The following is a 144179-nucleotide window of genomic DNA, read 5'->3' as shown; positions in this document are numbered from 1 at the left end:
GAAAAGAAAACAGGGCGATGTAGGAAGAATCCTAAAATAATTGTTCAGTAATGAGCATCATATGTCTAACAGAAATGCTTTTAATCTTTTATATTAGACTGCATAGAGTAAGTAAGCGAAGTTAGGTAAGAAATGGCTCATCTCTGATCTCTTCTTCCTGCAAAACATTTTCTCAAATGATTAAAATATGAATCTAGGTTTCCTAATTCACAAATACAATTCTTATTGTGACTAGCTAGGATCTCCCCAATCAACCATACAAAATTGCAGTATTTCAGACGATACACTTCTTGCACCAGCTTCCTGTTCCTCTTTGAACTTATTTGCCCATATATTTGAAAAAAATGTAGAAAAGTTCTCTTTCTTCTTCTCTCTTTTTTATTCTGAGAGTGACTTTGCCTCGTTGCATTATAAGCCAGGCTTATGATTGTCAGACTTTAAAATTCCCAGTAGAAATTCTGCAACAGATTCCATGTCATCACCTCAAACGTCATGTCAACGGTGGATCTTCTCCCATTAAGGAGGAAATGAATGACAAAACCTATGTTATAATATTGGGAATTGTGCTCTCAAAGTGTTGGACTTGCTCAAGAGTCAGGATGCACAAAGTGAAACAGTGCTCCCTGCATTATGTGGAATTTAAGAATGCGTGTGCTGCCTTTTGAAGGAGAAAGGCTAAATTTGTTATTTAAGGGTTTTTTGCTTAAAGCCTTACTGTCCACTCCCCAGTTACTCCCCCTTGGCTTTATACTGTGACCATTTCCAGCCGAGTGCCAAAGATGGACCGGCTAATAGTTGGCCATTGGGTTAGGATACAAGGGTCAACCCCGCCTGAGGAGAGCTGTTAGAGTGAAGCTCTCAGGACTAGGAGAGGAGGAGCCCTTAAGAGCATCTGACAGGTACATTAACGGTTACAGCACACAAAGGAAGCCCTGTGGAGCCCGGAGCAGGCCGACACATACGCACATCCTCCTCACACACAAAGTGTGCTCTGGATGTGGAGACGCTGCCTGGGGTCACAACAGTCCTGTGGGCTGTATCAGGGTTGTCTTCCTAGATGGGGTTTTTTCCTTATTGTGTCTCCGGAGCTCCTGATGTGAGAGAGATGTGCTCTCTCAAAAAGGCCAAACACACGTGGTGAAGAAAATAAAAATAGATATTCCCTAATGTATAAAGACCCTCATAGACTGGAGGTAGGAGCGAAGCGGGGAATGGAAGGTAGTTCAGAGGAGGGAGAGTTTAAGCCCCCGAAATGCTATCCTCGTAGCCGTCAGTCTTGAGAATATTAAGCCCCTCCTTGGGTCACACAGATTCTTTTATGTATTCATTACTCATGATAGAAAAGTTTTTTAAAATTATTGATGTGATGTCTTTAAAAACGCCTTCCTATATATACACCCCAAGGTCCCCATCATAATAATCAGGTCAGGAGGTTACATATATATTCTTCAATATTTTTAGAAATGTTTCTGGAATATTCTTAAAGATGAGGAAATTATTTCTTGATTTATTAAGGTACCCCAAAATTTTAGTTGAGAATAGTAGAAAATGGAACTCAACCTACTTTTACTGTGAAACTACAGTGAGTAAATTATAGTTTGTTGCTTTTGAGTTAAAAAGAAAACCCAAGTACTTCACCATTTCTATACATCAAGCCTAATTGCCCATGTAGCGTGAACTCCTCATGAAGGATTCCAGCGATTTGAAAAAGCCAACATTTACATTACTTATGAGTCAGGCACTTCAACTTTGTAAGGCTTCAGAGAATTGGGGATTTATTCTGATGTGTTTGATTACTAACCTTTAATATTTTCTGTAACATTGTTTTTTTTTGGCCAGAAAAAAAAAAATCAAGTCTTCATGTTTTGCTCAACGTCTGTGACAAAATAATTGCTAAACCTTTTTTATGTTAATTTTATTTCACAGTTATCTTTCCTTTTCATCTAAATTCAACTCCTCAATAATGCACTCTGTCTTAATGAACTCAGTCTTACCTTTTCAGCATTTTCATGAGTCCTGCAGGTAATTAGACAACTTACCATTTCATTTATAATTGTGGTTATCTTTTCTTCTTACTTGAAAACTTCAGAAGAGCCCAGAGACCTCTCTCTCCCTTACCAAAGAAAGGTGAAACTTTTAACAGGTCAAAATATCTTTCTAGAAAAACTTACTCTTTTTTGACCAGTATTATAACCAGCTACTTTTCTGCTCACCTGGGACAGCAGGAATGTATAAAACAATAGCAAGACTCCACTAACTGGTCTTGGGTGATCTTGAAAGTTTAGCTGCAAATTGTAATGTTTCAACATTCCTTGCTTTTTTTTTTTTTTTTAAGTTTATTTTGAGGGAGCGAGAGAGAGCAGAGGAGGGGCAGAGAGAGGAGAGAAAGAGACAATTTCAAGCAGGCTCTGCAGTGTCAGCGCAGAGCCTGATGCAGGGCTTGATCTAATGAACCATGAGATGATGGCCTGAGCCAAGGTCAAGAGTTGGATGCTTAACCACCTGCGCCCTCCAGGCGCCCCTCAACATTCTTTGGTGTGATCAGTCCTTCCTGTAACAGAAATGCTTATCTTCCCATTCTTACTTGTGAATCTGAGTTCACTTTCCTTCACTGGATCCTGTTCTGTCACTGATTACCAGAGTTCTGACCCAGGGAAGTTGCTAGTGATGCATTTGTGGCTAGATTTCTGCCTTCTCTATACCCCCATTTTACCTTCAGCCCTAGGGAGCTGGGCTTGACCATATTTAAACCTCAGAGACTCTCTTAATCCACCTTATTTGAAGCCTGGACCTTACTTTCTCCCTAAAACCTCAGCTAGGTCCACTGAAACACCTCACAGGAGTGGCTGACCAGAGCACCCCCAGGCCTGTAATGTGTATTGGAGAAAACCTGGAGGAGGGGAGGAGCAGAAGGAGAAGTGAATTCCTCATTGTTCTTCATCTTCTGGAGCAGAGCACAGAAATCTAAGAGTACTGAGTGGCAGGCTCTGGGCTAGGAGCCTAGACAAGGGCACGTAGGAGTTCATAGATAAATTATTGAGGGAAGAATCAGCCCTTCCCTCAGTGTGATCAGGAGCTGGGATCCAAGCCATTAGGGTCCCAGCTGTATATTGTGGTAAGATATACTCCAGCCTTGTTCCCTCCCCATAGCATTCTGTGCAGGTGTCTATAGAAGGCCAGACACCTTTCTATAAAGCCTGTCTGCGTTCTTAACCTAGTTCACCTTGATCTCTCACACACTGGGGATGCCATAGATAGATACAGTAGTCCTATCAAAGGTGGTCAATGGGGCACCATTTTGTGGGACTTCTTCTTTAGGTTTCGTCACAGATGCATTCAAGAGAATTGCTCCCTAATGGTAGAGGTGGAGGGGCTATGATGAATGATTTTTAGATATGTTGATATGACAGACTGGTGGCTCATGAAATAACATGCTTTTTACAACCTGCACACTGTTTAATTAAAAAAAAAAAAGCTGCTAACATTTCACATGGGGAATCTTTTTAAAAAACCCAAATTTCTGGCTTCTTTAAAAAAATTAAAAGATTTCGCCTCATTGAGCCTATATTCCTTCACAGCAACAGTTGGATGGTCATTGTGGTTTGCCCTCTTTACGTAGGCTGGTGTCTACTTCTCCTTGGCCTATTGGTCACTTGTGTGACCTTACCTCTCTGGCTCCTGGTATCCTTTGAGCCTACAGATTTTGTTTTAAAATCTACCGAGTACTTACATAGAACTCCTTATAGGCAAAGAGGGTACCAAGAGAAGTGTTTTCATATTCCCAGTGGTATTGTTAGATTATTTATTATTGTATATATAGCTGCTGACATATTGCCCTTACCATGTCTACCAAAACAGTACAGAAAATAGATTAACAGTCATAAGAGTATTGTTTCTAAGATTTTTTTTTTTTTTTTTTTTTTTAGTATTCACTGTGGGCATGGAAGGTTGCTAGATGTGTTAGTGTAAGTTTGTGGTAGAAAAAAACTTCTGTTTCAATATGAACGGAGTTGCTTATCTCAGAATCTTTGCTCCTGGGAGCCAAGGCAGGGCCAGTGTGGACATAGTCTGTTGCTTCTGTCTGTACTTGAAACGTTTTACACAATTTTGATTCCAACTAGAGTCCTTGTGGAAAAATTTCATTGTATAAGAATGATGAACAGAGTGCCCCGAAGGAAGAGTGTCTGTCTGGAAGAGACACCAAGGAACGTATAGTAACCTGGTTAAGAATAAACAAACCCTTTAAGGGTTCATGAGTTGTATCATAAGGGACAACGGGAAGAAGCAGTAGGATGGAGGAGGCCTCCAAAGCCCTGGATCGGACTCACCTCAGATTCAGAAGCTTCTCACTTTGGGTTGTTCTTTACACCTTCCTAGAATTGTTTACATCTGGGTGAGAGTACGGGCTAATGAAGATGCATGCCAGAGACAAAAGCAAAAGTGGTTATGTTTCTGTTGCTTTCCTGTAAATCTGCAAAGGTTTCATGTGAGATCTCGATGCTTTATTTTTATTTTTACTCCTATATTCAGACAAGGTGTTAAAAGCAGATGCTACAGAGTAAGCATGTGAACTATTCTACATTAGAAGTATTGTAATTCTGGAAGATGAATGTAAGAGAGTTGAAGTGGTTAGTTTCTCTGGAGAGAATCAAGAGTAGGGGGTTTGTGGTGCAGTGTTTGAGGGAGGGAGAATATGGGGGAAGGAAAGGTTGGGAGACAAGAGGAACAGGAGGAGAGGGGAGGGCAGGAAGGGAGAGAATGGGTGTGTGTGTGTGTGTGTGTGTGTGTGTGTGTGTGTGTGAGTGTGAAGGATTTCAGAGAAGAATTCAGACTGAATTGGAAATAACTCCTGTTGCCTGTGAGTTGTAGCTGAGTATAGTTGAAATGCCAAAAGCCTTCTCCTGTCTCCTTTTCTACACATCTGCTGTCCTGGCTGCTGCTGACATTTCCATTTGTTCTTTTCTTTTCTTTTTTCTTTTTTAAATTTTTTTTAGTCTTTCACGGAATTTCGAGGTAGAGTTAATTGATCAGATCAGTAAGAATCACTCAAAAGATGGGCCAAGTAACAGTTTCGTTGACTTTTTGAAACTGTTTATCTAAATTTGAAGTAGCGTCTAACAGGCAAGCAGGGCAGAGCTGCTGACAGATTGTAGAGCATTCATTTCCAAGGCTATCTGTTTATTTCAGAGAAGTCTGCAAACACTGCACAGAAGTACCCATTTCCTTTTTGGTTGCAACTTCTACCAAACCGTTAAGTTGCACTATGTTTTAGAATCACTTGTCATTCATGATGATCTCAAAGGGATAGAAGTTGAGCTCTTAAATATGCAGACTTTATAAAATAGTTTTATAGGATTATATTCTTGCAAAACATCCCCCCCCCCCATTTGAAGATATAAAAATGTACTGATGAGCTTATTTGGTTAGTTACAAAACGATCTAAAATAATGACAACACATGAATGATAAATAGTGTAATCCAATGTGTCACCATGGTCCTTGTATTTTATACTAAATGTTAAGGGGGTTCGAGACTTGGTTAGAATGTTTAAAAGCTGATGTTTAATTGAGATCGTTGTTCATCTAAATGTGGTTGCTTAAAGGGAAATAATAATGAAACAGAGGAAACCTTCTAGGTGCTAGATCTTTTTTTTTTTTTTTTTTCTTTTTCTGTGTGTGTGTGTGCGCTACATCATCTTAATGGAACCCTGAAGCCTGAGAGGTGAATCATCTAATGTTTTGGTCAAAGGAATGCTTTTGAAACCCTATAACTGATATAGAAATCATTATGGTTATGAGCCCATATTCTATTATAAGGACACATTTTCTTTTTCTTTTTTTAATGTTTATTTATTTTTTGAGAGAGAGAGAAAGAGAGACAGAGCATGAGCAGGGCAGGGGCGGAGAGAGAGACACACACACAGAATCTGAAGCAGGCTCCAGTTTCTGAACTGTCAGCTTAGAGCCTGACACGGGGCTCGAACCCACTGACTGTGAGATCATGACCTGAGCTGAAGTCAGACATTTAACCGACTGAGCCACCCAGGCACCCCAATAAGTACCTGTTTTCTAAACCAGCTTCTGGTGTAATGATGTAATCTCATTAACCCATGCATCCTCTATTGTCACACTGTAAATATTCTTCTTCTATTTATTTATTTATTTTAGAGAGAGAGCATGAGGTTGGGGGGAGAGGGGCACAGGGAGAGATTGAATTTTTGTTTTAAGTTTATTTATTTGAGAAGGACAGAGACAGCATGAGTGGGGGAAGGACAGAGAGAGAAGGAGAGAGAGAATCCCAAGCAGGCTCTGTGTGCCCCCCCCCCCGCCCCATGTGGGGCTCGAACTCATAAAACAGTGAGATCATGACCTGAGCTGAAACCAAGAGTCAGATGCTTAACTGACTGAGCCACCCAGGCACCCTAAGAGAGAGAGAATCTTAAGTAGGCTCCATGCTCAGTGTGAAGCCTGATGAGGGGCTTGATCCCATGACCCTGGGTGGAAATCAAGAGTGGATGCTCAACCGACTGAGCCACCCACATGCCCCAAATATTATTAAATGAATGACAAGAACAATAAGTGATTTATTTAGATGCTAAGGTTCTGGTTCAGTGGGATGGTCTTTAATAATTCAGAGAAATTTACAATTTAAACTGTTAGTGGATGCCCAAAACTCTGACTTATGTAACCAAAAATTTTGTATGATTAAGAAGACAAGGGGTGCTTGGGTGGCTCAGTTGTTAAGCATCTGGCCAGTTCAGGTCATCATCTCACGGTTTGTGAGTTCAAGTCCCAGTTGGGTGAGCCCAAGCCCCACTTCCGGTGATCAGTAGCCCCACATTGGGTGAACCCTGCTTCCTTCTCTCTCTCTCTCTCTCTCTTTCTGCCCCTTGTGGGATTTTCTCTCTCTGCACCTCACTCACTTGTGCCCTTGCTCGCTCTCTCTCAAAAAAAAACAAAAAAAACAACTCAATTTAAAAGCCCTGTGGAAGCCTGATTTTTCTGAAAGGAGTCCTAATCAGAGAAGGAAAGGAGACTTTGAGGAAGCCACGCTACATACTTCCCCTTTCCCACCTGGTATTTTTTTTTTAAATTTTGTTACAAAAAATTGTTTTTTTAATGTTTATTTAAAAAAAATTTTAATGTTTATTTTTATTTTTGACAGAGACAGAGCATGAGCGGGGGAGGGGCAGAGAGAGAGGGAGACACAGAATCTGAAGCAGGCTCCAGGCTCTGAGCTGTCAGCACAGAGCCCAACGTGGGGCTCGAACTCACAGACTGTGAGATCATGACCTGAGCCGAAGTTGGACGCTCAACCAACTGAGCCACCCAGGCGCCCCAATCTTTATTTATTTTTGAGAGAGAGACAGAATGCAAGTGGGTTAGGGGCAGAGAGAGAGGGAGGCACAGAATCGGATGTGGGGCTGGTACTCATGAGCCATGAGATCATGACCTGAGCCGAAGTCGGACACTCAACCCACTGAGCCACCCAGACACTCCTCCCACCTGGTATTTTTATTTGGGTGCAATCAGATGAATATCATCATCAAAGCAAGTCCGGAAAGAATGGGGTAAGACTATAGGCAATGAGAGGAAGTCGTCAGTCATTGTGCCTAATAGAATACATGTGGAGGGGAGGCAGTGCCTGTTTTGCTTAGCCTGCTTTGTTTGTAATAGGGCTTTTACGATTGATGTCAAATCACAGAACTTTTCGAATGCTGGTTTCTGGAGCTTCCTTCTCCCGGTGCACTCCTCTCGAGAACTTCTGCTCACTCAGCGGTTGTGGAGTGCCTGAGAGCAGAGGTCAGTAAAACTACTGCTCAAGGGCCCCACCAGGCCTCCCACCTGGTTTTGTAAGGCCCTGGAATTAAGGAATGGTTTTTACATTTTAAGTGGTTGGAAAAAACTCAAAAGAGGAAGAATATTCAGTAACATGTCAAAATCGTATAAAATCCAAATTTCAGTGTTGACAACCACTTTTTTTATTGGCACATAGCCACATTCATTCATTTACATACTGTCTGTGCCTGCTTTTGTGCTACGACCGTGGAGATGAGTACGCTCACAGTAGAGACTGAATGGTTGGTGAAGCCTAAAATACTAACCACCTGGCACTGCACAGAAAAGGTGTGCCAACCCCTACCCTTAAAGCATGGGACTCAGGAAGAACACCTTGAGGTTCTTTCTCAAAATCTGGGCACCAATGATATAAAGTCACTTGTGGCAGTTGTCAAAATGCAGATTTCCCTGTCCTGGTGTCATACTTTGTACTAATCAGAAATCCACAGAGCCATGCGGACTATGGAGTCTACATTTTTTAATGTTTATTTTTAAGAGAGAGAGTGGGGGCAGGGGCAAACAGAGGGAGACACAGAATCCAAAGCAGGCCCTGAGTTGTCAGCACAGAGCCCCGTGCAGGGCTCGAAGTCATGAACTGTGAGAGCATGACATGAGCTGAAGCTGGATACTCAACCGACTGAACCACCTAGGCGCCCCTGGAAAATACGTTTTTTTCTTTTTCTAATAGATATATAATGTAATATTTTATTATTTTAATTTGCATTTCACCAAAATTGTATAACATTGAACATCTTTTCATATGCTATTTGCCACATTTATGTTGTCTTTGGTAAGGTATCTGGTTCAAATCTTTTGCTTATTTTTATGTTTTAATTTTTACTTTTTTTCAATATATGAAATTTATTGTCAAATTGGTTTCCATACACACCCAGTGCTCATCCCAAAAGGTGCCCTCCTCAATACCCATCACCCACCCTCCCCTCCCTCCCACTCCTCATCAACCCTCAGTTTGTTCTCAGTTTTTAAGAGTCTCTTATGCTTTGGCTGTCTCCCTCTCTAACCTCTTTTTTTTTCCTTCCCCTCCCCCATGGGTTTCTGTTAAGTTTCTCAGGATCCACATAAGAGTGAAACCATATGGTATCTGTCTTTCTCTGTATGGCTTATTTCACTTAGCATCACACTCTCCAGTTCCACACACGTTGCTACAAAGGGCCATATTTCGTTCTTTCTCATTGCCACGTAGTACTCCATTGTGTATATAAACCACAATTTCTTTATCCATTTATCAGTTGATGGACATTTAGGCTCTTTCCATAATTTGGTTATTGTTGAGAGTTCTGCTATAAACATTGGGGTACAAGTGCCCCTATGGATCAGTGGAAAATACATTTTTAACTTGTGTTCTGAGTGGTTTTTCCGAGCACTTTGGAATCAGAATGATTGCTTTGTATGGGGAAATGAAAGTGGGTTTCTGGATGCCTAGAACTGATTTAGTCTAGGCAGACCTTCTGGTTCTATATGAAATGTCATTTATGGATTGAGATAGGCTGGAGGGTTCTCTCCGAATTCTACATTATTCTGTGTTTCCTCACTTGCAGAGCTCTTAGGAATTTTGCTATTGAAATAAGATCGTTTGTCTTATTGTACAAAATGATGGTCTCCAAGGGGACTGTGCATACGCAAAGTCCATAATCTTACTTCCAGGAAGAAAATATTAGAATAATTAATTTCTTCTGTAACTTATTTTTTTAATTTTTAAAAAAATATTTGTTTATTTTTGAGAGAGAGAGAGAGATACAGAGCATGAGCAGGGAAAGGGCAGAGAGAGAGATAGGTAGACACAGAATCCGAAGCAGGCTCCAGGCTTTTTGCTGTCAGCACAGAGCCTGATGTGGTGCTTGAACCACAAACTGTGAGATCATGACCTGAGCCAAAGTCAAATGCTCAACCGACAGAGCCACCCAGGCACCCCTGTAACTTACTTTTTATGTGAATGAAATACATAAAACTTAAAAATTAAAAAGTTTCTGATAGAAACATAGTGTTTTCAAGTTACACCCGTTGCCACTCTCATTCCTTTTCTCCAGGGGCTGTTTCCTTTGCCATTTACTTCCTTATCTCTGAATGGTGAGCCCAGACTGCTCTTTCTGTTTTTCAGCTGTAGACATTATCTGTTGACTTCTACTATGAAAGACAAGAATTTCGCATTCTGCTTACTCATGCTCTTGCCTTCCTTCCATTGTCCCAGTATGATTATATGTAAACGTTTTGTGTGATAGTCACTGTTTAGATTATTGTGGCAGTGGATTGTTTTCTAGATCTGCTGCCTGCCCTTCATCTTATCTTGGAATTGCCTTTGCCTCTTTTTGTTGCTATATCTTAGACCTTCCTTTTTCTGACTTTTGTCTCTCATTTTGGTGGGTCCCCTTCTCCAGTTGCTTCCTGATGGAAGGCATGGGGGCGAAAAGCTTTTCAGGAACTTGCATGTCTGAAAATGCCTTGAGTGATAGTTTTGATGAGTATACTACTGTGGTTAAGAAATATATGTGTGTGTGTGTGTGTGTGTGTGTGTGTGTGTGTGTGTATATATATTTTTTTTTTTTTCCTCATTAAGGAATTGTTTCATCCACTTGCAACTTCCTGAGTTCCTATCAGGAAAGCTAATGCCATGTTGATTTCTGACCCTTTGTTTTTCTTCTGGAAACTTTTATAAATGTTCCTTTTCCCTCCAGGGATCTGAGATTTCAGGATGATATGCTTTTTGTAGACACTCGTATCCTTCAGTTTTGAAGACTTTTTTTCTTGTATCATTTTTGTTTTAGTTCTCTCTCTTTATTCTCTGTTTTTGGAACTCTTATTCATTCGATATGGGAACTTCTATATTATTTTAATTTTCTATTTTTTCCCCCTTTTTTCCATCTTTATTTTTTAATTCTACTTTCTGGTGTATTTTGTCACCTTTTTCTTATAGTCCTGTATGGAACTATTTTTTGGCTAACATTTTTGTCTTCAAGATATCTTTCTTTCTCACTTAATATTCTTTGCTTATAGCATACTATTCTTGTTTCATGGATGTAATATATTCCCTTAAACTCTGATTACTGTTTCTTTCTTTTTTTTTTTTTTTTTTTGCGCGAGAGAGAGAGAAGGCACACAAGTAGGGGAGGGGCAGAGGGGGGCGCTGAGTATCTGAAGCAGGTTGTGTGCTAAGAGCAGATAGTGTGATGTGGGGCTTGAACTCATGAACCTGTGAGATCATGACTTGAGCTGAAGTTGGACACTTCAGTGACTGAGCCACCTAGGTGCCCCCCTCCCTACTCCTTGTATGGAATTTATTTTTTTCATTTTTTAAATGTTTATTTATTTTGGGGAGAGAGAGAGACAGAGCGTGAGCAGGGGAGGGGCAGAGAGAGAGGGAGACACAGAATCCGAAGCAGGCTCCAGGCTCTGAGCTGTCAGCACAGAACCTGATGTGGGGCTCGAACTCACGGAATGTGATATCATGACCTGAGCCCAAGTTGGACGCTTAACCGACTGAGCCACCCAGGTGCCCCTGGAACTATATTTTAGTTAACCTTTTAATCTCCAAGATATTTTTTTCTGTTTATATTCTTTGATTATAACTTATTATTTTTGTTTCAAGGGTATGATACATTCCCTTAAACTCTGATTACTGTTTACCTTTTGTTGTTGTTTGCCTTTTATTTATTTATATTTTAACCTGTGTTGTGTTCGTTCTGAGTGCCTTGTTTTTCTGTTAGGTTTGATCTCTGTTTTTCTTGTCTGAGATCTTTCTGAAATTTCTGATGGTTTTCGTTCTTTGTTTATAGTCAGGAATGAGATACTAACAAGCTTAATGAAATTTCTGTGTGTATGATTGAGGTTTAATCAATGTGCTGGTGAGCTTCATAATGGGATAATAAGGCAATGGGCAGGTTTTTTCACTCTGGAATTGCCAAACAGTGTACCTTTTCCATTTTTTTTTCTTTAAAGCTTATTTATTTTTATTTTGAGAGAGAGCAAGTGAGGGAGAGGCAGAGAGAGGGAGAGAGAGAGTCCTAAGCAGGCTCCCCACTGTGAGTGCAGAGCAAGATGGGGGGCTCAATCCCAGGGAACTGTGAGATCATGACCTGAGCACAGATGAAGAATCAGATGCTCAACCGACTGAACCATCCAGGCACCCCTCCTGTACCTTTTCTTCGAGCAGTTCTGTTTCTTCACAGGAACCTCCAGTTTCATGCATGGTTGGATCTTGATGTCTAGTATTCCAGTAGCTGAGTAAAGTCAGGGGTATGGAGGTCTCCCCTTTTTGTATGTAGAATTTAACTTAATCATCCCCAGTACAGTGCCTCACCCAACCACACAATACTTTCTAGAAAGTATTTTCTTTTGCTAGAATGTGTAGCTTGGGATGAGGCATGAGGGGAGTCATTTAGCTACATAGAGTGGCAATGTTTATTGTGTGGTATAGCACTCTTTATTTTTTCTAAATGATCTTATTAAAAGTTGACATTAACATAGGTCTTGTACAGTGGCAAAAAACTATACATGTGTATAATTTATAATTTTTCAAGTTGTGAAGGTATGCTTAAAGACAGTTACTAATGGAGGTATTAGACAAAACACATATAGAAACTACTCATTTTAAGGATATATAGTGAAAGTTTTGAAAAATATTTGTGTATAAAGATAGAAATTAAATCAGAAGTACTAAAAATTTTGCTAGAGCAAAACATAACAAAGTACAGTTATATGGCTTTGTTTGCACACAAAAACAAATGTGTGGGATTAATCACACGAATTTCTAAAAGTGTCATTGGGTGGAAACTTCAAGAATCATATTCAGCCCCAATTTATGGGAGAATTTTCTTACACTTAGAGCTATTCAAATATGAAATATGCTGCTTTGAGATTTTATTTTTTACTTTAATAATTTGCTTTTTGCCTTTTTCCTTTCATCATGCATTATGTCCGATCTCCAGGGATAGTGTACGTGAGGTTTCTCTTTGGGGTGATTTATTAGTCTAGAAAAGTTCTCAAGTCCTTCCTAAGTCTAATATTCTATGATTTAAACTCAGATCTAAAGTTATAAAATACTGGAGTCAGTTTGGAATAAACAAAACAGAATTCAGAGTAACAGTTATATGTTTAGTGTATTTTGTGGTTATAACTTCATCTTTACTGTTTATAGCTGCAAGTTTATCTGACCCACGTGACTTACAGAAGGTGTTCCTCAGTGGAGCTTACCCAGAGCCCCTTGACACTTTCACAGCAAAGGCTTGTGTTGGTGGAAAAGGCATCCGTCCATTTCACTGGGCTCTTTTTCATGTGGAACGAAAGTAATTAGATGTCTGGCTTTAGTAGTATAGTATTAACTCTTATCTGGAGGACACCCAAGGTTTATATAATACCCAGGCATCAGTCAATTAGACCAAGAAAAAACAAGTCAATTTTATGAGTCTACATGAGTCAGGCATTTGATTATCCTGAGAAAACAGGGGTCTGGCTCCTTTCACTGAAGCTTTCCTTCTGCAATCGATTAACTGCTGACTCTTGTTCTATTGACCCTCACTAATTTTGTGGCATGGGCTGTCATTCCTTATCTGGAGTGCAAGGGAGACTCCTCTGTAAATATCAACAGCTTATGAGGTTAAGGGGGGCTTCTTCTATTCTGCAGCCAGGGTTCACGATCTGTGTTGATGTGGAGGACCGGGTCTGGAGCTTGCTGCCTAGTCCATTTTCCAAGACCAAATTACAAGTTATAGCTCTCTCTTTTCTACACCCAACAAATTGTTGGATGGCCAACACCAGTATAGGTTATTTACAAATTAAGATTTGATTTCATCTTGACTTTGTTCTTTCATTTTTTATATCATATTCTCACCAATGTAAAATCCTGCCTTTATGTGAAAATGGAATTTAGTGTCTCGATAAATAAATTACTCTTGCCAGCTAAGGATTAGCTGGTGCTGTTTCATTCTCTGCTCTATTTCTTCATATCAAAAAATTTAGTGGCTTGTTTGGTGGTTTGCAATCCCTTAATTAGTATAAACAATTAGTACATTCACAGAAAATATGCTGCTGGTTTTATGTTACTTGTTGGCTATCACTCAGATCCCTATATCCATTCCTCAGATCATCTAAAAATTTGTTTGTTGGGTTAAGTCATACCTTATTCCTATTGATAACTTTAAGAAAATGTTTCTAAGATCTAGCTGAATTATATGGTAAGACACAGAATGATGAATCCTTTGGAATGAACTAGTTGCCGAAAAAGGTGTCCAAAGAGGGATGTGTTCCAATACTGCAGCATACTGCTCCCCACCTGGATACTTTACCTCTAAGGTCAAGCTGAAATATGACAATTATAAACCAGGATGCGTTTAGATCCAAATACATGGACATTCTAGGAAGGCAGAGTGGTGTAAGCTTAAGAGCATACTCACTTCTATCCTTACTTTCCCACATCATGTCTGTAAAATGGAGATACTGAGAATTTATGTAGTCCTTGTCAGAGTCTGAAGAACTTTAATTCTGCTTTTCTCTTGCTTGCCCTTGTATTGGAGAAAATCATGTGCAGGTTCCTGAACATCCTCTTTTGTTTCTCATCTGTACACCATCGTTGTTTCCTCCAGCCTGTAGAATCTTTTTCTTCATAGTCTGCCTGGTCGTGTTTTTTAAGGCAGAGTTCATGTGAAATTTCTGACTAACCAAAGTAGAGTAGAGAACCCCTTCCTTTGTGCCTCCACCTATCAAATATTACAGCCATTGTCACACTGTATAGGTTTTGTGTTTGTTTTGTTTTGTTTTGTTTTTGTTTTTGTTTTTGTTTTTCAATTAACACATGAATCTCTCCTTTAGGACCGTAGGATACTACTCTAAGTGCTCAGTAAATGTTGAAGGAATGCTGTTTTTTATGCCTAGAATGTGCTGGATCAGTTGTCAGTTGCTGTGTAACACATTCCCTAGATTGATGGATGAAGGCAACACTGATTTATCTGCACGGTTTTTCTGTTGGTCTTACTTATGTTTTACCTGTGACTGTGGTCGTTTGGCAACTTGACTGGGGTTAGGGGCTCCACTATTGCCTTACGCATGTGTCTGGGGCCTTAGTTGGATTAGTTGGGATGACTGATCTCTCTCTTTGTGATCTGTTTTTTTTTTTTTTTAAGTTTATTTATTTAGAGAGTGTGTACACAAACGGGGGAGGGGCAGGGGGAGAGGGAGACAGAATCGTAATCAGGCTCTGTGCTGTCACTGAAGAGCCTGATGTGGGGCTTGAACTTATGAACCACAAGATCATGACCTGAGTGGAGATTAAGGGGATGCTTAACTGACTGAGCCACCCAGGCGCCCCTCTGTTTGTGATGTTTCATTTGAACTTCTTGTGTGAGGGTGGGCAAGTCCTAATGGGCAGGTGCCTGGAGAGCCTCCCCGGTGTCCTATTTGCTGATATTCCCTTGGCCCAAGCAGGTCACATGGCCCAGCTCAGAGTCAGCATGGGAAAGGACTGTACAGGGTCTGCATACCATGATGTGTGGTGTGTTGGGGGCCACTAATGTAACAGTCTTGCATGTGCACTTATCGTCATTGTCTCACTGTTGAAGAACTTTTGTTCAAAGCTTTTGATCACTTTTCTCCTCTAAAAAGCCTTCCATGTCCTCTCCAGGGCTTTTCTTACATTTTCTTATTGTAAATGGGGTTGTCTTCAGTTATTTCCCCTGGGAGCAGCAGTGAGGTGCTCCTCTAGAACTTAGTGGGACTATATTCATTTATACTTCACCTTGTTACCAAAAACATGTGAGGCATCAACTTGGAAATAGAGGACATGGGGTCACCTAGGAAACTTTGTGTGACATATAAGATTTAATGCATATTGTCTCCCAGGTCAAGTCAGTCTTACTGAAGGTATTAATATAGCCAAAAGAAATATATTGTTTTTTAAATTTCAATTTTGAAAAGATAAAAACAAAAAACCCCAATACCCTGTGCTGTGGAATTGAAATTGCAATTGTTTTGTGAAGCAGTTTGGAAGTCTGTGCTGAGACCTTAAGAAGTTCATGTTCAAGTCCAATGATTCCACTTGCTGAAAATCATTCTAAAGGAGTAATCAGAGGTGATTTTGTGCAAAGATGTTTACTGATGCATTATTTATGCAGAGAAAAGGGAAACATCCAAATTGGGAAATGATGAAATTATGGAGCAGTTGTGTAATGGAATATCAGGCAACCAGTAACAAGGGTCTGCAGGAAGAAATTGTTATGATTGGGAAATTGGTCCCAATGTAAAATGTAAGTGATTCAAAGGTATATGAGGATTGATTCAATTCTGTTAAAACCGTGTGTGTGTGTGTGTGTGTGTGTGTTTTCATTGATCAACAAATGTTTTAAACACATTGTGCTTGGTACTGGGGCCCTGTTGGAAAGAAGAAAAGACATGTTCACTTCCTTCACTGTGCTTCCAGATTAGTGGGGAAAGTTGATGCTGATTGGTGCTGATGCTGATGGGGAATAGCCAGATTCACACTGCAAAAGGACCAAGAAGAAGACAGAGCAAGTAAGAAAGTTTATTGGTTTGAAAAAACCGAGTGAGTTTTGAAGGGAATAAATTTTTGGGGGGTGGGAGAGAATTGTCGGGGTGAGACACTGAGACAATCAATCAAATGAGGTAAGAGGGTTTTTAAGAATTTCTGCTAAATATGTTCCTATTTTGTTTTTTCCTTTTTTAGCAGAAGACTATTGGAAATACTTAAGTTACTTGTCAATTATTTTAGATGCTGAGCTATCTTTGGGTATGACACCATGCTGACATGAAACATTCCAGAGCCCTTAGCTTACCACGGTACATATGTAAATATATGTAGATGGGTGTATGTGTGCAAATATATACATACATGTATCATCTGTCTATGCAAATGTTATAAGGATGGAGGGGTGGAAATGCTTCCCAAAATCTAGGAGATCACAGGTAATTTTAGTTTTGTTCTTTTTTTTATTTTTTTAATTTTTTTTAATATTTATTTATTTTTGAGACAGAGAGAGAGCATGAACAGGGGAGGGGCAGAGAGAGAGGGAGACACAGAATCTGAAACGGGCTCCAGGCTCTGAGCTGTCAGCACAGAGCCTGACGCGGGGCTCGAACTTGCGGACCCTGAGATCATGACCTGAGCCAAAGTCGGCCGCTTAACTGACTGAGCCACCCAGGCGCCCCTGTTTTGTTCTTAATGTATCTGTAGTCAGAGAAATATGTTCCATATAAAAGTTATATATATAAAAGTCACGTATATTTAAACTTTAAAAAGAGTTGGTAAGGAAGTAGGTTGGTCAGCAGGAAAAGCATGCCATTGCCTTAGCTGGGGGGAGGGTGACTCCTCCAGGTATTCTCAGCAGGTCTCACCAGTGTGCACATGGATTCCTTATGCCACCATAGCCTGAAGTCATCAAACGTGTTACATTTGCATACTTTCTCTAGCTTTCACTCTACTTATCTAAATATTCTTATGGGGTGCTTGGGTGGCTCAGTCGGTTGAGCGTCCGACTTTGGCCCAGGTGTTGATCTCATGGCTCGTGGGTTCAAGCCCCACATCGGGCTGCCAGCACTGAGCCTGGAGCCTGCTTTGGATTCTGGGTCTGCGTCTCTCTGTCCCCCTCCCCTGCTCACATTCTTTCTCTGTATCTCTTTCAAAAACAAATAAAACATTAAAAAAAAATAAACACTCTTCTGAATACAATCGAGGTTGAGAATGTGTATGTAGAGCTGTCTTCAGAAGCAGAGTAAGGTGGCTCTTCACCTCCTCAAGCCCTGTGTCCATGATACTCAAGACAATGCAAGTTTCACTGTAAACTTGTTAATTAGAATTAGAATTCCCAGTTAAGCTCAGTTAATAAAACTTAATGTCCCAGAGACAGATTCATGGTCAGTGTGCTGACAAAATCAGATATCTGAGCTTCCCAGGGAGCACGGCAAGCCTTGTACCTGGAGATTTACCAAAGTAGAATCTTCTTGAGAAGCTTCTTGGCACTTAGCCATGTGACCTGTTCTGTTAACACTTGTACCTAAATATGTTCATTCTCCTTAATATTCTACACTCTTCAGTTAAACTTTATAGAGCTTTGTCTATTTTCTTGTTTTCCTTACCAGAGGGAGAAACTTTTGAGGGCAGATATTCCTTTTCTATTTTTTTTTTTTGTGTGTGTGTGCATGTGTATTTAGTACCTTGCACAGTGCCTGACAAAAAAATATTTAGTTAATATTTACTGAATGAAAACAAATACACCAATTGACAGACATACTTAACCATATATACATAGGCAAATATAGCTAGATTTTGGAACATCCACTCTTTTGGATTATTTATACCTTACTTTACATACATTAGCCTAATAATCCCATAACTGCATTTGTAAACTATTACTCTGTTTTCTTCCCATGTCCTGTGTAGTCCCCTATGTGAACTGTGTTGCCGTGTTATTAGAGGTGGGTGGTATTTAAGGATGTGTTAGGCCATAAAAGTTCTGACAAGGCCTCCCTTGTAAGAAATGACAGGGCTTGGGGGGAAGTAATCCACTGCGGCTCAGGTAAGAAATCAGTCTGTCTGTGAACAAAGCTTAAGTCTGTTCCAATGACATTTTGTTGTTGTTGTTTTAAAAGTCTGCCCTTCCATGCAAAAATCTGCAGAATGAATTTGTTGAGGGCTCAAGGATGAGGAGAGCATTGGCATTTTCTCTCCTCCATAAAACAAATGGAAACAGACGGTGAAGAAAGGTAAATACCTGTGACCTCCTCTCAATAGGCCTCTGGTGAAGTCATTTGTAATGAAATGAGGCCTGCAGTGAAGGTTCCTCCGGGAAGCCCCCTCCTACCTCCCCTCCTCCCAGGGGATTCCGTTTTCCCTCTCAGGAACTCTTACAGCTAATAAGCTTAGATATGAACAATGGCTTCCACACATATTGTGCACATTTCTCAAATTTTGTTCGCACAAAACTGCTGAATGGCACACTTCCTCAGCTCTAGCTACTGTCCGTACCTCTGGGGAGTGTGGGCAGAGTGGCGAGGTCAGCCTCACAATGAGGAAGTTTTCTTGGTTTCAGTAGGCACTTTATGCCCATTTGGAGAGTTTACTTCAAAGGCTTTTTCCATTTCAGGGCATATGAGCACGGCTGTGTTGGGTTGAGTCAAGGGGAATTAGAGTAACCTTGCCAGTAGGTCCCAGGACTGGCTCTGAGGTTGACGTAGGGTGAAGTGAGTTTCAGGCTGACTCACCCTTTGCACTAGATCCATATCAGTGGGTAAGGACATTTGTGAAATGTGTTTATTATACTTGCAGGCAGTTTTTCTTTTTAATTTTTTTGGTTGGTTTTGGATTGGGGCCCTCCTCACTTTTCAAACAATTTCCATACATTTTATACATTATTTCATGTTATATATGCTGAGTGTAATAATTATTTTTGAGAATGATCCCTAAGAATAATTTATGAATTATTCACCATTAAAATCCCACTGTTTTCAGTCATTGCAATTTTCTTTCTTTTTTTTTTTTGTTAAAGTTTATTTTTATTTATTTTGAGTGAGAGAAAGAGAGCAAGTGGGGGAGGGGTAGAGAGAGAGAGGGAGGCAGAATCCCAAGCAGGCTCCACACTGTCAGCACAGAGTCCAATGTGGGGCTTAAACTCACGAACCGTGAGATCACGACCCAAGCCGAAGTCAAGAGTTGGACGCTTAGCCGACTCAGCCACCCGCGCGCCCCAGTCATTGCAATTTTCAGAGAAAGTTTTTATTGTAGAGGAAATGTTTCATATTTGATTTCAGTGAAGAAGAGTTAAGGAAATTTTAAGAGAACATTGAGGGAAATTCTAGTGAGAAAAAATTAAGGAAAATTCAGTGGAAAAAAAATTCTGATTTCAGGGTTTTTAAGGAAGGCAATAAGAAATATTCCAATGTGCTGTAGATTACAGCTGCAAAACCTGGGAGTCCTGTCTTCAAGAAGAACTCATAATTCCTGAGGTTTAGCATAAGAAGAAAACATGATTTTGAGATATAAGTGAAAAGTATTAACTGATGTGCAATTATATTGGCTCCATGAATGTTCATTTCTATTGACTAGCATCTCATTTATCTGAAATCATTACAGCCATTGATTTTAGTTGTTATTAACAGAAAACCAACACAGATGAGCTTCGCAAGAGGGGCATTCAATGCTTGTCAAAAGTGAGAGGTTTGAGTCCAGCTGTTTGAGGACAGGGCTTCAACGGTGTCACCAGGACTCTGTTTCTCTCTGTCTCTCATTTCCTTCCTCTAGATCGTCTTCCCTCTGTGGTCAGCCCCCTTGCTGCAGCTTTATGCCTCACTACCGTCTGCCTCTTTTTCAGTGGATCCTGTAAAGCTTATGCCATTCACACTGATGGAAATGATTTGGATCACATGCCCACCTCTGAACCTTTACTGTGATGTAGGGAAATACTACACACTGGTTGACTGAGGCTGGATCATTGATTTCCGTTGGGTCAGTGGAACCCTCAGGAGTCCAGTGGATAGAAAGACAGCAAGGGATAAGTTCTCAATTGAAAATCAAGGTCCTAGGAAGGCATAATGGAAGCTGGAAAGGCAACGGTAAATGTCTACCCAAATGCATCATATTTAAAAGCATGTACTTTTCTTGTCCCCCTAGATAGTTTATTAAAAAAGAAATAATATTTTGTAAAAGCCCTACCTGGGTTAATAAAACTTACTGTTTTCAGTACTTGATAGATTTTCCAGTTTCCATATGGATTTGCCTAAGGCTAATCATATTTAATATTCTTCACATATAAGCTTTTCTGAAAATGTTTATTGGGATGGAGTGGACTAAATAGGAAATGTGCTTTTTATATTCTGTCTCCTCCCCATCTCGGTCCTAGGAGTCTCAGTGAACCTCTCACAAATGGTGCTCCATTAGCAAGGGTGTCTTTTTGATGCAAGCCCACTAGAGGTGTGGTATGAACTCTTCTTGTCAGACAGGTGGTACTTTGCTGTCTGTGGAGAGGAATACCTGTATGAGCGTACCTATGTCAAGGCCAGATCTAAGCAGGTGAACTAGTACGAGAAGACCGCTACCCGATTCTGTCAGGAATCTCCAAGCTCTCACACCCACCTCTAGGCTTTAAAATTGAGGGACTGTCATGGATATGTCAGCTTGGTGGTTCTCCAATCTGTTCTCTCCAGAATCTTTTTGTGTCATATTATTTCTACAGTAAATCCCCTGTCCGTCTTTGTGTTTGTTGGGAGATACTTGAGGCCTCTTCATGTCTGAATTTACATGAGGTATTAATCCTTTGCGCATTAGTTTTTCCCTCGTGCAGCACCTTACTGGTGATGACTTAACCTCTCCCGAGTCCAGTCATGAATGTGGTGGCAGTGTAATATTTGTTAACTCTATCAATGCGTAGGGATGCATTTGAGATATTAAACAATTTCACTTACTGGAAGGACGCCCATATAGGACACAGACAATACAGGTCCTGAGGCTTCATTCGAGGTCAGTATTCCTAGAATTATTTCATCCCATTCTGTCTTTTCCCAGTAACTTTGCCTCAGCCGTGAACTTCTGCTTTCTGTGTCCCCATGGACTTTGAAACAACTGGAGATCTTTTCCTCTGTGCACATGACCCCAAGTTGTTAAGCTCTCTTAATTTTGTGGTATGTCTGTATTTCTGGTAACTGTCACTTCTGAGAACTGTCAGGGTACCTGCTTCTAAGAGACTTCTGGGCTTCCTTCTTAGTTTCTGTTTCTAAGCTGGGAAGACCTGAAATGCTGGCACGTAATTCAAACGCATGCATTTCATTCACTGACTTTGGAGCATTTCTTTTGGCTTCCTGGGCATCCCCCCGCCCTCCATCTGATTTTCGTAGGTTCTGAGTGTGAAAGAAGGTGAGGAGAGATCACCTCTTTGCATTTTGCAAAAGGCAAATGTCTGCGTTTTAGATGGAAGGTCCTCAGATAAACCAGTCTGATCATCGCAACATCATGCCTTATGAATGAACAAATGGTCTCCTTTCAGCTGCTCTGTTAAGCAGCATTTTTTCAAATGATGGAAGGAACTCACTGAATCAGTGCATGTTTATTTTGCTGTTGGCAAAGAGATGTGAAATAAAGCAGCAATAGACCGGCCTGGCCCTCGACTGAACTATGATGTGGATGAGGTTTGCCTAAGGGGCCCTCAGACCTCCCTTCCACTGCCCCTCTCCTGTTTCTGGGGCTCGTCCTCATTCTCTACCTGTCCTTGCCTCCAGATGTGTGGGGTCCTCCCTGCTCTGCCTGCCTAGGCCCGCTGGCCCTAGGTGGTGCACCTTGCCCTCGTCTGGCTCCCCCAAACGATCATCTAAACTAAACAAAGAAGATACCTGATCTTGCAGCCTGGATCCCCGTTAGCTGTCACTACTGAAAATGAGTACGTCTTCTGGAACCAAGCCTCATTAAGCTATTAATGCACTGTAATGCCTAATGTATTATTTCTCCCAAGAATGCTGACATTTTGATAAGAAATACTTAAGGACCGTTTACATTTAAGCCAAAGGAATGATCATCCTGAAGTGGAATTGCAGGCGTCGCTGGTCCAGTAGATATATCTCCCTTGGGGTAGACAGATCCTTTTTCTGGGCTTTCTCCACATCTCGCTCCTTCAGTAAGGTTTTGGGAAATCCTCCCTTCGAGCCAAGCTGGCAGGGGATTGATTTCTGGGTGTATTCCTGTCAGATCCACATCCAGGGTTTCAGCCTTGTTTGCAAACATCCCCATCAGTTCTTGGAAGGATCTTTCTCGGTTACAGACGTACTCCAGATTCACCCCTCCTACCATTTCCACCCCATTTGTCCATTGGCCACATTCCCTCTGCATCTTGGTGATTAGAACCCTGTTGCTTTCCATCTGGAATAACTCCAGAAATGCCCTATCTAGACTAGGAACTTACTTGGTGAATAGCAACACCTCCCTGGGGCTGCTGATCCTTTCCCCAGGTTTCCTAGTTGTGCTACCCAGTTCTCTCTAGCCCTGGCTCTTTGTCTTCCAGTATGCTGCGTTGCTCACCCTGCCCTGTAGATATTGTTGCAAAAAATGGAGTTACAATAGAGAGCATGGTAAGTGCATGTGGAGGACACAAAAAATTTTGTAGTAAGGAAGATTCATGACTTGAACCTTGGTTGCCTCCAAGAGAGCACTCATTCCACTCTATCACCAATGCATACCTCCTTCCCGCCTCCACCCAGAGCCTTCATTTTTCTAAGATAAAACATTCTTTCCCCCCTAGGACAGGATTACCAGATTCTTCGTCATTCTGGCCATTTTGTTACAGGAAAATCCACTTTGTCAATGTCTCCCTGAAAATTTGGTGTCCAAAAAGGAACAAAATATAGGCAGCTTGAGAGTTCACCTAAGTGTTTTATCATCCAGCCCACATTTCTCCACCTTGTCCACAAAGATACCAGGGGAGACTTTATAAAAATGCCTTGCTGAAATCCTTGTGTGGATTGGCATGTCAAAAAGGAAATCAGGCTATCTAACATAAAACACACACTAATACACAGGCACAGGTGAGACAACATTTATATATTACAACTTAAATGTGCAACCCGCCCCCCCCTCCCCCCCCCCCCCCCCCCCGCCAAAACCAGTACTCTTTATTTTCCGTAAGTGACCTCATCTTTTCCTCAATCCCTTATTCCATTTGGGAGCAAGAAAAATAAATCTAAAACTTGCCAGTTCTTAGTATCTTGGTAACTTTGTCTCTTCTGTTTTCTTTTTTTTCTAAATATTTTTTAATGTTTGTTTATTTTTTTGAGAGAGAGAGAGAGAGAGAGAGAGAACACAAGCAGTGGAGGGGCAGAGCGAGAGGGAGACACAGAATCCGAAGCAGGCTCCAGGCTCTGAGGTGTCTGCACAGAGTCTGACGTGGGGCTCAAACTCATGAGCTTTGAGATCATGACCTGAGCTGAAGTCAGACGCTTAACTGACTGAGCCACCCAGTTGCCCCTCTTGTGTTTTGAAATAGTCTCTCTTAAGTTAGCTCAGGGTCTTTGGGGTAAATATTCATTTCATTCAAGATTCAAAGTTAGGTTATTTCTCTCCTTTTGAATATTTGCCTCTTCACTTTCTGTTCCGAGGTGCCATGTACATATCAGCACAGCGTACCTTAAGGAAATCGGGATGGGATAGCCAGTCTTTGGGTCCCTGTGCTGTTTTTGGTGTCTTCTCAGGTCATTGTGGAGATATTCCCTAACTCTCCTGATCATCGAGTGTCCTGCTGGCTGGCTTCTGCTGGAGGAGTCTGGTGAATTCCCTGTCAAGGCTCAGTGTAAAACATCTACCTGCTATAAATTGTAGACCCCTTTCTCACCTTGGAAGGGTCCAAATAAAAAGTACAGGAGACAGAAAAGCTAACAGTGAGATGATGACTATGTGGGGCTGAGAATGGGCAGTGCACTTCAGGCTGTTGACTTGGCAAGAGGTGAAACAGCTACCATGGTTCCAGCTGCAGGAAGAGCTGTTGGTAGAGGCAGCCCCGGCCATCCTGGTCCATTTCAGCTGGGAGTTTGGAGGGGTCACTTGTTTGTAAGCGTGAGTCTGCCAATCTATGATGTCAACGTGGAAGTCTGTCTTTCCAGTCTTCAGTTTCCAAAATGTGAGAATCTCGGTACACGTACTCATGTGCAGGCTTAATTTCGTGAGAGCAAACCAACTGCTCGAATCATGGAAACTGGGGGTGGAGTGGACTGAGACAGAACTGGGTTTATTTCTGCCTACTCCCTGTTGACCTTGGGAAAGTTACTGAACTTTCTTGAACCTCAGTTTGATCATCTGTAGAACAGGGGTAATAAACGCCTCTATGATTAAAGGAAAACAGTGTCCATTAACAAATGGCAGCTATAATTGTAAATGATAACAACATCTTCTAAACATAAACATTATTTTTCTAACATTCTGAAGAGATTGCAGCTTGCTTCCTTTACCATTGGTTAGCTTCATTAAGTATGACATTTCCCCCCAGTACAGCCATTTTTCTTTGAGACAAATGCCTTTTTTTCCTTAGAGGGATGTGTTTCTCCCTCTTCCTGACAGAGCCCAGAAGATCCCTGTGAACATCCTTCCTTTCCCTCCCCTTGGGGATCCTGGGCCACAATGGCCCTGTATCATTGCCATCATCACTCCGCCCAGGGAGGACTGGTAGAAACTCCCTTCGTGACTTGCTGACGTCAATTCTGAAGATGTGCAAGATGGATTACGAAAAGGCCCTTAATAGTTTTTACTCTTCAGGAAGCCAAATGTTTTTCAAATCAGAAGCAAAGGGTTTAGCACAGGCAGGCCAGGCTCTCATCTCAGTCAAGGAAGACACTATGAAACTTTCACTTTCCCCCCAGGCCCTAATGTATTTCCCGCGGGGCCTCACCTCCCTGTCCTGCTTTAAGCTTTCCCTTCCTGATCTTCCTCCTTGAAACCTTGTGGCCGGGCCTTCCCTGCTCTGTATCCAGAATGTGACTGAGGATGAAGGCAGATAAGGCAAAGAATGTCTGTGTGTGAAGAGCAAGGCTGGTTCTATTCCTGTGGTTGTGTAGGTGGGCTTTTCCCTGCAGGTTCTGGGCACTTCCTCTGTTTATTTCCTGAGACTCACTTCTGCAGCAAGTGTTATAAAACAGAAGAGAAACTACTTCTCCTACCAACCTTTGACTCCTAAAATGCTCTCATGAGGAGCATGGCAACCTGCCTAAAGAAACCTGGTTCCAAACCCAAGAGTCCCTTTCTTCACTATCAGGGAAAAGTGGCTCCAAACAGTAACATACCTCTCATTTTTTTCAACTTGTCCAATGACTTCCCTTTGCCTGGCTATCTTTGGGGCATGAAGAGAGCTGTGAGGGGGTGGAAGCCTAGTTGTATAATCCTATCTCTCTGGTTTACAGAATTCTCAAGCTTTTGGAGCCAAAAAGTAAGGTCAGAAGCGATTCTGGTCTTTCCAACGTAGCCACCCTGTGGTCTCAAAAGTCAGTATTAAACATCAGCACGAAGGCAGGTTGGTCTGGGGTCTCCGTAATCTGTGAAGATCTGTAGAGAGCTCTGCAGATCTTTTTTTCTATTTAGTCCATGATTCTAGGACACACGTTATTCAGTGGCTTGGGGGAAATGAGGCCAAGATGGGATAAGGGTCATGCAGTAGCATCAGAGGACCAGAAGGTGGCACTAGTAGTATTTATAAGGCGCCTCCACAGACCATTAGGTAACTGATACGGCACTTGTTTCCTTCCAACTGGCTACCAGTGAAACAACTGTGTTTTGTTAGCACCATGTTACACAGCGCTTTTTTTTTTTTTTTTTTTTTTTTGGTGAATTTCTGCTATTACCCAGACTCTTGCAGCCTACTTTCCTTCATGTTATGTGTGTTACTCACAATGGATTCAAAGGCCGGAAGGTTTTGTTTGTTGAAGTTTGCTCCATGTATTTATGATGCTTTGTATTCTTTGAAGTTCTGACAAAAACAAAGCCCCCAGTTCTCTGGGAAATAAGAGAACCCATTTGTTCGCTCACTCTGGGAATGTTCCAGAGATCTACATGCAAGGATGTTTTTGTCTATCTTGTCAAGTTTTTTTTTTTTCTTGTCAAGGCTTTTAATATTCTTTGTATGAGTTTAATGTAAAAAGGCACCAAGTTAATGCTGCCTTTACATGACTAATAGACTGCTTCATCAATAAGTAACCCTGCCTGTATATTTTTAATAGTTAAAAGAAGTTATTTAAAAGGGACTTGAAAGCCACCAAGAAACTTGGGAGGAACTCAGCAAGAAGCCTCTAACTGTGCCACTTTGTTTAGCAAAAGAAGATTTTTCCAGAGAAAGTAGTTGACAGAAGTCCTGCTAATGGCGTTGTAGATATCTGTCTTCTTACCTACTTGCTTGAGGCTTTCTGGACTGGAACTAGGGGCTGCTAGTCATGGGAGGAACATAGCAGAGGCTGCATTTTTTTTTTTCTTTAAAGATCCAAATAGTAAATATTTTAGGCTTTGTGGGACATAAGGTTGGTGCTCCCCCCTGCCACTGTACTTCAAAAGCAGCCGTGCCGTAGACAGTTTGTAATTGTGTGGTCATGGCTTTGTTCCAGTAAAACTTTATTTATAGAAACAGGTGGCAGGCTGAATTTGGCAGACGCCATTCACCAATGGGCCATACTTTGTAGATCCTGGAACTAGAGGAAGGGAGACTTAACTTTTCCTTCTGTGATGCGGCCATTTCCTTTTTGATCCTCTTTTTTTTGTTAGGGTGGTAGTTGAAGGTTGACCAGATGTGTTTGGCTTTGTCCTCAGGTTTCTCACTGTTACAGGAGCAAAGGGGGAGGTACAATTTCTATTTCTGTGGTCACTGTAAGGAAGGAAAACCACTGACAAAAGTAGAGGATCGTGGTGGTTTGTCTCATCTTCTCAGTTCTCGAAAGTAAGGGTTGCGTGAAATCAAGCAGATTCGGCAGAATCTTCTGATGTCATCATATTTGGTCACCAGTCATCCTTTAAAGAGGAGTTGGCACAGAGCAGCCTGTGGACCAGATCTGGCCCTCCTCTTGTTTTGGTAGATAAAGTTTTGTTGGAACAGTCATGCTCATTTGCTTACACTTTCTTAATGCTTTTGCTTTATAATTGCAGGTAAGTAGTTGCTACAGAGACTTTATGACCTACAGAGCTTAAGATATTAAGCTTTATGGACTGTGTGGTCCTTTTTAGAAAAAGTTTACTGACCTTTGCTCTAGAGTAGGACTTTTCAGACTCTCTGATGAAGGAATTTTCTTTTTTTTAATCCATCATGATGATGGGGGGTTCTGCTATCCATGACTGGTGGCACATTGTGCCTTATACAGCTCACCACACAAATGCTGAAACCCTACACTGGTCCATTGCTTTTGAAGGACATGAGTCCATCGCTCATGTGCTTGGATACGGCCAGAGTGTCACATGTCTGTGAATGCTTTAAGTGCTGACACCCACAGTCTGTATTTATCTATAGTGGACTGGGGACAGGCAGGCTGCAGACCGGCAGCTTGCTTCTAGGGCAGTGCTGCTCAAAGTGCGTCAAAGTGAGTGATTAATTCAGTAAATCTGGGCTGGAACTTGTCATTCACAATTTCTAACAAGCATGAAGATGATGTTTATGCTACTGCTCTGTGACTCTACTTGAAGTGGCACTGTTCTAGAGGAATTTCTACAGGGGTGAGTGGTGCTGGCTTTGAGTCCCACTTGACTGATGAGGACTGTGTTACATAAAGAAGTGAGGCAGTTTGCACTGGGCAACCAAGAATGAAATGCAGATGCCATTAACCAAGGGATGCCTAAAAATGGAGATACCGTCATCCTACCCCCTACTTATTTTAACCTGGAAATCACCTTTCCTAGTACTGACAGCACGCTTGCTTGCAACTTAGCTGAAACCAAATCAGTAGTGATATTGATGATAGGCTGTTAAACAAGTATGGAACACAAGAGAAATGCAAATTGCTCTTACCTACCCCCCCCCCCCCCCTTCATTTCCTTCCTCCTCTTGTGTTATTATGTGTTGTTTGGAGAGTCTCCAAATCTTTGGACCTGGAAGACATTGGGAGAGAATATATCAAGCAGGAAATGGAATTCTTTTTTACATTCTTGTAACATTAACATGTGAAAAATATACTTAAGAGATCAGGCGAATGCCTTTCTGTGTCATTTGGGGGCACTGTCGTAGCCACATATGCCAGGTTCTGGATTTTCATTGAGATTTATGTCACGAGAGCTGAATTTTGCCTGTTTTCTGGCCTCCCTTAGCTGTTGTTTATCAGGAGCTTTTTGTGTATTTCAACTGCTGCTGCTTATTAGTTTAAACGATACGGGCCACTGAGAAGAACAGAAAAAGAGGCTAATAAGGGGAGCTTAACTTCCCTGATTGCTTACCATGAAAAGTTTATTCAGGAGCCAAATCTCCTTTTAAAAGATTCCCTCCATATAGTATGTTAAAAATGCCGTTGTTGTGTGCTCAACTGTACAGCCACTACCCCTTTGCTTTTGTATCTATACTTTGTCTGCACAGCTTTCCTTTTCAGAAAGGCTCCCATTGGAATGAATTCATAATGCATCAAATCAAAATCATAGCCATGTTTTCTTCTAAGGTAAAGTTAGCAACCTGGGGCAAAGTCATTTTTATCAAATTCTTTGGTAGGAGTCCTTTCTTCTTTTTATAGTACCTTGGCCTCTCTCATGTTTTCTTTTTAATAGTTTGCCAGAGATAATATCAAAACCATGATGACTCTTTGCTGGTAATTTGGCCAATGTTGGAGTAATGTCACAATGGTATTTGAAAAGAGGGATTCTAAGCCACCGACAGAGCCCAACTGTGTTGTTTGTGGTGTTTTGTTTGTTGAGCAAGTCCCTTGAGGTGGTAACGATCAAAATATAAGCATCTTTGTTGCTTATGATCTCAGGGCATCTCATCCTTGGGAATTCCAGAAAACTGTCCCAATGAAAGAGATCTCCATAAGTTGAGATTTTAAATTAACCAAGGAGATGGCACAAAAACAGACACATAGACCAATGGAATAGAATAGAAACCCCAGAACTAGACCCACAAACGTATGGCCAACTCATCTTTGACAAAGCAGGAAAGAACATCCAATGGAAAAAAGACAGTCTCTTTAACAAATGGTGCTGGGAGAACTGGACAGCAACATGCAGAAGATTGAAACTAGACCACTTTCTCACACCATTCACAAAAATAAACTCAAAATGGATAAAGGACCTGACTGTGAGACAGGAAACCATCAAAACCCTAGAGGAGAAAGCAGGAAAAGACCTCTCTGACCTCAGCTGTAGCAATCTCTTACTCGACACATCCCCAAAGGCAAGGGAATTAAAAGCAAAAATGAATTACTGGGACCTTATGAAGATAAAAAGCTTTTGCACAGCAAAGGAAACAACCAACAAAACTAAAAGGCAACCAACGGAATGGGAAAAGATATTTGCAAATGACATATCAGACAAAGGGCTAGTATCCAAAATCTATAAAGAGCTCACCAAACTCCACACCCGAAAAGCAAATAACCCAGTGAAGAAATGGGCAGAAAACATGAATAGACACTTCTCTAAAGAAGACATCCGGATGGCCAACAGGCACATGAAAAGATGCTCAACGTTGCTCCTTATCAGGGAAATACAAATCAAAAACACACTCAGATATCACCTCACACCAGTCAGAGTGGCCAAAATGAACAAATCAGGAGACTATAGATGCTGGAGAGGATGTGGAGAAACGGGAACCCTCTTGCACTGTTGGTGGGAATGCAAATTGGTGCAGCCGCTCTGGAAAGCAGTGTGGATGTTCCTCAGAAAATTAAAAATAGACCTACCCTATGACCCAGCAATAGCACTGCTAGGAATTTATCCAAGGGATACAGGAGTACTGATGCATAGGGGCACTTGTACCCCAATGTTTAAAGCAGCACTCTCAACAATAGCCAAATTGTGGAAAGAGCCTAAATGTCCATCAACTGATGAATGGATAAAGAAATTGTGGTTTATATACACAATGGAATACTACTTGGCAATGAGAAAGAATGAAATATGGCCTTTTGTAGCAATGTGGATGGAACTGGAGAATGTGATGCTAAGTGAAATAAGCCATACAGAGAAAGACAGATACCGTATGGTTTCACTCTTATGTGGATCTTGAGAAACTTAACCGAAACCCATGGGGGAGAGGAAGGAAAAAAAAAAAAAAAGAGGTTAGAGTGGGAGAGAGCCAAAGCATAAGAGACTCTTAAAAACTGAGAATAAACTGAGGGTTGATGGGGGTGGGAGGGAGGGGAGGGTGGGTGATGGGTATTGAGGAGGGCACCTTTTGGGATGAGCACTGGGTGTTGTATGGAAACCAATTTGACAATAAATTTCATATATTGAAAAAAATTAAAAAAAAAAAGAAAGTACGTTTCAAATTGCTCTAAGACTCTGGAGGAAGGCTGTTCTCTTGTTTCAGTGTACCTCTTCTTGTGAAGCTGATGCAAACTCTTTTTTTGTAAAATGTTAAGTTGACTTAAATGAAGAAACTATTGCATTTAACTTACATGTTAAATCAAGATGCCTGTATTTCCATAGTGGGATATTGATATCTATAGGAAACATTACTTTGCTTAAATTTAATTGTAAAAAATAAACCAAATTATACTCATTAAAAAAAGAAATAAATTAACCAAGGAGAGAAAGAAGGCATCCCCAATTTGACATATGCAGGTTTTTTTCTCCTTTCCAGGCACAGAACGTGATTGTTCATCTCCTTGTGCATTTGCTGTGAGTTGCAGGGCCATTCCCCTAGGCTTCCTGTATACATTCCATTCTGTTCCTCTTCCTCCTGCCTGTCCTCCAGTTCAGGTGCTTTTCATCATCTTGTGCCTTGACTTCTGCCATAGCTCCCGAGTGAGCCACCTGACTTAAGTCTTATTCTTTCCCTGTCCTCTTACCACCTGTCTGAAGCTCAAATCCCCTCTGTCATTCTCTTTCTGAGACTTGCCATCACTAAAGAGATGATGTCCCTTCACCTGTGCATGTTCTACCAGACGCTCCATTATCAGCCTCCCATACTTCTCCTTTCCTCCCTCCCACCACTTGCTGCCCTGCACTGTACCTCATGCTCCGGTAATATGGGACTATGTGCAGTTTTCACAATGTCATCTGTTTTGTACCTTGAACCTTTGAGCATGAGTCCCCTCTTCCTGTAAGAGTGGCATTGGTTTTCAACCAGAGGCTATTTCACCTTCCTGGGAGATAGTTGGCAATGTCTGGAGACATTTGGAGGTGTTATATCTTGGCGAAGGGTGCTACTGTCATGTAGTGGGTAGCGGCCAGGGATGCATGAATGGCCTCCTCCAACAAAGAATTAATCTGGCTTAAATGTCAGTAGTACCAAGGCTGAGAAGCTTTGCTCTACCTGTACATTTCCAGCAGGATCGTTTCGGCTTTCCAATCATGATGTAGGGGAGACCATCTCTTCTGTAGCAAATTGTTCTGAACCTTCCTTTCTTGGTCTTGGTGAAGTGTCCCTTCTCTGTATTATGAAAATGTTCTTTATGTATACCTCTGCCATCACCATACAAGTCATATATTATTTTTATGTTATGTTATGTTATGTTATGTTATGTTATGTTATGTTATGTTATGTTATGTTATGTTATGTTAATAATGGTATTACAGATACAACCACCAGGCTTCCAGTTGTCCCAGAATAATGACTAAATCTCACACTCTTGGTTCAGAGCAAAGCCAATAGGTGGTTCAGCTACCTCCCCCGGGTGTGAGATAGAAACAAATGCAGAAACCAGCTCTAACCAAGGGAAAAGACAAGCTCTCCCTCTGTTCCCTTTCTGCAGAGGAGATGCTTTCTTTTCGTCAGGCCAAGTGGTAGTTCCAGAAGAATTCTTGTCTTAAAAAAAAGGGGGAAATACAAAAAGGGTGACTTTCACTTTTATTCCCTTTTTGGATGCCTGCTTTTCCAGAGAACTGGGGACAATCAGATGGGGCCAGTGAGCTTTTTACGAGCAGACCATTTTGGAGCCACCACCTGTCCACACCAGCCAGCAGTAGTGTGTATACAATGAGGGAGAACAGCAGGAATGTGACCTGGCCCAGTTAAGAGGGTATTTTTTGTTGTTGTTGTTCTTTTTCTTACCACCTCAGGTCTACCCTGACAGGGAAGGAAGCAGCAGTGGGTATATGAGGGGGAAAGGGGAAATGTAAAAGACCACGCAGCCCCCATCCATCCATGTCAGGTCAGTCAAGTCAAAGCTGTGGCATGTGCTTGGGATGGGGGTGGGTTAGATAGAAGAGACTGGAATCAATGCAATATTAAAATTTTAGACTAAATAGGGCTGAGCCTTATAGACCCAAAGGATACTGTTTGTATTAAGTCAGAGTGTCTGAAAACTTATGGATTTAGGTCAAGATAATATAAAGGAAGACATTACTTATATAAGACATCTGGGAATAGTTACTGGCAAAAAAAAAAATCAGGTTTATGTCCTAATGAGTTGATATTCCACAACAAGCCAGTGTGTGTGTGTGTGTGTGTGTGTGTGTGTGTGTGTATGATAAAAATTTCAAACAGTGCAGAAAGAGATAAGAATTATGTAATAATGAGATAATCTGGTTTTCAACACAACATGGGATAGGGGGTAACCTTGGGTTCTTTATTCTTCTCATGGGCCTGTCTTTAGTACAGTTGGGTGAGTCGTGAAATTTCGGGGGCACCTGCATTGTGGGAGACTCTGTTACTTCAGAAAGCCTCCTGCACGCCTGAGGTGTGAGGTGTTAGAGAGGTCAGCACCAATGACTTTCTCCACTGGAGCTCAGAAAGAAAGCAGCCAAAGCAACTTGCCTATTCTAGCCATTGCCCCACCATCTCCATCAGACTTAGGTGATGCATTCTACTATCAATATATAAGCCTTTTTTTTTTTTTTCAGGGGTTGAGTATTCTAAGAAAGACTGTAAAGGTCAAAGTTCTAGTTAACTCAAATGCTATCTTGTCCTCCTCAAGGGAAGGCATTTCAAGTTATGACCTATGTATCCTGCCTCTACCCCTGACCAGTTTCATATTGCACCACATTGTGCTCATACACGCTCTATCATGCAGCCCTTTCTCTGGGTTCCTTGGTCTAAGAGGACAACTCCTTTCTATGGGAGATGTCTCTCCCTGAATTCCTTTTGGCTTCCTGCAATTTGAGAAATGTCTTAGACTGCATCCTTATTTTAATTTTAATTTTATTTATTTTGAGAGAGAGCATGAGTGGGGGAGAGGCAGAAAGAGAGAGAGAGAGAGAGAGAGAGAGAGAGAGAGAGAGAGAGAATCCCAAGCAGGCTCCATGCTGACAGCTCCATGTTGACCAATGCTGGGCTTAACTCCATGAATCGAGAGGTTATAACCTAAGCCAAAGCTGACGCTTAACTGACTGAGCCACCCAGGTGCCCCTAGACTGCATCCTTTTGAGCATTACCCTTATTCGCTGCCCTTCACACAGGCTCTGGAGGAAGAGGCTGTGTCCTTCCTGCTCTGTAGGACTGGTGACCTACCTCATTTGCTGAGCCTAGTATAGAGTGATAATGTAGGAGCTCTTGTTGAAAAAACTACCAGGATTTTCCAGATGGGGACAACAGAGCACTAAACCAAACACAGGGACCCTTCTGAGCACGGGGTACCTGTATGACTGGGCCCTACCCCTTTGGGAGAGCAAGAGCCCAGTTGATGCCTTTACTGGGTCACCTATAGAGGGAGCATGGTTTTCATAACCATTAATTAATTTTCCTCAGTGATAATAATGTAGTCATGTATGTCTCCAGGGAGGAACATTTCCCTGCTGGCATGACTCTGACTTTCCCCTCCAGAATGATACATGACCCACAATGAGTCCCCCCAAGATTTGAATCTTTACCACCTGCCTGGGCCTGATAGCATCCCTATGGGAGAAACCCACACACTGGCTTTTCATGCTTCTTCCTTGTCCAAGGAACGGTCCTGGTGCCATTTGATTTATTTTGATTCATTCTACCTCTGACAGAAGAAGGGGAGGAGAGAGTTTCTATTCCTTCTCTTTTTCTGTGTGTGTTAAAATATACATCACATAGAATTAACCATCTTTACTATTTTTAAGCGCACAGTTCAGTGGCGCAAAGTATATTTATACTCTTGTGCAACAGCACCACTACTTATCTCCAGAACTTTTTCATCATCCCACATCTAATCTGTTTTATTGCATCTATAACCCAGGAGCAGAAGCCCCATGAAAGCTGAGAACAGGACTTTCTCATTTTTGAATTTCTATGGCCTTTCATAAAGTAGACACTCCATATGCTTATTAACCTGCATTTACATTCAACAGAGGGAAAGAGAAAAGAAAGCTGGTGTTGTATTACCCATGGCAGTGAAAGGAAGCCAGTGATACAGTTAGGAGTGTTGGCTTCTGTCATCGATGCCACCCTTCCCTTTCCCAGGAAATAATGAGAATAGAGTTGTTTTCTTCATATATAAGTTGTTATGGCCTTTGTGATGTCCTGCTGGCTTCTAATTAAAGAGAATTCAGGAATTTCTAGTAAACTGAGTGACATGCCCCTAAATATCTAACAGTGTGTCTTAAATCCTTGCACAGGGAAAAACGAAAGAAAAAACACAACCAACCCAGGGGATAATTAACAGCTAAGCTTATACCTGTGTCTCTTCCTGGATTCTTTCATGGGTCTGATCTTTTTTCAAATGAACAAGAATTCTGTTCTGCCTAAGTTGTTGTTGTTGCTGTTGTTGTTGTTGTTGTTGTTGTTTATGAATGTGACGAGACAACTTTTTATTTGTTTGAAGACCATTTGGTCAAATATGTCTAAAATATAAGTTTAGGTACAAAAGGGCTCAGTCCAATTAGCTTCCTCCTCTTAAAAGATCACCTCCAGGAGTTTGGTAAGTATTTTTATATGATTCTTTGAAGTTCAGAGGCTGGAGAGACGGCTAGCAAATTAGTAAGACCAGATGCTGAAGAAATTTTCTGATGAGAGGAAAATGGTCAGAGGGTTCTCATAGTCCTGGCTTAAAATAAGTAGTTTGAAATAAAAAGTGAAAAGATACAAAGCAAATATAGAAAGGGAGGAATGTTTTGATTGCCAAATGGAGGCATGTCCCCTAAAATTACCCCTTTATGATACCTTTATGCTGATATTCACCAAAATAAAGCTGCCTACTGGGTTTTGAAGCATGATCGCTCTGATCACAGGCGCCTGAGTGGCTCAGTTGGTTAAGTGACCAACTTCGGCTCAGGTCATGATCTCATCTCACAGTTCGTGAGTTCAAGCCTTGCGTCGGGCTCTGTGCTGACAGCTCAGAGCCTGGAGCCTGCTTCAGATTCTGTGTCTCCCACTCTCTCTGCCCCTCCCTGCTTGTTTTCTCTCTCTCTCTCTCTCTCTCTCTCAAAATAAATAAAACATTAAAAAAATAAAAAAAATAAGATTTCTCTGATTACTACTGGGATCTCTATCTCCTGGGAGCATTTTTGGATGTTAGAAAAGACAGCAGGGACGTATTATAGTCGGCCTAGGGAAGGATTCTAGTGGGACTGTTGTGGAGGCAGGCTGCATTTCTCCTCTTCCTCATAAGAGGAATCATTATTACCTGTTGGTCACTTTTCTTGAGAGCCCCCATTATGCCTGGGAATTTATCTTAGTTTTCAGAAGTGTGGGGAAAAAATGGAGAGCCACTTGTGTGTAAGAATCCCATTGTTGGAGTCAGCAGCTAATCAGCATCATATATGATGCTTATTCAGGACTGTCTCCACATCTTGCCCTGAGTGGCACGCCCTTGTATCTTGTTCTCAATCTTAGCTCTGTTAGAGAAAGATTTGTAATCATGCAAGTATGTGCATTTGGAATGTAGCTCTCGGAGCGCCTGGATGGCTCAGTCAGTTGAGCGTCTGACTTCGGCTCAGGTCATGACCTCATGGTTTGTGGATCTGAGCCCCACGTCGGGCTCTATGCTGATGGCTCGGAGCCTGGAGCCTGCTTCGGATTCTGTGTCTCCCTCTGTCTCTACCCCTTCCTTCTTCACACTCTGTTTCCCTCTCAAAAATAAACAAAACATGAAAAACAATTAAAAACAGGAATTTAGCTCTCATATTGGTTAGAGTAACAGCTGCTGAAACAAATAAGCTGCAGAATTTTGGCCACTTAACACTTGTCCATTGGTAATTTGGGGGCCCAGACTCCTCTTGTCTTGTGGCCCTACCATCTCCTAGGGTTTCAAACTCTTTGCTTAAAGCCAGTGGAAGGGGGAAGCCTATATGGCAAGGCACATGTACTTCTTACCTAACTTGTCACGAGATAACACTAAGATGTGATCTTCCAAGTTATGAAGGATAACATAAATAATTAGATTTGTGTGGCATTCTTCAAACTCAAAACTACTAAGATACTTTCTTGTTTACCAACTTAAGACAAAAAATTCTAACAAATTTAAGGAGAAGTTTAGCCTTTCTGAATTAATGTAAGTAAAATGGGTTAGCATCTGTTTCTTTGCTGGTGTATCATTCAAGTGCAAAAAGTACTCATGTTCAAAAACAAAGCCTGGAAAAAAATATCTGTCTGTAAATTGATTGAGTTTATATGCTTCAAGGGGTTTGTCAATCAGAACCAATTGTAATACATGTTATCATAAAAATGAAACAGCCCCGGAGTTTGTCACTATCCTCATTATTCATAATATGTTCTTATTCTCAGGGTAATCGCTGATCAAATCCTTAAAAATTAATTTTGTAGTGTGCCCTCAAAAGATCTCACTCTCCATGCTTTTATTGTAGATAGTACAAAACTTGACCAGAAACATTTAGTCCTATCTCCCAGAAATGTTTCTTCTTTTTCCCTTTTTCCATGAAAGCCATCTGCTATAAGCTGAAGATGAGGAAATCAGATTCTTGGAAGGAATAGCAAGAGAATGGGTATCAGAAACACTTGACTGTTGATATACAGGGACTACATTAATGGGTACCGCTATACTGTATGGGTTGTGTCACAGGATTTATGGGTACCTGTGACTGAGTCAGGACTTCTGGTGTGATTTGGGTCCTGAAGCAGAAGACAGAGCCCAAGACCATCAGAACCCAGGCGTTTCAGGTATAAACGAATCTTCTCTAATTATTACCCCCACTTTACAGCTAAGGAGACTGAGGCTCAGACTGTCTAAGGAACTTGCAAAAGTCACTGATTATTGAAGCAGAACTGTGGAGTAGAGGACTTCAGTATGTCTGATGGCAGTTTTTGTTTGTTGTTTGTCTTTTAATTAGTGGCAAGCCCAGAAGGAACAAAGACCAATGGATGATTCCTGAGGGACTGGAAAGGGCTTCATTAAGGGGAACGCTTTGGTATCTGGAAGTGGATTTGAGGTTCCTGAAAAGCAGCTGAGCGTTCAGAGACCTGGGCTGTAGGCAGAGAAGGCCTAACTGGGCTTTGTCTTTTAATGTCAAGGGTAGTGAGAGTGTGAAACAGGTTAGGGAAGGGGGTTTTCTTTCCCTGCCTGCATACTTCTGAGAGCGTCCAGGCTCCTACGCAGTCTGATTCTCCTTCACATGAACTTGGGATGTTAGTTCTGTGGTTCTTTCTTTTGACTACAAAGGAAGGCATGCTCTGTCTCATTATTAGTGTGTTCTTTTTTTTTTTCTTCAGTTTATTTTTAGAGAGAGAAAGAGAGAGATAGTGCTGGGGGGGGGGTGGGGCAGAGAGAGAGAGGGAGACACAGAATCTGAAGCAGGCTCCAGGCTCTGAGCTGTCAACACAGAGCCAAATGTGGGGCTCGAGCTCACAAACCACGAGACCATGACCTGAGCCGAAGTCGGATGCTTAACTGACTGAGCCACCCAGGCGCCCCATTATTAGTGTGTTCCTAAAGCCAAAGTAGTTGTTTTGAGACTACTCTTTTCTTAAAGCCAAAGTAGTTGTTTTGAGACTACTCTTTTAAATATTTTCCTTAACTTTTGTAATATTAGCAATAAACGATTCGTAAGAAATGAAAATCCTTTCTACGTCAAATAAACCATTTATTGTAAATGATAATTTTTCTTGCCGTTAGCTTAAAGAAAATTAGTAAAAATATTTTAGTTTTAGAGAACACTTGAAATCAGTTAAGAGGTAACTATGTTTTTCTTTTCCACAAAATGGTTAGATTCTTACTTTTTATCTCCCACAGTACTCTCCACTAGGTTTTACGTTCCTTGTTTCCATAGGAATCATCAGCAAACATTGCTGTATCTATGTCTCTACATTTTTATTTATCTGTATCTGTGATGATCATTATATTTTTATTTTTGTTAAAAAATTATTAACGTTTATTTATTTTTGTGAGAGAGAGGGAGAAAGAGCATGAGCAGGGGAGGGGCAGGGAGAGAGGGAGACACAGAATCTGAAGCAGGCTCCAGGCTCTGAGCTGTCAGTACAGAGCCTGATGTGGGACTCGAACCCTTGGACCAGGAGATCATGACCTGAGCTGAAGTCGGATACTTAACCGACTGAGCCACCCAGGTGCTATTTTTAAATTAACTTCCATGTGACACTTTTTGTTCTATTATTGACTTATTGATTATTTGTATCTTCATTCCACAAAAAGGACTTAAGATGGCTAGAACCTACTTATCTGGTAATATATGATCATAAAGGAGAAAGTTGGGGAAAAGAGAAAAACACGAATAAATTGAGAAGATGAAGTCAGGGTAATGTCTTACCCAAATATATGCCACAGGTGCTGAAGCACATGTGCACCTTGCCGTAGGTGGGCTACAAACTTAGTCCCCATTTCTAACAATTGATTTAAATGTTACAGAACCTACTGCGATCCCAAGACACAAAGTAGTAAGTTAAGGGAGGCACAGCTGTCCTTAGCACTGAGGTCACAAAGTACACAAACCATGAACATTTGTCCAACACTCACTATGTGATTACGCAGAATGCAGAGATGGCTTCTGACCGAAAGGACCTTCTCGGGACACAATGTCACATCCAATAGTTGGGAATTTAAAACTGGCCCCTCAGTGGATGCTCCACCCTGCCTGGTATCTTTGCTGTGTGTGTTGCTCCTCATTCTCCCAGTCCTTATGATGACTTTCTAAAAACCCCATCTACTCTTCAAATTCCCTAATCCTCTTTATTCATCTCTTACCTTCCCCTGTCTCAGAAAATGACCTACTGCAGAGACAAAACGGAAGCCATCAGCTGGGAACGGAGTCTTTCCACTACCGCTGCAAGGGGCCTTCCTCTCTTCTTGGCATGTGCTAGTGGAGCCACTCCACCCTGGTAAGGATAATTCTCCCACTTAGGCTACCCTGTCTTTTGCTTCTCAAAAACCTGTGCTCAACATGACTCATTGTCTCTTGTGTAGTCATCCTCTCTCTTTCATTAGCCCTGAAATATGCCCAGACTCCTCCATCTTAAAAGCAAAACAAAATAAAAAAGCCTCCTGGATTCTGCATCTCTATCCTGGACCAAGTCACTCTCAGTGACCTCCCCATTTACAGCCAAAATTCCCAAAAGACACCCTGTGCTCACTGCTCCCTTCCCCCTACTTCCTGGTTATCCTTCGAGCCCTTTCACTGTGATCTACACTTATAAACTATGCTTATAAGATCACCAGTCACCTGAGTGGCACCAAATCCTATGAACATCTTTCAGCTTTGTGATTTCTTTAGTTTATTTTCCAAACAGTCTTCCTCTTTTTTTTTTTATGCATGAGGCAGAGTACACTCTAGTGTCTCTCACAACTAAAGACCCTTATTGATACTCTGACTCCTCAACCTTGTCTTACACTTCTCTTCTCTTTGCTCTTCCTGGTCCATTCACGCTTTTTTATCCCCCCTCCCTTTTCCAGTTCCTTAAGTAAGCTCTCTTATTTGCTACCACAGGGCCTTAGCACATGCTGTTTTGCCTGTCTGGAAATCTCTCCCTCTTTAGTTGAGAGTTTTAATTCTTTAGATTCAGACCAAATGCCCCTTCTTCTGAAGAGCCTTCCCTAGATCCCCTGACTTGATAGGAAACCCTGCTATAGATTCTCAAAGCTCAGCAGTGCAGTTTAATATTCTCATAGAGTATCGGCTAGCTTTTTGCCTGGCTTGGTGGTAGGATTTTAATTTTAATTCCAACCACATTCTGACATTCCAGAAACATATTTGATGGATTATTCAAGTAGGATGTGTGTGGCCATTGTTTAAACAGTGGGTAGAACATCCTTTCAAGTCAGAGTGTTTGTCCGGATGACTCACGGGCCTTCCAAGGCTGTCTGAGAACATCTCTGCCTATTGTCTTTATTATGATCGTGACACTTGCCGAAAAACAACCAGGTCAGAGGCCCTGAGCCAACGCAGAGGGAGCCTACCTAGATGCTGCCATGGAAGGCCTTTACCTGAGTGATTCGTGGTTGCTGCCTCTGGCTGTTGTCTATATGGCTGCAGGGAGATTTACTGGCAGGTCCTCCAATGCCTTAGAGTCAGGCTCTTCATCACAGTACACACTTCCGTTACCACCTTTTGTTTTTCATTATCCCTTGAGTTGCAAAGAGTCCTTGTTCTGGTGTACTTGCTGTGTAGGTGTAGGAGGAAGAATACATGCAAGTAATATTTTGTTTAGGATTTTGAAATAAATATTAATTTGACACTGTAACCCAGAGGAGGAGTGCAGGGGCAAAGGTACGTTCTGCATTGTCCACATGGCAGAAACAGGTCAAGTAAGCAATAACTATGAAGACAGTTGTAGAACCTGGGCATGCTGACTTTAAATGTAGTATTCTTTTCTCTCCTACCATCGATTTAAAAGTGTTTTAAACTCTTCATCTTCTTCTTTTCATGTAAGTTCTTGTGTATGTTTACATTATTATCCATTTTCAACTCAGTGCAGCAAAGATCCATTGAGTGTTGGCTGTATTGAAGATTCTGGGGGGTATGCGACAAAAAATGGAAGTTCTTTATGCTTATAATTTGGTGGGCGTGGAGGTGGAGACAGGATAATGTCACGTACTCTGTGACTTTGGTGCCTCATGCCCACCCTGCATAGAATTGATCGGGATTGGTTTAAGTTTAGCTTGTCTTATATCCCATTCTTTAATTTATATATATATATTTATTTATATAATAAATAAATATAAATATAAATTTATATTATAAATTATATAAATTATATAATTATATAAATTATATAATTTATAAATTATTATAAATATAAATATAAATTTATATATATATTTATATATATAAATATATAGATATATATAAATATATAGATATATAAATTATATATATAAATTATTATATATATATAAATTATATAATTTTATATATATTATATATTATATATATAAATTATATAATATATATATTTATATATATATAAATATTTATATATATATAAAAATAATTATATATATATAAATTATATAATTATAATTTATATATCTATATATTTATATATATTTTAAATATATATATATTTATTTATATATATATAAATATATAGATATATATAAATATATAGATATATATAAAAATTTTATATATATCTTGTGAAGATCTATTCACCTGTTGGACACCAAGTCAGATGACAAAAGGACTTACAAGAAGAAGATCCTGCTGACAAATGACTTTGTCTCTTTTCCTAATCTTGATCCAAAGGGAGGGACAGATGGCAACTGAGCATCGAGGTGGGTCTGAAGGTTGGCAAAGTCGAAGAATTATTTATTAATATTTCAACTTTTCAATATTTCACTGTACAGTATTTCAATATTTAAATTACCCAGCTTGAGGACCTACTGAGAAAAGTCTGAGCTTTGTTTTTCACTTCTGCCAACCCATCATGAAAGAGTAGAATGAGTGTTCACTCTCTGTGACATAATACACTGTTAATTGCCTTCCTCAATATACAACCTAGTCATGTGAGATAAAGACTACATTTTCCAGCTTCCATCATGAGTAGCCTGACAGTGTGACTATGTACTGGCCAATGAGATGTAACGGCAGATTATGGCCACCTGAGGGAATCTTAAAAGACACGTGGCAGGGTGCCTGGGTGGCTCAGTTGGTTAAATGGCCGACTTCGGCTCAGGTTGTGATCTAACAGTTTGTGAGTTCAAGCCCCGTGTAGGGCTCTGTGCTGACAACTCGGAGCCTGGAGCCTGAAGCCTGCTTTGGATTCTGTGTCTCCCTCTCTCTATGCTCCTCTGCCTATCTCTATCTGTCTCTCTCAAAAACTAATAAAAATTAGAAAAAAAACAACAACACGTGGCGCACCCCCTTTACCTACTTCTGTATGGTCAACGTGCGAACAGTTGCCTTTGGTCATGGGATGGCATGGAGACAGCTGGTGGAATGTTCATATAGAAGCCTCTGTACCAGATCGGGGGGCTATCACAGAATTTCCTTTAAGGGGGATAAAATAAAAATCAGTCTTTTGAAGGCCATTGTTATCTTGAGGTTTATGTCACAGTCTGCTGAACGCAATGCTAACTGAATTCCTCCCACTCAGTCCCCATTATGACCGTCCTAACGCCTGTATTTTTTATTTGTTCCCAGAGAAAGACAACCCATATATTTCTGTATGTCTACGCCCTGGGGTTTATCCATATATAAGCGCAAACCATCAGACACTATTATGGCCAAACAGATACAAATAATTTTTTGTTTATTTGTGTGAGTGATGTGAAAGGAAAGGACTCAAGGGGAAAATGGAAGGAATTCTGGGATATTGGCTGGATACTTGAGCACTGGGAAGTGAGTTGGGGTTTATAGTTTCAGTTAGTAGTAGTGTTCTGATTTCACTGAAAAGCAATACCTTTGTGGATACAGGATTTCTCATGGAGGTGGCCATGTGGATGCCCATGTAGACCAGACACTAGATGTTTTAGTCTTGAGAGCTTCAGTGAAGATCTCTGTGCCTGAGGTTGGAAGGAGAAGTATGGTGGTGCCATTTCTTTTTTTTTTTTTTTTTTTTTTTAATTTTTTTTTTTAATTTTTTTTTCAAAATTTATTTTTTGGGGGACAGAGAGAGACAGAACATGAACGGGGGAGGGTCAGAGAGAGAAGGAGACACAGAATCGGAAACAGGCTCCAGGCTCTGAGCCATCAGCCCAGAGCCTGACGCGGGGCTCGAACTCACAGACCGCGAGATCGTGACCTGGCTGAAGTCGGACGCCTAACCGACTGCGCCACCCAGGCGCCCCTTTTTTTTTTTTTTTTTTTCTGGACACCGTAGCTCTAGATTTCTTGTTTAAAAGAATGGAAGGGGAGGTAATCCAAGAAGGTGACTTTTTTTTGGATTTCTCAAAATGTTTGTTCTCTGGGGACATTGAGTCAGCTTTGATTCATTTTGGAACCCAAAGAAATGTTACGTTGCTTGCCCCTCATGGAATTATTCACACCATTAGTGTAGGATGGAATGTTCATGATCTCCTTTTCCTCTCTTCTCAAAGCCCACAAGATGTTTCTCCATTAAAAATGTACATCTCATTTCAACCTGCCAAGTATAAAGCATTTAGGATAAATATGTACAGTAGGAGATTAATTACTTAATAAATTCAACACGTAAATTGAACGTATGCTTTGTGCCAGGCACTGTTATAGGCCACTGGGATTCATCAGAGAGCAAAGACAAATCCCTGCCCTTCTTGGAGCTCACCTTCTATCTGGTGGACAGACAGTAAACACAATACATTGCTAAATAGAGAATGCTAGAGGGTGATTTAGTAGGCGTCTCAGAGTGAAGAGACACAACATACTTTTGTTTCCTGGCTGCTTTAAACCCAGAGAGAGGCGAATCTGTCTGTCTTAGTGAAAATGTACCAGATGAGAGAGTACAGTCCAGAGCATTTTAAGAAAACGACCCTTTGTAAGCTTACATGGAGAATTCCTGGAATTGTCCAAAACAGTACCCTTAGGTATGACTGAAAATCCTGCCAAAAGTAGCAGATTTGAGAAGCAGACATCTGATCCCAAACATTTTGCAGCTTATAAACAGAGCAGCACATGGACAAGAGGTAAAGACATTAAAAATACAACAGATGAATGAATTTCTTGCTTTCCCGAGGCTAAGGACAGTGGTGCACTTGGGGTGTTAGTGACGGTCTCCAAGGAGAGAGATTGATTTCTGTTGGCCTTTGAAATTTTCCCTGTTACAGCAAACTTCCTGAAATGTGTGCAGATTGAGAACACTTTCATCTGGTTAACTAAGAGTGATTATGCTGTGTATTGGCTTTTCTATCGGTCCTGGTCGGTTCAGAGTGAGGATGGGCTTGGCAGCTGCTGTTGGGATGGATCTGCTGAATTTGGAGTGTTTGTCTCAGCAGGTGGCCCTGAGAGAAGGGGCTGAGGAGTAGATAACTAGATGTTATAAGAAAAGATAGAACCACTGACAGCGTGAGGATATAGGACAAGGATTAAGGGTCCCTCAAGTTCCCTCCATTTTGGACAAATGGAGGATGGAAAAGAAGGGCTGGTAAAGGCAAGAGCTGGGAAGGCATTATTTAATACACCCTGAACTGAGCAGGACCAGGCCAGGGAGAGGGTTCAAGGGATTTGTGGTTTCAAGGAAGGTTGGAAATGAGGGTCCTCCCCTTGGAATTGAGAGGAGGTGACTCGAGGGGGAGTTTTGACTTGGAACCGAGGGCTGAGTTGGAAGGATGACAAAGAACATTTAAAGGGATTCTGAGGTTTATAGGCTGACTCAGACCACTGCCATAAAAGAGCATTTTCATCCATGCCCGAAGGGTTAAAAATTAGCTGGTAAAATAAAGTATATGCTCTGCTTTGACTGTGGCACAGTTTTTAAAGAGAGAGGTTGACTTTATCCTGGATGTGGGTGTCTCAGGTTATAAATGATCTGACGTATGCTGTCTGCACAGAGCAGGCAGTCTAAATGTTTCTGGATTTGGGGATTCAGAGTAGGTATTGATTCAGATCTGCAGTTCACTGTCTCACTTACTTTCTGCCATTTTGTCCTCCACTGAGAAATCAGAATATGTTTTCTCTTGGCATAATACATGAAAACTTCACTTAGAACCCACAGATGTTGTTTTCTTGCCATTTTGTGTGTTTGTGTGTGTGTGTGTTATAGTTATATATAGTATACATATATGCTATATATAGTTACAGTTATATGTTGTATATTATTCTATATTATATAGTATGTGAATATATATATAATTATATACTATATAATTCTATACTTATAGTGCCTGAATATATAGTTATATATGGTATATAATTCTATACTTATAGTATGTGAATATATATAGTCATAGTTATATATAGTATATAATTCTATATTATATAGTCTGAATATATATAGTTATATGTGTATATAATTCTGTACTTATAGTATGTGAATATATATAGTTATAGTTATATATAGTCTATAACCATATGCTATGTGGTATGTGAATATATATAGTTATAGTTTTACATAGCATATAATTCTATAATATATAGTATGAGTATAGTTTTATATAGTATATAATTCTATACTATATAGTGTGTGAATATATATAGTTAGTTTTATGTACTATATAATTCTATAATATACAGTTATGTATATATAGTTATATAGTATATAGTGAATATATATAGTTATATATAGTATATAACTATAAGCTATACGGTATGTGAATATATATAGTTACAGTACCGTTATGTACTATAGTATATATGTATAGTATATACAGTTATATACAATTATAGCCATACATATAAGAAACAAAGTGATAAGAAATATATATAGTTATATATATTATGTATATAAATTATATGTATGTATACATGTTTTATATGTTATATGTATATAAATATATAACTATATAATTATAACTGTATATATATAACCATATAGTGTTTCATAACTTTAAAACATTTCATGTGCTTTTAAAAAGATTCATTTTACTCTTTAAACAGCTAAACTTACAGTTTGGAAATGCTATCACTAAGCAGCAGATGCTTGGTGTTTGAGCCACAGGATTTAAATTTTTCCCAATTCAGATGAGGTTTTCTGTTCAGGCTCCAGAAGTAGTTTTCCTTCTCTCTCTCTTTCTCGATCAGTGAAAACATAAATGTAAATACACACACATAAATATATACAGAGATATATATGCACTCTTATATATACACACATACATGTTCACATATCTACCTTTAAAAGACCAGTTGAACATTGGGAACATTGAAGAAAATAGCCTCACTATGTTTAAATATGGTGCTTTAGAGCAATTTTCTAATGAAATAATTTGGCACGTTTTTCACTAACCTTTTATCTGTCATCACTTTTTCTAATTTTAATATATTTCACACCCAGACTTGGATTACCACATTTGATTTAAACTCACCCGTTTTCCCTTCCTGGGGTGATTTCATGACTCTGGGAACTGAAGCTCTTGGATCAAAGCTTTGCTACATCTCAGCAGCTGTCTTAACCACTCTAGAGAGAGCTGTTTGAGTCCTTCCAAGCGCATCAAAGAGAAGGTGTTAGCTTGCCTTTCTCACCCACCCTGCTCTCAGAACATCTGCTTCCCGCCTCCCATATGCAAGACTCTAAAGAAAGTGTCGTAAGAGAGGGCAATTCTGTTGAGAGGGTATATGCTCTCCTGACTAGGACTTTTTCAATACTGAAGGATTTTCTTGCCATTTTGCTCTTAATAAGCTTGAGAGCAGCTCATAAATCATGTTGTACTGGCAAGGGTGCTAGGTAAGGAATCAGGTGGTCTTAATGACTGTCAGCTCTGCCGTGAGGTAGCGTTGTCCTTTTGGGCAAATCATGGGTTCTCTGATTCTCCATTTCTTTATGTATGAAAAGACTTGGTAGGATGTAATGGCCTTAAATTTCTTTAAAATTTTATGATAACAGTCCATTTTTGACACCCTTATTATCATATTGATCTTACATGTATGGACTAATATTTTGCCCTAAATCATTGCTGACTTCATTCCTAATAATTTCCTTGATTTACAATCTTTTTCTTTGTAAAAATTGAAATTACAAGTTTTGTGCATATAGTGAAAACCATTTGAACACATTTAAACAGAAGATTCATCCAAGTTTTGTTTTATTTATTTTATTTTATTTTATTTATTTTATTTTATTTATTTTGTGTTTGCTCTAAATTTTTCTACTAAAGTATCTTTATCAGATGGCTGTTGAAGAGTTGTCATTACACATTTATGTGCTACAGTGTTGACAACATGATCATGAACATTCACTATAATGTTACAAATTACCTTTTGAAATGAAAAATGTAAGGTCTTATGCCTAACCACTGAGTGATTATTGTAATAAATGCAGATGTGATTTTCTAAAAAGTCTTATTAGTTGGACAGAAATAAAAAAGTCCTGAGAGTTCCCAGCTTGGGTGGAGTGTGAAGATATGGAAATGGGTAGGGGCTCCTAGGGAGGGTGGTGGGGGAAGGCAGCAGGGAACCCCAGGCATCCCCAGGCATTTTAAAGACGTGGTAGAGTTTGGTGAGTTCTTTATAGGTTTTGGATAGTAGCCCTTTGTCCGATATGTCATTTGCAAATATCTTTTCCCATTCCATCAGTTGCCTTTTAGTTTTGTTGTTTGTTTCCTTTGTAGTGCAGAAGGTTTTTATCTTCATGAGGTCCCAATAGTTCATTTTTTGCTTTTAATTCCCTTGCCTTTGGAGATGTGTCAAGTAAGGAATTGCTGCGGCTGAGGTCAGAGAGGTTTTTTCCTGCTTTCTCCTCTAGGGTTTTGATGGTTTCCTGTCTCACATTCAGGCTCTTGCACTGTTGGTGGGAATGCAAATTGGTGCAGCCACTCTGGAAAACAGTGTGGAGGTTCCTCAAAAAATTAAAAATAGATCTACCCTATGACCCAGCAATAGCACTGCTAGGAATTTACCCAAGGGAAACAGGAGTGCTGATGCATAGGGGCACTTGTACCCCAATGTTTATGGCAGCACTTTCAACAATATCTAAATTATGGAAAGAGACTAAATGTCCATCAACTGATGAATGGATAAAGAAGTTGTGGTTTATATATACAATGGAATACTACTTGGCAATGAGGAAAAATGAAATATGGCCTTTTGTAGCAATGTGGGTGGAACTGGAGAGTGTTATGCTAAGTGAAATAAGTCATGCAAAGAAAGACAGATACCATGTGTTTTCACTCTTATGTGGATCCTGAGAAACTTAACAGAAGACCATGGGGGAGGGGAAGAAAAAAAAAGGTTAGAGAGGGAGGGAGCCAAACCATAAGAGACTCTTAAAGACTGAGAATAAACTGAGGGTTGATGGGGGTGGGTGGGAGGGGAAAGTGGGTGATGGGCATTGAGGAGGGCACCTGTTGGGATGAGCACTGGGTGCTATATGGAAACCAATGTGACAATAAATTTCATATTAAAAAAAGAAAAATAAATAAAGACATGGTAGAGGAAGAGGAGACCTTAGACTGAGAAGAAACATGAAGCAAGGGAGCAAGGAGGGAGAAACTTTCAAAAAAGAGAGAGTGGTCAGGACTGCAAAATCTTATAAGGAGGCAGTCTAAAATAAGGTTTTAAAAGGGTCTTTTGCTAGAAAGAAATCCACCATGCTACAGTAATTGGGGTTTGCTTGAAGGATACTTTATGGGGTTTCAGGTAAATTCAAGAGCAAACCCCAAACACAACTGGACAACAAAAGGACTAGCTGCTGGGATTTGGAAAGCCACCAGGAACCAAAGCTGTTCTCTCCACCCCTTTCCCAGGGGCCATCTCTAAGCAGCTGCTTAGTTATCTGTTCCCAGCCAACTCCTTTCTCTGTGGTTTCTTGAATATGGCCACAGTGGCCTCCTCACCAACTGCCACATGTCCTTTGATCTTAGTTCATATTCATGGGAGAGAGAACCTAGCCAAGCTCTTCTTTTTGAGCCTGTACACACATATCGCAAATTTCTGGCCTATTTTACGGGTTGGCTGTCTTTAGATCACATGCCTTCTCTTGGTTAATCCCTGGTGTCTGGGCTGGGGAGTTGCCTGGAGGAGTCTGGTGGTAGAGAGAACATGTAGGTCTACTTGACAAAGCCTGTGGGCCATGGCACAGCAGATACATCCTGAAGGGGTGTGGGCTGGCTACTTTAAGTCCAAAGGAGAGGCTCGTTCAGCAGGTAAATTTATCAGCATGTCCAGTCCAAGATCCATTTGATTTAGCTACTGAATTGTACCTCTAATTTTGGAAAGAATGCTTTCCATAGAATGGTGTCAGGTGGCAATCAGATTGTATTGGAATGAGGAGTGAACAGGAGGTTACAAGCGAGCACAGTATTGACTATATATTTTTGCCGTGTATAAGCAAAAGAAATAAAAGATGGAAGCCAAAGGAAGTATATAGACCTGATAAAGGACATTTTTAAAAGATTTAATGTATAAAAGTAATTTTACCTTTTTTTTTATTCCTGAATGGAATGAAGGAAAGGTTGAAGATACGTATAGAAAGAGGATGATGGATGTAGTGGAAGGATATATGTAAGATGGCAGGAGAGACCACGTATTTTGTGATATGGGAGGAAAAATGTATCAGTGACATAGGCTAGATTATGCTGCAATAACAAAAACCCCCAAAATCTTAGTGGTTCTTTAAAAAGGCTTAATTCTTATTCCTGCTACATGTTCTACTTTAATGTCTCATCATAGTTACCCTGATGGTGCCAAATACTTCTAGTTTCTGTCTGTGCCAGAGGGGAAGCAAGGTCTGGAGGGTTTCCCATTGTCAGTTAAATGCTCTGGCCCCAAAGCAACATGTGTCATTTCCCCTCACCATCCCTGGTAAGAACTAGTTAAGCCATCTCCCAGTACAAAGGGATGAGATACTGTGATCTTAACAAGTGCCAGAAAGGTGGATAGTTGGGGTGCTTGATAAGCAACCTAATGACTTCAAGAAATAAAGAAAATGATGAGATTGAATGCATGTAGCTCTGTGAGTGGTGCTGAGAAATCGAGGGAGTCCTGTTAGGCAGAAGGCAAGGTGTCCATGTACAGGGAGGGTGAAGGCCTAAAATAGTTGTTGGTGAGGGAGTAATAAGATATGCAGAGAGGCATTGCAGGTTATTCTTAAGAACATGACTGAGGATGGTGACACTAATCTGCTGATTCCGGATTACTTTCTCTGGTAATATTCATGAGCCCAGATATGGATGGGAAATGTGGATGATTGGTTGATCCAGGATGGGGTTTTCTTGGACATGTGCAGCAGAAGGACATGTGTGCAAGGGAGTTGAGAATATTAGTAAGTATGTGGTTGAATGATGGGTCGTGTGATCTAGGCTAATAGGGAATTTCCTGAAAAGAAGAAAGGATGGTTGGATTAGAGACAATGGAGGAAAAGCAGAACAGGCTAAATTAAAAAAAAATATCCTTGCCTAAGCATCTAAGAATTATTTAAGATAGCAAGTCGGTTAGGATGCTTTGAGCGGGCATTTAGCAGGCAGCCCTATTTTCATGGCTGTCAATGATGAGGGCTTTTATTACTCGCTTACTAAAAAGTATGGAGATAGACCATCTGGAAATAGGCCCAGTGACTCAGTGATATCATCAAGGACCCAGGTCCGTTTCATGTGTCCACATTGCCAGCCTCAGTGTATTTGCATTCCTTCACAGGCTTGTTACTTCATAGTTGCAATGTGGCTGCCACAGTGCTAGGTACCATATCTCCACACAAAAACAGGAATGGAAGACAGAAGATGAGAGATCTTTGTCCTTGCATTTTTCTGTGTATCATGAATAAAATACTCCCTTTATGTCTGTTAGGTCAGAAGGAGGCACATGCCCACCTGTAGACCAGCCACTGGCTGAGAGCAATGGGATTTCCCTGATGGATTTCAGGTGGATCGTTGCTCATTCCATGAGACTTGGGTACGTGGTTGCTTGAACAACAGTGGGGTTATCTTATCAAGGAGGATGGGACAAACCCCTACTAGAGAACTAATAGTGAGTGCCACAAATAGGGATCTCCCTTGCTGGTAAATGACAAGACTGCATGTCCAGGGTATAAAACTACTATCATTGCTTATTCAGATTAAAAAAAAAAAAAGTATAGATACAAGCTTTGAGCCAGCTAAGAAATTCTCACCAAGGGGAAGACATAGTAATATCATGTAAAATTTGAATTTATTTTATACAAGGTTGATTTAACCCCTCAGGACACCTACTGTTTCTTATGTGAAGCTTGTTCTTTGCAAGAACTTCTGCTGGCCGGCTTGCTCTAAGTCAAAATGGCTACCACAAGCCTAGTAAAAGTCTGCCATCATGGAACTAACAGTTCCAGAATAGTAAATGTTCACTAGTCTAGATTGTTCTTTCAAAAACCTAATGTTTCCTGGCCTTTCATGTAGTGCTTTACAAGTTTTGCGACGTGTAGTGAGGGATAGAAAATTAGTTTGCTCTGTTTTACTTCTTCCCAGTTTGAATAGGAACAGTACCAAATTTACCAATATTGTTCCATCAACAGACATTCATTTTGCAATTTCAATATGAAAAGCGGTTTTTAGGTGCTCCTTGGTATGTAAAAATGAAAGACCCACAGGGCCTGCTCTCAAGGAGCTCCCATTGTTGCAGCTAATGCTGGTTTAATGACCTGGTGGGTGTAGGTAATTATTTGAGCCCACCTTTCTCCACTCCCTGAAACGCTTAGTTTTTAAAGACCCAACATATTCTTTGGGTGTGCTGCCATATCTTTTTTCATATTTTTTGTCTCAATGCTTGATCTGACTGCAGCTTGTTTGTTGGAAAAGCTGAATGTTTTCTTATCCAAGAACTTGTATCATCTCAATCACTGTAAAATTGTTTGTTTTTCATGGTTTATTCTCTCTTCATGGGATTTCTGGTTGTGAAACTGAATAGTGACTTAAAAGATCACATCCTATACCCTGAGTCTGTAGGTTGCTTCTTTAATGCCCCTGATCTTTGAATTTATGAATCCTGTCTCCTGGGGTCTGAGAAAAATGAGTGGGACTCTGGGTCTTTACCGTGCAACCCACCCGGATGCCCACCATGTATTCCGCCTCTTGGGAAGGGCTCGAAACCAAGGATCATGCTAACCGTGCACTTGATGAACGATGGACTGAATTTTATTTTTTATTTTATTATTATTTTTTTTCAATATATGAATTTATTGTCAAATTGGTTTCCATACAACACCCAGTGCTCATCCCAAAAAGTGCCCTCCTCAATACCCATCACCCACCCTTCCCTCCCTCCCACCCCCCATCAACCCTCAGGTTGTTCTCAGTTTTTAAGAGTCTCTTATGCTTTGGCTCTCTCCCACTCTAACCTCTTTTTTTTTTTTTTCCTTCCCCTCCCCCATGGGTTTCTGTTAAGTTTCTCAGGATCCACATAAGAGTGAAAACATATGGTATCTGTCTTTCTCTGTATGGCTTATTTCACTTAGCATAACACTCTCCAGTTCCATCCACGTTGCTACAAAGGGCCATATTTCCTTCTTTCTCATTGCCACGTAGTATTCTATTGTGTATATAAACCACAATTTCTTTATCCATTCATCAGTTGATGGAAAAGGCTCTTTATCATTTATCATTTAGGCTCTTTCCATAATTTGGCTATTGTTGAGAGTGCTGCCATAAACATTGGGGTACAAGTGCCCCTATGCATCAGTACTCCTGTATCCCTTGGGTAAATTCCTAGCAGTGCTATTGCTGGGTCACAGGGTAGGTCTATTTTTAATTTTCTGAGGAACGTCCACACTGTTTTCCAGAGTGGCTGCACCAATTTGCATTCCCACCAACAGTGCAAGAGGGTTCCCATTTCTCCACATCCTCTCCAGCATCTATAGTCTCCTGATTTGTTCATTTTGGCCACTCTGACTGGCGTGAGGTGATATCTGAGTGTGGTTTTGATTTGTATTTCCCTGATGAGGAGCAACGTTGAGCATCTTTTCATGTGCCTGTTGGCCATCCGGATGTCTTCTTTAGAGAAGTGTCTATTCATGTTTTCTGCCCATTTCTTCACTGGGTTATTTGTTTTTTGGGTGTGGAGTTTGGTGAGCTCTTTATAGATTTTGGATACTAGCCCTTTGGACTAAATTTTAAAAACAGATGCTATATTTGAAAAACTAATTCTAAAAGAAAAAAAAAAGAAAGAAAAATGAATTCTAGCTAATTACATATAGGGTTTCTGAAGGCTGCATATATGGATATAGGATCTTCCTCTGGGCACCTACAGCACTAGGTACATTGCTTTTTCATTGCTTTCTAGTTGTTCAGTTTTCTGTGTCTTCCCCAAATAGTAAATTATGACAGCAGCTGCTGTTTTCCTTGACTGTGAGGTGGACACATTTGCCATTATGTCTTTTATGCTGTGTTCTGAGAGCCTCACATGCCATGTTTCAGCATTATTATTTGTTCACAATTAGCCTTTTGCTCATGGAGTGAATTTGTGATTCACTGCCCCAACTCATACTTTCCTCACCCCAATTTCTAGGCCAAATCCAAGGATAATTTGCTACCTTGGCATAATTTAATGAATTATGTAATGAACTAATGAGGTTACTCCATTCTCTCCTGGATCCCTAGGGTCCACAATTCCATCATGGAAGAACTATTCCATCTTTCAGTTTGGGCTGCTGTAACAAATTACTGTAGACTGGGTGGCTTATGAACAATAGAAATATATTTCTCATAGTTCGGGAGGCTAGAAGTCCAACATCAAGGCACTGGCAGATATGGTATCTGGTGAGAACCAACTTCCTGGTTCCCGGATGGCTGTCTTCCTGCTCACGTGGAAGAAAGACATAGCTCTGGTCTCTTCATCTCCTTATAAAGGGCTTCACTGTCATGGCTTCATCACTTCCTCATGGACCCACTTCCTAAAACCATCACATTGGGAGTTAGACTTCAAATACAAGTTTTGAAGGGGTATAACTAGTCCATACAACCCCACTGGATTAAGGCATTGCCTTCTGTTATTACTACTTCTGCAACATTCCCGGAGGCTAACCCATTTGCCTAAGACAGATTATACTGGTTCATTGTGCTTGCTTCCACTGGCCATGGTGATCTATAGTCTAACCGACCCATAGCTCCGTGGGCCAGAGTTGTGGGTTATTGCTGTGCTGGTTCTGGCCCTTGGCCAATTTGTTGTGCATTGTCAGACCATTGACTGTCAACATAAAGCTCAGCGAGTAAGGGAGAAAAGCTTTGCTGTTCATAAGGCATATGAAGCCACCTTCTCCACTCCCTCTATCCACCCCTCCCATAAGTGATTCTGCCTCAAAACCTCCCTCCTAGATCAACTATCTTTCTGAGAAAATGATGTTTCAGGATTTTAGCACATTTAAGTCTAAATGATATGGTTTGAAGGTAAACATATGTGAAAGTTTGCTCTACCTTGTGCAACAGCTGTTTATGTGAAAAATTATTTGTCAGTTGAAGTTTTGGAAATGTAAGTGTGTTTTACAGGCTCCAAGGGAAATTTTTACTTAAAGGAGTCTAGGAGTGAGGCTCCTAGAAAGTAAAGACTCCATTTTTCTGGGATACAAATAATCACAAACTGTTCTGTGAATTTGGAGTTTAGAGGGTTTCTCTCACTGTCTCTGGATTTTCATTTTTATGGGTGATATTCTGTGTGCACAAACTGAGATTGTGTTCTTATCACACCATTGGGGGTTATGTTCAAATCATGAAGCAGTAGTTCACAGTACAAACCTGAGTTAATGCTCAGACTTAATTAATGAATCCATCAAACTCTATTTCTGTCTCTGTCTCTCACACATGCTAAAACACACACACACATTTGTGGCATAAATATAGCTATAAATTATACTGCATTTGAAGTGTGGAAGGAAGAGAGGGACTGTTTAATTAATTCTGACTACAGAAGGAGGCGGAGAAACTTGAGGAATTTTGAAGAGTGAAAGTCATAATTGACAAAATGATTTGCAGATCTTGATAGGAATTTTCTCTGGGGACTGTTTTGTCTCTCAGTTATAGCTAGTTTGAAATTTTTTTAGACGGAATGTGAATTTCTTTTTTAAACCATAATGACTCCGGATTCTCTTAGCACAGTTGGTACTATCACTTTGTGCTTATGTTTCATCTACCCAGGGGAATTTATCAAGGAGTCAAAACCTATTTTTTTTAACAGGTCTTTTTGCTAGACTACAGTGATGTTTCTATTAAAAACAAAACATATATGGGCAAGTACATTTAATCTCTGTGTATTCTGGAGTTGCCTTTTCTTTTTGATATTCACTTTGTTGTATTTAATAACCTAATTGCTCAGACTATTAAAGAAACTGGAAAAGGAGGATGCTTTTATATTCCAGGTCTTTAGACATCTTGCTGTATTTTTCTGCTTCCAGATAGCCAAGGGGATCTTGGCTTAGAAGGAGGAACTTGACAGATGACTGTTGTCCATCTAAATGAAATCAGTAGCATGTTGTGGCTGAGCACAACTTCTCCTCACATAGAATTTGATTTGTCTCTTTTAAGCAGATTGCAGAGGCATAGAACAATGCAAACAATACCTAAGCAGAGGGTATCAGTTGTATGTCTCCTGCAAAGAACACAATTGCTGCAGAATGGGGAGGATTCTCTTCATAGTTGCTTTGTATCATCTTAGCCACCTGGCTTTGAATTCTTCATAGGACATAAAACCCAGAAACTAATGAGAGTATTCAGATTTGTGCTGTATTCCATTTGTGGCAACCCAGAGCTTCTGATAGATCTGAGAACAACCAAACTTCTCATGGGAAATCCCAGCGTTTATGGATTTTGTTAAGCACAGCTATAAATAATATTAATTATGTGATGGTGGTCACAGAGGCAGATCACTTCTGAAGTTCTCATTTTCTTTTTCTTTTTTGATTATTTAATTTTATTTTAATTCCAGTTTGGTTAACACACAGTGTTATACTAGTTTCAAGTGTACAATATGGCTATTCAACAATTCTCTACAACACCCAGTGTTCATCATGACAAGTGAACACCTTAATTCCTATCACCTATTTCACCCATCTTCCCATCCACCCACCCTCTGGTAACCATCACTTTGTTCTCTAGAGTTAAGAATATCTTTCTTGATTTCTCTCTCTTCCTTTGTTTTGTTTCTTAAATTCAACAGATAAGTGAATTCATATGGGATTTGTCTTTCTCTGACTTATTTCACTTAGCATTATACTCTTTAGTTCATCCATGCCATTGCAAATGGTGAGATTTTATTTTTTTTTTATGACTAAAAAAAGAATATATATATTATATTATATATTATATATATTATATATATGTTATATATAATATATTATATATACCACATACAATATATTATATATATGATATATTATATTATATATTATATATTATATATTGTATATTATATATTATATTATATATATTATATGTTATATATAATATATTATGTATATATTATATATTATAATATATTATGTATATATTACATATTATATTATATTATATATTATGTATATTATATATATGTATACATATACATATGTATATATACATATGTATATATGTAATATATATATATGTAATGTATATATGTAATATATATATGTAATACATATATATAATATGTATATATATATGTGTACATCACATATTCTTTATCTGTTTATCAGTTGATGGACATTTGGGTTGCTTCCATAATTTGGCTATTGTAAATAATGATGTTATAAAGATAGGGGTGTAATAAAAGGATGTAAAATATGATACAACTATTTGAAATGTTAAGGGAAGAGGAGTAAAATATGACTTCAAAATTAAGTGAATATCAGCTGAAAATAGACTGCTGTATGCAGAATATGTTATATATAAACTGCATGGTAACCACACATTAAAAAACAGTAACAGATGAGCAAAAAATAAAGAATAAGGAAGCCAAGTATATCAAGAAAGCCAGCAATCCATGAAAGAGAAATAGAAAAAAGGATCAAAGAAAAACTATAAAAACACCCACAAAACAAAAAAAATCAATAATTACTTTGAATGTAAATGGACTAAATGCTCCAATCAAAATACATAAGGTGTCAGAATGGATAAAAACACAAGACCCATCTATATGCTGCCTGCAAAAGACTCATTAAAGACCTAAAGACACCAGCAGATTGAAGTGAGGGGGTGGAGGAACATTTGTCATGCAAATGGATGTTAAGAGAAAGCTGGAATACAAATACTTATGTTGGACAATTTGGACTTTAAAACAAAGTCTGTAAAAAGAGACAAAGATGGACACTATATAATAATAAAGGAGAATCCAACAAGAAGATATAACAATTCTAAATATATATGCATCCAACATGAAATCACCCAAATACATATCATGGTTAATAACAAACATAAAGGAACTAATTGATAGTAATACAATAATAGTAGGGGACTTTAACACTTCACTTACATCGATGGGCAGATCATTCAAACAGAAAATCAACAAGGAAACAGTGGCTTTGAATAACACACTGGACCAGTTGGATTTAACACATATATTCAGAATGTTCCACCCTAAAATAGCAGCATACACATTCTTTTTAAGTACATATGGAACATTCTAGATCACATATTAACACAAAACAAGCCTCAACAAATTAAAAAAGATTGAAGTAATACTATGCATCTTTTCTGACTGTAACGCTATGAAACTAGAAATCAGCCACAAGAAAAAAATCTGGATAGCACATAAATACATACGAGGTAAATAATCTGCCATTAACCAATGAATGGGTCAATCAAGAAATCAAATAAATCAGAAAGAACATGGAAACAAACAAAAAAAAAGCAGTTTATATGAGGGAAGTTTATAGCAATATAGGCTTACATCAAGAATCCAGAAAAATCTCTGATAAACAACCTAACCTTACACCTAAAGGAGCTAGAAAAAGACAACAAACAAAACACAAAGCCAACAGAATGAAATATAAAGATTAGAGCACATATAAATGATACAGAAACTAAAACACACACTCACACACACACACACACACACACACACACACATACACACACGAATAGATCAATGAATCTAGGAGGTGTTTCTCTAAAATTCTCATTTTCTTCAGTAACCATAGAGTAAGGGAATTATTTTACATCATTCTTTAACAAGATATTAGTCTAATCCCAGTGAAACTACAAATATGATAATGGAATATTACAAACCAATGGGAAAGCAATAGATTAGTTCACAGTGTTGGGGAAATCAGTTAAAATTAGTCTCCTCTTCCACCTCATATATCAAAATGAATCCCAGGAAGGTTAAAGAGTTTACTGTAAAATATGAACATAGAAAACAAACAGAAGGACATACAGGTGATTATCTTCTTCCATTTGGGCTGCTATGGCAAACTGGGTGGCTTAAACAAACAACAGACAATTGTTTCTTACTGTTCTGGAGGCTGGAAGTCCAAGATCACAGCACTGGCAGGTTTGTTTTCTGGTGAGCCTGCTTCCTGGTTTATAGGTGGCTATCGTTTTACTGTGCCCTCACATCCAGAGACAGCAAGGGGCCTCTCTGAGGTCTCTTTTATGATAGCACCTAATCTTGTTCCTGTGAGCTTCACCTTTATGACAAAATTGCCTCTCCATGAACCCATCTCCTAATAGTATTATATTGGAGGTTCGGGTTTTAATATATGAATTTTTGGTTGACATAAACATTCAGTCTATTGCATGATTAAACTAAAGGATCAGATTTCAAAGCATGAAAACCAGTAGAAGAAGTAATGGAAGAAAAATTGCTTTGTTTGACATTTAACATTTGACTTGCTTTGGAACCATGGGAAGATGGCCTCTAACAAGTGTGAAGTCTACTTAATTTCTGAGCTGTGGATGAGCTTCTGTGTTGAAACTTTCAAGGGTATGATTCTCAGAGCCATGGCTGGTGGACTTAATAAAGGTAATGTGCATGCCCTGGACTGTGAGCTGGGAAAAAAGTCATGAAGTAGCCTTATAACTTTGTTGTAAATCTACAGCTTTTTGAAATTGTATGGGAGTAGCACAAATTGTGCTCACTTCAATATTCTTAATGTATTCCTTCCACTTCTCTCCTACTTTCCCTATTAGAATAACGTGTCACAATTCAGTATCTGTGAAAGTACAACAATGAAGAGTGTAAGTGGAGAGAGGAGAAGAGAAAACATAAGAAGAGAGGAAAGAAGAGGAAGAAGGAATGAGGAGTAGGAAAATGGGGAGGCAGCTCCTCAAAATGAGGTTGGGAAAACAGACTCAAGGATAAACGAGCAGGAGAGATGGAGAGTATGGAGTACATGGGGGTAGAACTAGAATCTTCATTTCAGTCTTTGACATGACCATGTGGTCCCACAGCTAGGAGCTAGATTCCTCACCTACCTAATACCTCTGTGTGGGCCCTGTGACCCTTGGTTCTGTTCTTTGTTGCCAGTGTGTTGCAGGTGTGTCCTCCCCTCTTGGCATTCTTGGTTGGCACCCCTTTATTCATCTTTCAGGCCTTGGGCCTCTTACTGTATTAAGGCCTGAGTTTCCCCTGGACATTCCTCCTTGGCTAAGTTGGAAAACTTTTCTTCTGTACAGACCCCAGACACTGTCCAGCTCTGATCTGTGTCAGCTGGTCTTCCAAAGGACACCGATATTCCTGATGTCATACATTTCCCCATTTCCCCCAATTTGCAGTCTGTTGCTGGTGTAGCTTGCACTTTGCTCTGGTATTGGCCTCTTAGAGGGATTCTCTGATGCCTTAACAGATTTTGTGGAGCAGAAGCCTTCTTTACCTCCAGGTTGACAGGGGGTCTTGGTTTGTGTGGTCACAAGTCAAGCATTTGGTTTTTTCTTTACAGCTTGGTTCAGATTGCCATCCTACTTCTTCCTATTACAACTCTGTCTACAGGGCTGTAAATCAGCCTCCTGAAGAGTTGGAAACTACCTGGCTGTATTCCTGAGAACCTAATTTGCCCTCTAGTTATGTTATCCTACCGCCCTAAGTGACTGCAACCCTGGGCAATGGCAGATGGTAGTTAGGGAATTGGGTGGCTTCTAGGTGACTGGTGTCCATCAGGGCCAACTTACCTATGCTAGAGATGGAGGGAGTTGGTGAAGAGCAAGGTGTTACCTATTCAGATAGCTAATATATATAATTAGCTGGTAATTAGCACTGTTGATTTGGTTTGCAAGATTTTTACAATGTCACAGGTTGTTTTAGCTAATTAATATTCTTCGACTTTGGCTACAGTATCTGGTGTGAACTAGCTGTGCTTGAGAAGGTCATGGTCATACGGTGCAGTGGTGTAGAAGCACTTGCTCTTGGGTAGAATTGCTGAGACTCTAAATAGAATTTCAAGACCCAGTTTCAGTGTCAGTCTTGAAAATTGCCTTTTTGCAAAATGCCTTTGCCAGTTGGGCACACTTAACATTTCCAACTGCTTTCCATTATGGGCATGTGCTTTGTATTGTCTTCATTCTTCAAAAGACAAAAGCTACCTGCCTAGTATTTTCAAACTGGCTGAGAAGCTGAGGTTAAGTTAGATCAAGGGACATTTCCCTTGAACAGAAAGCTGGACAATTGTCCTTGAAGATTGCCAGCTGAGTGTGCAAAACCCTAGGCTGGCCAGGGAGGGCAGTTGTTTCCTTCTCCAGGATTGTATAACTGGCCCATGTAGAGTAACTCAGAGGTTCTATCTACTTCTTTCTGGCCCTCTCCATGCATTTTGATTTTGCTTCCTTGTGCTGTTTGCCTCCCCCCTCCCCGCCTCCCCCACTTTCTAGCATCCTGTGTTCTCTTGTGAATGCCTCTCTCTCTCGTGGTAGGCTTTTTGATTTCTTAAGTGTGACTTGTGAAACTTCAAGACCATGGGTCTTTAGTTATGACTTTGCTTTGATCTTGGGCCAATGCTCTTCTTCTGAAAGGATCTTTTGGTATAAATACATTAAAACTGGGAAGGGATCCTCCCCACTTTGACATGGTGAAGACAAAGGACTGCTCCTTCCAGAAACCAAGATTCCCAAGGAACCCTGATTGGCCTCCTGTTCTGAAGATTGCTGTGGCTCTTGAACCACAGTGGCTCAAGTACCCTCCTCTCTGTATTTAGCAGAGGCTAGGCATGTCAGAAGGATGAGCTGCATTGGGTAAATCACATAAAAGACAAAAGTCTGGAGGCCAGGAAGGGATCAATGAATAGAAATTCAGGATATAATTATGGCTCTTGTTTTTGTGAGAGGAAAAAAATTGGACAGTGTTGGCTGGAAAGTTAAAAGCTCTCTTACTTGGAAAAGTTCTCCAAGGTAGGCAACTGATAATGATAGCACCCCATATTTAATTCAGTTGAAAATGAAATCTGTGTAATAGTCACCCTCAGAGTCTGGGGTGTTTGAAATTACTTGTGGGGCTCATATTCTGAAAATGTACCAGTTGATATCTCTAATTTCTTTAAAGATTTGGTTTGCTAATAATTTGTTTTTTTAAGCCATCAGCAAACACACGTGTGAAAAGACAGTATTTTAAAGAAGGTAAACATATATTGAGTGACTAAATATGATACAGCTGCAAAGTTCCATATTGTGACATTAGTTGGTATTACTGTTGTGTGGCACAAGTAAACTAGTTTTCAAAGTGTGGAGTTAAACCTGGTCTGAAGTGTGGAGAATTTTGTCTGCTGTTTGATTTGTATGAGTAGATTATAAATTCCTATCAGAAAACAGAAAGAATGCTGGAAATACGAGGTTAAAACTGAAGCACAAATTATGCTAAATTTGAGGTACAGGTTATGTGGATGCTAAATAGGATGAAGGAGATGTTCAGAAACCCAGACACGGCCATGAATGACTGATTGTTATGTTGCTCCCTAAAGTAAACATGAGATGATCAGAAAAATCTCAAATTTTTTTTTTTTCTGAAGTTGTGTCTATAGTTTCCCATTATACTTTAAAGTATAGAAATAGTATTGGCTCCTGAAACACATTCTTTTTGGCAATGTGCATCTCTGAGGCATGCTTACATGTATTTATCATATTAAATTCATGTTTAAATTGTTTTTGCATCTCAGAGATATATTTCAATTATCCATCACACCCCCATTTCACTCATGTTGCTCAAATGTCAAATTTGATTCCACAGTTGTAAATTTCTATGTAGTAACTTACAAGCAAATATAAACATACCTTGAGATAGAGTGTATTATCAAAAGTCATTAATTTGCGGGGCGCCTGGGTGGCTCAGTCAGTTAAGCATCCGACTTTGGCTCAGGTCATGATCTCGTGGTTTGTGAGTTTGAGCCCTGCATCGGGCTCTGTGCTAACAGTTCAGAGCCTGGAGCCTACTTCGGATTCTGTCAGTTTGTCTCTGCCTCTCCCCCCACTCAAAACTAAATATGCACTTAAAAAAGTTACAAATATCTGTTCCCATTTTGTCAGTTGCCTTTTAGTTTTGTTGATTGTTTCCTTTGCTGTGCAGAAGATTTTTATCACGATGAGGTCCTAATAGTTCATTTTTGCTTTTATTTCCCTTGCCTTTGGAGACATGTCGAGGAAGAAGCTGCTATGGCTGAGGTCAAAGAGACTGTTGCCTGTGTTCTCTAGGATTTTGAGGGTTTTCTGTCTCACATTTAGGTCTTTCATCCATTTTGTGTTTATTTTTGTGTATGGTGTAAGAAAGTGGTGCAGTTTCATTCTTCTGCTTGTTGCTCTCCAGTTCTCCCAACACCATTTACTGAGGAAACTCTTTTTTCCTTTGGATACTCTTTTCTGCTTTGTCAAAGATTAGTTGGCCATACATTTGTGGGTCCAAGTCTGGGTTCTCGATTCTATTCCATTGGTTTAGGCATCTGTTTTTGTGCCAATACCATACTGTATTGATTCCAGGTTTGTCGTACATGCTAAAGTCTGGGATTGTGATGTCTCCAGCTTTGGTTTTCTTTTTCAACATTACTTTGGCTATTTGGGGTCTTTTGTGGTCCCGTACAAATTTTAGGATTGTTTGTTCTATCTCTGAGAAGAATGAGAGAATATATTTGCAAATGACATATCGGATAAAGGGTTAGTAACCAAAATCTACAAAGAACTTACCAAACTCAATGCCTGGATAACAAATAATCCACTGAAGAAATGGGTAGAAGGTATGAATTGACGCTTTTGCATAGCAAATATCCAGGTGGCTAACAGACACATGAAAAGATGCTCAATATCACTCATCATCGGGGAAATACAAATCAAAACCACACTGAGATACCACCTCACACCAGTCAGAGTGGCTAAAATTAACAACTCAAGAAACAACAGATGTTGGCAGGAATGTGGTGAATCCTCTGTGCGCTGTTAGTGAGAATGCAAACTAGTGCAGCCACTCTGGAAAACAGTGTAGAGGTTCCTCAAAACATTAAAAATAGAATTACCACGGGGCACCTAGGTAGCTCAGTCAGTTGAGCGTCCAACTTCAGCTCAGGTCATGATCTCACGATTTGTGAGTTTGAGCCCCACGTCGGGCTCTGTGCTGACAGCTCAGAGCCTAGAGCCTGCTTTGGATTCTGTGTCCCCCTGTCTCTCTGCCCCTCCCTAGCTCACACTCTGTGTCTCTCTCTGTCAAAAAATAAATAAGCATTAAAAAAAATTAAAAATAGAATTACCCTAGGACCCAGCAATAGCACTACTAGGAATTTATCTATAGGATATAGCAGTGCTATCAACAATAGCCAAATTATGGAATCAACCCAAATGTCCATCACCTGATAAGTGGATAAAGAGGATGTGGTTTATGTATACAATGGAATACTTGTTGGCAATGAGAAAGAATGAGATGTTGCCATTTGCAACAACTTGGCTGGAACTGGAGGGTATTATGCTAAGTGAAATAAGTCAGTCAGAGAAAGACAAATATCATATGTTTTCACTCATATGTGGAATTTGAGAAACTTAACAGAAGACTATGGGGGAAGGGAAGGGAAAAGATAGTTACAGAGAGGGAGGCAAACCATAAGAGACTCTTAAATACAGAGAATGAACTGAGGGTTGATGGTGGGGGGACAGGGAGGCAGGAAAAATCTGAGATGGGCATTGAGGAAGTCACTTATTGGGATTAGCATTGGGTGTTTTATGTAAGTGATGAGTCATGGGAATGTAGTCCTGAAGCCAAGAGCAAACTGTGTATACTGTATTTCGCTAAGTTGACACTAAATTATATTAAAAATTTTTTAAAAATGCATTAATTCGCTTAGTAGAAAGAAATCAACTGTGATGTCAATTCCATTGCCTGTCCCAGCCTAAACTGCTCATTAGCGATCAGTCTTTTGCTCATTTCAGGGGAATAAGTTCTAATTCAGAGAAGTTGTAGTGACTTGGTGTCTGTCTCAGCCTAGTGATAGGCATGGTGTCAGCTAGAAATGCTTGAGGCACTTGCCTGGACCTGTGTTACTTGTGGTGAGCTCCACAGAATTTTCCTGGACAAGAACCAAGGTTGGGTTGGCCCTGTGGTTCTCGTGTTTTCAGGATGCACCTCAAGAGCAGTCGCCAGGGAACTTGGAGAAAGCAAGGTTTATTACTCATGGATCCTATGGGGAACATGGCATGCCTCAACACCACGCAGCAAGGTTGAAGTCAAAAGGGAAAAGAGGGAGGAAGCTTGGAACTGGGATTCTGCCTTTCTTAGCATCAAGGGTTGGGGTGCCTAGAGTTTTGAGGGTTTACTCTTTATTAGTGAATTTAAAACATAAGAGCAGGAATTAGGGAGCAAGAAGGCAGAAGTGGAGTTGCACAAGTGCTCAGTTACATAGGCTACCCAGGGGCTTCTAAAAGGGGAACTTCTTGGATAGGGGTTGCCTTGTTTCGTATCTAGTTGGCTTGCTATTAGATATTTCCTCTAGCTGGCAGTATGTTTATTTGAGATGGATATCTTTGAAACGGATGCCTTGGCACTCAAAAGCTTAATGTTAGGAACCTGCATTACACTTGATGACAGACAGGATTGCCACAGGAGAACCTAGCTCCATGCCCAGCCCTCTTGAATGGCTACTAAAATCCGCTGCCCTTTCCATAGTATGTACATTTTCAGGTTTTTTTTGGGGGGGGGGATTTTTATTAAAATACATTCTATTTGGAATTTCAAAGAAAAATGAAAATTAGAATGCATTTTTAAAATGAGAGGATGCTAACTTGCAAGTTATGTCATTATGACTAAACAATTTCATTTTGGGTTGAACCTCCGATATAAGCTTGGCAGGAGTAAACCATGGCCCAGGTAGATGATCAGTGTGAATAAATCATATATGTTGCTTTTTGGCATGACCTTTAATGGGAGAGACAAGGGGTTTATCAAACATCTGAAGGGCAGAAAATTCAATTTAAAAACTAATTCTTAGGAGGTCAGCATTTTCCATAAAATCCCCTGTACCTTTGCCTTTATGAGTCTGACTAAGGAGGTGTTCTAAATTCATCTATTTTGTGAGAGAAGACTCATCTGTTAAGGTGAAGAATGATTTTCCTGCCCACTTCTTTGCCAGTTTTCATAATAGCTGTGGCAAAGAGCCTGCTGGCAGGCAACTGGTAGTTCTATGAATGGGCTTTATTTTTTAATCAGAAAACTTGTGATCCTTGACAGGTGGACTCCAGCAGCTTGGTGTTTGATGCATATACTTGAACTAAGGAAGACTGGATTTCACTCACCAAAGAGAAAGGAATACTCTAATCAGGGCTCCAGTGGGGACTGATGTTCAGGAAGCTTTTATTGTGTGGTACTGTCACTCATTTGTGATTTTGCATGAGGAAAGGGAAATGTATATGGTGTGAGCCTAAAAACTGTGAGGGCAGAAAATGCAGGATTCTTTTCCTTTATTCTACCTTGAACTGCAAGTACCCAGTGAAACCTGTTTCAGTTGATTAAGATGCACAGCCACACTATGGAATATTTGATTCGCAGACATTTCACTGCAATCTAAATTTCATCTTCTTTAACGAAAAGCCTTGTACAAGATCTGTTGGATTGAATAGCAAACCAGTCCCAGTCTTGACCGAGAGCCTTTTATGTGCATAAGGGCAGAGAACTGTTTGAATATACTCAAATCCACTGGTTTGTGTATTTCAAAAGAGAGAATTGTGTGGTACGTGAATTATATCTCAATAAAACTGTTAAAAAATAATTTCAAAGACAATTCTCATGCAAACATCTATCAAGTAAAGGAATTTAACATTTATTTATTTGTTTTCATAGTTGCTGTCTCCTTATATCAGTTGATACTGGTTTTCCATTTTCTGTAATCATGTGAAACTTTTTTTCAAAGAAATCTTGTTTAGTACAACCAGTGGGCAATATGAAGAAAAATACTATGGTAGAATGCAGATAACTGAAGTTTGGGAAACCCAGAATACGCATGATGTATCGTTTGGAGTTCATTTGCTTCTGAATGCAACCATTTTCATTGCTTTATTCCTTCATTTAGTTGTTTAGTTTCTTAAAAAAAATTTTTTTTTAAAGTTTATTTATTTATTTTGAGAGAGAGAGAGAGGCAGAGAGAGAGGGAGATAGAACCCCAAGCAGGCTCTACACTGTCAGCACACAGCCTGATGCAAATACCATGAGATCATGACCTGAGCTGAGATCAAGAGTTGGATGCTTTGCCAACTGAGCCATCCAGGTGTCCCAAGTTGTTTAGTTTCTTGACTGCCTACCATGCATCAGGCTATGTGCTAACTTCCTTTCTAGAGCTCAGTGTGTAGTAGACATGGTAGGGCAGACTAAGTACCTTCATCAGACTAAATCCTGAGATGCAGGGTCCCCTGTTTTGGGGAAGATTGGTTGTAATTTTTAGAAATATGTGACTAATAGGAAGGAGAGTAAAATTATCAGGGAAATAAACACAGATGGAAAACACTTTAAAGTATAGGCATGCTTGGTTTCATATTGCTTCTCTGTATTGTGCTTCAAAGGCATTGTTTTTCTTTTCTTTTTTCCCTTCTTCTTCCTCTTCTTCTTTTCTTCTTCTTCTTCTTTTCTTCTTCTTCTTCTTCTTCTTCTTCTTCTTCTTCTTTTCTTCTTCTTCTTCTTCTTCTTCTTCTTCTTCTTCTTCTTCTTCTTCTTTCTTACAAATTGAAGGTTTGTGGCAACTGTGTCAAACAAGGCTTTGACGCCATTTTTCCAACAGTGTTTGCTCATTTCATGTCTCCGTTTCACATTTTGCTCATTCTTGCAGTATTTAAGTCTTTCTCATTATTGTTAAATTGCTTGTGGTGATCTGTACTCAGTGATTTTGGAGGTCACTAGTGGATTTATTTGGGGGCACCACGAACCTCACCCTTATAAGATAGTGAACTTAACTGATAAAAATGTATGTGTTCTGAATGCCCCACCGACCAGATGCTCGCCTGTCTCCTTCCCTCTCCTCAGGATTCCCTATTCCCTGAGACACAACAGTATTGAAATTAGGCTAATTAACAACCCTACAATAGCCTCTAAGTGTTCAAGTGAAAGGAAGAGTCTCACGTCTCTCCCTTTTAAATCAAAAGCTGTAAATGGTTGAGCTTAGTGAGGAAGACATGTTGAAAGCTGAGGGAGGCTGAAAGCGAGGCCTCCTGCACCAGTTAGCCAAGGTGTAAGTGCAAAGGGAAAGCTCTTGAAGGAAATGAAAAGTGCTGCTCCGGTGAACACATGAGCGATAAGAAAGTTCAAACAGCCTCATTACTGATACGAAGAAAGTTTTAGTGGTCTGGACAGATCAAACTGGCCACAATATTCCCTTAAGCCAAAGCCCAATACAGAGCAGTGCCCTCTCTTTAATTCTATGAAGGTTGAGAGGTGAGGAAGCTGCAGAAGAAAAGTTTGAAAGTAGCAGAGGTTGGCTCACGGGGTTTGAGGAAAGACACCTCCTTAACAGGTAGAAAGTAGAGCAGCAAGTGCTAATGGAGAAGTTTTATTGGAAGAAAATACCTTATCTTTATTGGAAGAAGATGCCATCTATGACTTTCATAGCTCAAGAGGAGAAGTCAGTGCCTGGCTTCGAAGCTCCAAAGCTCCAAAGCTCCAAAGCACAGGCTGACCCTCTTGTTAGGGACTAATGATGCTGGTGACTTTAAGCTGAAGCCATTGCTCATTTACCATTCTGAAAATCCTAGGGCCCTTAAGAATTATGCAAAATCTACACTGCCTGTGCTCTATAAATGGAACAACAAAGCCTCTATGACAGCACATCTGTTTACTGCAAGGTTTACTGAATATTTTAAGCCCGCTGTTGAGACGTATTGCTCAGAAAAAAAAAAAAAAAGATTTCTTTCAAAATATTATCACTCATTGATAATGCACCTGGTTACCTAGAGCTCCGATGGAGATATACAATGAGATTTATGTTGTTCTCAGGCCTGCTAACACATCATCCATTTTGCAGTTCAGAATCATTTCGATTTTCAAGTCTTAATGAAATACCTTTCGTAAGGCTATAGCTCCCATAAGTAGTTATTCCTTTGATGGATCTGGACAAAGGAAATTGAAAACCTTCTGTAAATGATTCCCCATTCTAGATGCCATTAAGCACATCCATGATTCATGAGAAGTGGTCAAAATATCAAAATTCACAGGAGTTTGGAAGAAGTTGATTTCAACTCTCAAAGATGACTATGAGGGGTTCAAAACCTCAGTGGAGGAGCTCACTGCCGATGTGGTAGAAATAGCAGAACTAGAATGAGAAGTGGAGTCTGAAGATGTGACTGAATTGATATAATCTTGGGATAAAACCTTAATGGATAAGGAGTTGCTTCTTATGGACTATCAAAGAAAGTAGTTTCTTGAGATGGAATTGACTCCTGGTGAAGACACCATGGAGATTGTTGAAATGACAACACAGGATTTAGAACATGACATACACTTAGTTGATAAAGCAGGAGCAGGGTTTGAGAGGACGGATATCAACTTTGAAGGAAGCTTTAGTGTGGATAAAATACTATGAAATAGCATCATGTGCTGTTAGAAATTGTTCCTGAAACAAATGTCACTTAGTGCAGCAAACCTGACTCTTGTCTTATTTTAAGAAACTGCCACAGCCATCCAGCCTTCAGCAACCACCATCCTGATGGGTCAGCAGCCATCAGCATCAAGGCAAGACCCTCCACTGGCCAAAAGATTACAACTCCCTGAAAGCTCATATGATGGTTAGCATTTTTTAGCAATGAAGTATTTTTAAATTAAGGTATGTATATTATCTTTTAGACATAGTGCTACTGCACACGTAACAGGTCTATAGTGCAGTGTAAGCATAACTGGAAAACAAAAAGAAAATTCATTAGACTCACTTTATTGCAGTATCTGCTTTATTGCCATGGTTTGTAATCAGACCTGCAGTATCTCCCAGCTGTAGGCAGTGCTTTGTCAAGTTCTTCCTTTCTCCCCACTCCTCCTTCCCCTTCTCTCTTTCCCTTCCTTTTTTCCGTCCTTCAAAAGATAAACTGGGGCATATTAAAAATGTTAAGAGTTTATTTGAACAAAACTCGATTGGAATTGGGCAGCGCCCAGCCACAAGTGGTGAGGAGGAAATATTTATGTAGAGAAAGTGTGAAAGAAAGAAGGGACATTGACTGGCTATAGCTTAGAGCCTAGTTGGCTGTTTGTAATTGGTCGTCCTTAGCATTTTGATTTCCTAACCTTGAGCCATTTATTTACAGGCTTAGATTTTGGTTGCTTAAGTAGGCTACCCCAGCATTAGAACCACATCAGTCTAATGGCTTCCTTGTTTAATTAGACCTTTCTTCTCTTCCTTCCTTCCTTTCTCTCACTCCTTTCTTTCTTTTCAGTAGGATCCATGTGGCTTTTAAAAATTTAATCCTTAATAAGATTATTTTGATTTTCTCATCACTTCAAATGAAGCCCAGTACTTGAGCTACGTTTAAAAAGCTATACAAACAAAAATCTACAACAACCATAAAATTTAGATTTTTTAAAAAAAGTTTTATTTATTTTTGAGAGAGAGAGTGAGAGAGAGGATGAGTGGAGGAGGGCCAGAGAGAGAGGGAGACACAGAATCCGAAGCTGGCTCCAGGCTCTGAGCTGTCTGCATAGAGCCCAACTTGGGGCTTGAACTCATCATGAAATCATGAGCTGAGCCAAAGTTGGACACTTAACTGACTGAGCCACCCAGATGCCCCCATAAAACTTTAACCTAAGGTGAAAGTTGGTGAAACCTAAGGATTCCTTGTTGGTAAATGTTTCTGGATTCCAGCTTAAGTTTAGCTATTGAGCCTAGAAAGAATAGATGCTTTTATTCTGAGATGTGAAGTCCTCCTGCCATTTAGAAATCCTTTCCTTCAATACTGAAAAATAGATGTTTTTCTAGGCTTAGTGGTTTTAGATTTCTGACTTTGCAGGAGTGTCTCTGTATTCCAGGTGAAATCAGTTACATTCATTGACATTCCCACTACAGTGAACGGGATATTCTTGTACATTTCCAAAAGAGTTGAAGTCAGAGCAAAGCCAGGTAGCAAATAGTTGTTGTTAGTCTGATTTGATCTACAAAAATGACAGCTGCATTTTTAGAGCTCAAATTAAAAATGTAAAAAGTTAGGCCTTGAGATTATGATATATTGTAATGCAAATAACCAAAATTTCATCTAGTCATAGCTCAAACCTGTTTTATTTAATCAGTCAACAAATATTTATTGCATATTTGTTGGATATTGGAAAACGAGCAAAGTGTCACAGAGCTAAGTTCATTTTCATTCCCTGCTTTCTTCTCTTTATTTCCCTATTTTTGTTGCCCTTTTTCTACTCCTAGGGGCCCACTCTCATTTTTAGAGCTATATCTAATCTGCTAGAATAATTATAAAATCTTAGTCTTTTTCTACACACATGCATGCCATTATCCCTGTCCTTTCATTCTAAATCAGACAGTTTTTCCCTCAAACATGGGCCATTGCCCTTGCTCCCTACTGGTCTTTGTGCTGTTGGACCAAACATATTTTTGTCTTTGGGATTCACTTTCTGAAGAGGCAAAGGAATGGCTTGGCTGTTGCTAGGTCAGAGCAGACCCCAGCGAGGGCTGTGATTAGAGTATGGTAGAATACTTAACAGGACAAGTGATCTGGAAAGACTACAGAAGAAGGCGAGAAGAGGAAATCAGGATGGATAAGCTGAAGAGCTGGGAGGAATCATGGTCACAGGCAACAGGCTGAGATCAGAGAGGCAAGTTGGTGTCATGGGGTCCTGTCAGCAGATACTGTAAGTCTCGAGTGCAGCGTTAGGACTCTAGATTGTATGAGGATGGATGAGAGCAAACTCTGGCACTTTATATATCCTTCCCAAATTAGACTGATCTCCAACTCTGTGCCCCAGCCAAGCTCATACACTTATCTGTCTCCATGTTTATTTTGTTCTTCTCTTTCATGTATTTATTACTTCCTTTTGAAATTCTATCCAGTTTTCAAAACCCATCTTAATTCTAGCTGTTTCTTTAAGCTTTTCCTGATCACATTGACCACAGGTATTTTTCTCTTTGAAATTCACTTTTTCAAGAGTCAAAGGAATGAGCATTTATTTGAGTGTCTATAAGTGCAAAATTAAACATTTTTTTTAATGTTTATTTTTTGAGAGAGAGAGAGACAGACAGAATGTGAGCAGGGGAGGGGCAGAGAGAGAAGGAGACACAGAATCTGAAGTAGGCTCCAGGCTTTGAGCTTTTAGCACGGAGTCAGACATGGGGCTTGAACTCACCAACAGTGAGATCATGACCTGAGCTGAAGTGGGTCGCTTAACTGACTGAGCCACCAGGCACCCCAAAATGTGAAAAATTTTTGATTTGAGCTTTCTTTGTCTAATCCTTATTAAAACCTTATGTAAAGGGTATCTCTGATTGAAAGCTGTGAGGACTGAATCTAGAGACTGATAATACTTTCTGCCTTTTTGAGTTGTAATGATGCATCCATTAGGATTCTGAAAAAACATGAGGAAGTCTTGGCTGCATCTCCTAGGAGATTTTGTGGGCCACATGACGTTCAGCCTATTATGGGACTCAGATAATATCCTGGTATAACTTGACTGAAGAGAAGAAAATATTTGTAATAAGTTTATAAGTTAATACCTTACAGTCTTTCCCTGGTATCCTCCCAGGACTGACTCATTGCATCTGCACATACAAGCAAATGGTGTAGCAGCAGACATTCTGAGATAGGATCACCCATGGAGAGAGTGGACAGAGAAGAGGGGACCCACAGCTAAATACTGCAGTGTCCTCACACCTAGGGGGCATTCACTTGTGTCAGAGGCGAGATTGACTAAAATGAGGGCAGAAAAAGGAGTTTGTTAGGATAGAGATTCATGGTTGCCTTGATAGAAGCCATTTCTAATGAAAAGGAGGACAGTGACTTGATCAGAATATATAGATAATAGCTGTAGAAAGCTTTTCAATGAAGGGAGGAGAGAAATAGGCCAGAGCTGCAGAGAGATATGGATCAAAGGATTATTTGTTGACATGGGAAATAATACAACAGAATTATGATGGAAATGATAAAGGGGAGAGTGATAACTCCCTCCCCCCCATTTTTTTTAAAGCAACATGGGGGATTAAAATCCTTGTGTAGGGTTGGGTAGGGGGGATGGGATCCATACACATGGAGGGGTTGACCCTAGATGGGGTCAGGGCATCTCAGACGGGGTCAAGGCTACCATTTTCTTTATATTAGGAAAATCAGGGAAGTATAGGCACAAACTTTTAAATGCATTTGGTAGGAGAAGATAGGTCGTTCTTATCTGATTGCATTCATTTTTTTGTCTCTCTGAAGAATAAGAAGTTTGTTGAAGAGAGGAGAAAGTATGAAGTCGTTAACTCAAATAGTAGGAAGGCAGATTTTCTTGGTAGGTGTGGCAGGATGCTGGTTAATAATGAGAACCCTTTCAAGAATTGTGGACATACATTTAAAGGATGACTTGTTTTAGGTGATCTTCTCCTGAAATATTTAGTTATGTTGAAATAGTCACATGGTATCTAGAGAGTTGGGATTTTCCAAGATTTTGCCAGATACATACAATGCCAGGGGAGGGGGCAAAGAAGGTGTAGCCTTTTCAAGGAAGTTATAAAAGTTTTACACTGTGGAATCTAAGCTGGTTAGGGAGGATGGGAGAATATGGAGGGAGGGTGAACACCATCAGTGGATTGGAAGTCCCTGTAGGGAGGAGAAGTGATTGAAATCAGGCACATTAAAAAGTCCTGTGGAGTACTGGAGGTAACAGTCAGAGAGAGTGGGTACTTTAAATCACAATTTTGGAGGTGGTGTGATGGCAAGGTCTGGAGCAAGTGGATAAGATATGGAAGAGATTTTTGGGGGGAAGGAAGTTCAGGGACTGATGGTCCAGGGTATAGGAAACTTGGCACACATGGATAATGAGATCGCCAAGAATGTAAAAACAGTATGTTAGGGAAAAACACATTGATCCAGATGTGGTCTTTCCTGAATGAAGGAAAGTGACTGCAAGTTCAGCAGATGACATCAGCAAGTAGCTGGTGATATGGCTGTATGTCTTGAGCTTCAGAGAAGCAAGGAGAGGGGGGAGACAGGCCGTATCTTGGTGTGGTAGGTAGGTAAGGATAAAACATTTTCAACTCAGGGGTTCATGGGCTGTGGGAGAAAAAACAGCCACCACTTGAGAAGGCCTCAGGAGAAGCAATCTTTTTTGAGGCTTAGTCAAGCTTTCTTCAGAGAAAGAAGATGTTAAGGATAAAGGGAGTCTGTGGATAAGTGGCTGTGAATTTCATAGGGTACAGTTGAGGCTGTAGGTGTTTGGGGAAAGAGACATTGAGGACATATTAGAGCATATGCACATACAGTGTAGGAGTAAAAAGCAGAGGGAGGATGAATAATGTAGAGGTTGATTTAAGTTGGAAATATTGGGACACTGGACACTGATCATCCAGTAGGTCAGGGGGTATGGTGGCTTGGGAGAAGGTGAGGTCCTCCTCTGTAGGAAAGTTTTCTGGATAGCTCCTATGGCCATGGTGGCCTGGAGGAGGCTATGATAAACAAGGTGAGGACATCTGTGTTTTATGCCTTTTAAAACCATTCTGCCTAGAAGAGATAATATAGGTCTTTGACAATGAATGGGAGATGGGAAATACTGCATTTTTTTGCTCCTATGTATACTAGATATATGTACACTAAGATATACCTGTTATGTTCCTTGCCTTCTGTCAGTCATAAAAATGGCACCTGATGTGCCAGCAAAACTGTAGAAATCAATGTGCTCAGCTCCTAGAGATTTGACTAGCAAGGAGTTCTGACTTCTCCTGCCTCCTGCTTCTCCTTTTAAAGGTCCTTGGAAAATAGAGCTTCTTGCATGAGAGAGTCTGCTCAGTGATCTGCTGTCAGTCACTCTGTAGCTCATGGTGGCTAACCTAAGTGCTACCTGTACCAGAGCCGACCTCCTCCAGGTCCATTGACTGTTGGCTTTTTCTTTGACCAACCAACCAGCCTTTTCTGTTCCTGTCCACATAGATCCATCCTAAGTGACCTTATAGATTTATAGACTGTAGTGGGAGCCACGGATTCCCCTACTATTCAGGCTTACTGTTCAGTCTTGACCCATGCTGCTGGCCTTCTTTCTGGGAATATTCTTTAAGGATCCCATTATCACACTCTTTATCTGGCTTGAAATCCAATTGGGATCTCTATTCTCACTCTTTTCCATGAACTCAAAAACCCTGGGCTAATCAATGTGTCTGGCTAGGTATCTGTTTTAATGTCTGCCAATAATCAATAATCTGTTAAGAAACTCCTGAGTAGTCAGTAACAGCTGGGAGATTTGTTAGCCTCAAATAGCGGTTCTCAGATTTTGACCTGTTCTGAATTATCTGGAGAGCTGTTTAAATCACAGATTATTGGACCCACCCCCAAGGTTTTCAATTCTGTAGACTTGAGATGGAGCCAAAGAATCGATAAATTCTCAAGTGCTATAATGCTGCTGGTCATTGAGTCACAGTTTGAGAACCACTGGACTGGAACATACTGAAGGCGTCTTTGAAATTATATTGCCTAATTTCAGTGCAAAGTTTCAACTATGGCTCGGTCAAAATGTTCATATATTATAAAAGTTAAATAAAAATGGAATCTATATTCTCAATTGTAATCTTAAGAATAGTTACCCTTTATTTTATCTCTGTATCCTCTATAGTAGCCTTCAGAATCAAAAGAACAAGGTAAAATCCAAGTTGAAGGGATATGGTTGATGTCCTTGCATATGTGAAATATGGATACATCCAGGGAAATAGTGAATGATTTCGGAGCCTAAGACTTGTGGGAGGGTCAGCCTTTCTCACAGGGAGTTAACATTCATCTAGCCATCAGTCAATCTCATCTCTGGGTGGGTTGATCAATCCTACTCCTTTCTTCTTCACAGACAGATGAGGTCAATTTTGTTGAAATGAGGGTTTTGCCCACTGGATAATTTGAGTGAGAGCAAATAAAAGCACTTACTATTCTAGCCGATTGAAACAGAAAAAAAAAGTTTTTGTTTTAACAAAAGATGACAATTCGAGAAGGGACAAGAGGGCTAAGAAAATAATACACCTGTAATCAGAGCCCATCATCACACATCCCAGAGAAACAGGAGTGTTGGGGCTGGAGAGGTCACTAGTCACAGTGAGTAGGTAGCATTCGTAGCTTTTCTGTCCTGGAGAACAAAAGTAATCACATCACTCTTGTAATTTTTAGACTTCTCATATTTTAAAGATTCCCCTATTATTTCCTTAGTTGGCTAGATTTAGAGCCAAGTTCTCAATGTAACAGTTTTTATCATTTAAGAATATGCAACCTGTCTTTGATTCCCTTGCCCATCACTGGTCATCAGCCTAGTAGACACTAAATTCCACAAAACGGAATAGAAAACTTTGTAATTATGCTCACTACGTTAAGATTCATACCTGGTTCAGCACGGATGGGATGAAGGGGAGTAGAAAGAGCAGGACACTGAAGTGAGTTGTAGACAGAGGCCCCAAGGGGGTCCTTAAGAACTGGGGCAGTAGTGGAGAAGGGAGAACAGAAGAGAGAGATGTGTGGGAGGGGAAGGTTCAGGGCTCTGAGTGCATGTCTTTGAACTTGGTTTTAGTAAATTCTGTAATACACAGTGTTTTCCCACCATGGAAGTACAAGCCGGTGGTTTATGTTTTGGCAAATGAATAGCAACATAGAATTGAACAGTGAGTCATTAACTCATGAGGGAGAATCCAAACACTTGGTGGGATTTGTTTTTGCGATGCTTCATTCTGTCACAAGAATTAGCTGGGGGGTTACTCTCTCCACTTCATTCCCAGTATCAGTATCTCTAGTGCATATGTGGAATATGGGAATTGACTTCAGTTGCTTTTCTCTTTTTCTTTAGGACCTCCTACTTTCCAGTTCTCATTTCCAAAGGCACTTGTTTAGTGGTTTTGAGTTTCTGTTATCAAAACTCTAAGTTCAAAAGGTAGAATCAATGTCACCACATAATAGTTCACCAACAAGATCCATTTATTTGTAATGCTTAAAAAAGTTCTGACAACTTAGCACGGTTTGAGTTTCGATAAGTGATTGCCTGGCATATCTGATACCCTAGCTGAGGTTTTCATCTTGGCTAATATCTTCCTGAGATTACTTTCCAGTCCATTTACTTGGGCAAGGGCTAAAATGTCCTGAGTTTCTAACCATGTGTTAAGGGTGAATGTGAATATTGAAGTAGAAGGCTAGAAATGTGAGTTTGTTATTCTTGATGTTGTTGTTCTCTAATGTAATTCCTCGGGCTATATATTTAGGAACAAGAGGCAGAGTGCCTTAGATGGTCCCACGATTATCATATCCACCCCTCAGCAGTCATAGAAAGCATGGACAGTAATTCTCCAATGGCATTTATGCTACAAGTTTTCTTTTACCCCGCATGGCTTTTAGGTGGCTATGCTTAGGGGTCCACTTAAAACTTTGTGAACAACTGTTTTGGCCAAGTGATAGATGGGATGTTTCCATCCAAGTTATGCTATTCATAAGAGGACTAATCACTCTTTATCAAACTTTATGCAAATAAAGCCAAATTGGATTTATTAAGGTGATGAAAGAAAATAGGGACTTTTTAATGGGTAGCAATGCTGTACATTATCTAAATGCAATGCAGATGTAATGATGCATTAGAAATGCCGAGAAAATTTAATCAGTGTAGAAAAAAATATAATGAAATGGTTGTTTAAACACTGTAAAGCTAATGTTAGAGTAATTACTTCCCATCGAGCAAGGCGTGGAGTGCACATTACCCAGGCTCTGTTTGATTAGTCATCCTGGCTGCAACATCTGGCCCTTTGATCCATTTTGAATTTAATAGAATTTCTAAACTTCTAAATTTAAGTTTTAGAATGAATGAATAAATAAAACAACTTCTGTAGGAGCCAGAGTTTTTTACTAGCTCATGGCAGATTAAAACCGTGTCCCTGACTTACTTCTCCAGTTCCATTGGCACTGTGTTCCCCTTTACTTCTTTATGTGAAAGAGAACACTGAAATCCAGAAGGGCGAACTTCCTTGCTTTGAAGATTAAGTAGCAAATACTTAAAATAATACTTTGGCTTTCTTTGAATGGTCTCTTTTTTGGTGGAAATAGGGGTGGTTTTTAGAACAATTATCTTCTTACCTATTGATAGGACGGGAGTGGAAAGAATGTGTTATAAGAACATATATCTCCTTCCTCTTTTTTTTTTAAAAATTTTTTTTTTCAACGTTTATTTATTTTTGGGACAGAGAGAGACAGAGCATGAACGGGCGAGGGGCAGAGAGAGAGGGAGACACAGAATCGGAAACAGGCTCCAGGCTCTGAGCCATCAGCCCAGAGCCCGACGCGGGGCTCGAACTCATGGACCGCGAGATCGTGAGCTGGCTGAAGTCGGACGCTTAACCGACTGCGCCACCCAGGCGCCCCTATATCTCCTTCCTCTTAATGAAAGTTTACATTTCTTGTTGAAAATTTAGAAAATAAAGGTAATAACCATAAGAAAATAAATATCACCCATAATCATATTCCTCAGAAGTAAATGTTATTAACGTAGTAAACGTTATTTGGGAGGAATTTCATACTAAAAACTGACAGTTAATCTATTCTACTCCTCTAGTCTAATAATTGTATAACTTAACAATTAGCATTGTGGTTAAGAGTGTTAGAGATGGAGTCTGGGTCACCTGTGTCCAAGTGCTGATTTCACCTTGGGCAAGTTACTTGTTTTCTTTGTGCCTCATTTTCCCCAATTATAAAATACAGACAGAAATAGTATCTGCATCATAGCATTGTTGTGAAAATTAAATGAGGTAATTAATATATGCAATGGATTTGAAACAATGCTAAACATGTAATGAGTATTTATAGATGTCAGCTGTTATTACTGCTATTATCATGAATGGTCTCTGATTATAAGAATTGTATTCTCCATGTATTTGTATAATATAACTTTTCCAGTAAGTAATAGCATCTAGCCTTTAGGTCAGTAGATGTTCTTTTACAATATATGTTTCCTACGGCATACATTATATTCCATTATAAGGACCATAGTTTATTTAACTAGTCTCTGATGGATTTTTGGCTATTGTACAATTAAAAAAATTTATAAACAATACTTGCTTAGAATTCATCTTTAGGAATAAAATTACTAGATCAAAATGCATATACATGTGAAAATTTTTGATATGCAGAGTAAAATTGCCTTCTATAAAGATCTAAGCATGTCCCTTTTTCTCCTTCCTCTCCAAATGTGGATATTCTTAGCTCCTAGGGGGAAAAAAACCAAAACAAAACAGTCTAATGGGTGAAAAGTGGTATGTCATGGTTTCTTTAATTTGCATTAATTTTTTCCTCTGTATCCTGGGATTTTCTCTTCTGTCAATTTCCTATTCATATGCTCTGTTCTTATGTCTTTTGGAGATGTGCTCACTTTGGCAGCACATATACATATATCTGTTGGAGCATTAGTCTTTTGGTTTTTAAATTGTGGTTATTTTTTAGAGCTTACGGAGATTAACTTTTTGCCATACGTATTGCAAGTATTTTCTTCAGTCTATGGTTTGCCTGTAATCTTGTTATATGGTTTATATTTTGGTTATATAGACCTTCTAAAAGTTTTCTGTAGTCAAATTACTAATTATTTTTGTTTATGATTTCTAGTTTTGGAGTCAAATTTAGAGAATTTAGAAAGTACTTACATGCATTTTTAGGTAACACTATTAAGGTTTTATTTTGATGTTTAAAAATTTTAATTTTTAAAATTGTTTTATTTATTTTAACATTTTAATCTATCACATCAATTTGAACTGTTTTTGTGTATAGAGTGAGGTGGGAACCCAAGTCGCTCATTCTATCTGTCTATCTATCTATCTATCTATCTCTCTAAATTCTTTTCAGTGTAGTTTTAAAATTAAGTTCCTTTACCCATTTGAAACTTTAACTAAAATTTTCTCCATGATACTGGAATTTCAGGTTAAAATTCTGAGAATATTTTTATATATGCTGTTTGGACACATGAGTAATTATATCACAAAAGTGTATAGCATACTACCATGTGAACCATATTCTTTAAAGTTTCATGGCAGAAGAATTTGTGGTTGAGGAAGAGATAGTTTGGGGGACTCTCTTTTAGAAGAAGAATATACAATGGGACACCTAGGTGGCTCAGTTGGTTAAGCATCTGACTCTCAGTTTCGGCTCAGGTCATGATCTCATGGTTCATGGGATTGAGCCCTGCATTGGGCTGTGCACTGACAGTGCTGAGCCTACTTGGGATTCTCTCTTTCTCTCTGCCCTTCCCCCGAGTGCTCTCTCTGTCTCTCTCTCAGAATAAATAAATAAAGTTAAAAAAAAAATAAAAGTGAGTTTTATACTTAAAAACACACTGTTAGGTACTGATTAGATATGGATGCTTATTTAGAACAAGAGAAAAAAATCAAGGGAAGTAACACATTTAAAAAAAGCTGGCCAATACTCTAAACCTCCCATAATTTGGAAAATAATGCGATACTACTGTTAATAAATTGCACGACCCATTTTGGCTGCGTACTTCTGCTTGCATTTTTATGACAATTTTATAATCTAGCTTTCTATAGAGACAGAGTGAGATACATCAGCTCTTCTGGCATGCTTTGTTTAAGGAGAGCTTTGAGGTGGAAAGAGGACACATAAGTTGGGAAGGCTATACGGACATGTGGCCTATGGCACCTGGGACTGTGGAATTGTGTACGTGGTGCAAGAGATGCATGGAGATGACTGTAAACCACATAAATATATCCCACTGATCTCAGACTAAACATATTCCTACCCAGCTTTCCCATGTCGGGATCCCCAAAGTACCTGCAGGAACTTCGGTGGCTTTAGTATATTCAGGGTTGTGCATATACCATTAGAATTTTAGAACTTTATTTCTCCCCAAAGAAATCTTGCACCCCTTATTCATCCTTCTCTGAGTCCCTATCTCGCCATCCCTAGGCAACCACTAATCTACTTTTCAGTGTCTATAGATTTGCCTAATATGGACATTTCATATAAACAGAATCTCAGAGTATGTGGTCTTTTGTGACTAGCTTCTTTTACTCAGCATGCTGTTTTCAAGTTCATGCATGTTCACTTGCTTTTATTGCTTAATAATATATCATGTTATAGATATGCCACATTTTATTTATCTAATTATCACTTGATGGGTATTTGTATTATTTCTACTTCTTGAACATTATTAATAATACTTCTGTATTTATGTACACATTTTTTTTTGTTATATGTTTTTACTTCTCCTAGAAGTGAAAACCTAGAAGTAGAATTGCTGGGTCATAAGGTAACTCCATTTTTAACATTTTGCGGAGCTGCCCATCTGATTTCCAAAGTGGCTGCACTATTTTACATTTTTACTGTGGTGTATGAGAGTTCCGATTTCTCCACATCCTCATCAATTCTTGTTAGGTATATTTTTTAAATTTTATTCTAGTCATCCTAGTGAGTAGGAAATGTTGCCTCAATGTGGTTTTGTTTTGTATTTTCCTGATGGCTAATGTCAATTTTACTTTGTCACAGTTTTCTTGATCCCCAAAATGCCTGCAGAAAAATCTCTACTTTTCCTTCCTTGCCTTTTGCTTTGTGTTCTTTATTATTTTTTTTAATTTTTAAATGTTTATTTTTGAGAGAGAAAGACAGCATAAGCAGAGGACAGGCAGAGATAGAAGGAGACACAGAATCCAAAGCATGCTCCAGGCTCTGAGCTGTCAGCACAGAGCCCATCGCGGGGCTTGAACTCACAAACTGCAAGATCATGACCTGAGCTGAAGTTAGACGCTTAACCGACTCAGCCACCCAGGTGCCCCATCTTTGTGTACTCTCTCTCTCTCTATTAGTCCCTAACTCTTGTATTAACCCCTAATATTGGTCAAGTCAGGTTAGAGCACAGAAACCACTCTCGGTATTTCAGTTAGAAGGATTTAATATAAGGAGTTAGAGATTAGAAGGAACAGAAGTTAGGGACTGCCTTTTGTCTATTGATTTCAAGGGTTTAGACTGTGGCTGGAATCCCAAGACCAGGAAACCGCTCCAGCTTTGGCTTCTGTTGCTGCCACAGTTGCCTGTGCCATCAGGGAATCCTGAGCTGGCGACACAACCTCAAGTACCCTTGCCCCTTTTGATCAGCAGCAATAGCAGCAGGATGATGGCCTTTTCCTCACTCCCAAAACTCTTGCAGTGCGTCTAATTGTAATAACTTAATTGTTTAAGCCCCATCTAAACAAGGGAGTATGTAGAAAGGGATGGGAATGAATCCTAAGTGCTCACAGACCATAATCAGCCACTGTTCATTCCTTACGACCTGATTGAAAGCATTGGTTTATGAATATTCACAGTTTCTCACTCCCCCATCTCCTGAATAGAAAGGATCTTCTGCTGTCAGTGGCAGCAATGGGTCTGGGCTTTGGTTGAAAGTGTAATGGATAGAAATGGGAATCAAAAGGAAGTAAGAAAGGTTAAATTTGCATCAGATTTACATGGGAATGGATAAAGAGTTAATATTAGAAGAAAGCTTACTCAGAGAAATCCTGACTAAAGGGGGCAGAAGATCCAGTTTGGGCTGAAGTGGAAGGACTATTTGTTGGGAGGCCCAAAAGTAAGACTGGGAGAGTGGTTGGTGCAAGTGCTATGATGTACTGAGAGCTGTCATACACACAAGGCTGGAAGCGCTGTTGAACATAATGTATAGTAATCCCTTTGGCATTTTGCAAGGGACTGGATTAATGATTTAAATTGCCTTTCAATTTTTTATGGGTTTCAAGTTTAATTTTTTTTTTTTTTCTAAATGTGACACCATGGTGGGCCTGGTTGAGAAGCAACGCCCTTTATTCTGGATTCATCCTCTTTTTCTGATTATTATTAATGAGTGGCTCACTCTTTATGTGAACTGAACTGAAATTTTCATGGTTGGGGGGAAATCATCCAGATACAAAAATAGCAGAAGTTCAAGTGAGAAATGCTTATAGCTAGCTGGATCTGTCTTCTCTCACACCTGCAGCAGAGGCTACCTGGGAACACCCCACCTCCATAATATCTATGAACTTCTTAGTTGCAATGCAGAAGGAAATGGGGAAGGAAGGAAGGAGACATTTGACTTTCAGTGGAATAACACGCATTTTTCCAAACCTATTGAGAAACTGTTCTGTAACTTGTATTTAAAGCCTGTTTTCTGATATTCAAAACATGCTTAAAGGTATTCATTGTGAAGAAGATTTGACACTTCTAAGAATAGACTCAAGAGAAACATTTTCTCTTAGAATAAAATTACTTCAAATTGAAGGGCCTTGAGAGCAGAGTTAATTAGTTATTGTTTAATACAGGGCTTAGTATAAAGTGGTCTCACCACACTGATAAGCTTCAGAAGAGGCACTGCTTGATTGTATGTTTGTCAAGTGGAACAAAAAAGAGTGAACTTTGTTTTTCTGCTGGGAAAAAATTGATCATAAGGATGCTAGATTCTTTGCTGTGGTCTTCTTTTTTGTTTCAGGTATTGGTTCAGGTTCAGTACCATTCAATCTGACCACAGATCCCTTGGAATTTAGGAGAGAGAAAGATTAAATTAGAATAGATTGCAAGGCAGACATGGTGGGAAGCTCTCTTTCCTCTAAGATTCCAGGATCGCACAGAAGAATTTGTAGTGTATCATAAAAGCATTTCTTTTAACAGAGAGATTGAATGTTAGAATCAAGGGCAGTTTCAGAATTTTAGGATTGGAATGGACTTAGGAATTTATGTAGTCTTGGGGTGCCTCGGTGGCTAAATTGGTTGGGCACCCGACTTTGGCTCTGGTCATAATCTCATGGTTTGTGAGTTGGAGCCCTGCGTTGGGCTCTATGCTGGCAGCTTGGAACCTGGAGCCTGCTTCAGGTTCTGTGTCTCATTCTCTCTCTGACCCCCCACACCCTCCGTGCTCTCTCTTTTTGTCTGTCAAAAATAAATAAATGTAAAAAAAAGAAAAAGAACTTATCTAGTCTTGTTTTCTCATGTTTCGAAGGAGGAAGTTGAAAAGTGCATGAGGATGATAAATTTCTCCAGGTCACGCAAGCTGAATTTTGCCTCTAGTCTATTGGATCTTCTTTTGCCCTGCGATCTATGTACTGACAGGCTATAATTGAGTTTAGTGGTGTGTCCTTTATGTGGAACTAGAACTTCCCATCAGTTAAGGGAAGTAGAGACACTCAGAACAATGCATATGATCTAGAAGTGTTCACTTTAAGAAAAGATCTAAGTATGTTGCTATCCACACCTGAGCAACAAAGACTGACAATGTGTAGAATCAGAGTGAGGGTTGTGCCTCCGTATTATCTCTCTGTCAGTTACTGAAGCTTGTAGCCCTGTGTTAATTTCTGTGTTATGGAGAGTAGTTTGCAAATTAAGATTTTAAAATACAGTAGTACCCTCTTATCTATAGTTTTGCTTTCTTCAGTTTCAGTTACCGGCAATTGACCACAATCTGGAGGCAGATGGTCCTTTTTCTGATACACGATCTTAGAAGGTTGATGCTAGTAACCTAACGCTTCATCACCTCACTTCATCTCATCGCATAGGCATTTTATCATCTCACACCATTCTACGAGAACGGTGAGTTCAGTACAGTAAGGCATTTTGAAAGAGCAAGAGAGCCCTTCTTCTGTCTCCTTCACATAAGTTGTATTACAACATACTATTGTAATTGCTCTATTTTATCATTAGTTCTATTTTATTATTGTTGTTAATCTCTTACTGCACATAATTCATTAATTTAACTTTATCATAGGTATGTACCCATAGGAAAAAACACAGCAGATGTAGGGTTCAATAGTATCTGTGGTTCCAGGCCTGCCCTGGGGGTCTTGGAACATATTCCCTGCAGAGAAGGGGAATGTACAATACTCAACTGAGTTGTCTGTTTTTTAGTTTGGCTTTCAGTTCATCATGTTCAAACTTGAAGATACCTGAGTTTTAGAGTCTTGTCACATACAGAGTTTTTGCCCATAAACTTTTTGTTTTCCTAATACGTTGGAGATGGCAGTTGCTTATGTATCAGAGGGCTTCTTGTGCAAAGATATCTCACCACCTGGTCCATTAGTGGTGTCTGAGTGCCATCAATAGAGAACCATTCCTTTGATTTATTAGGCTTTTCTTCATCTGGCCATTTTTGTTTTAAAACTCATATGCCCCTGGAAGGGATAAAGAAAGCAAAAGTGAGTGTGAGAAAACAATTTTCACCTACTTGAGGATATGCCCAGCATTCTGATGTTTGCAATGACAGCCTTCAGGAATTGCGAGATCCTCTTTTTTTTTTCATATATATTTTTTCAGTTTATTTATTTATTTGGAGAGAAAGAGAGATCAAACAGGGGAATGGCACAGAGAGAGGGAGAGAGAATCCCAAGCAGGTTACATACTGTCAGCACAGAGCCCGATGTGGGGCTCAAACCCACAAACCATGAGATCATGACCTGAGCCAAAACCAAGAGTTGGAAGTTTAACCGAGTGAGCCACCAGGGGCCCCAGGAATTGCAAGATCCTAAATCATTATCATTTTTATTCTGTCTACTCCTGTTACCAGAACAGGTTCTGGTTCTTAAATTGGATTTTGGATTTATGTGTGTTCTTTTTTATTATTATACTTCAGAGCACATATATGTTTCACATGTATTCTTTTGCATATACCAAAATACTGAACAATAAAATTTTAAAAATTCACATATGCAAGACAAATTTGCAAATAGGGGTCATTTCAAATTTTTGTGATTGTCAGTGTTTTAAATAAAGCACTTAAATATCTTGGCCAAAGCACATTATACTTTGAAGGCCAGCATCTGAACAGGAAGCATCTTCGAATTCTTTTTGTTTTCAGTTGCTGGTTCTTGCTAAGGTCCAGTCTAACTAGATAGTGCACTGACTTAGTGAAAAGAGTCAGTTGTTCTGAGGACTTTGGAAATTCTCGATGAAGGTTCTGGACTGGGTATGTGACTACTATTGGCTCTATATCCAAACTGGAACTTGTAGAATTTTCAATATCATAAGAGATCTAATTTAGAGTAGGACTAATAATTTTTTCCCAAACACTTTGCATGATATTTAGTAGATGTGTAGTCCTGGGTCTTAATGTGGTAGAAAATGGAGAACAGGGTTCATCAGAGAAACAGAATTAACAGGATACACACACACACACACACACACACACACACGTATGTATGTATAAATATAATTTGTGTGTGTGTGTGTATGTGTGTGTACAGATAGATATTGAGACAGAATGGTGGGGGAGAGAGATTTATTATGAAGAATTGGCTCGTGTGATTATGGGGGCTCAGAAGTCCCACCATCTGCCGTCTGCAAGATGGAGACTCCGGAAAGCTGGTGTTGTAATTCAGTCTGCATCTGAAGGCCTGAGAACCAGGGAGCTAGTGGTGTAAATCCCAGCCCAAGGACTGAAGAAGATGAGATGAGATGTCCCAATTCAAGCAGTGAGGCAGATGAAAAAAGGGGTGAATTTTTCCTTCTCCCTTTTGCTCTGTTTAGGCCCTCTGTGGATTGGATAATGCCCGCCCACCTTAGAAAGTGCAGTCTCCTTTATTGAGTCCACCTATTGAAATGTTAACCTCATCCTGAAACACCCTCACAGACACACCCAGAAATAATGTTTAATCTGGACACTCTGTGGCCAGTGAGATTGACAGACAAAATTAACCATCACACCTGTTTTATGACTACAGTCTTCCTGTGGACAATTGATACTGGAGTTTTCTGTACGTGTTGTGTGCTTTCCTATCAAGCAACTAAAGTGAACCTGTCATGAGTACAAGGTATCATATAAAATGGTCCAGTAGTAGTCTTCTACATGGGTGAAGCATTTTATGTCCTTCTGATATGTGTTCTCATGCTTTGTTTTATCTGATCCTCCAACAACCCTGGTAGTTCCATGACTCAGTTTTTCTCATTCCCATTTTATAGTTGTTTCGACCGAGGTTCAGAGAGGTGAGGTGACCTGCCCAAGGTCACTTGCCCATTAAGTGGCAGAGCTGATCTAGATTACAGATTAAGTCATCTGATTCTTAACATAGTTTTCTCTCCCTGTTAATAGCGATACAGACATGCTGTTGCTGGGTTGACTAGTAGACCGTGTGCTCCAGTAGCTGCATTCTTTCAACTTCTAAAGGGGAGCAGGGAAAGGAAGAAATGCCACTTAACCCTAATGCTTCTGTACATGAAGATGCTCCACATCTTATTCTGTTTATTACTTTAAAGTGCCTCATGTAGAACCATGGAGACTTTAGTTTGTGGGAGAAGGTTGTTCTCTTGTTCTTTGTTTTATGGTATTACTCTGCACGGCCACTTAAAGTGGATATGGGCCCAATGGAAAAACTTAGGAGTCTCCCAGCAAGGGGGAGACATGTATTGAAATACAAGTAGTCCATCAAAACCACCTTGTTGTGTTTTTGGGTCACCCCCAAAGTCTGGGTTTATACCTATATGCCATATAAGCAAGGAGGTATTATCAACAAGGCCTGATAATTTGTACTTGCTTCTCCCCATTCTCCTTTCTTCTCAGCCCTGATGTATTTTTTTTTAATTTTAATAGTTTTTAAAAATTATTTTGAGATAGAGAGCATGAGCCTGGGGGGGAGCAGAGAGAGGGAGTGAGAATCCCAAGCAGGCTCCCTGCTGTCAGCTTGAATTCACAAACTGTAGATCATGACCTGAGCTGAAGTCAAGAGTCAGATGCTTAACCAACTGAGCCACCCAGGTGCCCAGCCCTGATATATTCTTAGGTGGGTTTATATTACTTGGTTTTTCTCAAGGAGCGAACTTATCTCTGGTTCCAGGGACAGCAAATGCTGGGTATATTTGTATATTTGGAAAGGCCCAAACATTACTGTACATTCTTCCTGCAACTCTGTTTTGACACGCAGCTATAGTCAGTATTGTAACACTTCCTAGATCACTGATCTGTCCTAAGTTTTAACTCCAGGACCTCCTTGTTCCTGGTGGCTGCCTGCTAGGCTGGGCTGGCAGTGCCTTTAGTTTCCACGTAGACCACAGGTGCACTGAATTGTTGCCTTATGTGTTTCCCTGTGTCCAGTCACCAGCTTGTGGTCATCTGTGACAGCTCCCTGAGGAGCAGCTGCCCAGGGCAGATGTTGGTGAGGTTGATACAAATAAAAACAAGAAAAATGAAGCCTTTAAAAAGGGGAATCAAACGTCTCAAAATAAAACTGTTATGTAATCACATATTCTTTTGCTCTCATTGAGGTGGAAATGATAAATGTATGCACATAAAATGAAAACTCTAAGACAAACCAGGAAAATTCAATATAGCCTGTTTCTACAGCTCCCAGGTTTAGGGTGAAAGGCTGCCCTCCCTCCCTTTAAGCATCTATCTCAGGAGACTCATTTTTATTTTTATTTTTTAGTTTATTTATTTATTTATTTTGAGAGAGAAAGAGAACATGCATGTGCAAATTGGGACAGGGCAGAGAGAGCAAGACACACACACACACACACACACACACACACACACACACAGAGAGAGAGAGAGAGAGAGAGAGAGAGAGAGAGAATCCCAAGCAGGTTTTGTGCTTTCAGCATAGAGCCCGACTTGGGGCTCTAGCACATGAATTGTGAGATCATGACCTGAGCTGAAATCTAAAGTCAGATGCTTAACCAGCTGAGCGACCCAGATGCCCCGGGAGACTCATTTTTGTACAATCATCTCTCTTGTTTTCCCAAAGGTTACCAAAGTTAAATATTGACAGGGAACAGCAGGGAACAGGAGCAAATGGTGTCGCCTGGGTGTCAGTGAACCGCAGAGCACTGCCACACCCAAAGCAGTCAGTGGCCGCTCTATTCTAGCAGACTGTTGGCCTTTACTAATCCAGGCCCTTGTGTATATGTACCACATCTTCTTTATCCATCTGTTGGTCAACGGACATTTGGGTTCTTTACAATGGAATATTGCTTGGTGATCAAAAAGAATGAAATCCTGCCATTTGCAACAACGTGGATGGAACTAGAGTATACTATGCTAAGTGAAATAAGTCAGTCAGAGAAAGGTACATATCCTATGATCTCACTCATATGTGGAATTTAAGAAACAAAACAGATGAACAGAGGGGAAAGGAAGGAAAAAGATAACAACAGAGAGGGAGGCAAACCATAAGAGACTCTTAAATAGAACAAACTGAAGGTTTCTGGAGTGGCAGTGGGTGGGGGATGGGTTAGATGGGTGGTGGACATTGAGGAGGGCACTTGTTGCGTTGAGAACTGGGTGTTCTATGTAAGTGATAAATCACTGGGTTCTACTCCGGAAACCAGTATTACGCTATATGTTAACTAACTTGGATTTAAATTAAAAAAAAAAATCCAGGCCCTGTGTTGCCATACCTTCTGGTTTCAACTCAAATTGGAAATATGGGTTTTAAATGTTGGTGACTAATCGAAATTAAAATTAAAAAAAAAAAAAAAAGAAAATAACATTGAGAGTAGACCAATCAGAACACATCTGTGGGCCAAGATCACTGGTGTGCTACCTCTGTGTTTTGCTTTTCTCAGACTGTAGCCTGAGAAATTACCTTAATAATTTTCTGTGTTTGTGGCACCTGGGTGGCTCAATTGGTTGAGCATCTGATTTTGGCTCAGGTCATGGTCTCACAGTTTTGTGAGTTTGAGCCCCATGTTGGGCTCTGTGCTGATGGTACAGAGGCTGCTTGGAATTCTCTCTCTCCCTCTGTCTCTGCCCCTCCCCTGCTTGTGCTCTCTCTGTCCCTCTCAAAATAAATAAACTTAAATTCCTTTCTCATGTGGCTATGTGACAGTCAGTTGTTGACTGAAAATACCACAGACGTGTAATGTAGGAGGGCCTCTGTACAGCCCTCTGGCCCTTTCCAGCTTATGCTGTTCTTCTCCTTGCCTCTGTGTATAGCCTAATTTTATTTTTTAGATTTTTCTTGTTTTACTCCTGGCCTCCCCATATCCCTCTCCCACCGCAGGGTCACTCCTGTAGGTTCCCAGGCTTCAAACCTGGCTGCATTGGAGCCACACTGGGGTATTTCCTGAGTGGCTGGAGTTTTTCATCTCAGCTGGTTCTTCTCCCCCTCTAGGACTCAGTCTCCGACTATTCCAGAACCCAGCACACTTCTCTCAGGGTTGTCTCTTGTGCTCACATGTCTTCATTTCTCCAATGCCTGGGCCTCTATCTCTCCTTTTAATCCATCCTTCTATTTCCTGACTGAAGCTCTCCTGGCTCATGGTCCAAGCATTATAGATGATGAGACACATTTTTGATACTGTACATCTAATGTTAGGTCTGTGACTTTGTATATTCATAATTTTTGCATATGACAGAATTAACAGATTCCAACATTGCAACACCAATGACAGTATCACAGTGTCCCTACATTTAGGTGGCTAAGTGTTGTTAACCCTATATAAATAATTTTATTAAATACTGAGTAGGTGCAAAGGGATACTACAATATATATGGAGGATATCAAAAGTAACACCATCACACACATATATGAGTCCTGCTCAGTTTAAGATATGGAATTTGTCGGAGGCCCCTGGGTGGCTCAGTCAGTGAAGCATCCAACTCAGCTCATTTCGGCTCAGGTCGTGATCCCATGGTCTGTGAGTTCGAGCCCCGCATTGGGTTCTGTGCTGACTGCTGAGAGCCTGGAGCCTGCTTTGGATCCTCTGTCTCCTCCTCTGTCTGCCCCTCCCTGCCTCTCAAAAATAAGAATAAACATTAAAAAAAATGATACAGAAGGTTTCAATACTTTTGAAGGCCCTTGTGTATCCCATCCACCTTTCCTGACCTTTCAGAGGAAGCTGATATGCTTAATTTTGTGTCTGTTATTCTTTTTGCTTTGTTTGAATATGTAAAACTTTGTTGTTCAGTGTTGCAGGTTTTGCATTTTATGTACAAGAAATTATGCCATATGTAGTCTTCTTGGCTATAGTTTTGATGACTTTTGTAGGTTTTGGAGATTTATCTATGTTGATGGGGATACCTGTCATTAATTATTTCCTATTGCTAATACTACTTCTATAGCATTTTATTGATTAAACTTTCTACAGTTGGTCTTCCTATCTACTGGTAGAAATAGGGAAACTGGCTCCCTTTATTTATCTATTACAAAAGATGTTACTAAGAGTTACTGTATAGGTCACTTGCCATAGCTAGCTAGGAGAGGACTGTATGTAGAGACTTAGGATTGTAGGATATATGCATATACAATACACATGTGTGCAGTAATGCCAAATTGTTTCTCAAAGCAATTGCACAAATTTACACTTCCACCAGCAGTGTGTATAAATTTCTGTTGCTTTAAATGTTTGCTAACTTTTGACATGTTTAGGCTTTTTAATCTTTGCCTGTCCCACAGGCTTAAAATAGTATTTTCTTTATGGTTCTAATTTGTGTTTAATGAGGTTCAGGTTGAACATCTTATCAGATGTTTGTGTTTCCTCTTCTTCAAAGCGACTGCTCGTGTCTTTCCCCCCATTTTCCCACTTTTTGTGTCTTTCTAGTTAATTTTGGAGTTCTTTATATATTCTAAATATGGATCCTTGGTCAGTCCTATGTGTTACAGTTTTCTTTCAGTTTATAGCTTGTGTCTTTATTTTCTTTATGGTGTCTTTCTGCCTGAAGTTCTCAATTTTAATTTAGTCAAATCCATTAATTTTTTTTATGACTTCTGCGCACGTACGTGTGCATGTGCGTGTGCGTGTGTGTGTGTGTGTGTGTGTGTGTGCCTTTTGAAAGAAATCCTTCTGGTTTCAAGATCATATCTTCCCCTTGGCAATACATATTGATATCTGGTGGGGCATCCCTTTATATTATTCTTCTTCTGGAATATCTTGGCTACTTTTGATCTTTGTTTTTTAGGGTCAATTTTAGATCCAGCTCATAGGGTTTGGAAAAAGCCTGGATTTTTATTGGAATTATGTATTCTCAGATCATTTTAAGAGTTTACTTCTTTATGATTGCAAGTTTTTCTAACTTTGAAATATTATATTTGTTGACTTAGATCTTTTTTTATTTAAATTTTTTTATATTTTTATTTATTTTTGAGAGAGAGAGACAGAGAGAGACAGAGCATGAACAGGGGAGGGGCAGAGTGAGAGGGAGACACAGTATCCAAAATAGCTCCAGGCTCTGGCTGTCAGCGTAGAGCCTGATGCAGAGCTCAAACTCACAGACCATGAGATCATGACCTGAGCCCAAGTCAGACTCAATCGACTGAGCTACTCAGGCACCCCTATTGATTTAGATATTTAATTTCATTTAATAAAGTTTTACTTATATAAGGTCTCACATATCTTTTATTACATTTATTTCTAGGAACCTTATATTTTTGTTGCTATCGTAAATGGTGTCTTTAAAAAACACATAGTAGTTAAATGGTTTTTTTTGTGTGCGTATAAAGGAAAATGGTAGAATTGTATATATTGATTTCCATCTAGCTACTTTGCTAAACTAATGACTCATCTGATTCTCTTGGGTTTTGTACATGGAAAATGAAATTATCTTTAAATAAAGACAGATTATTTCTTCTTTTCCAGTCCTTATCTATTTATTTTCTGTACCATAATGTGTGACCTCCAGCACATCATGGCAAAGGAAATAATAATGGTGGTAATGGGCATTCTTGTGTTACTTATTCTTGATTTTAATGGAATTGTTTTCAGTTTTGTTGTTATGTATGATTTTTTTTCCTCTGGGCCTTTTGTAGATTCTTTTCATCATGTTAAGGAAGTTTTCTTCAACTTGCTTGGATTAAATTTTCTTGATATCAAAGAGATTGTTGAAGTATATGGAAGGTCTTTTTCTTCATCTACTGAGGTGTGCATTAGGCACACTTTAGCTGATTGCCTATTTTTGGTAGTATCTACCCTTATGTTTTTTTTTTTTTTCAACGTTTATTTATTTTTGGGACAGAGAGAGACAGAGCATGAACGGGGGGAGGGGCAGAGAGAGAGGGAGACACAGAATCGGAAACAGGCTCCAGGCTCTGAGCCATCAGCCCAGAGCCCGACGCGGGGCTCGAACTCCCGGACCGCGAGATCGTGACCTGGCTGAAGTCGGACGCTTAACCGACTGCGCCACCCAGGCGCCCCTATGTACTTTCTTCTCATTATTTTAGGTATTCTATTTTATAGCTTTAAATTTATTAAACATGTTTTATTTGTTTTTTTAAATATTTATTTTGAGAGGGAGAGAGAGAGAGAGAAAGAGAGAGAGAGAGAGAGAGAGAAAGAGAGAGAGGCTGTGCATGAGCAAGGAAGGGGAAGAGAGAGAGGGAGAGAGAGAATCCCAAGCAGAGCTTGACACAGGGCTTGATCCTGTAAATGTGTGAGATCATGAATTGAGCCAATATCAAGAGTTGGACACTTAAGCAACTGAGCCACCTAGATGGCCCTGTCTTTAAATTTATTAAATATCCTTATTTTATAATCCAAACTTGATAATTTTAGTTTAATTTAGTTTGAATAAATTTAGTTTAATTCAGGTATTTATAGCTTTGATTTCTTGTAGTTCTTGTTTTTTCATGTGTTTTGTTATATTATTAGATGGATTGTGAGCTTATATCCCTCAGAAAGTTGCTTGATGGGAGTTATTTATTTTTGTAGTCTGAGAAAAATACACATCCCTTCAAAAAGGATTTTTGTTTGTTTTTGGTGGATGTTTGATGACACTACTTAGGTAGGAAATTAAGTAATTAGGTTGATGTTTTTTTTGATCCCAAAAGCAGTGTTAGAACTCAGGCTAGAAGCCTATGCAGGTGGTGGGTAGTTACAAAATAACAGAGGAGACCACTGTCCAGGTAGAGAATGGTAAGTTTCTTTTCTATCCCATTCTGAAAGAAGTGTTTATTTCTGTTTTACTCTTAAATAGGTCTATGGAGTCTGACTACTTACCTCCCATTAAACAGCTCTAGGTAGCTCTAGAACTGTTTCTTTTCTTCTTTCAAAACTCAGGCTTATGGTCATGGGGTAATTTGATGACCTCAGGATGAAAAATTTCCTCAGAGATCTGCTCACCTTTCTGGGTTCCAACTTTCACTTCTTTTTTCCTGCTCTGAAGAGTCCTTATTTGCTTTCTGGGTCATTGATCAATTTTGAAAGATTTTTTTTTTTTATTATATATTGTTCAGTATTTTTTTGTTATTATCACTAGGAAGGCTGTTCACGGTATGTGTTCCACCATACAATTGGAAATTAAATCCAGTTATTCCCATGTTTAAAGATGAGGAAATTCAAGTTTAGAGAGGCCAAATGTTTGCCACAGGTCATGGGACTTGAAGGAGTCAAGGTGGAGGATTGTTGACCCCATGCTAATTGTTCCTGCCATTTCCTGGGTCTGAGAACTGCAACCATCAGTTTGAAAGACTACACATAATAAACATACAATTACAGACATCATTTTTATGAGATTTTAAAGCATTTTTTTTTATATTTGAAAAGATGCTCAAAATTTGATTCTTTTTTAAAGATTTTATTTAAATTCCAGTTAGTTAACATATAGTGTAATATTTCTTTCAGGAGAAGTGTTGTATCCATACAACATCCAGTGCTCATCACAAGTACACTCCTTTATCCCCATCGCCTATTGAACCCACCCCCTCATATGCACAATTTGATTCGATTCTTAATGTTTATTTTAGTTTTGAGAGAGAGAGAGAGAGAGAGAGGGAGAGAGGGAGAGAGAGAGAGAGAGAGAGAGAGAGAGAGAGACAGCACAGGAAGGGGAGGGGCAGAGAGAGAAGGGTACAGGGATCTGAAGTGGGCTGTGCTAAGCTGACAGCAGTGAGCCCGATGCAGGGCTTGAACCCACCAACCTCAAGATCATGACCTGAGATGAAGTTGGGTGCTTAACCAACTAAGCCACCCAGGTGCCTTATTTTCCCCCCCCACAATTTGATTCTTAAACAGCCTTTTATGAAGAAAACAAAGTAGGTGTTAATATTTGTTCGTTTGGAGACAGACACAGCGTCCACAACCACCATAGGATAATGCATGAGGTTTATTTTTCCATGTCAATTTTGGGAAGTTTGGAAGTAGCTTTTGATTTTCACATAATTTAGGCAGAAATATTCAAAATAATGCATGGTGATCATTATATAATTTTGGTATTTCCCCTTGGAAAGCAAGGAGCAAATTATGCAGGTATATTTTCTAGACAACCAACAACTTGGCAGTTTTTAAAAGGAAAGCTTTGTGACTTTGAGGAGCACTTCATTCTGAAGAATGTGCTAGATGATGCCTTTGATACATTTCGAGATTTAAGGCAAACTTGTCTTTCCTTAGATGATCCTGTGAACAATGATCAGAGCATATGAGGTGAGGAAAAAGTAACAGCCAGTTCTGTGTCCCTGATGTCTGGGTGCCAGTTGGTACAGTTGCTACTTTTGGTACAAACCCTATAATATGAAAGGCAATTATAGGATAATTTGAGATGGGAACAGGTGAAGCTCAAATAATTTCAGGCTGAGGAGAGATGAGCAAATGGCAGCTATTCCAAGCGGCCCTGGCGCAGTTACTATAGTGTTTGGACAGGCATGTCTCCTAACGTGATTTCATTATGCTCAGGTTAAAGACTTGGGTTTTAGATCAACAATGTGCAAATTTGGTTTATCACCTGTGTTCAAAAAAGGGATGACAGAATTCCAGCAGGAGAGCTTCAGTGTTTGCCAAGAGCACCAGCAGAAACGTTGTTTGGTTTATGTCTCTCATAGAACAAAAGGTCTCACTAGAAACGTGAAATTATTTGTATTAGAGAGTAAGGAATGACTAACATTTCAAGAATACTCTTGAAACAGTACTCTTCATGTGCATGCATTTTATGCATGCTTACTTATTTACAAGTAAGCTTTGGACTCCATTTGGTGATTTTAGCCTATCCAGGACTTTGTGATTTTTGTAGTACTTGTACTCAAAGTGAATGAATCACAGAGCAGTATTCAGTGGTGATCCCACCCAGCTGGTCCTATAATCACCAGCCCAGCAAAGGATAGGGAACAAATCCTGCAGCCTGATTTGTCCTTGTCAGAAGAGCAGCAATGCTCAGGAATAAAATTCAAAGTTATACATGAGTCTAAAAAGAGCAATTTGTCAAGCGTTTCATTGGCACAAATTGAAATGAAATGAGGTCTTGGGCTCTTGAGGTCACTTTGCAACAGGAAGAATTCATTATCTAACTATACACAGAGGAAAATGCTTCACAATTGTATTTGCTTTTAAAGGATGAGTGCCCACATATAAAGCCAAAGCAGCAGAGGTCACTTACAAGGAATACACTACATGAAAGCAGAGATTCAAGGGTCCCCTGGCTCTAAGCTTCTTCCTTCTCCTTCCAGGTCAGGGTTGCTTTGGGGCATATTGCTCAATGGACTGAGGGAAATACTTGGGAAGCTCTTTGTTGTTAATACAAAATCATTTGTGCAGGTCCTGCTAAGTTGTCTACTAGAAGCACAATGCAGTCTTTTTCCCTTGGGGTAAGAAGAGTTTGTTCCCCATTGTTCTCCATATTTTATATCATTCTGAAGTGTACATTTTCTCTTAAAGTATTTTATGGCATTCTCCCCATTATGTGGAACAGGTGCAGCCTGGAATGTTTAACAGCTCATTGGGTGGTTAGTGATGGGACATTGGTTTCAGTTTAAAAAATAGGGAGAAAGGAAGTGCATGTTGAACACGTCAATTCTGAGCATTGCATTTTTCAATACATTTATAAATAACTAGGAACAGAGAATTGATTATTACATTTTTGTTGAAGAGACTTGGTGATAACTCAGAAGATAACAAAAACCAAAGTCATTTGAAATGAAAACGAAAAATAGCTTGGCTAAAGACAGTGGATTTAAATAAGGGTGGGGCAAGGAAGTAGATGTGGAGATCTACTCCCTTAATCTCTTTCCATACCTGAACCCTCCCCAAACTCAGACATCAGAAGAGAAGGGCTAGAGAAGCTCACATGTCAAGATCAGCAGCCATTTTTCACTCCTGCTCATTTTCTGTCATCCAATCAAATCTCCTAGTCTTTTTTTTTTTTTAGATCTTTTCTGATAATGTGACCTCTAATTTATGCTCTTTCTAAACTTTTTATGACTGCCTGTTGATAGGGATTACATTGAATCTGTAGATCACTTTGGGTAGTACAGACATCTTAACAATATTAGGTCTTCTGATCCATGAATATAGGATGTCTTTCTATTTGTTTTTGTCTTTTACAATTTCTTTCAGCATTGTCTTTTTTATGGTTGTCAAGTGTTGTTAAAAGTGACTGCATGTTTGTGTTATAGTTTTTCTTGAGTGGTTGGTGACTTGGGACATGATGGTGGTGCCCTTCATTGAGATACAGGATACATGAAAAGAAGCAGTCTTCAGGGCATGGGGGAGACCATGAGACCACTACTGGCCCTGCTGAGTTCTAAATAGTTGTGTGGCATCTACAAAATGCACTTGGATGCAGATATTTGGAGCTAGACATTGGTGATGGATAAAACCATCAGAATGGGTAAAGATGTTTAGCAAATGTATTTACAGAGAAAGAGAGAAAAATCAATTCTCCTTTCCTTTGTATTGTCCCAATAATAAGTCATCCAAGTGATATAATATTCCAAACTGCCTACCCTACTTCTACTTTGATTACAAGCCACAGCAGACAACAGGAGAGGGGGAGACATTACAAGGAAATTTAAGACAAATAGCACTAAATATCAAGGTAGCAAAATCACAGATATCTGCTTACTGCATCCTTCTAGCTGCCTGAAAACCATATGTAACAATGATGTTTTATCCTATAAGATCTCCCTTGTGGAGCTTGTAAGTCACGTGATTCTTTTCTGATTCCCCCTGACAGAAATAACTTGGCCTAGAAGGCTTGGTAAGGAAGAGACTTAACTCAATTTCTCCTTGTCTGATCATTTTTATTACCTCTCTCTGGTCCTCTGTTCAATTGACATGCCCAAATGATTTCATTAAGCCATCTTTTCTTGCCCAATAGAACTCAGGCTCCTTAAAATGCTCCATAAGACCTTTAAAAGTGATTCTCTCCAGTGATCATGACAATGGTGATCATTTTCCCCATAACACTTATGATAATAGAGTATTATATTTTATATCTAAGTGTTACTAGAATGTAACTGCCATGAAGGCAGGACCCTGCCTGTTTTGTTCACAACTTCATCTGTGGTGCTGAGAACAGTGCCTAGCACATAGTAGTCACTCGGTAGAGAATTATTGAAGTAATTTTTGTGTTGATCATGTGTTGGGTATATGTTCATTTTGATTTAGAAAATATGATAACTGTGGCCATGTGACTTTGCATTAAACATAATTATTGACATATTTTATTTTGTAGTTGCTTTGATGACATTTCTTAATATCTTTGTTCACCATTGGATCTTGGGTCTGCAATTGGATAGTGCTGTCAGATGTGAAAGGATAGTGTTTTTTTGGGGGGGCAAGTTTGATTAGACCTTGCATGTATTGTTACTTGTCTGGTCTACAAAGAGACCTTGATAATTGACAGTTGTATTCAAGTCCTAAAAGAACTCAGAGAGCTGGTGATTAGGGGGTGCCTTCTAGCTGTCACTTTGATTTCAGTGGGATTGTACTTCAATGCTTTGCTTTGCCTAGAAACACTAGGAGAAAAACAGTTTTTCTTTACAGGCTCCCTGTAGAAAAACTTCACCAGTGTGGGGGGAAAAAAATGACACTGGCTGACTTACTTTTCATCTGGAATTAACACAATCAGAAAAGTCTAAAGAAGGTAGATAAGGCATGTTTTCATTTCAATGAAATCTAGATTTTCAAAGCTTTTGAGCTACTAATCCTGCTCCCTCCTTCCTGCTACTTTTCCTCTTTTCTCCAGTGCAATGTCTGCATCAAAGCTACATTTCTGACATGAGCAGAACAATCAGAGGCGAGGTGAAAATGCAAGGCATGATGATCGAACACTGTTACTTCACAGAGAGCACAGATCTGAGATGGGTTTCCAGTAACGTCCTATCCTGACTACCAACACACCAGAAGTGGAATGAAAAATTCCAGGCTAGATTATCCTGGGGCTCCTTGGTAGCCCTGGAACTTGGTATACTCTTTAATGACGGGTGAACCCCTTAAAAAAGTCAGATGCCAGAAAATGGAGGGGATACGAGTTTTTTTTGTTTTTTGTTTTTTCCCTCTGTGGTCAAGACAGTTTCCATTTATCCCTTCGTGGTTTTTGGAAATGACATGGGCAATTGAGAGTAAAGGGGTTGGGGATGGGGCAGGTGGGGAAATGCTCTGAGGATCAGGTGCTCTGGCTTCCTAAGTAGGTTAGAGTCAGGTAGTGTGACAGGTTTGTAAAGGAAATACTGTTACAGTAGAAGAGGTGGCTGTGAATCCCACAGCAGAAGCAGAAAGAAAACAAAGTCAAAACAAGTTATTATATTTAGGAACGCACAGTTGTTTAAATCAGCACTGGACAATTTTAGCTTTCTATATTGTGGAAATTAGGCTCACTATTCAAAGAGTAGAAGAAAATCCTAACTTGAAAACTTTGTTGGCCTGTGTGTTATATACAAATTGATCTCTTAAACATTAGTTTCTTAAATTGGGCAAACAGTTTTTGACCAGATTTAAAAATAGCCCCACTTTTCAGCTGGGAGAGCCAAAGAGGGGGTTTGCTCTGTGGATCTCAGTTTCTTTCTCTCTGATCTTCATCTGGGGAGCTCAGGATGTCTTAACTGCTTGCTGCATGTCTGACTTGGCATGGACTGAAAATAGTTGGCAGGGATTCTATTAATATGAGATCTACTCCCCAAAGACAAAGGGCTGTATACCTCTCCCTTGTTTCATTAAAATTGTTTATGGAAGTTCAGAGGCAAAATCTGTACCCAAACCATCTACCTACTGAAAAGGCCTAGAGAAGAGGAGGTGTGTAGACTGTGCTAGAAGTCTCAGGGAATGGCTAAGTCTGGAAGATAGTGGAGTGCAGCACTCAGAAGCTCAGACACTGGTGCCTTTCTGCTTGGGTTTGTATCCCTAGCATGGGTCCTTGGGCGCTTGGACAAGTTACGTAGTGTCCCAGGCTGGATTTTCCAAGAAGCAGACTCTGAGATGAGTTTAGCATGCAGGTTGTTTATTCTGGACTGTTGTTGATCCACACCTGAGGGACAAAGGGGACAGAAGCAGATTTGGGCAGAGGGACAAGTCAGGCAGCCATTCAGCAGGGCTCTGGAGCTGGAATGGCCCTATAGAATTATCCTGAGCTGGGCAGAGATCCTCTCACACTGATCCCACCGGAGGTGGGCCACCCGGGGAAGGGATGTGACAACAGGCAAGCTAGCTCTGCCAGTGAGGTATCTTTGAGAGGCTAGGGGTGGAAGGGTAATAGGTCCTTCTATGAAGTGAGATTTGGGTGGCATCAGTGTCCATGATGCTTAGTTTCCTTGGGCCCTCTGTTTCTTCAGAATAGTTTTTGGAGAATCAAATGAGATGGTACATGTAAAGTGCTTAGAACTCTGTTTGTCATGGAGTACATAATTATTGTCATGAACCTGGCAGAGGTTAAATAATTTTCCCAGGGTCTCCCAGGTGGTCTGTGATGTGGATGGCCTTGGGACTGAAGCCTGACTCCTTCCAGCTTGTTTTTAGCTTTGATATCAAATATCTATAACATGTTAGAATCCATATTGGTTTGAATAGGCTTACTTTCTTCCCTTGCCCCCATCTCTGACTTCCCACCTGTTTCTGGGGATAAGCCAGGGCATGATTTGGGGCAGGAGAGTTGGCCTAAGTTGCAAGGGTGGAAGGAAGGAGGTGAAAGGAAAAATCATGGACTATTCTCCCCATCTCCAGACCCATGGCACCCTGCCTTTCTCTCCCACTTTCCAGTCTCCTTTTCCCTCCCCATCCAGGCTCTATTCCTTATATTTCATGCCCATCCTTGGTCCAGAAATAAAGTGTTAGAGTACTCTTTGTGAGGTGGGATGCTAGAGTTTCCCTCTGAAGCTCCGATGAATCTTAACTCTAGTTATTGTTGTATCCAAAGATGTATGCTGTGGGTCTTCTGTGGGGGAATCTTTCCCTAGCACCCTAAACTGATGTGGGAATGGGTCTTTGGAACGCACCCTATTTGTAAGTTTAGCCGCCTCTATTTTCTCCCTCCCTGAGTTACAAGTTGGATAGCTAATGAGTTCTATTTTTGTTTCTGTTTTTATTTTTTGCTCACTAGTTCTTCCTCCATGTATGCACTGTGGGAAAACATTTATAAATGAATTACCATTTGCAGAGTATTCTAGGGAATACCACAAAGTAAAAGAATGTATTTTCAAAGAGCTTAAAGCCTTCTTTAGGGTTGTAGTACACAGAAGCGGGGCTGGTTTTTCAGAGGACTCTGTTGATGTGCTACTTAGTTCTGGGTTTGCAGCACAAACTGAAAACTGAAAAGTTTTAATTGTTGATGTTAAGGAAACATAAAGATAAGAGAGCAATAGGAATGTAAATATTTTTTTAATGTTTATTTATTTTTGAGAGAGAGATAGAAAGTGAGCGGTGGGGGGAGGGCAGAGAGGGGGGGGGGGAACAATCTGAAGCAAGTTCCACCCCATCCTTCAGAGCCCAAAGTGGGGTTCAATCTCACGAACCATGAGATCATGACCTGAGCCAAAACCAAGAATTGGATGCTTAACCAACTGAGCCATCCAGATGCCCCAAGAATGTAAATCATTTGTAATAATTGAGTGTTCAACCCAATGCTGAAATCTCTCAGCTGTCCTCAGTCATACCAGAGCTTTCTCTCAGGACTTTCCAGGTCTCATTCACCTAAGAGTCTTAGCAGGTAGAGGGCCAGGATTCTGTGGTCTTTTGCCACCCTCACTTTCTCCTCCCCAGGGAGCAAGAGTGACTTAATTTTATTGGTGACTAAAGAGCAGGGGCAGAGGCATTCCATTCTTTCTTTTATCTTTAGGGCAAGACATGCTCATAAAGTGCCTGAGTTCTTCTACCACAGGGAATCCTGTCTTGGTGCAGCACTTCCTAGATCTGCTTGTTTAAGTTTAATTGTGGAACTTGGGGTCGTGAAGCCCATTGACCCACATATAGAAATCACATTTCTCCAATGTCAGCTTAATAATGATAATAATTTATCATCGGTAAAATGTTGATGCTGTATTTGGAGGCTATCTGTCTTATTCCTATCTTATTCCCAATTTGAATCTCATTGGTTCAAATCCTAGGTGGGGTTGAGGGATGTCATTTATCAGTCTCCACTCAATTCTAAAGGTCAGGTATTAGGGTTTCCTAATGCATTAACTCCAGACTCAGATCACTGCATACTAGATGGATCAACATTTATCCAACAACATTTTGTGTGTGTGTGTGTGTGTGTGTGTGTGTGTGTGTGTGTATCTTTCTGTCTGTATTCCAAAGAGAAACTCTTGGAAGGCAAGAATTAGGTAAAAACTGCTAATTTGAGTAGATCCTCTTTAATTCAGCTGAACAAATCTTTATTAAGGTCCTGAGACGGGGTAGTTGGTACCCCAGGCCCAGAGGATGCAGATTAATGGGACGTGCCCAAGGAGCTTTGGATCCTACAAAAGATAGTGGCATAGGGAAGTGGAGGGAGGGTCAGGGTGGAGGAGTGGTTACTCTTTTTCTCTATAACACTTCCTGAATGAGCAGCACTTGGGTTCGGGTGCAGGGTCTAGTGTCACCCTGGTGATAAGAATAATGGAAAGTAGTCTGATGTTCTCCTTCCCATGCCAAGTTTTGGATAGCGTAATCCTAGAATTCTATAGAGATGAGAGATAGAGTATGTGCTTTGGAGTTTGACTGACTAGGGTAAGTGACTTAACTCCTCTTTGTTTCTGATTTCTCACATGAGGAAACAGGGATGATAGTATTACCTGCATCCTAGCATTGTGGTGAGGAATAAGGGAGCTAATCCAAGCAGAGGCTGAGCCAGTGCCTGGCACAGAGGGGTTCTCAACAGAGGGAAGCTCCTGTTGTCATGACCTGTTGTCAGGAATGTGCATGTGTGTTGAGAATTTAGCCAAACCACTCCTCTGACATTGCCGCCTTGGCATCTATTTCGTGTGGCCAGGCAGCCTGCAAGGGCCTTGAACTGTCACTACTCCATCCTGCGATTGCACAGCATCACAGGCAAGTATCAGCCCATCGTACAACTTCCCCAGCAGCCCTTGTGAATAACAGTCTCCTGGGGCTTTCCTCTTTTGTGCCCCTTAGATAAGACCCCCTTGGAGCATACCAAATCTCTGCTCTTTTTGAATTCACCAATCTGAGCTTTGTATGGGAATCCCAGACACTCTAACCCTGGCCCCTAATAAAGACATGTGCCCCAGGTCCCATCACTTTCTCTGCCTGCACCTTGTCTTGACCCACCCATGTGGCACCTGTAGGCATGCTCTGTGCACTTCCTCCAGGACCTGTGAGTAATAATCTTCTCTATTTCTTTTTTTTAGTGTTTGTTTTGAGAGAGAGAGAGAGAGAGAGAGAGAGACAGTGTGAGGGAGGGAGGGGTAGAGAGAGGGAGAGAGAATCCCGAGCAGCCTCCGTATAATGCGGGGCTCAATCTCATGAACCTTGAGATCATGACCTGAACTGAAATCAAGAGTCAGACTCTTAATTGACTGAGCCACCCAGGTGCCCCAATAATCTTCTCTATTTCACTTTTGCTGTGGTCTTTCATTGGACCTAGGCTCACCATCCAACACCCTGGGTCTCTACTTAACAAATGTTAACAAAGTCACGACAGTGTGACATGGGGCTGGGGAGGAGAAGATAAACCAAGAAGACAAGAGAAGTGGTTCTTTTTAGCTCACTGGAAGGCTCTGGCTCTAAGACTTTCTTTACAGTTATGGTGGGTACACTTAATAAGCAAGAGAGCTTCCATATTCAGAGAGGAAAATGAACTACCATTCAGCCTCTTCATTTTATCCTAAGTATTTGTTTGTCATTTACCTGGAATAGCAGGAAAGTTTGGTGCTTATCTGTCACCAACAGTAATAATAAGGTCAGCATGTAGCAGCAAGAGGCAGAATGGTTTCTGGTTTCGCCAAATCCTGCTTGTTTTAGATGAGTGGTAAAAACCATAGCCAAACCTTTGTGTTCTTTGTTCACTTAGAGGCTACAGATATTTATCTCAGATGCCCATTCTGATGGTGTGAAAGCTGGACAAACTGCTTATCATTTAATCGAGACAGGCATTTATTGAACGCCTACTAGGTATTTAGGTCCGTCCTGGGAACTTAGTTATTACATGGTTTAACTTCATAAAAATCATTTGAGGTAGATGTTTTCTTGGTTTTATAGATGAGGAACTTAGAGTTCAGAATTTTTGCAAAGACAATTAAGATAGAAGTTGCTGGAATTTGAACTCAGGTCTTAAATAAGATTGAAAAAGAATTTTTAAGTGTTAATTTTTGAGAGGGAGGGAGGGAGTGCGAGAGAGAGAGAGAGAACAAGCTGGGGAGAGGCAGAGAGAGCGGGACACACAGAATCTGAAGCAGGCTCCAGGTTCTAAGCTGTCAGCACAGAGCCCAGTGCAGGGCTCAAACTCATAAACTGTGAGATCGTGACCTGAGCCGAAGTTGGATGCTTAACTGACTGAGCCACCCAGGGGCCCCTGCAATAAGATTTTTTAAAGTTACATAGATTTAATGAAGTTCTGTCGTGTATTATTGGCATATTGCCTACTACTTTTATGAATTCTAGGGAATTTTAAAAATACAGAAAATCATCATGAAGAAAATAAAAATAATCCATAATATCACAACTCAGAAAAAGCCACTATTTAAATTTTGAAGTATTTTGATCCAATTTTAATGTGTATATATATATATGTATATATATATATGTGTATATATATATATACATATATATATAGTTGTTGTTTTATTTTTTTTTCCCACAAAAGTAAACTTCTTTCTGTATTGTTTTAAAAGTCTCCCTTAAAAATATGTTAGGAAGGGATTTTCATGTTATTAAATAGTTTTCCAAAACCTGATTTTAAATTGCCACATTTGATTATGTGGATGAAGAAAGCCCTTATTGTTCAAATGTATGTTTCTATTTCCCCCTATTTTAAACATCTTTGTATATAATTTTTATGTATATTTCTGATTATCCCTTTAGAACAGATTTCAGAAGAATAATTACAAGGTTAGAGGTTTTTCCAGTTATCTGATGCTGTGGAACAAACCAACCCCAAACTTAGCTGCATTAAACAACCACCATTTTACTGTGCTCATGGATGCTGTAGGTTAGGAATTCAGTAAGGGCATGGCAGGGATGGTTGTTGTTTGCTCTATGATGTCTGGGATCTCAGCAGACACACTCCAAGGCTGATCATAGCTGGGACTGTTGACTGCTGTTCCTACATGTGGCTTCTCCAGCCTGGTGATCTCATTGTAAGGGTACATTTTTGTGACTTGGCTTAGAGCTCCAAGAGTATTTCAGTAGCACAAGGTAAATGTATATGGGCGTTATGAAGTAGCCTTGAATGTCGCATGGTGTCACTTTTCCTGCACTCTGTTGGTTGAAGCAGTCATAATCCTGTCCCAGTTCCAAGGTAGAGAATATGGACCCTTACCTGTCAATGGAAGGGGTGTCGAAGAATTTATAGCCAGGTTTTAATACTGCCAGAGATGTTATAAACCACTCTCAAGACTTCCACATATATTATCAGGTTGCCCCCAGAAACGTTATATAAATCAACTTTTTCTAGTCATACCTGATAGGTACACTCTTAACCCACCCTGAACATTTCAATTTTAACAGGTATTTGTCAATTTGAGAGACAAAAGATAGTATAGCATGTCATTGTAAATTTCAAGTATCTGAATACTAGTGAATTTCTATATGTGTTTTTTTTTTCAGATGCTTGTCAAAATTTAATGTGAATTTTCTAGTTTTTGCTCCTTTTCATGTTGGAGTAGTCATCTTTTCCCTCATTAATTGGTAGGTGTTGTATACATATTAAGACTAAAGCAAGGTGATCTGAAACTAAATTGAATTTTTCTACTACTCTACCTCTTAACAACTCTAATAAATAAATATTTTTAGTGCTATGTGTAAGGCACTCTTTGTTTGTAATCCTTACTCTGCCTCTTCCAAGTTGTGTGGCTTTAACAGTTTATTTAAGCCTCTTGGACTTGGTTTCCTCTTCTGTAATACTGGGATGATAACATTTCTATATCACTAGTCATTGTGAGGATTCAGTAATGCCCATGTGAATGCTTAGCAGAAGACTTATTGCATATTAAGTGTCCAGTAAAGATAAGTCGTTATTCTTGATATGATTACTGTCCCCATAGTGGTTGACAGTGACACCCGGACGCCGTGAGTAGTTTAGTGATTATCTCATCCTGTCTCTTGGCCAGTTGGTAATTGTATAACTGCTAGTCATGTCAGAGCCATTTGGTTTCTAAATTCAGAAGAGTCATGGTTGCTCTGGGAAAGGTCCCATCTTTTAGTTGTTATTTAAACTTGGTTTGCAAGTTTTCCAGAGGAGGCAAGTCACTAACAAGGCAGGATGGGCTTTGGAGCAGGGGAGGGGAGGCCATCTTAATTAATTGTTGAGACACCTGGAAATAATCACCATCCTTGATTGCCATGCCAGTACAATGGGAAGGACATGGGGCAAGGACTTATTTCTTGGGGAAACTCTTGAGACAAGAACTAAATTTGATTGCATTTCCTCTTCCTTTTTTATTCATCTTCCCATCCATCAGACTGAATGCAGAATCAAGCACTGTGGAGCTGCACTGATGAAAGAAAAGTAAAACTCTCACCTGAGTTGTTCATTTTAGCCTCATTGTGGTTTTGACTTGTATTTCTCTGATGATGTGTGATACTGGGTGAGAATGCAAGCTTGTGGAGCCACTCTGGAAAACAGGATGGAGAATCCTTAAAAGATTCAAAATAAAACTACCCTACAACCCAGCAGTTGCACTGCTAGGTACTTATCCAAAGGATACAGGAGTGCTCATTTGAAGGGGCACGTGTTTATAGCAGCACTATCAACAATAGTCAAATTATAGAAAGAACCCAAGTGTCTATCGACTGATGAATCGATAAAGAAGATGGGGTATATATATATACAATGGAGTATTACTCGGCAATCAAAAAGAAGGAAATCTAGCCATTTGCAACAACATGGATGGAGCTAGTGTGTATTATGCTAAGCAAAATAAGCCAGTCAGAGAAAGACAAATAGCATATGATTTCACTCATATGTGGAATTTAAGAAACACAACAGATGAACATAGGGGAAGGGAAGGAAAAATAAAATATGATAAAAACAGACAGGGAGGCAAACCATAAGAGACTCTTAAATACGGAGAGCAAACTGAGGATTGATGGAGGGAGGTGGGTGGGGATGGGCTAATTGGGTGATGGGCATTAAGGAGGGTGCTTGTTGGGATGAGAACTGGGTGTTGTATGGAAGTGATGAATCACTGGGTTCTACTCCTGAAAACCAGTATTACGCTATATGTTAACTAACTTGAATTTATATAAAAAAACACAAACAACAAATTAAAAACAAAAAGGAAAGTGAAACCCTTTTCTTTAGAAGAAGTCCCAAAGGGCTCTCATTGCATCGACTGGGGATAGGCCGTGGAAGCAAAAGGCCAGGGCCTGGGTCTCAGGTGACCAGAGGCAGGGCTGTGCCCCAGCTCTCATTCCCTCTGAGCATGTGCTTTCCTCTTAGTCTGGCATAGCCTCTTCCTGCTCTTTCCTTTCAGAGCCTCACGGGGGTGTAGGAGTACTGTGCTTGGATGTGTGGGGGATGGGGGTTAGGGGTGTGTGTGTGTGTGTGTGTGTGTGTGTGTGTGTGTGTGTGGAGTGAGGCCTGGTGGCCTGTCTCCACCACCCCTGGGGCAGTGAACATTTGTTGTCTCCAAAGAGGGCTTCTCTGGCTTCAGCCCAGCTGTCCCTATGTGATAACCACCATGGCTAATACTGTACTGATGAGCCACTTCGGGTCTCCGCCTCACCGCCTCTGATCACTATGAAATATGAGTTGGGGGAACTTTCTGTAACAAATGCCCGCTTGACTGAGCCCCTATTCAGGCATCCGGTGTCAGCACTTGACGCAGACAGCCGCCCTGGCCAGACAGTGACAGATTCAGCCTCCTGTTCAGACTGTCAGGGGAGTCTCCCCGTCAAGCTTGGGCTTGTCACAGGATTGCCTGGCTGAATCCTGCCAGGGCTGTGGGCCGCACCTGTGTTTCCAAATGTCAGTGGGCTTGAGAGCCAGCCGCTTGCCACCACCCTTTCTGTCAAGGTCAGCTGGCAGATGGGGGAGGGGTGCTCCTGAAGGGAGACAGACCTGCCTCTTTTGTCCTTTACCGACTTTTCAATACCAGGAGGTCCAGAACTTGTGAAAGAAAGCATTTGAGGCAATCTTGGATAAAATTAAAAAACAAAACAAAACAAAAAAACAAAACCCCCCCAAACTACCATAAACAAACAAACTTGCCTGGAGATTGGCCCAGGCAAGTTTATTTCTTTGAAACATCATTTCCAAACTTCCTTTAACATTATCTTGCTAGTCTTGTTTGAATACGAAGTGAAGAAGAACAAAGCTAGTTACGGATGGTAAGAAAGAAAGAGTTCACATTAGTGGCTACTTTTGGGATTCTGCCAGGGGTGGCCATATGGTAATCATAATGATGATTTATAAATCAGAAGTTGTAACCTGATGGACTGAATTTGGCACAGAGGATTTTTATTTGGCCTAGAGTGTTTATCTGTTTCTAGTAGAACTTCATGCTAGTATTTAGAATTCAGAATATTTCACACACAAACATGATTTCTGGCCTTTCTTGAAATGCTAAGTTCTGGCAACATTGGGTTTGCGTTCTCGAATAGGGATGATTTGGGTAAACCACACTATTGCCATTGCTTACTTTAGGAAGGGCAGATACTTTTTAATTTGCCACAGTCCTCACCTCTCCTGGTTGTTATACACAAACTGCTTATTTAAAAAAAATTTTTTTTTAATGTTTATTTTTGAGAGAGACACAGACAGAATGCGAGTGGGTTAGGGGCAGAGAGAGAGGGTAGAATCCGAGGTAGGCTCCAGGCTCTGAACTGTCAGAACAGAGCCTGACACGGGGCTCGAACTCACAAACCGTGAGATCATGACCTGAGCTGAAGCCGGACGCTCAACCGACTGAGCCACCCAGGTGCCCCTCTCTTATTTTTATTACATGAATGATTTCTGTAGATATTTGGCTTGAGTACTTGGCCTGGTATGAATGCTGAGCCTTTATCCTACACTCAATCTTGAGTGAGTTCTACTTAGTGTTGTTTTTTGTTTGTTTGTTTGTTTGTTTGTTTCCCCCCTTTCTGGTATGTGACAGGGCATTGCTTGAATTTTCAAGATTTAAGTGCAATTAGTATTAGGAAGAAGAAAAATAATGGTTTTATTGATAGGTGAGGGCCATAGTTAACTATTGCCAGGCCTTAGCTCTTGATTTTAGACAAATTTTCCATGAGTGATAAATTTCATGACAAGTTTTGGTGTTGCTACTGAGAGGGGAAGAGAAATATGTTAATTGGAACCTGTTATATTATCTCATTTTTAATCCTTACACAAATCCTTCCCAGTTAGCATTATGGTCTCCTTTCCATGAATGAGGAAATGGGGTTCAGATTTAAGGAACTTTCTCAGTGTTTTAAAGCTGGAAATTAAGGGAACCAGAGCTTCTATTTATGTAAAAATCTTTACTTTTTTCTCCAACATACTACCCTAACCAATAGAATCATGTATCATCTATATAGGCTAAAATTTAAGTATTGTTGAAAAGATAAACTGTACTATCTTTGTTAAATAGGTTGCATTTGGATTTTGGAGCATTTTTAAGAGTCTTTGATGATGGTGATAATAATAATAATAATAATAATAATAATAATAATAATAAACAAATGAAAAGTACTTGTTCATGATGAGGATTTTTTTCCTTAAAATAATTTTTTTAAACCCACATGAGGTGCAGATTAAAATGATACTTTATTGATTTCGACATTGACAATAGTAAGAGCCAACCTTACAGAGCACTTATTGTATGTTTATATAGACTACCTTATTTAACTGTCTCAACAAGCATACAAAGTAGGTAAAGTTATTATCCCTATTTTATAGATGAGGAAACTGAGGCACTGAAGGGAATTCGGAGTGACTTGAACAAACTGCTTGATAAGCCATCAGATGGGTTGGGAGCAGACTCATTAATACAGTTTAGCCTTCCACTGATGTGACCTTTGATGAATATTAGCCAAGATACTAGATGTGCTGTAAACCCTGCATTTCTGTAGTTTCTTTGTACCTATGCCAATCGGCTATCTCCTGTTCTACGGGAGGAATACTGGAAGAAGCCCTGAGAACTTATTTGACCAGATAGAAACTTTAGAAGTGCTTCCACAAACGATGTTTTAAGAAGGTCATTAGGAGTTCTGATCGCTGTGAGTAAGTTGTTTTGTAGTGACGGCTATGGGGTGGATCACTTATGGTTAAGTGGTGGGACAGGGTAATGGACCGAAGCTTCAAACACAATGAATTTTTTTAATTATGAGGAAAAAAACAACAACAGTGTTAGATGATAGTAACTCTACTGTGCAAGGGTTGTTTGAAGTATCCATAGATGGGGGTGGTTTGAAGGTTTAAAGTACTTGAAATGAATGTATTTGAAGTCTAGGAAAGCAATGAAATCTTCTGTATGCGTGTCACTGGGGTGCCATACGGGGCCACCTTGTCTAGCCTCAAGTGGAGAAGTGACCTCGGATAGATTTGAAGGGCTTGTTCCTAATGTCTGCCTTTGAAAGATTTCTTGTCACTGTTTATTCTTAATGCAGTTAGAGGCTGGCCTGTGTCTTTTGGAGTCCATGGCCCAGTGACTACTCTGATGCTGTGCTGTCACAGAGAACACGTGAGCAAGTGTTACCACTCTGCTTTTCCTATCACTCAGGCCCATGTTCTGGGGCTAAGTTGGGATCTAAGAGGAGTCCATGATGCTTGCGTGCATGCAGCCATACCAATGGTTACTGTCCTTTTTTTTTTTTTTTTGTATTAACCAAAGTTGTCTTATTTTGGGCAGAATTAGGTGGAAAATAGCATGAACAAGTCATGGATAAGGCATAATGGAACCTCTCACTACACATTTAAGTGGCAGCCATTTGACACACTCTCTTTCCCTTCCTTAGAGATATAATGGATTAGAATCATTAGAAAGGCTGTGCTTACCCTTGGTTTCCTCTCTGCCCATTTAGTAGCAGGCAGGCTGAACCCAGTACTTTCATGCTATTACCTGCCATATTTCCTTGTGGGCTGCTTTTCTTCTGACAGCATCTTACATCTCGCTGTTCCCAGGGTTCCTCTTGTGCCTTTTCTTATGGCTTCCTTTCTGTATTCTCCAGGATGATTTTGTTTAAAAATCACCCATATTTTTAGCTACTCAAAAGCTATTGGCTCCCAAAGAAAACAGCTTCAGACCTTTTCTTTCCCCTGAGCCAGAGCCCTATATTATCTGCTGCTCATCAAACCCATCTCTGTGGGTGTTCCCCTGGCTTCTCAAAAACAACAGGCTTTAAACCAAGCTCATCACCTTCCTTCCTATTTCACCAGCTCTGCTTTCTGCATGTCTTACTTTTTTGGAGCATGTTTCTAACTTCATCATGCATAAATTCTGACTCGTTGAAACATCGAGGATGGGGTGAGGAACCGACACTGTTTGCAAACAGCTCTAGTGATTCTGGTGTTCGTAGTCCACATACAACACGGAGAAAAGCAGCTGTGTGAAGGTGCCTCTCTCCACCTGGTCACACGAGCTAGAAATGTTGGAATCATTCTAGTCTTATTTCTTCCGTTCAACCATTGTCCAAAGGGCCAGTGCAGCCTACTGATTCTGTTTCCTCGGTGTGTTTCAAATCTGTCACTTCCTCTCTATTTTACTGCTGCTCCTTTCCTTCCATCATAGATCATCCCAGCAATCTCCTTATTTCTCCTTGACTTACTCTTGTTCCCTTCCATCTACTTTCTACCATGCCACTAGAGTGATCTTTCCAAAATGCAAATATTGTATTGCTATTTTCCATCTCAAAACTTTTCAGTGACTCTATTCTGAAGGATAAAGGCTAACCTCCTTAGCGTGATTAGTAATTCTTTTGTGATTTGGCCCTCGTGTATACATCCAGTTTCACCTGTTTGTCAATCCTTTATTTCAGCCCGAATTCCAAATATGTTAAGCCATTTGTAAGCCTGAACATTTTTTAGTCTCTGTATTCCCCATGCTATTATGCAGGTTAATCTTTTTGCTTCTAATATCCTTCCTTTTCTTTGGCTGGCTAAGTTTTACTCTGTCATCCAATGAATCAAGTCAAGCATTTCCAATTTAGAGAAGACATCCATAATCTTTGCTGACTGACTTGAGGATTTCTCTGGTTAAATTTCCCTAGATCTTTGTGTCTACAGACATCAGAGTATTTATTACAGAGTGCTATATTTACTGGTTTACTTCTTTAAAATTAACATGTGAGTTTCTTGAGAACCTTGACTATATCTTCAATTTTTGTATGTCCAATACAGTGACTAGCATTTACTGAACAGGAAAAAATTCTGGAGAATGAATGATTGGCCAAATGTTTTTAAACAACTTGGTAAGACTTAGACACACTAAAATTCAGAATGAGAGGCGCCTGGGTGGCTCAGTTAGTTAAGCATCTGACTTCAGCTCAGGTCATGATCTCATGGCTCATGAGTTTGAGCCCTATGTTGGGTGCCTGGAGACTGCTTCATATTCTGTGTCTCTGTCTCTCTGTCTCTCTCTCTCTCTGCCCCTTCCCTGCTCATTCTGTCTCTGTCTCTCTCTCTCTATCTCTCTCAAAAATAAATAAAAAAAAATTCACAATGAAGAGGAATGTCCTTGTGCATAACTCTTGAAACATAGGTGATTCTCTTGTCTTAGTAAAAGAAGGTTCCCATCAGTTTCATTTTGTTCCTCCCAAGGATGGGGAGGTTTATGTGAAGATTAACTTATTACCTGGTTACCCTTCCCAAAATTCTTTTACCAGGTCCAAGTTCTTACAGTAGGCAAGGGAAGGTGGTGTTCTACTGCTAAAATGCGGAGCCTCCTAAAATCTGAGAACAAACTGAGGGTTGATGGGGGGTGGGAGGGTGGGGAGGGTGGGTGATGGGCATTGAGGAGGGCACCTGTTGGGATGAGCACTGAGTGTTGTATGGAAACCAATTTGACAATAAATTTCATATAAAAAATAATAAAATAAAATGCATAGCCTCCAAGATGTGGATTTCAAGCCTAATTTGTATGAAATCAATGGGATATTTCAGGGAGGCTGCTTTCAGTCCCATGTAAGCACTTGGATTTTCCAGAGCAAGGGAGTCAGATCCAAATAGTGAAATAACTTCTTGTCACCCAAACTCACAGAGAAGCCACGCTGTTGTAAATGCAATTCCTCCTTTGGGCAGGAATTTGGGGCTGAATGGCAACTTGCTTATCCAAACATTGTGGAGATCTCTTTGGCTATCCAGTGTCTTATTAAGAACAGTCATTCAGTCAACATTCAGTTGCATTCATTGAGTAAGTATAAAGGCTCTGGAATTGTGTCATAGGTGTGATGTTCAAAGGTGAACAAGGCACTGTTCCTGTCACGGAATAGGCCAGCATGGAAGCAAACAGTATAGCTTTTAGAAGTCCCTTACTGGCAATTTCTCAAAATCCTCCTCCATATCAAACAAGTAAGAACAGAGTCGGGAGTCAGGATGAAAGAAACTTTTGTTTTCTGTTGCGTGAGAAGAATTCCTTTAAGGAGAGGTGACATCTGCAATGTTTTAAATGAGGATGTACCAGTGTTCTGGGGCTCTTCATTTTAATTTTTTTGAAAAAGCATTTCAGAAGGCAATTGTGTTTGCTTGATATGATAAAAGTGACCCTAGAGAAAGTAATGTTCATGGAACCAGAAAACCAGTGTGGCTTTTGTCCAACCAAGGCCTTTAGATGGAGGGCCATATGGAAAGAGCTTCTTCAGGGCAGAGCTAGACTTTGAAAAGGCTGGAGAGAGGGCTCAGTGTCTTTCTGAGAGCAGCCCTAATAGAGACATGTGATCAGGTGACATCGCAAATAGGAATTGGTGGGGGATATCTCTAGTTAATTAGGAATTTCATCATATGTATTTGAATCTTATTTTAGATTTTAAGAGTATGCCATGCCTCTAGTTTTAAGCCATTTTTCAAAAGAAGTTAGTTGAAGCTAGTCTTTGAGAGAATGTGGAACAGTTGATATAAATAAAGTAGAAGAGTCTGGAACCATTGGTCATGTTTCTTCACTTTACATCAGACTTATTTGTTTATTTATGATTTTTTTTTCCCAGAGAGAAATGATTCTTCTGTTTTCTCCATAAAATACATTTATGTCACTGATGAGTTGGCTACAGATTCTGTCTCTAAATAGAGTGTTCCTTGAATATGATATTACCCGTTCACACATCTGGTGTTTTCAGGATATTTCTGGAGGCAACGTTGCTCTGTTCCTTCCTACGTTGAGGAGTAGGACACATCAAAGTGTTTCCAGCATTGCTCTCTCCTGAGGGAAGCTGACTTCTGGGTGACCATGGGTGATTGGATGACGGAAGGCAAAGAACTTTTTGCTTGATTCACATGGGACCCCAAGGAACTGTACTGTTGCCCTTACCATGGAGCCGGGAGAGCCTCTTTCAGGGAGTAGAAATCAGCTTCTTTTAGAACTCAGGAAAAGCCTCAAAGATGTGTTATTAAACAGCATAACTCATGTTTTTAAAAAATTGATGATGGGGTGCCTGAGTGGCTCAGTCAGTTGAGCATTCCAACTTTGGCTCAGGTCATGATCTCACAGTCCATGGGTTCAAGCCCCACGTCAGGCTCTGTGCTGACAGCTCAGAGCCTGGAACCTGCTTCAAGTTCTGCGTCTCCCTCTCTCTCTGCCCCTCCTCTGCTCATGCTCTGTCTGTCTCCCTCTCTCAAAAAATAAATAATAAACATTAAAAAAATTTTTTTTTAAATTGATCATAAATTTTAACTCTCATTCTTGTCCATGCCAGAGGCCAGAGCAAGAGCTGGGGTCACTTTATGAAGGGCAGTCACTCAAGGCTTCCTACTGAACCTGAAGGCCAACAGAACATCACTCCTTGCTGCGGGACCCCTCAACCAGCTGGTGCTGAACAATCAGGGGCCTCTGTGTACCCTCTGGCCAACCCCAGTGTCCCTGACTTCCCTCTGCTCCCATGTCCCTGCAGCGTGGAAGGAGCTGGGGGTTGGGTTCACCTTGCAGAGGGAATATTTGTAAAATATCCAATCCACTCAATTTTACCAAATGCAGCAATTTGGATTATAACCTACCATTAAAATAAATCTGCACAGGAACTAAATGTGGTATTAGGAATTTATGTCAGTTATTGTTCCACAGATAATAGTATTATATATCAACTTGGCATATGTTACTCAATAGATCAGCACCAGGACTTAGAGGAGTGAGCCCAAGATATGTCTCATTGCTCTTTATTATGCTAAACCAGAAAGGGGTGTTGTGGGGACTGTGATGGTGTAGTACTTGTTCATGCCCATTCTTTCAATATAGACTGAGAGGAAATTGAAAGAACAGTGTGAAATCCTTAGAGTGGGTCTCTACATTCTATGCTATACCCAGCAGAGTGGGCTAAAGATGGGCTTTCCTCTGGAGGGAACACTGCCAGTGTGCAACTGAATTTTAGTCTGATTTGAGGCCAGAGTTTTAAGGAGCCTGCCCCAAAGAAGAAATGATCCCCTTCATGGTGGATTCTTAAAATGTTTGGTGTTTATGAGCTCTTGCTGGGGTATTTAAGGATCGAGGTTTACTCAAGCTGGGATCCTGATTGTCAGTCAAGTAGTCACTTAACTTCTTTGGGCTCCATTCCCTTATTTTTTTTTAAAAAAGAGTGTTAAATTGGTTGCTATATCGGATCATTTCTTTATCCCAAGTTTAAGAAAGTGAATATATTTTTGATGCTGATTCACTTTTCTTTTCAAATGTTTTATGTATGTATGTATGTATTTATTTATGAGAGGCAGAGCACAAGTGGGGGAAGGGCAGAGAAAGATGGAGACCCAGAATCTGAAGCAGGCTCCAGGCTCTGAGCTGTCAGCACAGAGCCTGATGTAGGGCTCAAACTCATGAGGTGTGAGATCTTGACCTGAGCTGAAGTTGGACGCTCAGCTAACTGAGCCACCCAGGTGTCCTGATTGACTTTTCTCACTCACTTATTCCGTAGATCCTCATAGACTGCATACTTATGTTTTAAGCGCTAAGGTAGGTTGAGAGATATGCCTTTGATAGTGGATAGCAGAGTCTGGCTTCCAAGGAACCCAACATATAGTATTATGTTGTGAGTGTTTGGGTCATGATAAATGAAACAGATAAATCATTAACAAGTACATAGTATAATGCATGATCATCTATGAGAAGTATAGGGTGCTTTGGAAATGCAAAGGAGGGGTATATCACTTAGTGTTAGGAGCAGATAAAGGTAGGTTCTAGGAGGAATTGACATTTAATTTCAGCCCTGAAAGAGTTCTGCTGAGCAAGAGGATAAGGGGTTGGTACTGCAGGGGGGGGGGGGTCATGTTCAAAGGAAAGGGTTTGCACAAGGATTGAGAGAGAGAGAGAGAGAGAGAGAGAGAGAGAGAGAGAGAGAGAGAGAGAAATAGAGACAGAGACAGAAATACAGACACAGGGGGAAGGAGTGATATTCTTATGGGGCTGGAGGAACTTCTACATGAAAGCCAGCACATGGACAGGAAGGGAGGAAATGGCAGGAGATTGCTGAAAAGTATGGTGAGGGCAGGTCATGAAGTCCATTGCACTTTGAACCATGAGGTTTGGATATGATTCTGAAGCTCATCAGAGAAATGGGGGCTTTTGAAACAGAGCAGTGGAGCTATCAGTACTTTGCTTTAGAAGGATCTTTGGCTAGTGTGGGTAAGTGGTATGATGGGGATGGGGAGGGGGCTTGGCTGGGGAAGGCTGGACTGGAGGGGGAAACCAGAGAAGATGCTTCCATTTCTTGACAGGGCCACCAGCTGTGTAATTGGAGTTTTCCAGCCTAGTGGATGCGGATCCTGAGGCTGTTGAGCTAGCAGTGAGTGATGAGAGGGTACCAGATGCTGCTCTGTAAACCGGGACCCCATCTGAGGGTGCCTCAGCAGGCAAGAGAGGAGCTGCTCACTGTCTCTTCTAACCTGGGTGCTAACTGAGGCGTGTCTCCTGTCCAGATTGGGGATGGCATTTGCAGCCTCACCAGGAGTGGAAAAAGAAGAGCCAACTCCCTTGCAGGCTGATAGGAAGGAGCTGAGGCTCCACAGGACACCATCAGTCAGGATTTGCTCATTGTCTGTCTGAGTTGTCCAAATGGGCCCATATGTCCCACAGTTCCTGTCCATGCCCTTGAATGACCTTGTCACTCTCAGATTTTACTTTGTTGCTTCATACAATACTTGGATTTTCCAAAGGATGTGCAAACCCATTCTTTGTTGGAAGTGGACATTTTGGTCATGATTGCAAGGGGCTCCAGGGCCCTGGACAAGGGGCCTACAAGATACCCAGAGAGAGCAGGGTTACAAAGGAAAACAGGTTTGGCCACATGTCTCAGGGCCCTCCTGAGTCCCCGTAGACAGAAGAAGGGCACATGTGTGAGAACACCAATATCCAGCAGCTGTCCCACATCCGGTTTACAGCACATGGAGAGCAGCAAGTCCAGTTAGGTGGGCTGGGTTTAAGGAATGAGGATTGTCAGTCCCCCTACCTAGAGGAATCCATGCTTGTATCTCTTCTTTGCTGAGCTTTACTTCTGGGCCCTAGGTATAAACTCTGAGTGGCAGTCCGTGACAAGTCTGTGCAAGACCCATGGAAGGGCCCGTGCTTTCTGAAGGGGCTCTGTGAATGTGTTATCATGTTGCCTGTCACCATTGCATATGACTGTATGCTTAACTGCCTCAGTAGGTTATAATTCCTTGAGAAAAGCAAATTCACTTATCCCTCCTGGTTTTCCTGGAAGCAGAAAGCAGGTGCCCTGCGTGCAGGACAAGCCCAGTAAATGCCTCTTGGAATACCAGCGACTATGCGCTATATTCTTAGGTTTGCTCACTCAAGTTTTACGAGTTTAATAGGGAAGGAAGATCCTGTATTCAGGGTATGCTGCCATCAGTCGTATGCTTTAAATTACTGGATTCTAACCTTTGGTGGTTTCCTAAGATAGGTGAGATCCTAGACACAGAACAGTTAGTGGGGGGCTCACAGCCCACAGTTGTGGGCAGGTCCTTGAAAAGCATAGTTTCATGTATTCACAGTGACCATTCACTGATCCTTAGCCATTATATTGCAACATGTTCCCCACGTACCAGGCCTCAGTGTCAGTCCTAGTGCTAAGTGCTCTACATCCAGAGCCTCTGCTCATCCTCACCACAACCTGTGAAAGTAATGTTGCTCTTTTTAAGATATGGACACCTATGCCCAATGGGCATTAATGGCTTTTGCCCAAGCTTTAGTCATGTTAAAGCTGGGATTCAGACCTACATTTGCCTGAGTCCAGAGCTTTTCTCCTTTCATCACATATCTTCACTGGTTGTATGAGTAGGACAGGGTTCTGGGAAAGTTGTCCTGTAAGCTTCACTAGCCCTGCAGGACCAAGCATAGGCATGTGTGTGTGGGTGGAAATGTGCTTCCCAGAAGATGTCACAGCAAGTAGAGCACTACCACAGATTCTGAACTCCTTCTTCCTCCCTGGGATAACTTTTTGGTGTGCCCAGTTATGATACAGAACAGAAGAAAGACATGTGATTATGGCAGAGGGGCTGTTTCTGGGAGGGATAGTAGAAAGTAATGTGTGTGTGTGTGTGTGTGTGTGTGCGTGTGTGTGTGTGTGTGTGTGTGTGTGTGTGTGTTGGTAGGGGGTTGTTTACTGACTGTAGATCTCTGGGCCCTTTAGCTGACAATTGTAGAGATAGAAACAGCAATCTTAGAGCTTGGTGAGTTTGTCTGGACTCTGAGTAAGTTTATCTGAGGGGTTGGAGGGGAGAAGCAGCAGGGAAGGGTAATGTGTGGAAGTCAGGAAGTCTAGAAAGAGCAAGGGTAAAGCAATCAAAGAGTCACTATTTGTGTTGTTGAAATAGTCTGTTTCAGCTTTATTTTTTTAAATTCTAGTTTTCTTTTTTTTTTTTTAAGTTTATTTATTTATTTTGAGAGAGAGGCACAAGTGAGGGAGGATCTGAGAGAGAGGAAGACAGAGATTCTCAAGCAGACTCCATGCTGTCAACAGTTGGCCTGATGCAAGGCTCGAACCCATGAACCGGAAGACCATGACCTGGGCCAAAATCCAGAGTCAGACGCTCAGCCGACTGAGCCACCCAGGCACCCTTAATTTTTATTTTAGATAGAGAGTGAGTGCAAGCAGGAGAGGGGGGCAGAGGGAGAGAGAGAGACAATCTTAAGCAGGCTCCACACTCGGCATGGAGCCCGACTTAGGGCTCAATTCCACAACCCTGGGATCGTGACCTAAGCCGAAATCCAGTTGGATGCTCAACTGACTCAGTTACCCAGGAGCCCCTGTGTTTCAGCTTCTGGGTCTTTATGACAGGTAGAGTTATTCCTTCGTCTTAGTGCCGTGGGTACATGGACAAGACAATATTCTCTAATGCACTCAAGTTTTGCAGAATTGTACAAATCCAAGGTGTTAATACTATGATGTAGCAATCTTTGCTTTGCCAATAGCTCTGATATTTTCTTGTGAACATAGTCCAGAAGTTGAGACACAATTTTCCAAAAATCCTGAGGTTTTTTTTGAAAAGTAAAAGATGCTTATTGGTGTCACATTTACAATTCTAGTGAAAGTACTTTCACCCCTGAAAGTACCCCCTAGACTGTGTTTTGAAAGATGAGGATAGAATTACAGAACTGAATAAGTAGCTTAATCTGTTCACATTATTATTTTTTTTTTTCTCAGTGGGAGGGAGAGGGCATTTTTGTTTAAAAAGTATTTGGAAAACAAACCCTCAGTCTAATGAAAGTCATTTTCCTGGTGATGTTAGACAGCATTTCTTAGATATCTTTGCCATTGGCAGAAGAAATGTTTGGAATTCTTTTTGGTTATCTGCCAACAGCACTGAATTAGCTATTTCTACCTGCATAGTGAGCATACACTAGGCCCTTTCATCCTCGTAGGCTTAATTCTTCCAGTGAGCCTGTGAGTGGTCACTTTTAGGTATGGCTCTGACATGATCAAGGCCACCATGAAAGGGAAAAAACAAAAAAGATATATTGCAGTCATTCAGCAGAACAAATGATTATAGCCCTACCTGGCTTCATTCCTATTCCCTCTAACAAAACAAGTGCGGTGAGAATTGATCTGTTTACAGAGAGACAACTTTAAACTATAATGACCCATTCCTGGCACCCCACATACCCTAGACTCATTAAATCCATTCCAGTCTTCTTTCTCCTTTGTTGAAAAAGCTCTCAATAGCACTACTGGCTGAAACAACTCAAATTAGTAACTTGGTTTTTGCGATTCTTTTATTTGGTTGCTATCTGCCTAATTCATTTAACTGAGTTAAATTAAAGAAAATTGCACCAGAGTTGTTAACCTTACCAAACAAATCAATGTGAAACAAACTTTTTGGTTGCATTTTGAGTGCTTTTTAAAAATGGTATCTCCTGTCTTCTAGTCCCTTTTAGACTGAATAAAATCCATCATTCTGAATGGCAGTAGTTACAGCAACCAGATCTTATTTGGATCAGCTCTTTCAGGCAAATGTGCTTCTGTGGCCTGCATTTGAAATCTTCAGTTTGTCCTTCTTTTCTGGAGACTCCAATAATCAGCAGACCTCAGATATAGGTTTTAGGGGGAGAAAATCCATGCTCCGGAGACGTGAAATATCTTGACATTTTGCTCAAAAGATAACTGGGTGCTTCTTAAATATTCTCTTACAATCATTCACGTGATTCATAGCTAAGAAGTGGATACCTAAGAGTAGTGTGATGGTGAACTTCTGGCTTTCTGCTGCTTCCAGTTCAGTAAGAGCCTGGGGGCAAGAATGCATCTGTGACATCAACAAAATAAAATACTTTTGTGATTCAAAGGATACCATCAAGAAAGTGAAAGGACACTCCACAGAAAAGGAGAAAAGCTTTGCAAATCATATCTCTAATAACATGCTGGTAACTAGAATATATAAAGAATTATTACAAGTCAATGATAAAGAGATAACTCAATGAAAATAATGGACAAAGGATCTGTGTAGACATTTCTCCAAAGAAGGTATACAAATGTCTAATAAGCACATCGTGTGTTCCACATTGTGAGCCATCAAGGAAATGCAAATGAAAATCAAGTGAGATACTATTTAATACTCACTAGGACAGCCTTAGTCAAAAAGATGGTGAACAAATTTTAAAATGATAAAAAAAGATAGTAAGTGGTAGTGAATAAGTAGAGAAATCAGAATCCTGATATATTGCTGGTAGATATGAAAATGATGTAATTGCTTTAGAAAACAGTCTGGCAGGTCTTCAAATGGTGAAACAAGAGAGATTTAAAAATAATCCACTGGAAATCTTGAAGGGAGAAAAATACAGAGGTTATATATGAAACCTCCAGTGTTCAAACTTACTTTTTTAAAAGTTTATTTATTTATTTTGAGACAGAAGGAGAGGGAGCGAGAGAGAGGGAGAGAGAATCCCAAGCAGGCTCTGCGCTGCCAGCGTGGAGACCAACGTCGGGATCGAACCCAGAAACTGCAAGAACATGACCTGAGCTGAAATCAAGAGATGGACAGACACTCCACTGCCTGAGTCAGCCAGGCACCCCTCCAATGTTCACACTTCTGACCAAGCATGGTTAATATCCCGGAAGTAGGTGAAATGGCACAAAAGAATTGTCTTTCAATGCTTTCTGTTTTTTGTAACCAAGGAGAAAATCTTGTAGGAATTATGGGAGTTAAATAATCCCAGTAATGGCCAAAGCAGGAAGTACACAGACTGGGAAATGAAAAGAAAAGAAAAACAGAGAGGAAACGACCCATTCTAAAGTGCAAGAAGCCTTTGAATCTGATGTTTTTGTTCTTCCTCCTTCCAGGGCCTGGTGGTCACTTTCTGTAGGCCTGTGTGTCTGTTCTTGGAAGATAAAGTAGCTCTGCCCATGGCTACTCTCCTTAAAACTACACCTTACTGAAGGTTTTTGGGTCACCTGCCTCTGTAGTGTGTTTGGGACAGAAACTGTTAAAAAGAAAATATAACAGTGAATCCACAGGCCAAAGCAACATTGGAAATCGTCCAGGTGTCCCACGGAGCATGCACAAAAGAGATGTTGAAAGCAAGGCTTCATTGTGAAAGAAACCCCTTAAGGGAACGCGTTTTAAAATTCTTTAAAAAGTCTTTGTTTGGCACATGAAAGTGAAATGACCAAAGGGAAGACTGAAGAAGTTAGACGCAGTTGAAGTCCAAACTTGAGGGCACTTCCCTGTTTTCTGTTCTTCCTTCTTGTCTTCCTCATTGGATCAACTATCCTGTTATTCATTATGACTTGAGTGATTGATGAGTGAGAAAAAAGAACCCCATAAGCAAGTGGTGTAAAGTCCCTGTCAGTGAATTGGATTTAAATAGGACCCAGGTGGCTGGCAAAGAAAAAAACCCCATAACACAATCAATCAGAAACCTGCTCCACCTTAGAAGCGCATATTTTACGTCTTAAGCACGGGATTCAGGATTATTGGAATTTTTGCCCTCCTACCCTTTCTCTGTATTTGGTACATTTGGTACAAGTGTGTGTTTGAAGAGCTTAATTAAAAAATATAAAAAGTACTGGGGGAGACTGAAACAGAAGTCCTTCAGAACCAAAGCTCAAAGCTTCTTGCCGTATGCTTTCCTAATATGGCTTATCTGTGCTGTGTGCTTGTTGGCATATTGTTGTATTAATTGGTGTTGGCTTTTCTGCATACTAATCAGTGGATACAGGCAGATATTGATGTTAATTAGTGTTCTGTTAAAAACACAAAACAAAAACAGAAACCCTTCTCACATGAGGCACTTCTCTGGAATGAGCATTTGTATTTAAATTGGCCCACTTGGGCTGACCTCTTAGGACATTAACAGACAATTTAGATTAGCTTAATACCCTTTGTACTATAGATGTTTCTACAAAGGAATTTACACCAGGACTGTAGAAAAGCCAAGGGGCCTGTAAATATTTGCTGTGCATGTCAAAATAGTTGTTCACAGGTTGGGCCTTTAGTCTTTGGGAACAGACAGTGGGGGTGATTTTGCTGTATCTCATTTCAGCAAGACACAGGGAAACAGGTGGACACCTGTACTCCAAGATCACATCATTGTACTCACCTTAGGCCTCTGGTGTACCTAGCACCTGCTGATGGGGAGTCGTTTCTCAAGTGGGATCTAGAGAACTTAGATTCCAGATGTTGGTACTTTGATCTTGGACAAGTCCCTTAATCTCTTATGAACTCCAGTGTCCCTTTTTGAAGTAAGAAGATTGGACCAGAGGAACTCTTGCATCCTTTCTAGTTCTTGGATTTCTTTATTCTATGATTTATATGCTGCTGCCTCAGGACTACTGTTCTCAGAACAGGTTAGGGCTAATCACATAAATTAAAATGTAGACTAGGTAAAGCATATGGGACAGGGACATTATGCTTACCTTTGTTTTCCTTAATAAAAAAGGAAAATATGTTTGCATGTGCACAGATACATAAACGCCATAGACACATAAATAGTCTTTTTTATTAGCGATTGAACCGAACTTTGCAGATACATTTTAATTGCATTAGCCCTATTATTTGTGGCTCTGTTACAAATTTCACCAGCATGCAAAACCAGTAACTCACCAAAGCCAACTACTATCAATCCCTTTCTCAATTAACAAGCAGTTATTGTGCATCCAATATGTATTCACACTGTGCTAGGAACTCTAGGACAATTGAAGAAATGTAAACTTAGCCCAGTTAAGAACAAACCAGTGCTACATTCTTTGGTGTTAATTGTATACATGATAGGGTTTTAAGACAGAGGAAAAAATAGAAAGTGGTTCGTTTCTTAAAAATACTATTTATTTTCAAATTTATTTATTAAAATTCAAGTTAGTGAACATATAGTGTAATATTGGTTTCAGGAACAGAGCCCAGTGACTCATCACTCACATATAACAACCAGTGCTCATCCCAACAAGTGCCCTCTTCAATGCCCATCACCCATTTAACCCATTCCCCCACCCATCTCCCTTCCAGCAACTCTCAGTTTGTTCTCTGTATTTAAGGGTCTTGTATGGTGTTCCTCCCTCCCTGTTTTTATCTTACTATGTTTAGAAAGTGGTTCTATTTAGAGAAGATGTCATTAGTGTTTGTAGCCCATGAGTTGAACTCTGAACATTGAGTGTGGCATGGGCATTCTGGTAGGAAGATGGGAGACATAAGCAAATGAATGGGGATGTACCAAGCATTCACACAAAGTGTGTTGCTATGGGACATCACTGGGAAGGTGTTTGACTTGGAGGAGTGGCCAATATGGACAAGGTGTTTTGAAGAAATTACCAGGAAGTGTGCAGAATGAATCCTCAGGCCCTGAGATTCCTTCCTCTATAGAACATCCCATATGTTCTCAGATGGAATTAAAGTGGACCCTGCTTGCTCTTTTTCTATTTCTTTTACAAGTGTTCGGTTCCAATTAAGATGATGCTTGTTGAGGAAACCTAAAATATCTGAGACCTACCTTGGCCCAGCCTACTTCCTTTTTAGATCTTCAAAGGACATATAGTACACAGAGGGGTCTTTTAAAAACAAATCACATAACATCACTCCTATGCCTAAAAACACAAAGTATATAGCATCAGCTCCACTCTGATATGTAAAAAACTTAGGGGGCACCTGGGTTGCTCAGTAACCAACTGAGCATCCAGCTTTGGCTCAGGTCGTGATCTCACGGTCCGTGAGTTTGAGCCCCACGTTGGGCTCTGTGCTGACAGCTCGGAGCCTGGAGCCTGCTTCAGATTCTGTGTCTCCTTCTCTCTCTGCCCCTCCCCCGTTCATGCTCTGCCTCTCTCTCTGTCTCAAAAATAAAATAAAACATTAAAAAAACCCAAACAAACTTAGTCATGACTTTCAATCTTACAACAAGAAAAAGCCAGACACACTGAAAACCAGCGACTTTTTTGGGACCCGTCAGAGAACTGAGGTCTCCAGACAACCCACCAGTATGAAATCTGAAGAGAAAGGTACATCCAGAGAATCATGGCTAATATCTATTTCCCTCAAGCAGAAGCTGCTGGAGCCATAGACTAGAAGGAACACTGAAATGGTAATTTTGATGAATTGTTAGATACTGAGTGTGGACTGTTTGAAAGTAAGAAACATCTGGGGACCACACTTGATGTGCTTTACCTCCAGGAATCACATTTGGTTCTTACGGTAAAGATATGAAAAAGATCTTTGTATGTCTCTGTCTGGAGCCCTCTGTATAACCAAAGGACACTCTCCAGGGGGAAAGGCCTACCATGTCCCAGCTGAGGTCAGGGCATTCCTCACCCCAGCTCCCTCCAGCCTACCTATCTCATGTAAGGGTGGGGTGTTGGTAGTGGTGGACACAGTTGACAGGGCCAGGGGGAAAAGGAAGCTATCTCTGAAGAAGCACTGTGAAGATCACAGCCTGAATATGGACCAACCAGAAGACTAGCGAAGTTTAACTGGATGATTAAGGAACACTGCTTCTCTCCATACTTTATCACCACACCAGTAGGGACCCAGTATAACAGTTGGGTATAGTTGAAAGAGCTTCAAGACCCAGACTGTTTATGGGGAGGAGAATACTCAGTGAAGCAAAGATTGAGGGAGGGAAGGGAGATATAAACAAGGACACTGGAAGAATATGAAGCTCTGGCACCTATAATTGCATCAGTCAGATTAACATAAATACTCACACTGAAGGGCCACATACCTCAGTTCCTATTACCTGATACATGTGAAACTTTCAACAGAACATTGCAATGCATGACAAAAGGTAAGAAAGAAAAAGTCTAAAGAGACAAAGCTATCCTCAGAACCGGATGCAGATATGACATACAGTGTTGGAATTGTCAAATGGAGAATTTAAAATAAAAATTTTAAGAATAGAGATACATAGTATCAAAAAGAAATACTAGAAATCAAAACAGAAATGAAAAGTGCCTTTGATGAGTTCATCAGTGGACTCAACATGGCCAAGGAAGGAATCAGTGAGCTTGAAGGTAGAAAATAGAAACTTCTCAAATTGACATGCAAAAAGAAAAGTGAAAAATATCACAATAGAACATCCAGGAACTGTGGGACAATTTCAAATGGTGTTATGTGTGTAACTGGAATAACAGAAGGAGAAAAAGGAAAGGTATATTTGAAGCAGTAATGGTTGTGGTCTTCCTAAATTAATGACAAATATCAAATCATAGATCCAGGAAGCTCAGAAAACACTAAGCAGAATATGTAGCAAAGAAACAAAAACAAAAAACCAAAAAACCTTCCTACATCATAATATATGATATAAAAATTACAGAAAACCCAAAACAGAATATTTTTGACCAGATTAAAAAAAAAAACAAAAAACAAGAGTACATGTATCATGGTGAGCACTGAGTAATGTATAGAATTGTTGAATCACTATATTGTACACCTGAAACTAAAATAACACTGTATGTTAACTATACTGGAAATAAAATAAAGAAATTAACCCCCCCCCCACCAAAATTTTTTTACCTAGAGGAGCAAGGATAAGGAACCATGAAAACAAGAGGAGAACAAAATGAAATATTTTAACTGTTGAGAGAAAAATTCCAACTAACCCAGAATTCTACATCCAGCTAAATTATCCTTCAAACTTAAAAAAATAGATTTTCTCAGACATACAGAAACCGAGGGAATTCATTTCCAGCAGACCTGCCTCATAAAAGAATGTTAAAAGATGTTCTTCTGGGAGAAGAAAAATGATAAAGGCCAGAAACTTGCAAGGTTCCTGGATAACCCAGTTGGTTAAGCGTCCAACTTTTGATTTCAGCTCAGGGCATAATCTCACGGTTCGTGAAATCCATCCCTGCGTCAGGCTTTGCTCTGACAGTGCAGAGTGTTCTCTGTTCCTCTCTCTCTGCCCTTCCCCTGCTCCTGCTCTCTTTCTCAAAAAAAAAAAAAAAAAAAAAAAAAAAAAAAAAAAAAAAGAAAAAGAAACTTGGATCTTCACAAAGAAAGGAAATATATTGGAGAAGGAATAAATGAAAATAAAATAAAATATTTTATTTAAAAGATAGTGTTTTCTTGAAAGTGGTGATAATAATCATTGGGTGATTATAACAAGGCTAAGTGAAATGAATGACCGCTGTGTCACAGGAATAGAAGGGAGAAAGTGGAATATTCAAATACAAGTTTATGTACTACCTGTGAAGTAGTATAGTGTCATTTGAAGATGGACTTAGTTAAAAAGACATGTTGCAAACTCTATGACAATTACTGAAAGATTTAAAAAAGAAATATAATTCATATGCTGAAAGAGGAAATCAAATGGAATCATATGAATGCTCAATTAAAACCAGATGAGGATGAAAAAGGTAAGGGATGGGGAAAGGAAAGAATAAATGCAGTGAATAGAAAATGGGTACAAACATGGTAGACATTAACCTAACTTTATTGGTAGTCATTTTAAGTATGTATGTATGTATGTATGTATTTTAATTTTTAATGTTTATTTTTGAGAGAGAGAGAGAGAGGGAGGGAGAGAGACAGACAGACCTTGAGTGGGGGAAGGGCAGAGAGAGAGGGAGACACAGAATTGGAAGTAGGCTCCAGGCTCCATGCTGTCAGCCCAGAGCCTGATGCGGGGCTCAAACTCATGAACTGTGAGATGATGACCTGAGCCAAAGTTGGACACTTAACAAACTGAGCCACCCAGACGCCCCAGATTGGTGGTCATTTTAAATGTAAGTGGTCAAAATATACCAATTAAAATACAGAGGAAAAGTGGATTAGGGAAAAAAAAACTATGTCAACTACATGTTGTCTACAAGAAATCTATTTATTATTTATTTTTTTAAGCTTGAATATAGTTGATACACAATATTACATTAATTTCAGGTGTACAACTTAGTGATTTGACAAGTTTATGTGTTATTCTGTTTTCACCATGAGTATAGCTACCATCTGTTGCATTATATCACAATTACAGTATCATTGACTATATAAGTATGGCTATTCCGGCTTCCTTTTGTTGACCATTAGCATGATAGATGGTTCTCCATCCCCTTATTTTTAACCTGAAGATGTCTTTAGGTATAAAGTGGGTCTCTTGTAAATAGCATATAGATGGATCTTGTTTTCTTATCCATTCTGTTACTCTATGTCTTTGATTGGAGCATTTAGTCCATTGACATTTAGAGTGAGTACTGAAAGATATGAATTTATTGCCATTATGATGCTTGTAGAGTTGGAGTTTCTGGTGGTGTTCTCTGGTCCTTTCTAATCTTTGTTGCTTTTGAGATATATATATATATATATATATATATATATGTATATACACGTGTATACATATGTATATATGTATGTATATATACATATGTATATATATGTATGTATGTATATATACATATGTATATATACGTATGTATGTATATATGTATATGTGTATATACATATATACACATATACACATATATATATATATATATATATATATATATTCATCTTTTCTCCCCTCAGAGAGTCCCCCTTAAAATTTCTTGCAGGGCTGGTTTAGTGGTCACAAACTCCTTTAATTTTTGTTTGTCTGGGAAACTTTTTATCTCTCCTTCTATTTTGAGTGACAGCCTTGCTGGATAAAGAATTCTTGGCTGCATATTTTTCTTATTCAGCACACTGAATATATCCTGCCACTCCTTTCTGGCCTGCCAAGTTTCTGTGGATAAGTCTGCTGCAAACCTGATCTGTCTTCCCTTGTAGGTTAGGGACTTTTTTCCCTTGCTGCTTTCATGATTCTCTCGTTGCCTGAGTATTTTGTGAATTTGACTATGATATGCCTTGATGATGGTCGGTTTTTGTTGAATCTAATGGGGGTCCTCTGTGCTTCCTGGATTTTGATGTGTGTCTTTCCTCAGGTTAGGAAAGTTTTCTGCTATGGTTTGCTCACGTAAACCTTCTACCCCTATTTTTCTCTCTTTCTCTTCTGGGACCCCTATGATTCTGATGTTGTTCCTTTTTAATGAGTCACTGATTTCTCTAATTCTTAAATCATGCTCTTTTGCCTTAATCTCCCTCTTTTTTTCTGCTTCATTATTCTCTATAAGTTTGTCCTCTATATCGCTGATTCTCTGTTCTGCCTCACCCATCTTTGCTGCCATGGCATCCATCCATGATTGCAGCTCAGTTATAACATTTTTTATTTCATCCTGACTAGTTTTTACTTTTTTTTTTTATCTCTGCAGAAAGGGATTCTAATCTATTTTCGACTCCAGCTAGTATTCTTATTACCATGATTCTAAATTCTGGTTCAGACATCTTGCTTGTATCTGTGTTGGTTAAATCCCTGGCTGTGGTTTCTTCGTGCTCTTTCTTTCGGGGTGAATTCCTTCGTTTTGTCATTTTGAAGGGAGAAAAGGAATTAATGAAGTAGAAAAATTAAAATTAAAAAACATAAAATTTAAAAATATTAAATTTAAAAATACACACACACACAAATACCGATCAAATGATACTAAATCCTAGGTGTGTTTTGGTCTGGGTGTTGAAAGTGGCTTGACACATTAGAAAAAAAAAGGTGGGGGAGGGGGGAAGAAAAATCGTTTGAAAATTTGGAAAAATGAATACAGTGAAGTAGACTAAAATGAGGTGATGGGAGTAAAATAGAATTTGAAAAAATTTACACAGAAGTAAAGAATATCGTAGAAAAAAAGAAAAATAGTTTTAATAAAAATTAAAAATAAAAATGAATTTTTTCTTTTTCTGTATTCAAGAAAAAGAAAAGAAATGAAAAAGAGTAAAAAGAGAAAAAAAGGAAATCGTTTGAAAATTTGAAAAAGTGAATACACTGTAGTAGACTAAAATAAAATGATATAAGTAAAATAGAATTTTAAAAAATTTACATAAAAGCAAAAAATATAGTAAAAAATAAAGAAAAATATTTTAACAGATTGAAAGTAGAAATGAAGTTTTTCTCTTTCTGCATTCAAGAAAAAAAAAGAAACAAAAAAGAAAAAGAAAAAAACAAAATTGTTTGAAAATTTGAAAAAGTGAATACACTGAAGTAGAATAAAATAAAATGATGGAAGTAAAATAGAATTTGAAAAATTTACACAAAAGTAAAAAATGTAGTAAAAAAATTAAAGAAAATATTTTTAATAAAAATTGAAAATAAAAATGAATTTTTTCTCTTTCTTTTCTGTATTAAAGAAAAAGAAAAGAAGTGAAAAAGAAAAAAGGAAAGAAAATTGAATAGATGGACCTAACAGATTGAAATAGGACTGAAATTACTTCGTTTTCCCCTAGAAGTTAGACTGTGAAGCACTTTATAGTCCATAAACTAAGTAGGAAGTGATACTTGTGTTCTTGAAGAACGAGGTTGGCTGAGTTGGGCGGGGCTCAGTGTAATGGCTCTGTTTTCCATTAGATGCTGCTGCTAGCCTACTGGGGTAGAGTATTGTGGTGCTCGTAGGTGTGTATGCACATGCGCGGGAGCAGTGAAAATGGCGTCACTGAGCTACCTGGTCTCTAGTATCGGAAGTCTCTTTGCCCTGATCAGCAATCGTGTACCCATCCTCTGTCTTCAACTTTTGTCCACTCCCTGCTTTTTCACTGTCTGTGACCAGGTCCCAGGCAGTACCTCTCTCCCGAGTTTTGTCTCAGATGCGGCTGTTTTCCCTGGCCCCTTACTTCTGAAGGACTGTGGCTTTGACCCGTTCCGCCCCTCTGCTGGAGGGTCTCACCAAGCAATGGCCGAAAAATGGCTGAATGTCGGCTGCACCCAGGAACACTTGCTGGACCCTGCTGCTGCCGGTGCCCCGAGACTGCGGCCAGGTGCCTGCCTGCCCCAGAAAAAGTTCACGAGATAGTGTAGCAGCAGCGTTTCAGGGATTATGGAAAATCACAACACACATCTGGCACCAGGTTTCACCCTTAACGACCTTGTTCCAGCACCAGCGAGTGTGGCTGTTTTCTGGGGTCTGCCGGGACCAGGTGGCTTCAACAGTCTCTACCAAATGCCCTTCCAGCAGTGGAACCGCTTTTCCCCATGTGGCCCGAAAACCTCCTGGACCCCACTCTGCTCCTGGGGATTTGCCCTTCCCACCAGAGCACCACCAGGTATCGAGCTGTGGATTTGCAGCCTTTGTGCTCCCCTTGTTTAGAGTCTTAATGGAATTTAAACCCTCTCCTTTCTCCTTTCTCCTTTCTCCTTTCTCCTTTCTCCTTTCTCCTTTCTCCTTTCTCCCTTTTTAGTTTAGTCCCTGTGGCTGTTTCCAATATTCCTCTTTCTCTCCAGCTGCTTTTGGGGATGGGAGCTTTTCCCATATTCTCCCTCCCTCCCCAGTCTCTGTCCTCTCTCTGCCTGCAGAAGCAGTTCCCTACCCTCCACAGCTTCTCCCTCCCCATATTCATGTCTATGTGCCGCATACCTGCTGAATTCTGTGGTTCAGGTTGTGCAGATTGTTGTGTTAATCCTCCAATCAGTTTCCTAGGTGTGCAGGATGGTTTAGTGTTGGTCTGGCTGTATTTCATGGATGTGAGACACACAAATAACTTCCATGCTGTTCCGCCCTTGGCTCCTCCCCTGAAATCTTAATTAAGAAGCCTTTTTCCACCTGCTTTCTTAAGTTCTACTTTACTGTACATAGATTTCAGGTCTGCTTACATTTATTTTTTCCTTGAGCATTTGGCCCCAAAATGGAATTTTCCACATACACTTGTATCTCATGACCTTTGTATATGCTGCTTCCTCTAAATGTGATGCTTTTTACTTAGATGTTTCACTTCCATGCTGCCTTTAGCTCCTTTTTCCGATGGTACTGCTTCAGAAGGCCTTCCATGCTCTAGTGTTTAAAATCTTTGCTTTCTCTCCACCCTTCCTATGTCTTTTTCCTACTGCATATTTTCCCCCTTAGCTATAAGCCATCTGATGTTCCTAGATTTTACTTTTTTGTTTCCAAAGTGCCTTTATCTCCTAAAACCAAACTCCATGAGGTGGACCTTTCTTTGCCTTTCTTTCTTTTCTTTCTTTCTTTCTCTCTTTCTTTTTCTCCTTTCTTCCTCCCTTCCTTCCTTTCTTTCTCTTTCTTTTTCTCTCCTTCGTTCTCTCTTTATTTCTGTCTTCTTTCTTTCTTTCTTTCTTTCTTTCTTTCTTTCTTTCTTTCTTTTTGTCTTTCTTGAGAGAACATGTGCACACAAGTGGGAAAGGGGAAAAGGGAGGCAGAGACAGAATCCCAAGCATGTTCCATGCCCAGCATGGAGCCCAACATGGGGCTCAGTCTCATGACCGTGGGATCATGACCTGAGCTGAAATCAAGGGTCACACGCTTAACCTAGGTGCCCCATCCATGAGGTGGATTAAAAAAAAATTTAATAGTATATATCCAGGGCTTAGAATAGTGCTTGGTACAGAGTAGGTCTTGACAAATTTGTATTGCATGTTTGAGGGAAAAATGGATATGTTGTTAAATGCCATGTCCTCAGTGCCTAAAACAGTTCCCAGAAGAATGGGAGCTGAAAAAATACTTGTTGAATGAGTGAAAGTATCACATTATTAGGTGAGTTTTGGACTCAAATTCCAGTAAACTCCAGTGAGCTAGGATTCCTTTTACTTGGGCCTCAGACAGGCTCAGATCAAATAGGCCTTAAGATCTGCTGGAATATTACTTGGTGATCAAAACGAATGAAATCTTGCCATTTGCAACATGATGGAACTAGCATGTATTATGCTAAGAGAAATAAGTCAGTCAGAAAAGATAACTATCATATGATTTCACTCATATGTGGAATTTAAGAAACAAAACAGGAGAGGGAAAGGAACACATAAGATAAAAACATGGAGGGAAGCAAACTGTAAGAAATGCTTAAATACAGAGAACAAACAGGGTTGCTGGAGGGGAGTTGGGTGGGGAGGTGGACTAAATGGGTGATAGGAAGTAAGGAGGGCACTTGTTGGGGTGAGCACTGGGCATTTTATGTAAGTGATCAGTCACTAAATTTTACCCCTGAAGTCATTATAACACTGTATGTTAACTAACTTGGATTTAAATACAATTAAAAATTAATTAATTATTTAAAAAATAAAAGAACTGCCCCTATGTTTTCCCCAGTGCCCTGCCAAGTGCTGTGCTGGAGCTAGTTTGTACCAATTCTGGAGAGACCATCATTTAATTCTTAGGAATTATGCTAGCTAGCTGTTAAGCTTGAAACTTGGCCATGATGGGAGTATTTATAGCACAGTATTTATATTCTCCATCCTCCCATGCTCCCTTCTCACTATGGGCTTGGAGAGCTGGTCTTTTACTGGCACATCCGTGCTTACGAAGGAAATGGGAAATTTATTTTTTTCCCTTGGTAGTTTGCAACTGGGAGCATACATTTTTTTTTTTTTTTTTTTTTTACCTGGTGAACTTAAAATGCACACACACATGCACATGCATGCAGATTTCCAATACCTGGGTTCCATTCCAGACCTACTGGCAAAAGCAGCGATATATTCATTGCCCATTGCTGCTGTAACAAATCAACATAAAATTAATGGTTTAAAACAACATAAACTTATTCTTCTATAGTTGTGAAGGTCAAAAGTCTAAAAATAAGGTGTCAGTGTCAGCAGAGCTCCGTTCCTACTGGAGGTTCTAGAGAGAATGTATTTCCTTGCTTTTAAATGCTTTTTCAGCATTGACAGGCCACCTCCGCTCCTTGGCTCTTGATCCTTCCTTCACTCCATCCTCTTCCTCCTATTACCACGTCTCTTACTACTGACTCTGAATGTCCCACTTACATCTTACAAGGATCCTGGTGGTTATACTGGGCCCACCTGGGTGTCCAGGTAGTCTCATCTCAAGATCCTTAACATAATCATATTTGCAAAGCCCCTTTGCCAGTTAAGGTAATGTATTCATAGGTTTTGGGAATTAAAACCTGGTCATCTTGGGACAATTATTCTGTCTACCATAGAGGTTTTCAACCTTGACTGAACACTAGAATCTCATGGGGAGCTTAAAAATTCTTATGCCCAGGCTACATCCAAGAACAATTAAATCAGAATTTCTGGACTCAGACACAGTCTTCTCTTAAGAACTCTTCAGGTGATTCTAATGTGCAGTAGTGAAGGTTAAAAAACAAGGGCTTAGAGGTGCCTGGATGGGCTGCCAGATACATGTTAAAAAACACTTCCAGAGGTGAAATCTGAAGAACACCCTGATTTAGAACTCCTGCCTTTAAAACTGAGAGGATTTATTAATTTATATTCTGTTTATGTGTTGGCTTAACAACCTAAGCAGACGGTGAGCAGCTTAGGTTCAGGGCCATGTTTTTGCTCATCTCTGTCACCGCAGGACAAGTATTTGTTTAATGCATGAATATATTTTTTTAAAAAAGCAGTCTTATTTATGCATTTCTTTGCCCCGACACTGTCTTCTACAAGATGCATGCATCTTTCCCATGTTCCTGGACCCATACAAATTTATTAGGAGTGCCAAGACGGGATAGAGAAGACTGAATCATTTCAGTGGGAGAACCTTTGCCCTGTTCTCATCTCTCTTGCCTGGTAGCTAACTAATTTTCTTCACACATTTCTCCCTCTGCTGTGGACCACTCAGTGTCTGCCTTTTCCTAGTGTATCCTATGGGACATACAGTCTGTTTATTCAGAGCAAGGATAATTGCATGCCCCCAGAAATATGAGTGTTAGAAGTTTAGGAAGATAGCCCCCATCTAGAGGAGGTCTTACAAAGTAATGTGTGTCAAGATTTTTAAAATTGACCTGGGCAGCCACTTATTTTTTTTAAAGGTCTAGGAACTACCCACACACAGGTGCATATTATCATGTTTAAAAGGGATATGTTTCTATTTTGAGTGGGAGACACTGTCCGTCAGCAAGTAGAGAAGACTGGGTGATGTTCCAGAGGGGTCTGCTCTTCCCCTGTTCTGGCCACACAGGCCAGTCATCACTCACTGAATGTTCCAGACAAGGTCAAGTGCCCTTCAGCCCAAGAGCCTTTGGTTGAGCTGGCTGCCTTTTCCTCTTGAATGTACTTCTTCAAGATGTCTACTTAGCTAACTCTCTTGCCAAGTTCAAGTTTCCTCCAGGAGGTTACCTTCACCATACTCCTGTTCACCTTGCCCTGATCTACTTGTCTCTTTTTTCTAAGGTACTGACCACAGTCTAGTAACATTTAAGCTGGATGTTCATTTTTTAATTGCTTTGCTTCCACTTTCTAGAATGTAAGCTCTGAAAAGGCGGGGATCTTAATCTGTTTTGTTCACCAACGTACCTCCAGCCCTTGAACAGTTCCTGGCACTTTGTTGGTTCTCAGTAAATAGATGTTGGATGAATGAGTGAATAAATGAGAGAAAAGGATTCCAATAGTAAATGGAGAAATGAGAGAAGCCCTGAGCATGGTATGGAAGAGATACAAGGCAATGTCCAGCATCTGTAGGAAGAGAGAAAATTTACATCCAGGCCAGTGTGAGAGGAGATAAAGAGAAGTCAGCAATGAGGAAGGAGGTTGGGATGTCAATGCGGTTTTGATTAAGGTTAAAAGGCAGGAATTATGGTCCAATGGAAGAGACTTATTACTCCTGAGAATTCCAAAAAAAGGCTAAAGATGGTAATTTAACTTAGGAATTGAAGGGGGAAGTGTATAGGTACTAATCATTTATAAGCTAAAAGTTCAGGGCTTTGGAAATAGGGTAGAGAAGACAAAAGGGCATTTAAAGAGACTGCCTACAAGCAGTGCCTGGAAAGAATTGTGCTTAATATATTTATACCTGAGCTGTCACCAAAAATGGTAATGGTGCGATTGAGTGCTTTAATTAAATCTGAGCTGTGCTGACCATACACTGCAAAAGTGTAAGTGTCGTGCTTCAGTGGGATGTGATCTGGGTGAAATTCCCTCGCTCTGGCTGCTCAGCTGTCTTGTCACCCACTCAGCTCCTGGGTGATGATGCAGGAGGCAGTATAGGGGGAATAGCTTTAGGGATATTAGAAACAGGGGAGCAGGGATGGCTGGGTGGTTCAGTTGGTTAAGCATCTGAGTCTTGATTTCGGCTCAGTTCCTGATCTCATGGTTTGTGAGATTAAGCCTTGCATTGGACTCTGCACTCACAGCATGGAGCCTGCTTGGGATCCTCTCTCTCCCCCTCTTTCTGCCGCTCTCCTGCTTGCTCTCTCTCTCTCAAAATAAATAAATGAACTTAAAAAAAAACCCGTGATTAAAAAAAAAAAAAAGAAACAGGAGAGCAAGTCAAAGTCAAGAGTATGCAGTAGTACAGGTAGGCATATACACGTACCTTTGCACACATGCCTGCACATCCTATAATGGCCAATCAGGACCAGTAGCAACCATATTTTACACTATTCCTGTTTGCCTTGTGGTACTTAGGAGTGGTAAGAAAGCCTTCAAAATTGATAATATTGATGTTGGGGATGGCTGATAGCACACAGAGAATTTTTTGCAAAGGATTCAAAGAATGTGGATTTGAAAGGTTGCTGCTATAGTTCCCTGCTCCACCCTGCCTTGTACTGGAAATAAGCAGGCAAATGGACCCCAGGACTATTAGGTAATAGCACCTGATGGGCAGCTTAGACATCGGTGCTATATGTCTTCCCAAGGGTAGAAATTTCTTTAAAATCTGCCCACCACTATTGGATCCTACATGTACATGAGCAACAGTTGTCTTTTTTTTTTTTTTCTTTGCTAGTCTGGGCTAATCATGTGTTTCTGGTAAGCCAAACAGTTCCACCCCTGTCCCAGGACTGGTGATCTGGAAGGAGTAGAGGGTGAGAGGGCTGGAGGGTTAAGGTGAAATAGCACTGGTATATACTTACAGCTTTCTCCTTAAGTTTATTCCTCAGATGAGTCCTTCTGAAATGGCTCTTACAAATAAGCAAATGGCCACAAAGACTACTGTGCAAAGTCTTTTAAACTTACAACACCCCTTTCTCCTTGATCCCTGAATCTCACCGAGGAGCTTTCATCTCTGGCCTTGTCCCAATTTTGTTTGGCTTTGATTGCTGACATCATGGATATGTTGTTATTTTCTGTAAGCTCTGCAAGTAGGTCTTAAATAAGCTAATTAGCATTGAGGTTAATTAATAGGGAGGAGATTGGCTTCATGATAAAGAGGACAGATATGTATACCATGTCATTACACATCGAAGGCTGGAAACTGAAAGAGGAAAATATGGAATGCTGGGCTTTAGGATTAATGAGGCTAGGCTCTGTTTATGTACTTATTGAGAAGTGTAATACTTACCTGATGTGAAGAACATTCTGGAAACAGCTAAAATCCTCTTCATTAGCAAGATGCTATGGGAAGCTTTTCCCTGCCAAGTTATTTCCTCTTTAGTGCTATGGGGAGATAGGATTTTAAAAGCTGGAAGACAGAACACCATGCTCTCCCTGGCCCCAGGACGTATACAAAGGGATAAAAAGAGACCAACCTAGACAGCATCAGTGGATTAGCCCTGTGGGTATGCACTGTACTAAAAAACAGCAGAGAAATATTGGCTTTGTTGGAACAAAAATACATGGAACTTGTAATGTCAGTCATGGCTCAGTTTCCAAATGAAAATCACTATATTTTTTTGCTCCCTAAATAAAAATTATGACAGAAAAATGACTCCATAGTCTGGATATCATACTGATATTTCTAAACAGTGAACCCAGACCAGTATGCGTAGAACACAGACTGGTTTGTAATTTCATTCTCGCCCCGACAGGGAACCAAAAGGACACATGCTCTCCCATTCCTTAGGTCACCAGGCTTCTGTTGTCAACGCTTAATATAAACAACAAGCAATTTACTGCTTTTATTGAGTTCCCTAGGAGCTTCCATTATTGAGTACATTAAGCAGTCTGTTCACAAAAAACATTATGATGGAGGAAATTGAAGAGCAAAGACCAAAAGGTACCCTCAGATCCAAAGTATTAAGACAGATTTAAAGTATGAAAAAAAAAATCCGGAAGTGGAAGCAGGAAGTATAGCAAAGAAAGGGTGTTGCAGGAGTTTCAGAGAAGTTGTTGCACTTCTCGGGCAATTTTATTTTATTTTTTATTTGAATTACTTTTATTTTTTTTATTAAAAAAATGTTTATTTATTTTGAGAGAGAGAGAGCAAGTGAGAGAGAGTGGAGGAAGGTCAGAGAGAGGGAGAGAGAGAATCCCAAGCAGACTCCACACTCGAATTCAGTTCAGAATTCAATATGGGGCTCGAACTCATGAACCGTGAGATCACGACCTGAGCTGAAATTAAGAATTGGACACTTAACCAACTGAACTACCCAGGCACCCCGTATTTTTTATTTTATTTTATTTTATTTTATTTTATTTTATTTTATTTTATTTTCTCATCTCATCTCATCTCATCTCATCTCATCTCATCTCATCTTATCTCATTATCTTATCTTATCTCATTTTTTTTTACCAAAACCTCATCTATTACATTTTAACTCACCAAACTTAAAAATTTTTAAATAATAATTCTAGGCCCCAATCTAGACCATGAACCTACTATCAATTTTAAAAATTTTCTGGTCTTCCTAAAAGAAGTGTGGTGCTGTGGGCTGATAGATCAATACCATAGATCAAACCTATTGCCTGGTACACATAACACACATCTTGACCTGGTAACATAAACTCATTCTGGTAACCTAAGAGTCTCTGTGCAGCACCTGCAGAAAGTCGTCGGACATAGTGCCAAGAGGTGCACCAGGACGTGTCACTCCGGGGGACAACTAGGCCTCGGCAGTGGTGGCCTTGGGCAGTTTTATTTTCAGCAGACTTGAAAAGGTAGAAAATGGTAGCTGTGGATCTGGCCCCAGAGTATCCAAGGTAACATTGGCCAGGAAGATGGCTGGGGGAAAGATGCACACAGTGTGGGAAAAGGATTCAGGAGCCAAAAATAGATTTGGTTTTTCTGTTTTGTCTAATTTCTAGGCAGAAACTTCTTTTGTGTGTGTGGCTGAGAAGAGATGAACATACATTCCCTCCTACCAGGCTGAACGTTTGGCCAGAAAACACAACTCACTCGTTGGCGGCTGACAATCCAGGTACCCTTAGCCAACCCATGTCTTGATAGTACAGTGTGTGGGGACACCTGGCTGCCCAATGCTGCATCTCGACGCTTGGAATAGTGAAGTTAAGACTGTTGACCTTCTTAAAGAACGGTTTTGTGAAGGCAAGAAATGCTCTCTGCTTGTGTTCACAGACTGCTTAGTTTTAAGTTGCTCTCAAGGGCAGTGTTTGAGGCTTCTCACCATCTCTGATGGCAGCTGTAAAGACATTTGCAGTTTTATTGTACTTTCTTACTTTTTTTCTTTTTCTTTTTTCTTTCCCTTTGGCTAGTCTTTCAGTTCAGGACATTTATCAGGGCCCATTACCTGCTATTTACATTGGCTTGTTACTTAAGCCTCCTTGGGCCTTGAAAATGTGAAGTCTTGAGAAGAAACGAATCATAGATTTTTAGGGCTGGAAAGAGACCACGAAGGTCAACATTTATCATTTTTATTTACTGTAAGGTTCTTAAGACATTTAACAAAGATCATTGCGCCTGTGCTGGTGAATCAAGTGGGGCTAAAAATGAAGAATCTAGCAACCCATGAGGTCCAAATTTGCTCTAGGGTCTAGGTTCCCTACTTTGGGTTTCCACCGTTCAGGACTATTGGCAGAATCCAATCACTTGGGAAAACAAGGAGTAACAACCAATGGGCCTTTTAGGGGCAAGCGTGACAATGTGCCAAAGGTGCCTTTGAGGGGGGTTCTCTCCTGCAGGCATTAAGTGGGCTGTGCAGTGTGACGGGAGAGTAATGTGCACTATCTGGTCTTTGATACTGAAACATAGGGGAGACCCCATAGCTGTGTCTAGCACCCATAACAGGTGGCTGGTCTTCCCTACACACTTAAAATAGACATGCACCGTTTCCTGGAGAGACTGGGAGGCAGTTTAATGCCACTGAAACAGGAGGAAATTTCCTTAACTTGTAGCAGCAAAGAAGAAATGCTGGAATATACTTGTACTATGCCCAGATCTGGTACTGAAATTTAGCAGGTGAGAAGAAAGGCTGCATATTACTGAGTTATTTAATGATCTTGCTCAGAAATTGTATCCTATTGTAGACCACCCTGGAAAAGGACTCAGGAGTCTTTCTAACCTAAGGATCTCCTATAGCTAGCTGGGAGGCAAGATAGTGAGGACTCATGTGCATGTACATGTCCTATCTGTCGAATGGGTCGAATGGAACTGGAGTTTGTTTGGACCTGCCATGTGGCAGACACGGTGCTGGACCCTGGAGATGGAAAAACAGAGAAGACTTAGTTCCTGCCCTGAGAGGGAAAGCCCAAGGCAGGCATAGATGGGTATCCTGCTGCTGATGTCATTCTTGTCACCCTTGGCAGAGTAAGTTGTTTTTCAGGCACTCGAGGTAGGTCCCTTTTGCCAAAGGCAGTCGTAGCCCCAACCCTCCCTGCCTCAATTTAATTTCCCCTACCAAGGAGGCAGGTAGGGTTGATAACCTTTAGTAGGTGAGTGGAAAGCCCTGTTTTCCAGGATAAACAATGTAATCGGAAGTCTATGGGGATGCCCCTTGTGCATGACTGCTAACGGTATGGTGTGTGACTTGATTATCTGGGAAAGGAGACGGACTGACACATGTTGCATTTCAGGAGACAAAGGGGAAACCAGTTTTTACTTTAGGTGATGAGAGTCTCCTAGGAGGAAAAGGGGGTTGAGACCAGGTCTGTAAGGGCAAATGATGAATCTTTTCTGACATGGCATTCCTGATTTAGCTAATGCATGGGTTCTGGGAGATACAGGGTTCTCAAAGCCTTGGGAACTCAGGTCTGGGGCATTCTTGGCTGAGGTTAACTTGCGAGGAGTGGATTTATGCTCTTATGCCATTCCTTGAATGGCCTGTGGAAAGCCTTGGAGCCCTGCCCTCAACCTCAGCATAGGACATCCCAGATTAATTAGGAGCATTAGGTGAGCACCTTCTCAGCTTCCAAATCTCACTTCCTCAGCTTGCCTGATCCCCTTCTTTGGTAGTACAAGTGTTCCTTCCCCTGGCAGAGTCCAGGCCTTCCTGTCCTTTCCAGTGCATTCCATGATTAGCCATCCCCTCTCTAGCTTGTGGGTTTACTTCTAGCTTCATCTCATTCCACATCCCAACACCCTCCTCTTTCAGGTTCTTGAAAACATTGTTTCCTTCTGCCATGGGTTCTTCTTTTCTTTTTTTTTAATTTTTTTTTTTTTTTTACATTCTTATTTGTTTTTGAGAGACAGAGAGAGACAGAGCACAAGCTGGGGAGGGGCAGAGAGAGAATGAGACGCAGAATCCGAAGCAGGCTCCAGGCTCTGAGCTGTCAGCACAGACAGAGCCTGATGCAGGTCTCCAACTCACAAACCATGAGGTCGTGATCTGAGCTGGAGTCGGATGCTTAACTGACTGAGCCACCCAGGCACCCCAATGCCTTGGGTTCTTTGCTTGTGTCGTGCTCTCTGCCTGGAAGATCTTTCCTACCTAGGACTACACCACACTGTAAGGGAATACCTTTACGGTTTGAAAAAAATGTGGATTGGAGCTCAGCTTAGGTCATTTTCAGTTTATTTGTTATTGATCAAGTAAATGTAGATCAACATTTCATGATAATATGAGTGGTGTCCTCTTTCTCTCATGCAGAAGGGGAACCCAGGGAGTTGAATGACAGAATAGGGCCTCTTTTCGGCTGGCTGTAGGAGAGGGCAGCAAACATCAGAATTCAGTCATAAAAGGAATTCCTGATTGTACCAGTTATGTGTTTCTGGGCTTATTCACTGTTCACTATGACTGGATATGTCCTCCCAGGGTCTCTCATCTTGATACCTTCTTATCAAGGTTCAAGGTTGATTGAACCTTTACTTCTTCAGAGAAGTCTCTAGATTCCTCCTCTGCCCTTCCTTCTCAAGCAGTTTATACAGGGGATTCTGTTGCACATCTCAGGACTGCAAATTTGCTTAGTAGACTCAGATGTGGCCGGTGTCCCTTTGAGTTAGATACAACAGCTGCTCTTGGCTTAAATACTGAGGCCAATTTATTATCTTACATAAGGGATAGATGTGTATGTATGCCGGGGGAGGGGACTTGAAGTTTGCTTAATTCACCTCAATGTTGGCATCAGCCTTTGTCTACCTTTTTTGTTGTGTCATTTTAGTTTTCCTCATGGCTCCCAGATGTCTGCCACAGAACATATACAGTGAAAGAAGAGGAACTGGCCCTTGCCACATGTGTCTTTGTATGAGCAGGACCCTATATTTTAGGTGTGATGCTGGCAGTCTTATCTTCTATCTCATGAAGCTGTAGGCATATATGTGGTAATTGCTGCAAAGGTAATGGTGTCATACTTGTTGACATACTCCATTGCAGACTTGGACTTGGGCTCACCGTAGGATCTGAGTCATATGGAGAGAGAACACCTAAGTAGAATGAAGACTCTGCCACCCAGGAAGAAGAGAGAAGAGGCTGTCGTGCAGGCTACTCACTGTGTTGGTGACGTCCCCAGTCTGCAAGGGTACTTTGTACAAGCTCTTGTAGAACTATGATTCTTTTCTCCAGGGCATTTCTCTCAATTGGTCATTACATATTTACTAGTGTTACTGCTCAAGTGGTCTCCTTAGCCCATCTAAGTCTTCCCTGAGAATAAACTGGTGATTCTCAGTCCCTGGCACTTTGCACAGAGTCTGGCTCATAAGAGGCACTCAGTAAACACATGTAGGATGTACGAACCAATGAGCCACCCTCTTCCTCTGGCTTCCCCTTCTGGATGCCTTAAGTCCCTGGGGATCTTGGACCATGATGGGGTGAATCCTTAAGGGAGATCCCGAAATTCTACCTACAGTCAATCCTCCTCATTTGCAGTCTGTCTTTGTGAGTCTGCTTACTTACAAAATGCGTTTGTACCTGCCTTCCCCTGCCAAATTAATAAAGCACTTTTGTAGTCATTTGAAAACATTGCAGAGAGTGACAGAAAATTTGAATTGCCTGATCTACATGTTCCCTGCTGAAGTACAGTAAGGTGATGCTCTGTCTTCTTGTTTCAGCTCTCATTCTCCAAGTAAGTGTCATTTTTATGATCTGTTTAGTGGCATGTTTTTCACATTTTTGTGCTTTTTCTTGGTGACTTCACTGTTTAAATGGCCCCTAGGCATAATACTGAAGTACTATCCAGTGCTTCTTAGTGTAAGTAGGCTATAATGTGCTTCTAGAGAAATTACATGTGTTAGAGAAACGTCATTAGGTATGAGTTATAGTGTTGTTCACAGTGAGTTCAATGTTAACGAATCACCAATATATATAAAATAAGGTGCCTTTAAAGAGAAACACACATAAAACAAGGTAATGCATTGATTGGTTGATGAAAATATTGTGACCAGAAGCTCACAGGAACCTAATACTATATTTCCTATAGGAGCAGAGGTTCAGTATTTGCTAATTCAGTGTTCATGGCAACTTTATAGACCATAACTACTATGAATAATGAGAATCGACTATACTTTGTTTTTTTTTTTAATTTTAGTAAAGAGTAAATGAGATAGGACTGTATTAGTATTTGTAGATTATAGAAATATTCATAAAGTTAAATGGTTAACACTAAATCTTTGTAGATACTCTGACAGAAATGATGTATACAGGCATGCTCCTAACATTTTTGGACAAGAGAACAAGTGGTTTTCCCAATCTAATTTTTTCCCATCTCTGGTTTTATCCTACACCATACAGAGCCTTACATGTATGTGTGGACAATTCAAACTCTATGTCCAAGTGCCATTCATACTCCTTGCAAGTATTTGCCCCATGGTGATATTTATGGTCCAGGAGTGAGTATGCTGGTGGCATTGTCAGTACTTGGGAGTTGGGCCAGAGAAAAGGCTTCTGCAAGCTATAGAAGAGAGCTCATGGCCACTTACTGGATCTGATTACTGGGTCTAGAAGGGGCAGGGAGATGCAGACTTTGGGTACTTGAGTTCTCTTTACTTCTCCTGGATCTTTGTCCCAAATGGGAAAGTCACATGCATTTGGACAAAGTAGGACCTTCTAGAGTACTGGTCCCAACATAGGAGGCTGAGTTTGCTAAGTCTAAGGTAAGTACTGTGTAT

Source organism: Prionailurus bengalensis, chromosome A1 (assembly GCF_016509475.1).
Source record: "Prionailurus bengalensis isolate Pbe53 chromosome A1, Fcat_Pben_1.1_paternal_pri, whole genome shotgun sequence".
NCBI lineage: Eukaryota > Metazoa > Chordata > Mammalia > Carnivora > Felidae > Prionailurus > Prionailurus bengalensis.
The sequence above is the reverse complement of the archived record's forward strand: the minus strand, read 5'-3'. Positions refer to the sequence as shown.